The 124,321-nt window shown below is 52.3% G+C and overlaps 7 long non-coding RNA genes across 11 annotated transcripts; all 7 read right to left on the minus strand.

Moving 5' to 3' along the window:
• Positions 1-49,716: 49,716 nt before the first annotated feature.
• Positions 49,717-56,831, minus strand: LOC139826773 (uncharacterized). 4 transcript variants are annotated; one of them, XR_011736913.1, is made up of 6 exons: positions 56,347-56,831; positions 55,766-55,877; positions 54,325-54,750; positions 53,673-53,777; positions 53,562-53,587; positions 49,717-49,789 (listed from the first exon to the last, which is right to left on the minus strand). It is a non-coding gene; the product is annotated as an uncharacterized lncRNA (long non-coding RNA). The 4 variants fall into 4 exon arrangements; XR_011736912.1 differs by lacking the exon at positions 49,717-49,789 and adding an exon at positions 52,189-53,196; XR_011736911.1 differs by lacking the exon at positions 49,717-49,789 and adding an exon at positions 52,189-53,196 and having other exon boundaries at positions 53,463-53,587.
• A 4,180-nt stretch (positions 56,832-61,011) lies between these two features.
• On the minus strand, positions 61,012-64,359 carry LOC139826775 (uncharacterized). Its single transcript, XR_011736915.1, has 2 exons — positions 64,224-64,359; positions 61,012-62,276 (listed from the first exon to the last, which is right to left on the minus strand). It is a non-coding gene; the product is annotated as an uncharacterized lncRNA (long non-coding RNA).
• A 6,822-nt stretch (positions 64,360-71,181) lies between these two features.
• Positions 71,182-74,529, minus strand: LOC139826772 (uncharacterized). 2 transcript variants are annotated; one of them, XR_011736909.1, is made up of 2 exons: positions 74,394-74,529; positions 71,182-72,446 (listed from the first exon to the last, which is right to left on the minus strand). It is a non-coding gene; the product is annotated as an uncharacterized lncRNA (long non-coding RNA). The 2 variants fall into 2 exon arrangements; XR_011736908.1 differs by lacking the exon at positions 74,394-74,529 and adding an exon at positions 73,499-73,905.
• Positions 74,530-81,352: 6,823 nt separating this feature from the next.
• Positions 81,353-84,695, minus strand: LOC139826770 (uncharacterized). Its single transcript, XR_011736906.1, has 2 exons — positions 84,565-84,695; positions 81,353-82,617 (listed from the first exon to the last, which is right to left on the minus strand). It is a non-coding gene; the product is annotated as an uncharacterized lncRNA (long non-coding RNA).
• A 6,827-nt stretch (positions 84,696-91,522) lies between these two features.
• On the minus strand, positions 91,523-94,865 carry LOC139826771 (uncharacterized). Its single transcript, XR_011736907.1, has 2 exons — positions 94,735-94,865; positions 91,523-92,787 (listed from the first exon to the last, which is right to left on the minus strand). It is a non-coding gene; the product is annotated as an uncharacterized lncRNA (long non-coding RNA).
• A 6,827-nt stretch (positions 94,866-101,692) lies between these two features.
• On the minus strand, positions 101,693-105,040 carry LOC139826769 (uncharacterized). Its single transcript, XR_011736905.1, has 2 exons — positions 104,905-105,040; positions 101,693-102,957 (listed from the first exon to the last, which is right to left on the minus strand). It is a non-coding gene; the product is annotated as an uncharacterized lncRNA (long non-coding RNA).
• Positions 105,041-111,862: 6,822 nt separating this feature from the next.
• LOC139826774 (uncharacterized) lies at positions 111,863-115,205 on the minus strand. The gene is made up of 2 exons (XR_011736914.1): positions 115,075-115,205; positions 111,863-113,127 (listed from the first exon to the last, which is right to left on the minus strand). It is a non-coding gene; the product is annotated as an uncharacterized lncRNA (long non-coding RNA).
• Positions 115,206-124,321: the final 9,116 nt, after the last annotated feature.

Raw genomic sequence — 124,321 nt, forward strand, 5'->3', positions numbered from 1 at the left:
ATCGTAACAGAGCGCATCAGCTCCTTGCGCTGCGAGGTACCACTGCTCTCCCGTCACCAGTGACAGCTTCTTTGGACCCTAATTCTAATTCGGCTATAAATCTCCTATTAATTTCTTATCCTCTTTGTTGCGGTTTCCTGATGTTGGCTGGAGGAGACAGCCACCTGGGATCAGAGGTGTGGCTTTTGTATCGGTCTCTGTCCTTTCGGTGGCTGGTTTCACACTGGCATCTGCTAACTTATTTCCAGTTTCCTGATCAGTGTTTCCCTTCTGAGGCCCTTTGCAACGCACGATGGTAACTTTTCCAGCAACAGCACAGCTTCCAACAACTGGAGTATCATGTTTAATCTGTTGAAAAAGCATGCAATTGAAGAAGTGAACGTATGCTTGCCTGTTTGAGTGAGCGTTCCTTAAACAGCTTCTCTACGTATGTCGCCGGATATCTTTGCTGCAGGTTTCGCTGCATCGTTCATCCGTTCGAGCAGAAGCTGACCGTTTCAACTGCAGTCATCATCATAGCCGTCACTTGGATTCTGGCCATCGCAATCACGCGTCCTTCTGCCGTCATGCTGCACGTACAAGAAGAGAAACATTTCAGGGTGATCCTCGGCTACGGCAACGAAACCCGCCCCGTATACTGGTGCCGAGAGGACTGGCCTGACCCAGGAATGAGAAAGATCTACACAACAGTTCTCTTTGCGAACATCTATCTGGCTCCCCTGTCGCTCACTGTTATCATGTACGCCAGGATAAGCATTGCTCTCTTCAACACTGCGATGCCCACGGTGGGAAAGCACAGCCAGGAGCGATGGCACAGCACGTCAAAGAAGAAACAAAGAGTAATCAAAATGCTCATTATTGTGGGTTTGCTTTTCACCCTCTCCTGGCTTCCCTTGTGGACTCTGATGATGCTTTCTGACTATGTCAACCTTTCAGATGTCCAGTTGCAGTTCTTTCACATTTATATCTATCCCTTTGCTCACCGGCTGGCCTTTTTCAATAGCAGCGTCAACCCCATCATCTCCGGTTTCTTTAACGAAAACTCTCACCGGGGCTTTCAGGCCGCCTTTCAACTTCAGCTCTGCTCCCGGGAGGTGGCTCACAGGGACACCTGTTCTCAGCAAGGCCACAGCAATGTCATTTTGTCAGCTGGCAACCCCCAGACACCCCAGGATCAAGCTTCTCAAAACGCTAAGGAAAAAGGGAAGACAGTTAGGAAAGGAAATTGGGTGAGTAACCAGCAAGATTTGACAATGGAGGCTCTAGAAGAGACCTGCAATGACGGGATTAAGTGAAACATGCTATGCACCACCAAAACAATGTAAGCCTAGCAGAGTTGGTTTGTTGTGTTGTGAAACTCACGCTCTGTCAGCCCCTTGACAGTGTTTCTTTTTTGAAGGAGATACGCAGCTTGCCCAGTATCTGAATGTGTGATGTGAGCAGAAAGCCAAATTCATCCTCCTGTGTTAGCAGCTTGAAGAAGGTGCAACCGCCCTGCAGTCAGTGATGACCCACTCTGCTCCCGAACTGGGCTGGAGCAGAGACGTGGCTAAAACGGGCGAGCGTAGGGAGGAGACTCAGCCCAGCAGGTACCACACGGAACGTGAAACTCCGGGCAGCGCACCTTCGTTTCAAGGGAGGAACACGCACACAGAGCACAAAGGACGTTACTCTACCTGAGACACACACTGTCCTTAGCAGCTGCACAGCAACGTTGTCTCTGTGATTTGGAGTTCTGGTGGCAAATGATGGAGCTCCGTACGTCGCACCTTTCAAACCTGCACACAGAAAGACGCTTCACCCCACAGGTGACACCAGAAACTAGGAAGCCTCCAAAAAGAATTTACAACCCCACATCCAAACCAGTTACACTCACCCCCACAACCAATCCTGCTCTACACACATCTCCCTCTCCTTCAGACACCCTTCAACAGCCAGATCCACAGTCATCTCCCAATGGGTCATTCACTGCACTAAACGCAGCAGGGCGGGGCAGAGGGGGGGGAACTAAAGGAAATTTAAAAAAAACCCTCCCTGACTGTGTTTTTTTCAGTGGCATTTCTTGGCGTTATTTTTGTCGGGCGTTGGAGGTAAAGGTTTAGCTTCCATTACCTGCTGGGCAGTCGTCACTGCATGCCCAGGTTCACGTACCCCTTGCTTTATGCAAAGCTGCTTCCATCAGCGACCCAGGAGTCTTCAGCATCCTCCAGCGGCTGGTCCTTTCAATCCGCTCCGCCGGAGCGAACAGCTTCTGCTGTTTCCAAGCAATCGTGGGTCACCGACTGCAAAACGGATCCACTGAGGAAAGAAGTCGGATCGACAATGTTAGTGGTAGAAATATTTACATCTTTAAACGTTCTAAGGAGCCATCGAGGCAGGGATGTCGTTTTTACACAAACGGGGACGGACACTGACACACAGATACCTGGCTGTGAGCCCTGCGGGGCGAACAGCGCTTCTGCCCCCGGCCGTGCGCTGCAGTACCCGAGTTTCGCCACAGGGCGGCAGCACTGAGGCGCGCTGCGGCACGGCATTGGGGCGCCCGGGTGCAGCACCGCGCTTTGCCCACAGGACGGCAGCACTGAGACCGCCGCGGCAGCCCGGGCCGAGCGGTTGTGCCGCGTTTCGCGGGAATCCCGCAGAAAAAAACACAAAAAACAAACACAACAAAACAAAAACGCACACAGAGAGCCGCGGCACGAAAGCCACGCGTACAGGACACAGAACCCGCTGGGCCTCACCCCGAGCTCCCACCGAAGCGGCGCCCCACTCGCCACACCACCAAGCCTGCAACCGCACCTTAGCTCTGGTTTTATGCATCCCCCCCCCACAGCGGAAAAAACCCTCCTATCTTGCATTGCTCTTTGGCATTGCAATTGCACAGGTGTGAACTCATCAAAGTAAAGCAGCCATCTCACAGACACACACTCAGAACTCGACTAGGCTGGGGTTTTTCTTTGTGTTACACAAACGGACTCTCACTCCTCTAAGGAAACAAATTCATTCTTAAGCATAGCCTCTCCCTGGGGGAAAAAAATGCCCACTCCGAGCTCCCAAACACTAGGGAGCTGTGGGGAAACCAGTGAAAGCCAAAACCAACAGCAGCAACGTCAAGTGGAATTTGGCTTAAATTCTGATCATGCACTTAAAAGCCTCTCTCTGTCCTACCAATGGCTGGTCATTCTTTGGAAGGACAAACTTTCTTACCTGAACATCCTAAATTGAAGACTCCACGGAACAGAACGGAGATTGAGCCACAGGACAACGGTGCCATTGATTTACACTAATGGGGAAAAAAACACCCTAGAAGTCAAACCCAAATTTACTTATTACTTCCCATCACATTTCATCCCTTACATTTCAACTGGCAGCAAGGTGTTCAAAAATTAACTATGCCCATGCCACTTACCACTTAGATTAAACTCTACATATAAATCTTAAAGGCTATTTCCAGCGTGCCCATAAATTCATGTGAACAAAGACAAGGGCAACGCTCGACCCTAAGGAGGGAAAGAGGCGGCTGTTCCTCTATGGCAGATCAAACTTCCTTCTTTTACCTGCAACACGTGGAACTGCCGCGGGACCCGTTCGCCAACGGGGTGTGCGTTCTTAACTAAAACTGGTCGCCAGCTTCTCCGCAGAGGCACTGAATTTGCCTCTTCTGGTTTTTTTTTTTTTTTTTTTTTTCCTCCACGTGGGGGAAAAAAAAAAGAAAAACACACAAATAACACACACAAAAAAAAGACAAAGGAATGATCTCTTCCAGGCCGTTTCTCTAAACCGTCAAGTCATTAGAAAATTGCACATGTCTTCTCCAAGCAGAATGAGCCTGTGATTCCATACAAAAGGAGGGCAAGGAGCAGGTCAGCTTGTCAGAGACAGATAGGGACAGGGAGCAAGACAAGGTGACACAGAGAGAGGGAGAGAGAGGCAAAAGGGACGGAGAGGCAGGGCAAGGGGAAGGAGAGGCCAAAATGAGCGCTCCTCAGCCTCCCCTCCCTCGCCTCGACCCCCGTTTCCCCCTTAACTCCCGGTGCCCGCCCCGAGACACCACGGACGCGCTTGCCAGGGAGGCAGCTGTTCAAACGGGATTGAGTCGGTGCGCTCTGATTGGCTGCTTTTCACCCCAGCGCGCCGTCCTCCTATTGGATGCTACTTCCCGCGCTCCGCGCCCAGGTGCCCGCCTCAGGGTCGGACCTGACTGCGGACTGCGCAATTTGGGCATGCGCAATACTGAGGCCTCAACGCCCGCCCCTCTGGCAATCTGATTGGCTGCCTGCGCACATCAATTGCCATTCTCCCCGCCTATCAGCGCTCCGCCCCTCCAGCCCTCCCGAGCGATCTGATTGGCCCGCTCTGCATCCTCACTCGCCTTCTCGCCACCCTGCCGGGACCCCCACGCCCTTTGCCCGCGCGGCTTCCAACAGCCGCCTTTAAAAGGAAACAACAAACCGCGCTCCTTTGCTTTACACTGAGGAAAGAAGCCGGATCGACAATGTTAGTGGTAGCAATATTTACATCTTTAAACGTTCTAAGGAGCCACCGAGGGAGGGATGTCGTTTTTACACAAATGGGGACGGGCACTGACACACAGATACCTGGCTGCGAGCCCTGCGGGGCGAACAGCGCCTCTGCCCCCGGCCGTGCGCTGCAGTACCCGAGTTTCGCCACAGGGCGGCAGCACTGAGGCGCGCTGCGGCACGGCATTGGGGCGCCCGGGTGCAGCACCGCGCTTTGCGCACAGCCTTTCCTTCCTTGTCCAATTTATACTATGGCCTCTGCTCACAAGATTTCATCAAGGTTGCTCTATTCACATTATCACCAGGTGGTTCCTCAATCTCTTTCCTGTGAGCTAAAATACACCCTAACGGGCTCTTTTTCAGAATACCGCTACTACGCCGTCCTCCCATTACGCGTCACACGGAACGACACGGCTCATCTTGTAACAAATACGAGCAAATAACTATTAACACCTACAGCAGTACTCCACAGATAATACTCAAACCTACCCACGACACACCGCCCTCACAAGTTGTACTCCAAGTTTATCCCACCGTCTCCAAAACAAAACAATTCCGGTACCCAGCTCAAATCTCTCTAACACTCAGCACCGCAATTAGGACACTCTGCAACACAGATGGCTCCACAACGCTCACACTCCTCGCAAGTTTAGCTCCTGCTGTAGTTTTCGGTGTTCAAGTGCATAGTCAGAACCAAGGCACATCCAAGAATTAAACCGAACTACGGTACTCTTCACAGCTACATACAGAGCCAGCTTTGCACCACAACGGAGCACGGGAACAACCAACACCAAAAGCTGGCCGCACAAACAACTCCACAGCAACTACTGTATACCTCTAAGGTGCTCGCAACCCCGTCCACGCTATCCTGACGAAATTCCGTACCACGACTTACGGACAGTTCGCGAGCACGTGACCGGTCCCAAACTTCAGAGAAGAAAGACTTCTCACCAGAGGTCCTCGTCCGTCCCCGCGGCGATCCGACCGAGACGAGGAGTCTCTCCAGAGACATCCCCGGGGTGCGCCAAGAGAGTCCTCGGCTCCACGGGCCCTGCGGCCGGACAGAGCGGGTCCTCCGGCTGGCTCACCGCCTGAAACGGGGAAAGAAACGGGACGGCAGAGTCAGCAGCACTGCTGAGCCACGTTCTTTATTTCATTTGACGATGTTAGTTATAATTGTTTAGTTTCTCGCTGACAATACATCTGTTAATTATTAGTCAAATATAAACTAAGCTCTCAGCTTCTAAACAACGTGTTACTTAATCTTCCATCTCCCTCTTGTCGTGCAGAAGGATCTAAAAGGTGAAAAATATCCCCTCATCGTGCAGGCGGTCAGAAAGCATTTACCTCATGTCAACTGGTTAATGACGGGTACACCTTCTATAACTTCATCGCAGTATACGTTAACTTGGCAGCTTCTCTTCAAAAGCGAGAAGAGAGAAAAGGGACAGGGCTCTGAAAAAACAAGGCAGAGATCAAAGCAGCGGGGGGGACAGAGGAAAAGAGGCCGGAAGAGCACCAGGAACAGGGCACAGAAAGAAACAAATCGGCGCGGCGGCAGCGGCGCGGAGACGGAGGAAAAAAACCCGGCACGGTCAACGGGACAGAGAGGAACGCGACCACGGGCAGGGAGCGGGACACGGCGAGGAACCACGGGACGCGGAGAGATACCAAAAAGTCGGCAAAAAAGACTCTCTAACGCTGTTCTGAAAGTGTTAAACGGCGGGCAATTTCAATACAGCGCACCGCACGCTCAGAGGATGGCCCCTGTATTTGAGCGTACGTGTGATTCACGCTTCTTGGTATTCTTTACATACACCTATTGCATATTCATTTGCTTCTACCGCTTAGTTAGTGCATTAAACAGAAGTTCTTTCCATAACCCCACCCTTCGCTGGCAGTCCATCTCTGGTATGCCAGTGTCCATCAAGGGTCTCCAGCGGTCCCCGGTGCCCCTGCAGCCCGGTGCCCCCTGCCCCGGTGTCGGCTCCTCGACCTCATGTCTTGAGCACGCCCGCTGTCATTTTGTGCTGCTACTCAAGTAGCTCCTTCTCCATTTAGTGGAACGTCCCATTTTCCCAGCCTGCGAGCCAAGGACATCCCGCTTTGCCCCACCTCCAGTCCCTACAGAGCTAGTGTTTCTCTGTTAGGTTTCTGTTCCGTTAGGCCTGGTCTTGCTGCCTTATGCCAAGGGCTTTCGACAAGATTTTTGTTCCTCCTATCAACGGGAAGCAAGAGAGAGGGCAACAGGCAAAAACGACGGCAGAGCGAGAGACCGCGGGGAACACAGGGGCTTGGAGGAAGAAAGAGAGGAATGAGGAGCCCTGCGGAGAGACGGAGGACAGGAAAAAAGAAAATAAAAAGAGAGAAAAAAAACGGGGCGGGGGGCAGCACAAAGGCTCAGAACGTGAACGAGGACGGGAACAGCGCCGTACGGAATGAAGAAAGCCGGCAACGCCAAGCACGACAAAGGCACAGAGAGAGAGACGGCGAAGGGAGGGAGGAAGGAAAGAGACAGAGCAGCACATACAGACACAGAGAGGAAACTAATGGCAGGGAAAAGAACGGGCCAGAGAAAGCGTGGGGAAAAAGGAGACGGAGGGGCAGGGGGGCACCAGGACACACAAGCCGGGGACGAGGCCCCGAGGGCCAGGGACTCACAGCGGCTCTCGCTTTCGGTGGCTGCCAGGAGGCTTCTAACAGCTCAGACGCTCCCGTCTCCTTCTCTCCTCCCTTCCTCTCCGGTAACTCGGGGCGCTCGGCCGTCCTCAGCCTAGGAGAACACGGTGGGGTGTCAGGGCTCCTACGAGACGAGGCTTCGGGGACATGGAGCCTCGCTGGCTCGCTCGCCAGGCAGCCGTCCCACTCCAGGATACGCGCACGGACCCTGCCGCGCACGTTGGCCCCCGGCCCGCCGCACGCCGCGCAGAGGGAGCCTTCGCCACCCGGAGAGAGGGGCTCGCTCTCTTGCCTGCCGCAGGAAGCGGACGTCGGGCCCACAGCCCCGCATTGCTTCAGGATCTTTCCAGATCTACAGATTTTGACATATTTACAATTACATAGGTTTAGACGGAGATATCTATTTGCACTTATTAAAAAAATACGTACACGGGTATGAGTGAATACATAGAGATGATATTTAATATCCCTTTAGATTATGTAACGCACAGTCATTACAGGTAGCTCTACCTACTCACACTTTTCTCTATTTTAAATTGCTTTCTATATAATTTTTTCTCATTTTAAAAAGTCCTTCATTTTTTAATTTACATATAGACAAGATATTGGTATTTTTAAAACCATCAACAGGAATTTTTTACATTCTAAAAATCCTTTATATAATAGAGTAGAAAAGGGCGTTGATATAAAAGCATTTGATAGACACGTGAATGCCATCCTGCAATATATAAATACCAAGGACAGATTTCTCTGTTTGCAATTCCCACACTCGTGTTTACAGGTCAAACACGTGTTCTCCTCCCCCGGGAATTTTCAGGCACGTTGGGACTGTGACCCCCTCTTTTCAGGGGGACTCCCTTTTGACCCCCGCATCCCCCACCCGCATCGCCGGCCCCTGCTCACGCTGGGGCGCCACAAGTGACACCGTCACGCGACACGAGGGAAACGGCCCCGACAGGCAGCTCATTGTGTCATTTACTCTCATTGTGTCATTTACACGTGCACGTACCACAACCCCCAAAAAGCAGGGGGGGGGCTCCCCTAGGAAAACAAAGCGGGGGCAGCGCCCCAAACAGCCGCAGCCCCCGGCCCACAGGCCGGCAGCCGCCCCCCGGCACGGGAATGCTCCTGGCCAACCTGAGAAGGGAGCTGCTGTGAGTGCCACCCAATAGCCATACCCCTCTTTTCTAGGCAGCTTGGAGAACCCTATTTGCCAGTGTTGTCCTGGGACATTTCCCTCGTCCAATTGTTCTTATTTATACCCTGTATACAGTATTAAGATGATGGTTTTCTAGACACATTTCACATTGCTGGGTCACTCCTTCGCAAACAGTTTATAAATTCACTCTTACCTTTTCACCTAATCGTAACAGAGCGCATCAGCTCCTTGCGCTGCGAGGTACCACTGCTCTCCCGTCACCAGTGACAGCTTCTTTGGACCCTAATTCTAATTCGGCTATAAATCTCCTATTAATTTCTTATCCTCTTTGTTGCGGTTTCCTGATGTTGGCTGGAGGAGACAGCCACCTGGGATCAGAGGTGTGGCTTTTGTATCGGTCTCTGTCCTTTCGGTGGCTGGTTTCACACTGGCATCTGCTAACTTATTTCCAGTTTCCTGATCAGTGTTTCCCTTCTGAGGCCCTTTGCAACGCACGATGGTAACTTTTCCAGCAACAGCACAGCTTCCAACAACTGGAGTATCATGTTTAATCTGTTTAAAAAGCATGCAATTGAAGAAGCGAACGTATGCTTGCCTGTTTGAGTGAGCGTTCCTTAAACAGCTTCTCTACGTATGTCGCCGGATATCTTTGCTGCAGGTTTCGCTGCATCGTTCATCCGTTCGAGCAGAAGCTGACCGTTTCAACTGCAGTCATCATCATAGCCGTCACTTGGATTCTGGCCATCGCAATCACGTGTCCTTCTGCCGTCATGCTGCACGTACAAGAAGAGAAACATTTCAGGGTGATCCTCGGCTACGGCAACGAAACCCGCCCCGTATACTGGTGCCGAGAGGACTGGCCTGACCCAGGAATGAGAAAGATCTACACAACAGTTCTCTTTGCGAACATCTATCTGGCTCCCCTGTCGCTCACTGTTATCATGTACGCCAGGATAAGCATTGCTCTCTTCAACACTGCGATGCCCACGGTGGGAAAGCACAGCCAGGAGCGATGGCACAGCACGTCAAAGAAGAAACAAAGAGTAATCAAAATGCTCATTATTGTGGTTTTGCTTTTCACCCTCTCCTGGCTTCCCTTGTGGACTCTGATGATGCTTTCTGACTATGTCAACCTTTCAGATGTCCAGTCGCACTTCTTTCACATTTATATCTATCCCTTTGCTCACCGGCTGGCCTTTTTCAATAGCAGCGTCAACCCCATCATCTCCGGTTTCTTTAACGAAAACTCTCACCGGGGCTTTCAAGCCGCCTTTCAACTTCAGCTCTGCTCCCGGGAGGTGGCTCACAGGGACACCTGTTCTCAGCAAGGCCACAGCAATGTCATTTTGTCAGCTGGCAACCCCCAGACACCCCAGGACCAAGCTTCTCAAAACCCTAAGGGAAAAGGGAAGACAGTTAGGAAAGGAAATTGGGTGAATAACCAGCAAGATTTGACAATGGAGGCTCTAGAAGACACCTGCAATGACGGGATTAAGTGAAACATGCTATGCACTACCAAAACGATGTAAGCCTAGCAGAGTTGGTTTGTTGTGTTGTGAAACTCACGCTCTGTCAGCCCCTTGACAGTGTTTCTTTTTTGAAGGAGATACGCAACTTGCCCAGTATCTGAATGTGTGATGTGAGCAGAAAGCCAAATTCATCCTCCTGTGTTAGCAGCTTGAAGAAGGTGCAACCGCCCTGCAGTCAGTGATGACCCACTCTGCTCCCGAACTGGGCTGGAGCAGAGACGTGGCTAAAACGGGCGAGCGTAGGGAGGAGACTCAGCCCAGCAGGTACCACACGGAACGTGAAACTCCGGGCAGCGCGCCTTCGTTTCAAGGGAGGAACACACACACAGAGCACAAAGGACGTTACTCTACCTGAGACACACACTGTCCTTAGCAGCTGCACAGCAACGTTGTCTCTGTGATTTGGAGTTCTGGTGGCAAATGATGGAGCTCCGTACGTCGCACCTTTCAAACCTGCACACAGAAAGACGCTTCACCCCACAGGTGACACCAGAAACTAGGAAGCCTCCAAAAAGAATTTACAACCCCACAGCCAAACCAGTTACACTCACCCCCACAACCAATCCTGCTCTACACACATCTCCTTCTCCTTCAGACACCCTTCAACAGCCAGATCCACAGTCATCTCCCAATGGGTCATTCACTGCACTAAACGCAGCAGGGCGGGGGAGAGGGGGGGGGAACTAAAGGAAATTTTAAAAAAACCCTCCCTGACTGTGTTTTTTTCAGTGGCATTTCTTGGCGTTATTTTTGTCGGGCGTTGGAGGTAAAGGTTTAGCTTCCATTACCTGCTGGGCAGTCGTCACTGCATGCCCAGGTTCACGTACCCCTTGCTTTATGCAAAGCTGCTTCCATCAGCGACCCAGGAGTCTTCAGCATCCTCCAGCGGCTGGTCCTTTCAATCCGCTCCGCCGGAGCGAACAGCTTCTGCTGTTTCCAAGCAATCGTGGGCCACCGACTGCAAAACGGATCCACTGAGGAAAGAAGCCGGATCGACAATGTTAGTGGTAGAAATATTTACATCTTTAAACGTTCTAAGGAGCCATCGAGGCAGGGATGTCGTTTTTACACAAATGGGGACGGACACTGACACACAGATACCTGGCCGCGAGCCCTGCGGGGCGAACAGCGCCTCTGCCCCCGGCCGTGCGCTGCAGTACCCGAGTTTCGCCACAGGGCGGCAGCACTGAGGCGCGCTGCGGCACGGCATTGGGGCGCCCGGGTGCAGCACCGCGCTTTGCCCACAGGACGGCAGCACTGAGACCGCCGCGGCAGCCCGGGCCGAGCGGCTGTGCCGCGTTTCGCGGGAATCCCGCAGAAAAATAAACAAAAAACAAACACAACAAAACAAAAACGCACACAGAGAGCCGCGGCACGAAAGCCACGCGTACAGGACACAGAACCCGCTGGGCCTCACCCCGAGCTCCCACCGAAGCGGCGCCCCACTCGCCACACCACCAAGCCTGCAACCGCACCTTAGCTCTGGTTTTCTGCATCCCCCCCCACAGCGGAAAAAACCCTCCTATCTTGCATTGCTCTTTGGCATTACAACTGCACAGGTGTGAACTCATCAAAGTAAAGCAGCCATCTCACAGACACACACTCAGAACTCGACTAGGCTGGGGTTTTTCTTTGTGTTACACAAACGGACTCTCACTCCTCTAAGGAAACAAATTCATTCTTAAGCATAGCCTCTCCCTGGGGGAAAAAAATGCCCACTCCGAGCTCCCAAACACTAGGGAGCTGTGGGGAAACCAGTGAAAGCCAAAACCAACAGCAGCAACGTCAAGTGGAATTTGGCTTAAATTCTGATCATGCACTTAAAAGCCTCTCTCTGTCCTACCAATGGCTGGTCATTCTTTGGAAGGACAAACTTTCTTACCTGAACATCCTAAATTGAAGACTCCACGGAACAGAACGGAGATTGAGCCACAGGACAACGGTGCCATTGATTTACACTAATGGGGAAAAAAACACCCTAGAAGTCAAACCCAAATTTACTTATTACTTCCCATCACATTTCATCCCTTACATTTCAACTGGCAGCAAGGTGTTCAAAAATTAACTATGCCCATGCCACTTACCACTTAGATTAAACTCTACATATAAATCTTAAAGGCTATTTCCAGCGTGCCCATAAATTCATGTGAACAAAGACAAGGGCAACGCTCGACCCTAAGGAGGGAAAGAGGCGGCTGTTCCTCTATGGCAGATCAAACTGCCTTCTTTTACCTGCAACACGTGGAACTGCCGCGGGACCCGTTCGCCAACGGGGTGTGCGTTCTTAACTAAAACTGGTCACCAGCTTCTCCGCAGAGGCACTGAATTTGCCTCCTCTTTTTTTTTTTTTTTTTTCCCCCACGTGGGGAAAAAAAAAAAAAAAACAACAACACAAAAAACACACACACCAAAAAAAGACAAAGGAATGATCTCTTCCAGGCCGTTTCTCTAAACCGTCAAGTCATTAGAAAATTGCACATGTCTTCTCCAAGCAGAATGAGCCTGTGATTCCATACAAAAGGAGGGCAAGGAGCAGGTCAGCTTGTCAGAGAAAGATAGGGACAGGGAGCAAGACAAGGTGACACAGAGAGAGGGAGAGAGAGGCAAAAGGGACGGAGAGGCAGGGCAAGGGGAAGGAGAGGCCAAAATGAGCGCTCCGCAGCCTCCCCTCCCTCGCCTCGACCCCCGTTTCCCCCTTAACTCCCGGTGCCCGCCCCGAGACACCACGGACGCGCTTGCCAGGGAGGCAGCTGTTCAAACAGGATTGAGTCGGTGCGCTCTGATTGGCTGCTTTTCACCCCAGCGCGCCGTCCTCCTATTGGATGCTCCTTCCCGCGCTCCGCGCCCAGGTGCCCGCCACACGGTCAGACCTGACTGAGGACTGCGCAATTTAGGCATGCGCAGTACTGAGGCCTCAACGCCCGCCCCTCTGGCAATCTGATTGGCTGCCTGCGCACATCAATTGCCATTCTCCCCGCCTATCAGCGCTCCGCCCCTCCAGCCCTCCCGAGCGATCTGATTGGCCCGCTCTGCATCCTCACTCGCCTTCTCGCCACCCTGCCGGGACCCCCACGCCCTTTGCCCGCGCGGCTTCCAACAGCCGCCTTTAAAAGGAAACAACAAACCGCGCTCCTTTGCTTGACACTGAGGAAAGAAGCCGGATCGACAATGTTAGTGGTAGCAATATTTACATCTTTAAACGTTCTAAGGAGCCACCGAGGCAGGGATGTCGTTTTTACACAAATGGGGACGGACACTGACACACAGATACCTGGCCGCGAGCCCTGCGGGGCGAACAGCGCCTCTGCCCCCGGCCGTGCGCTGCAGTACCCGAGTTTCGCCACAGGGCGGCAGCACTGAGGCGCGCTGCGGCACGGCATTGGGGCGCCCGGGTGCAGCACCGCGCTTTGCGCACAGCCTTTCCTTCCTTGTCCAATTTATACAATGGCCTCTGCTCACAAGATTTCATCAAGGTTGCTCTATTCACATTATCACCAGGTGGTTCCTCAATCTCTTTCCTGTGAGCTAAAATACACCCGAACGGGCTCTTTTTCAGAATACCGCTACTACGCCGTCCTCCCATTACGCGTCACACGGAACGACACGGCTCATCTTGTAACAAATACGAGCAAATAACTATTAACACCTACAGCAGTACTCCACAGATAATACTCAAACCTACCCACGACACACCGCCCTCACAAGTTGTACTCCAAGTTTATCCCACCGTCTCCAAAACAAAACAATTCCGGTACCCAGCTCAAATCTCTCTAACACTCAGCACCGCAATTAGGACACTCTGCAACACAGATGGCTCCACAACGCTCACACTCCTTGCAAGTTAAAGCCACAGCAGCTCCTGCTGTAGTTTTCGGTGTTCAAGTGCATAGTCAGAACCAAGGCACATCCAAGAATTAAACCGAACTACAGTACACTTCACGGCTACATACAGAGCCAGCTTTGCACCACAACGGAGCACGGGAACAACCAACACCAAAAGCTGGCCGCACAAACAACTCCACAGCAACTACTGTATACCTCTAAGGTGCTCGCAACCCCGTCCACGCTATCCTGCCGAAATTCCGTACCACGACTTACGGACAGTTCGCGAGCACGTGACCGGTCCCAAATTTCAGAGAAGAAACACTTCTCACCAGAGGTCCTCGTCCGTCCCCGCGGCGATCCGACCGAGACGAGGAGTCTCTCCAGAGACATCCCCGGGGTGCGCCAAGAGAGTCCTCGGCTCCACGGGCCCTGCGGCCGGACAGAGCGGGTCCTCCGGCTGGCTCACCGGCTGCAACGGGGAAAGAAACGGGACGGCAGAGTCAGCAGCACTGCTAAGCCACGTTCTTTATTTCATTTGACGATGTTAGTTATAATCGTTTAGTTTCTCGCTGACAATACATCTGTTAATTATTAGTCAAATATAAACTAAGCTCTCAGCTTCTAAACAACGTGTTACTTAATCTTCCATCTCCCTCTTGTCGTGCAGACAGATCTAAAAGGTGAAAAATATCCCCTCATCGTGCAGGCGGTCAGAAAGCATTTACCTCATGTCAACTGGTTAATGACGGGTACACCTTCTATAAATTCATCGCAGTATACGTTAACTTGGCAGCTTCTCTTCAAAAGCGAGAAGAGAGAAAAGGGACAGGGCTCTGAAAAAACAAGGCAGAGATCAAAGCAGCGGCGGGGACAGAGGAAAAGAGGCCGGAAGAGCACCAGGAACAGGGCACAGAAAGAAACAAATCGGCGCGGCGGCAGCGGCGCGGAGACGGAGGAAAAAAACCCGGCACGGTCAACGGGACAGAGAGGAACGCGACCACGGGCAGGGAGCGGGACACGGGGACACGGCGAGGAACCACGGGACGCGGAGAGATACCAAAAAGTCGGCAAAAAAGACTCTCTAACGCTGTTCTGAAAGTGTTAAACGGCGGGCAATTTCAATACAGCGCACCGCACGCTCAGAGGATGGCCCCTGTATTTGAGCGTACGTGTGATTCACGCTTCTTGGTATTCTTTACATACACCTATTGCATATTCATTTGCTTCTACCACTTAGTTAGTGCATTAAACAGAAGTTCTTTCCATAACCCCACCCTTCGCTGGCAGTCCATCTCTGGTATGCCAGTGTCCATCAAGGGTCTCCAGCGGTCCCCGGTGCCCCTGCAGCCCGGTGCCCCCTGCCCCGGTGTCGGCTCCTCGACCTCATTTCTTGAGCACGCCCGCTGTCATTTTGTGCTGCTACTCAAGTAGCTCCTTCTCCATTTAGTGGAACGTCCCATTTTCCCAGCCTGCGAGCCAAGGACATCCCGCTTTGCCCCACCTCCAGTCCCTACAGAGCTAGTGTTTCTCTGTTAGGTTTCTGTTCCGTTAGGCCTGGTCTTGCTGCCTTATGCCAAGGGCTTTCTACAAGATTTTTGTTCCTCCTATCAACGGGAAGCAAGAGAGAGGGCAACAGGCAAAAACGATGGCAGAGCGAGAGACCGCGGGGAACACAGGGGCTTGGAGGAAGAAAGAGAGGAATGAGGAGCCCTGCGGAGAGACAGAGGACAGGAAAAAAGAAAATAAAAAGAGAGAAAAAAAAACGGGGCGGCACAAAGGCTCAGAACGTGAACGAGGACGGGAACAGTGCCGTACGGAAGAAAGCCGGCAACGCCGAGCACGACAAAGGCACAGAGAGAGAGACGGCGAAGGGAGGGAGGAAGGAAAGAGACAGAGCAGCACATACAGACACAGAGAGGAAACTAATGGCAGGGAAAAGAACGGGCCAGAGAAAGCGTGGGGAAAAAGGAGACGGAGGGGCAGGGAGGCACCAGGACACACAAGCCGGGGACGAGGCCCCGAGGGCCAGGGACTCACAGCGGCTCTCGCTTTCGGTGGCTGCCAGGAGGCTTCTAACAGCTCAGACGCTCCCGTCTCCTTCTCTCCTCCCTTCCTCTCCGGTAACTCGGGGCGCTCGGCCGTCCTCAGCCTAGGAGAACACGGTGGGGTGTCAGGGCTCCTACGAGACGAGGCTTCGGGGACATAGAGCCTCGCTGGCTCGCTCGCCAGGCAGCTGTTCCGCTCCAGGATACGCGCACGGACCCTGCCGCGCACGTTGGCCCCCGGCCCGCCGCACGCCGCGCAGAGGGAGCCTTCGCCACCCGGAGAGAGGGGCTCGCTCTCTCGCCCGCCGCAGGAAGCGGACGTCGGGCCCACAGCCCCGCATTGCTTCAGGATCTTTCCAGATCTACAGATTTTGACATATTTACAATTACATAGGTTTAGACGGAGATATCTATTTGCACTTATTAAAAAAATACGTACACGGGTATGAGTGAATACATAGAGATGATATTTAATATCCCTTTAGATTATGTAACGCACAGTCATTACAGGTAGCTCTACCTACTCACACTTTTCTCTATTTTAAATTGCTTTCTATATAATTTTTTCTCATTTTAAAAAGTCCTTCATTTTTTAATTTACATATAGACAAGATATTGGTATTTTTAAAACCATCAACAGGAATTTTTTACATTCTAAAAATCCTTTATATAATAGAGTAGAAAAGGGCGTTGATATAAAAGCATTTGATAGACACGTTGTCGAGGGTTAGGATTGCGGGGTGACAATCAAACCCTGGCAGATGTATTGTTAACCCCCTCTCCCCCCCACTTCCCCCTTTTGCCCCTCCCTCTCCCCCCTTCCCACTCAGGACAGGCGATCGGGAGGGAAAGAAGGACAGAGAGAAGAGAGTTGGAAAAGTTAAAGATGTTTTACTAATGCTACTAATAAGAATAGAGAAAATAATACAAAATATACAAAACCAATCTTGTAAGTCTCAGCAACTTCAGAGCCAGCACCCAAAGTCCTGGATTAGACTCTGTAGCCAACCGGAGCTGGATTCAGTCTCTCACTAGGCCTCAGTTCGCAGGGACGACCAGCAAGGTCCTCTCCTAATGTCAGCCATGAGGAAAAAAAAAAGGGAAAGAGAGCAAAAGGGAAAAGGGCCGAGATCCTCGTGATCTCCCACTTTTATATGAAGTATTCACGTGAATGGAATGTTATACACCGTTGGTCAGTCTCTCGATCACCAGTTTCTCGTTGCCCCTCTCGCGAGATGTCCATCCGTGCTTATCAATAAGTTTGCATTCCATTGCTAGGTTTAACCAAAACATGTGTCGGGTTCTCCAGGAAAATGCAGCTAATATGAAGGCTTTAGCTGACAGGCAAAAATTCGCTAAAAGAGAAACTTGTTTTTAACAAAACCAGGACATTCCACCCCTTATAATATGACATTCACTGAATACTTAAACCTTATCAATACAATCTATCAATACAATCTAATTAATCACTACTACTATATATATATATATATGTACATATATACACAGGAGTAATTAATCAGTGGACCATCCTTTGAAAAGTTCATTAAGTTCATTTTGTCACAACAGTCTCCCAGGGCAGGGAAAATGGTACTAGTGCATCTCATGACCCCTGTTTGTGGGTTAAGGACACCAACTTCGAAGAAGGTGTCGGGCGCCACTCGAAGAAGCCAGCGCTGGTTTCATCACCATTGTCTTGATCTGAAAGACACTTATTAAACATTGTTAGTACGGCAATTCACATCATACAGTTCAGCATTGCATATTTTCACCTAAAATCAAATCCCCTTGAGGTACACACCGAACTTCTCCATCCTTAAGCATCACCCACCAGGTGCTGCCAGGTCCCTGGGCAAAAACAATCCCACGAATAGGTTTGCCTTTGCCTGAGGCAGGAGTAACCCAGACTGCCTTTCCTAAGATATTTTTCATGTGTACTACAGGGACTTTATCTCCTTCTACAGTCCGTAGAATTTCTGATTGGGCAGGCCCGGCTCGATTGGTTGATCCCCTAGTGTTGACCAACCAAGTGGCTTTTGCTAAATGTGAATCCCAGTTTTTAAAGGTTCCACCACCAAGTGCCTTTAGTGTAGTTTTTAACAAACCATTGTACCTTTCAATTTTCCCAGAGGCTGGTGCATGATATGGAATATGATATACCCACTCAATACCATGTTCTTTGGCCCAATTGTCTATAATACTGTTTTTGAAATGAGTACCATTGTCTGATTCAATTCTTTCTGGCGTACCGTGCCGCCAGAGGACTTGCTTCTCAAGGCCCAAGATAGTATTTCGGGCTGTAGCATGAGGTACGGCATATGTTTCCAACCATCCAGTGGTTGCTTCCACCATTGTAAGTACATAGCGCTTACCTTGACGTGTTTGTGGAAGTGTAATATAATCAATCTGCCAAGCTTCTCCATACTTATACTTTAACCATCGCCCCCCATACCATACAGGTTTTAACCGTTTTGCTTGTTTGATTTCGGCGCAAGTTTCACATTCATGAATAACCTGTGAAATAGTGTCCATAGTTAAATCCACCCCTCGATCACGAGCCCATTTGTATGTTGCATCTCTACCTTGATGCCCTGAAGCATCATGGGCCCACCGAGCTAGGAAAAGTTCACCTTTATGTTGCCAATCCAAGTCCACCTCAGCTACTTTGATCTTAGCAGCTTGATCTGCTTGTTGGTTGTTTAGATGTTCCTCGGTGGCTCGACTTTTAGGCACATGAGCATCTACATGACGAACTTTCACAGGCAGGCTCTCTAGCCGAGCAGCAATGTCTTGCCACAGTGTGGCAGCCCAAATGGGTTTACCTCTGCGTTGCCAGTTGCTTTTCTTCCATTGCTGTAGCCACCCCCACAAGGCATTTGCTACCATCCATGAGTCAGTATAGAGATAAAGTATTGGCCACTTCTCTCGTTCAGCAATGTCCAAAGCCAGCTGGATGGCTTTCACTGCTGCAAACTGACTGGATTCACCTTGTCCTTCAGTGGCTTCTGTAACTTGTCGTGTGGGACTCCACACAGCAGCTTTCCACCTTCGATGTTTTCCTACAAGACGACAGGATCCATCTGTGAACAGTGCATACTGCTTATCAGTCTCTGAAAGCGTATTATATGGTGGTGCTTCTTCAGCACGTTTTACTTCCTCCTCATCTGGAGACATCCCAAAATCTTTGCTTTCTGGCCAGTCTGTAATCACTTCTAATATCCCTGGACGGTTGGGACTTCCAATTCGAGCTCGTTGCGTGATCAGTGCAATCCATTTACTCCATGTAACTTCGGTTGCATGATGTGGAGAGGGAACCGTCCCTTTGAACATCCAGCTCAGCACCGGCAGTCGAGGTGCCAGGAGGAGCTGTGCTTCAGTGCCGATCACTTCTGAAGCAGCTCGAACTCCTTCATATGCTGCTAGTATCTCCTTTTCAGTTGGAGTATAGTTGGCCTCAGATCCTTTGTATCCTCGACTCCAAAAACCTAAGGGTCGACCTCGGGTTTCTCCTGGTGCTTTCTGCCAGAGGCTCCAGGTAAGTCCATTATCTCCGGCTGCGGTGTAAAGCACATTTTTAACATCTAGTCCAGTTCGGACTGGTCCAAGGGCCACCGCATGAGTTATCTCACGCTTAATTTGTTCAAAGGCTTGTCGTTGTTCAGGGCCCCACTCAAATTGGTTCTTTTTACGAGCCACTCGATAGAGAGGGCTCACAATGTGGCTGTAGTCAGGAATATGCATTCTCCAAAAACCTACAACGCCCAAGAAAGTCTGTGTCTCCTTCTTATTAGTAGGTGGAGACATTGCTGCAATTTTGTTGATCACATCCATTGGGATCTGACGACGGCCATCTTGCCATTTTATTCCTAAAAACTGGATCTCTCGTGCAGGTCCCTTGACCTTACTTCGTTTTATGGCAAAACCAGCATCCAAAAGAATATGAATTATTCTCTCACCTTTCTCGAAGACTTCTTTCGCTGTGTTGCCCCATACGATGATGTCATCAATATATTGCAAGTGTTCTGGAGCTTCACCTTGCTCCAGCGTGGTCTGGATCAGTCCATGGCAGATGGTAGGACTGTGTTTCCACCCCTGGGGCAAGCGATTCCATGTGTACTGGATGCCCCTCCAGGTGAAAGCAAACTGCGGCCTGCACTCTGCTGCTACAGGAATAGAGAAAAATGCATTAGCAATGTCAATTGTAGCATACCACTTGGCTGCCTTTGACTCCAGTTCAAATTGCAGTTCTAGCATGTCAGGCACAGCAGCACTCAGTGGTGGTGTAACTTCATTCAGGCCACGATAGTCTACAGTTAGTCTCCACTCATCACTAGACTTACGCACTGGCCAGATTGGGCTGTTAAAAGGTGAGCGAGTCTTACTGATCACACCCTGGCTTTCCAATTGACGGATCAGCTTCTGGATAGGAATCAAAGAGTCTCGATTGGTGCGATATTGCCGGCGATGCACCGTCGTGGTAGCAACTGGCACCTGCTGATCGTCAACCATCAGCAGTCCTACAACAGAAGGGTCATCTGAAAGACCAGGCAAATCAGACAGCTGTTCAATTTTCTCAGTGTCCACAGCTGCTATACCAAATGCCCACCTATACCCTTTTGGGTCCTTAAAATACCCTCTCCTGAGGTAGTCTATACCAAGGATGCACGGAGCATCTGGACCAGTCACAATGGGATGCTTTTGCCAGTTTTTTCCAGTTAGGCTCATTTCAGCCTCTACAACAGTCAGTTCCTGGGATCCCCCAGTCACTCCAACAATATTGATGGATTGTGTTCCTTTATAATTAGAAGGAATTATTGTGCACTGAGCACCAGTGTCCACTAAAGCTTTGTACTCCTGGGGTTGTGTTGTACCAGGCCATAGTATTTGTACAGTCCAATAAACTCTGTTATCCCTTTCCTCCACCTGGTTGGAGGCAGGGCACCTCTAATTCCTGTTTTGCACAGTCTCTGAGTGTGAATTAGAGGTTCCTTCAAGAGCATCAGAATCTCTTCTGCTCCTTTTGTAAACTGGAGCAGCCACCTTCCTAGGAGTTTTTCCTTTTATCTCACGTACTCGTTCCTGAAGTTCTGAGGTAGGCCTTCCATGCCACTTATTCATGTTTTCTCCCTGCTCATGTAGGAAGAACCACAGTGAACCTCTTTTTGTGGGCTGTCTCTGCCCTCTCTCTCGAGATTGGAAACGCCTTCTCCTAACAGCTGAAACATAGGTTTGTGCAGGTCGTGAACGGTACGAGTCTTCTCTGAGCTCTTTGATTTCTTGCAACAGCTTTTCAAACCGGTCATCAGATTTTTCACACAGTTTCTCCACAGCGGAGACACAAGCCCGTAGAGAACCAGCAAGGCTGTCCTCAAAGTACCGGAGCTGCTCAATCACTTCATTAATTTCTTGTACACCTCTAGCCGACCAGACCATTCCTGCCAATGACTTAGCATATGCAGGTGGTGCACTTTGTACAAATCTGCGCCACATAGATTTTGTACAATTGATTCTATCTGGGTCTGTCCCCTCTTGGCTGTTTGGTCCTAGATAGATGATCTCTCGCACAGCTAATTCTCTCAGGAACTGGATACCTCTCTCCATAGTATTCCATTTCCCTAACTTGGATATACAATCTTCCTTGTAGGGAAATCTGACTTTCATAGCTGCCAGGAGTCGGGTCCAGAGAGTAGCGGCATTAGACTCTCTTGAAATTGCCCTATCAATGGTGGAATCTTTTGACAGAGATCCCAGCTGCCTGGCTTCACCACCTTCTAATTCAATTGTTTCTGCCCCATTGTCCCAGCATCGCAGCAGCCAGGTTAAAATATTCTCGCCTTCACGACGACTAAAGTCTTTTCGCAGATCTCTCAGCTCACCTGGAGAAAAGGACCGAGTGGTGGTCACTTCATCTCCACCCTGTCCTGATGATGATGCCTCTTGGGTTGATGTTGGCCCTGTGCCATCACCTGCTGCACGGGTAGTCTTTCTAGTGACTTTCTTACAACCAGCAACTGATGCTGATATGGGTTCACCATCATCTGATTCATTTCCAGAGTCTGAATGACTGTCACAATGATTGCTGTGGTTACAGCAGCAACAGTGCCCAGTGTGTGAAGGCGGGGGGGCTGCCTTGTTAGCCTTTGAGGCTGGAGAAGTAACGTTATCTGCAGCGACCTTGGCAGAGGAGCTCTGCGGAGGAGCTGTAGCTTCAGCCTGTGAAGCCGCGGTTGGGGGGGCCGTGGCTGCAGCAGCAGCTTTGGCTGTTTTGCCTTTTCTCGAGCGGCTAGGAGTGCTTTTTGCTAAAGCTTCTGAAGACGCACTGCAAATCTCAGGACTAAGAAGAGACGCAAACCTCCTATTGAACCTCATTTCTCTTAACAGTAACACAAACTGACACACATTCAGCAAACCAGATAACACCATCACAGTTCTATCAAAGCTCCAAGGGTATTCAAAGTTCTCTAACACATTTGCAAACTGTCCCAGCGAAATCACAAAAGTATTGTTAGTCAGCCTTTCTAAAGATTCGCTTGACCAATTAGCAAATATAGAGCCATTCTGCTCTTTAATCTCTCCTGGAGGTTTTTCAAGGTAAAGCAGAAGCGAGTAGAAATTCATTAGCGGCTGCAGTATAATGAAATAAACCAGTGCCATACCACACAGAATCATCATGACCGCTGTCCAGTTTCTTGTTGTTATATAATGAATACTTCGATTCAGAAAGAAACACCAACACAGATATGGGATCAGCGAGCACAATGTAGAAAATAACTGATACAACTTTTGCCATAACATCTTTAAATCAATGTAATTCACTTTGCCTTAATACCACTAAATAATATCCCAAGTAAACAGACACACAAGTATCACAACTCTATGAGTTGGCACCGTGCCAAGAAAATTGAAAGGTACGTCAGAGCAGTAGAAAAGCCAAAAATCTCCAAATTTACCCCTTTCTTTTGCCCCACGTTGGGCGCCAATTATCTGTCGAGGGTTAGGATTGCGGGGTGACAATCAAACCCTGGCAGATGTATTGTTAACCCCCTCTCCCCCCCACTTCCCCCTTTTGCCCCTCCCTCTCCCCCCTTCCCACTCAGGACAGGCGATCGGGAGGGAAAGAAGGACAGAGAGAAGAGAGTTGGAAAAGTTAAAGATGTTTTACTAATGCTACTAATAAGAATAGAGAAAATAATACAAAATATACAAAACCAATCTTGTAAGTCTCAGCAACTTCAGAGCCAGCACCCAAAGTCCTGGATTAGACTCTGTAGCCAACCGGAGCTGGATTCAGTCTCTCACTAGGCCTCAGTTCGCAGGGACGACCAGCAAGGTCCTCTCCTAATGTCAGCCATGAGGAAAAAAAAAAGGGAAAGAGAGCAAAAGGGAAAAGGGCCGAGATCCTCGTGATCTCCCACTTTTATATGAAGTATTCACGTGAATGGAATGTTATACACCGTTGGTCAGTCTCTCGATCACCAGTTTCTCGTTGCCCCTCTCGCGAGATGTCCATCCGTGCTTATCAATAAGTTTGCATTCCATTGCTAGGTTTAACCAAAACATGTGTCGGGTTCTCCAGGAAAATGCAGCTAATATGAAGGCTTTAGCTGACAGGCAAAAATTCGCTAAAAGAGAAACTTGTTTTTAACAAAACCAGGACACACGTGAATGCCATCCTGCAATATATAAATACCAAGGACAGATTTCTCTGTTTGCAATTCCCACACTCGTGTTTACAGGTCAAACACGTGTTCTCCTCCCCCGGGAATTTTCAGGCACGTTGGGACTGTGACCCCCTCTTTTCAGGGGGACTCCCTTTTGACCCCCGCATCCCCCACCCGCATCGCCGGCCCCTGCTCACGCTGGGGCGCCACAAGTGACACCGTCACGCGACACGAGGGAAACGGCCCCGACAGGCAGCTCATTGTGTCATTTACTCTCATTGTGTCATTTACACGTGCACGTACCACAACCCCCAAAAAGCAGGGGGGGGCTCCCCTAGGAAAACAAAGCGGGGGCAGCGCCCCAAACAGCCGCAGCCCCCGGCCCACAGGCCGGCAGCCGCCCCCCGGCACGGGAATGCTCCTGGCCAACCTGAGAAGGGAGCTGCTGTGAGTGCCACCCAATAGCCATACCCCTCTTTTCTAGGCAGCTTGGAGAACCCTATTTGCCAGTGTTGTCCTGGGACATTTCCCTCGTCCAATTGTTCTTATTTATACCCTGTATACAGTATTAAGATGATGGTTTTCTAGACACATTTCACATTGCTGGGTCACTCCTTCGCAAACAGTTTATAAATTCACTCTTACCTTTTCACCTAATCGTAACAGAGCGCATCAGCTCCTTGCGCTGCGAGGTACCACTGCTCTCCCGTCACCAGTGACAGCTTCTTTGGACCCTAATTCTAATTCGGCTATAAATCTCCTATTAATTTCTTATCCTCTTTGTTGCGGTTTCCTGATGTTGGCTGGAGGAGACAGCCACCTGGGATCAGAGGTGTGGCTTTTGTATCGGTCTCTGTCCTTTCGGTGGCTGGTTTCACACTGGCATCTGCTAACTTATTTCCAGTTTCCTGATCAGTGTTTCCCTTCTGAGGCCCTTTGCAACGCACGATGGTAACTTTTCCAGCAACAGCACAGCTTCCAACAACTGGAGTATCATGTTTAATCTGTTTAAAAAGCATGCAATTGAAGAAGCGAACGTATGCTTGCCTGTTTGAGTGAGCGTTCCTTAAACAGCTTCTCTACGTATGTCGCCGGATATCTTTGCTGCAGGTTTCGCTGCATCGTTCATCCGTTCGAGCAGAAGCTGACCGTTTCAACTGCAGTCATCATCATAGCCGTCACTTGGATTCTGGCCATCGCAATCACGTGTCCTTCTGCCGTCATGCTGCACGTACAAGAAGAGAAACATTTCAGGGTGATCCTCGGCTACGGCAACGAAACCCGCCCCGTATACTGGTGCCGAGAGGACTGGCCTGACCCAGGAATGAGAAAGATCTACACAACAGTTCTCTTTGCGAACATCTATCTGGCTCCCCTGTCGCTCACTGTTATCATGTACGCCAGGATAAGCATTGCTCTCTTCAACACTGCGATGCCCACGGTGGGAAAGCACAGCCAGGAGCGATGGCACAGCACGTCAAAGAAGAAACAAAGAGTAATCAAAATGCTCATTATTGTGGTTTTGCTTTTCACCCTCTCCTGGCTTCCCTTGTGGACTCTGATGATGCTTTCTGACTATGTCAACCTTTCAGATGTCCAGTTGCACTTCTTTCACATTTATATCTATCCCTTTGCTCACCGGCTGGCCTTTTTCAATAGCAGCGTCAACCCCATCATCTCCGGTTTCTTTAACGAAAACTCTCACCGGGGCTTTCAAGCCGCCTTTCAACTTCAGCTCTGCTCCCGGGAGGTGGCTCACAGGGACACCTGTTCTCAGCAAGGCCACAGCAATGTCATTTTGTCAGCTGGCAACCCCCAGACACCCCAGGACCAAGCTTCTCAAAACCCTAAGGGAAAAGGGAAGACAGTTAGGAAAGGAAATTGGGTGAATAACCAGCAAGATTTGACAATGGAGGCTCTAGAAGACACCTGCAATGACGGGATTAAGTGAAACATGCTATGCACTACCAAAACGATGTAAGCCTAGCAGAGTTGGTTTGTTGTGTTGTGAAACTCACGCTCTGTCAGCCCCTTGACAGTGTTTCTTTTTTGAAGGAGATACGCAACTTGCCCAGTATCTGAATGTGTGATGTGAGCAGAAAGCCAAATTCATCCTCCTGTGTTAGCAGCTTGAAGAAGGTGCAACCGCCCTGCAGTCAGTGATGACCCACTCTGCTCCCGAACTGGGCTGGAGCAGAGACGTGGCTAAAACGGGCGAGCGTAGGGAGGAGACTCAGCCCAGCAGGTACCACACGGAACGTGAAACTCCGGGCAGCGCGCCTTCGTTTCAAGGGAGGAACACGCACACAGAGCACAAAGGACGTTACTCTACCTGAGACACACACTGTCCTTAGCAGCTGCACAGCAACGTTGTCTCTGTGATTTGGAGTTCTGGTGGCAAATGATGGAGCTCCGTACGTCGCACCTTTCAAACCTGCACACAGAAAGACGCTTCACCCCACAGGTGACACCAGAAACTAGGAAGCCTCCAAAAAGAATTTACAACCCCACAGCCAAACCAGTTACACTCACCCCCACAACCAATCCTGCTCTACACACATCTCCTTCTCCTTCAGACACCCTTCAACAGCCAGATCCACAGTCATCTCCCAATGGGTCATTCACTGCACTAAACGCAGCAGGGCGGGGGAGAGGGGGGGGGAACTAAAGGAAATTTTAAAAAAACCCTCCCTGACTGTGTTTTTTTCAGTGGCATTTCTTGGCGTTATTTTTGTCGGGCGTTGGAGGTAAAGGTTTAGCTTCCATTACCTGCTGGGCAGTCGTCACTGCATGCCCAGGTTCACGTACCCCTTGCTTTATGCAAAGCTGCTTCCATCAGCGACCCAGGAGTCTTCAGCATCCTCCAGCGGCTGGTCCTTTCAATCCGCTCCGCCGGAGCGAACAGCTTCTGCTGTTTCCAAGCAATCGTGGGCCACCGACTGCAAAACGGATCCACTGAGGAAAGAAGCCGGATCGACAATGTTAGTGGTAGAAATATTTACATCTTTAAACGTTCTAAGGAGCCACCGAGGCAGGGATGTCGTTTTTACACAAATGGGGACGGACACTGACACACAGATACCTGGCCGCGAGCCCTGCGGGGCGAACAGCGCCTCTGCCCCCGGCCGTGCGCTGCAGTACCCGAGTTTCGCCACAGGGCGGCAGCACTGAGGCGCGCTGCGGCACGGCATTGGGGCGCCCGGGTGCAGCACCGCGCTTTGCCCACAGGACGGCAGCACTGAGACCGCCGCGGCAGCCCGGGCCGAGCGGTTGTGCCGCGTTTCGCGGGAATCCCGCAGAAAAATAAACAAAAAACAAACACAACAAAACAAAAACGCACACAGAGAGCCGCGGCACGAAAGCCACGCGTACAGGACACAGAACCCGCTGGGCCTCACCCCGAGCTCCCACCGAAGCGGCGCCCCAGTCGCCACACCACCAAGCCTGCAACCGCACCTTAGCTCTGGTTTTCTGCATCCCCCCCCACAGCGGAAAAAACCCTCCTATCTTGCATTGCTCTTTGGCATTACAACTGCACAGGTGTGAACTCATCAAAGTAAAGCAGCCATCTCACAGACACACACTCAGAACTCGACTAGGCTGGGGTTTCTCTTTGTGTTACACAAACGGACTCTCACTCCTCTAAGGAAACAAATTCATTCTTAAGCATAGCCTCTCCCTGGGGGAAAAAAATGCCCACTCCGAGCTCCCAAACACTAGGGAGCTGTGGGGAAACCAGTGAAAGCCAAAACCAACAGCAGCAACGTCAAGTGGAATTTGGCTTAAATTCTGATCATGCACTTAAAAGCCTCTCTCTGTCCTACCAATGGCTGGTCATTCTTTGGAAGGACAAACTTTCTTACCTGAACATCCTAAATTGAAGACTCCACGGAACAGAACGAAGATTGAGCCACAGGACAACGGTGCCATTGATTTACACTAATGGGGAAAAAAACACCCTAGAAGTCAAACCCAAATTTACTTATTACTTCCCATCACATTTCATCCCTTACATTTCAACTGGCAGCAAGGTGTTCAAAAATTAACTATGCCCATGCCACTTACCACTTAGATTAAACTCTACATATAAATCTTAAAGGCTATTTCCAGCGTGCCCATAAATTCATGTGAACAAAGAAAAGGGCAACGCTCGACCCTAAGGAGGGAAAGAGGCGGCTGTTCCTCTATGGCAGATCAAACTGCCTTCTTTTACCTGCAACACGTGGAACTGCCGCGGGACCCGTTCGCCAACGGGCTGTGCATTCTTAACTAAAACTGGTCGCCAGCTTCTCCGCAGAGGCACTGAATTTGCCTCTTCTTTTTTTTTTTTTTTTTCCCCCACGTGGGGAAAAAAAAAAAAAAAAAAACACAAAAAACACACACCAAAAAAAGACAAAGGAATGATCTCTTCCAGGCCTTTTCTCTAAACCGTCAAGTCATTAGAAAATTGCACATGTCTTCTCCAAGCAGAATGAGCCTGTGATTCCATACAAAAGGAGGGCAAGGAGCAGGTCAGCTTGTCAGAGACAGATAGGGACAGGGAGCAAGACAAGGTGACACAGAGAGAGGGAGAGAAAGGCAAAAGGGACGGAGAGGCAGGGCAAGGGGAAGGAGAGGCCAAAATGAGCGCTCCGCAGCCTCCCCTCCCTCGCCTCGACCCCCGTTTCCCCGTTAACTCCCGGTGCCCGCCCCGAGACACCACGGACGCGCTTGCCAGGGAGGCAGCTGTTCAAACAGGATTGAGTCGGTGCGCTCTGATTGGCTGCTTTTCACCCCAGCGCGCCGTCCTCCTATTGGATGCTCCTTCCCGCGCTCCGCGCCCAGGTGCCCGCCACAGGGTCTGACCTGACTGAGGACTGCGCAATTTGGGCATGCGCAGTACTGACGCCTCAACGCCCGCCCCTCTGGCAATCTGATTGGCTGCCTGCGCACATCAATTGCCATTCTCCCCGCCTATCAGCGCTCCGCCCCTCCAGCCCTCCCGAGCGATCTGATTGGCCCGCTCTGCATCCTCACTCGCCTTCTCGCCACCCTGCCGGGACCCCCACGCCCTTTGCCCGCGCGGCTTCCAACAGCCGCCTTTAAAAGGAAACAACAAACCGCGCTCCTTTGCTTTACACTGAGGAAAGAAGCCGGATCGACAATGTTAGTGGTAGCAATATTTACATCTTTAAACGTTCTAAGGAGCCACCGAGGGAGGGATGTCGTTTTTACACAAATGGGGACGGGCACTGACACACAGATACCTGGCCGCGAGCCCTGCGGGGCGAACAGCGCCTCTGCCCCCGGCCGTGCGCTGCAGTACCCGAGTTTCGCCACAGGGCGGCAGCACTGAGGCGCGCTGCGGCACGGCATTGGGGCGCCCGGGTGCAGCACCGTGCTTTGCGCACAGCCTTTCCTTCCTTGTCCAATTTATACAATGGCCTCTGCTCACAAGATTTCATCAAGGTTGCTCTATTCACATTATCACCAGGTGGTTCCTCAATCTCTTTCCTGTGAGCTAAAATATACCCTAACGGGCTCTTTTTCAGAATACCGCTACTACGCCGTCCTCCCATTACGCGTCACATGGAACGACACAGCTCATCTTGTAACAAATACGAGCAAATAACTATTAACACCTACAGCAGTACTCCACAGATAATACTCAAACCTACCCACGACACACCGCCCTCACAAGTTGTACTCCAAGTTTATCCCACCGTCTCCAAAACAAAACAATTCCGGTACCCAGCTCAAATCTCTCTAACACTCAGCACCGCAATTAGGACACTCTGCAACACAGATGGCTCCACAACGCTCACACTCCTCGCAAGTTAAAGCCACAGCAGCTCCTGCTGTAGTTTTCGGTGTTCAAGTGCATAGTCAGAACCAAGGCACATCCAAGAATTAAACCGAACTACGGTACTCTTCACAGCTACATACAGAGCCAGCTTTGCACCACAACGGAGCACGGGAACAACCAACACCAAAAGCTGGCCGCACAAACAACTCCACAGCAACTACTGTATACCTCTAAGGTGCTCGCAACCCCGTCCACGCTATCCTGCCGAAATTCCGTACCACGACTTACGGACAGTTCGCGAGCACGTGACCGGTCCCAAATTTCAGAGAAGAAAGACTTCTCACCAGAGGTCCTCGTCCGTCCCCGCGGCGATCCGACCGAGACGAGGAGTCTCTCCAGAGACATCCCCGGGGTGCGCCAAGAGAGTCCTCGGCTCCACGGGCCCTGCGGCCGGACAGAGCGGGTCCTCCGGCTGGCTCACCGCCTGAAACGGGGAAAGAAACGGGACGGCAGAGTCAGCAGCACTGCTAAGCCACGTTCTTTATTTCATTTGACGATGTTAGTTATAATTGTTTAGTTTCTCGCTGACAATACATCTGTTAATTATTAGTCAAATATAAACTAAGCTCTCAGCTTCTAAACAACGTGTTACTTAATCTTCCATCTCCCTCTTGTCGTGCAGAAGGATCTAAAAGGTGAAAAATATCCCCTCATCGTGCAGGCGGTCAGAAAGCATTTACCTCATGTCAACTGGTTAATGACGGGTACACCTTCTATAACTTCATCGCAGTATACGTTAACTTGGCAGCTTCTCTTCAAAAGCGAGAAGAGAAAAAAGGGACAGGGCTCTGAAAAAACAAGGCAGAGATCAAAGCAGCGGGGGGGACAGAGGAAAAGAGGCCGGAAGAGCACCAGGAACAGGGCACAGAAAGAAACAAATCGGCGCGGCGGCAGCGGCGCGGAGACGGAGGAAAAAAACCCGGCACGGTCAACGGGACAGAGAGGAACGCGACCACGGGCAGGGAGCGGGACACGGGGACACGGCGAGGAACCACGGGACGCGGAGAGATACCAAAAAGTCGGCAAAAAAGACTCTCTAACGCTGTTCTGAAAGTGTTGAACGGCGGGCAATTTCAATACAGCGCACCGCACGCTCAGAGGATGGCCCCTGTATTTGAGCGTACGTGTGATTCACGCTTCTTGGTATTCTTTACATACACCTATTGCACATTCATTTGCTTCTACCGCTTAGTTAGTGCATTAAACAGAAGTTCTTTCCATAACCCCACCCTTCGCTGGCAGTCCATCTCTGGTATGCCAGTGTCCATCAAGGGTCTCCAGGGGTCCCCGGTGCCCCTGCAGCCCGGTGCCCCCTGCCCCGGTGTCGGCTCCTCGACCTCATTTCTTGAGCACGCCTGCTGTCATTTTGTGCTGCTACTCAAGTAGCTCCTTCTCCATTTAGTGGAACGTCCCGTTTTCCCAGCCTGCGAGCCAAGGACATCCCGCTTTGCCCCACCTCCAGTCCCTACAGAGCTAGTGTTTCTCTGTTAGGTTTCTGTTCCGTTAGGCCTGGTCTTGCTGCCTTATGCCAAGGGCTTTCGACAAGATTTTTGTTCCTCCTATCAACGGGAAGCAAGAGAGAGGGCAACAGGCAAAAACGATGGCAGAGCGAGAGACCGCGGGGAACACAGGGGCTTGGAGGAAGAAAGAGAGGAATGAGGAGCCCCGCGGAGAGACGGAGGACAGGAAAAAAGAAAATAAAAAGAGAGAAAAAAAACGGGGCGGGGGGCAGCACAAAGGCTCAGAACGTGAACGAGGACGGGAACAGCGCCGTACGGAATGAAGAAAGCCGGCAACGCCGAGCACGACAAAGGCACAGAGAGAGAGACGGCGAAGGGAGGGAGGAAGGAAAGAGACAGAGCAGCACATACAGACACAGAGAGGAAACTAATGGCAGGGAAAAGAACGGGCCAGAGAAAGCGTGGGGAAAAAGGAGACGGAGGGGCAGGGAGGCACCAGGACACACAAGCCGGGGACGAGGCCCCGAGGGCCAGGGACTCACAGCGGCTCTCGCTTTCGGTGGCTGCCAGGAGGCTTCTAACAGCTCAGACGCTCCCGTCTCCTTCTCTCCTCCCTTCCTCTCCGGTAACTCGGGGCGCTCGGCCGTCCTCAGCCTAGGAGAACACGGTGGGGTGTCAGGGCTCCACGAGACGAGGCTTCGGGGACATGGAGCCTCGCTGGCTCGCTCGCCAGGCAGCCGTCCCGCTCCAGGATACGCGCACGGACCCTGCCGCGCACGTTGGCCCCCGGCCCGCCGCACGCCGTGCAGAGGGAGCCTTCGCCACCCGGAGAGAGGGGCTCGCTCTCTCGCCCGCCGCAGGAAGCGGACGTTGGGCCGACGGCCCCGCATTTCTTCCTCTTTACCTCTCCCCAACCGCTCTGGCTCCAGCAGCAGCAGCCCCCGCCCACGCACGGGACGTGCTCCCCCGTCCCTTCTCCCGCCACGCTGCCAGACGAGCCTCGCCAGCCCGAGGCGGGCGCAGCCAACGGCATCCCCCGGGATGGGAGCGAACGGCCACATCCTCAGCGCGGCCTCTGGGAGAGGGAGAGAAAAAGCAGCGGCCGTTAGCACCGTAGCTCACCCCTGCCCCAGCCTGCTCCTTCCGCAGGGGCCACCGGAGAGGTGCCGAGGGCCGGCTTGCCGCCTTCACGACGGGGCTTGGGAGCGGCCCAGGAACATGGGACGGGCTCGCAGGAGCTGCCGGAGCTGGGGGCGGCTGCACGGGGCGAGCGGGGCCGCGGGAGGAGGCTCGGCGGGAGCTCTGGCGAGCTGGGGACGCACCCGGCATCTGCCCCCGGCCGGCTGTCGCCTCCTGCTCCTCTGCCGCACGCTGGGGACGGAGGACGGCGCCGCGTCTCCCACCTGGGCGCTGCTCCCCAGGTTCCATTCCCCGCCTGGGCTGGCGGGTCTGCTGAGCATCGGGCGTTCACAGCTCCCCCTCAGAAACACAGAAATTCCAAATTAGAGTTCAGCCTCTGAAAACAATAGAGCAGGAGAAAGCAGAGGAATTAGTCAGAAGAAGGGACAGGAGAGCAGCTGAGCTAACGGAGGATTCGAGGGAAATGGGCCACCTCAAAACACAAGGCATCCTCAAAAAACCAGAGCAACTGCAGCAACGCCAGACAGCATTAAGACAAACTGACACCGTTTAGGACACGCTCAGCATAAAAGCAAACACATCCACCGGTGCAGGAAAGCATCTCGCCCCTTCCCCACAGCACCGCCACAGGACACAGCCCTGTGAGGCCACGGGATGGGCTCGTACTGAAACGGAGAAATAAGCTTGACAGCAGAGTCAATTACACCGTTAAGCAGGCAATGTTTCTTTCATCTGCACTGGGGAGCTCTGGGGGTCGTCCTCTGTAAGTGCTCCCACAACTGGATGCTCTTGCATTGCTTATAATCACACAGCTGCTACATATTAATTACAATTGTTTTAAATTTTGAACATACAATATATCTAGCCTAAGAAATAATTGATGAAGTTAGTTATAAATGTTTAGTTTCTCACTGACAACACATCTATTAGTTAAATATAAACTAAGCTCTCAGCTTCTAAACAATGTGTTATTAAATCTTCTGTCTCCTTCTTGTCATGTAGAAGGATCTAAAAGGTGAAAAACATCCCCTCATCGTGCAGGCGGTCAGAAAGCATTTACCTCACGTGAACCGGTTAATGAAGGGTACATCTTCTATAACTTCATCGCAGTATACATTAACTTGGTAGCTTCTCTTGAATTCCCCCCTTTTCAATATACTTGCAAACTCTTTGGCAGTATAAATCTATGAAATATTATCATCTCGCGTTGTGGTACAGCACAATTATTTGTTACCCACTAGCAGTACCAAACAGAACACTGTAGCGTAATGTAAGTAAAAACGACTAGCATCAAAATCAGAGTCCTAAGATCAATGCTGACAGAACTGCGAAGCCGCAGCTCCTGCCGGTTCTGGCGTTGGTTTCTGGCACTTCTGACCGCTTCGGGTCAAACGGCGCCTCTTCCCCCGGCCGTGCGCTGCAGTACCCGAGTTTCGCCACAGGGCGGCAGCACTGAGACCGCCGCGGCAGCCCCGGGCGAGCGGTCGTGCCGCGTTTCGCGGGAACCCCGCAAAATAAACCCCAGAAAACAAACGCAACGAAACAAAAACGCACACAGAGAGCCGCGGAACGAAAGCCGCGTGTACAGGACACAGAACCCGCCGGGCCTCGCCCCGAGCTCCCGCCGAAGCGGCGCCCGACCCGCCACGCCACCGAGCCTGCCACCGCGCCTTAGCTCTGGTTTGAAACGTCTCCCCCCGACTAACGGGGGCTGCGCCGCTCCCGGAGCGACTGCTGTCCCGGAGGGACACACGGCTCCAGACCGTAAGCCTTCGGCGCACCTGCCCTCGGGGTCACACACCTCCCACCGGCTTCGCCAACTCGGCCGTAAGGGCAGGGGGGAAACTGAACCGAACGCCTCCTCACCGCGCCGGCCCATCCCACTCCCCCCGTTCCAACGGCACGGTCACCCTCGCCGCGGCCGCACTCACCTGCCGCCTCTTTCGCCGCTCCGTTCCCCTCGCACTCTCCCACCGTCCCGCCGGGCTCCGCGGGCACCGACACCCGCCGCGCCCCGGAGACCTCCGCGGCCGGAGGCCCCCTCTGCCTTTCCGTCGTCTCCTTCCTTTCTGCCGCCTCCGGGGACCTCACGAAGGGCTGCCCTGAGCCGACTGCCTCCAGGTCCCCGGGTGCCGGTTGCAGCAACCGCTCCGCAGCCGCCCCGACCCCCGTTCCCGTTAATTCCCGGTACCCACCCCGAGACACCACGGACCCGCTCGCCAGGACCCGCGCTGATTGGCTGCTTTCCACCCCACCACGCTGTCCTCCTATTGGATGCTCCGTCCGGTGCCCAGGAGCCAGCAACGCCCGCCCCTCCGGCAAAATGATAGCCTGCCTAGGCACGTCAATCACCATTTTCTCCGCCTATCAGAGCTCGCAGTGAGGGCAGGCGCAGTAGGGAGAGAGCAGCACCCGCCCCTTTCCGCAACACGATTGGCTGCCGAAGACAAGTCAATCATCATTCTCTTGGCCCATCAGTACTCGCAGTTTGCGCATGCGCAGTACGGAGCGTCCGACAGCCACCCCTCCGGCAATCTGATTGGCGGACAGAATGGCAATTGACGTCCCATGGTAGCCTATCAGCGATCCGCCCCCCCCCCCAGCCTTCCCGCGCCATCTGATTGGCCCGCTCTGCACCCTCACCCGTCTGCTCTCCGCCCTGCCGGGACCCCCACGCCCTTTGCCCGCGCGGCTTCCAGCAGCCGCGTTTGAAAGGAAACAACAAACCGCGCTCCTTTGCTTTATGCTGACAAGGGGGGCGGGTGGTCACCTACCCTTAAATTCATTGTGAACAGAGAGAGCCCTAAGGAGCTCCGGCCGGCAGGTTTCTCTCCCCTGTGCCCGGGACCGAGGAGACGCCGCCGCCTCCTGCTGCCGCCTCGCCCGTTCCTCTCGCAGCGGGGCCGCCCCGGGAGAGCCGGGCGCCTCTTTTTTTCCCGGCGGCTCGTCCGACCGCTGCCCCCCCCTTTCTGACGGGCACGACCTCGGTCGCAGCGGCAGCGCCCCCCTCTTACCCGCGGCACGGGCACCGGGCGCCGCTCCCCAGCTGCAGTTCCGGGCTGTGGCCACCAGACGGCAGCACCGAGCGCGGTCACGCAGCGCCCCCGGGCCCCGCAGCGCGGGCGCTTTTTCTTGACCCGTGGGCAGCCTGAGCTCCCCGAACGCGCTTTCCCAGAGCCGCGCACATGGCAGACACACTGATAAAAGATAATAGCCCGACATTGCTAAAATGTGTTTTTTTCCTAAAGATGCCTTCTGTCCTAATAAAATACATTGCCTCTCCCTGTGCCCCGTGTCTTGTCTGCAGCAGTAACTCGGCTCGCCCGCAGCTGTGGCAGCTCTGCTGCTGCTACAGGGTCAGTTCCAGCCCTTACCCTCGGCTGAGCAGCAGCCGGGCAGGCGCTGCTGCTCTGGGCGCTGCGCATCCTTCAGGAACGGTTCTCAAACGATCCTGTGCAACGATGTCCAGAGCCAGGACCCCGCGGCGGGGGGACAGGAGCACACGGCCGGGCCCGTCCCGGCTCGGGGCTCTTTCCGCAGTCGCTGTGAGCTGATCCGTGAGCTGGAACCAACCTCCCCATGCCCCGGCCCGGCCCTTTGTCCCCGGCTTTCCCAGGGCAGCGCAGCGGGCTGGGTCACACCAACTGTTCTCTGCTGGCACCACCCAGCCGGGTCACCTGTGTCTGCGGTTGTGGGGACACCCCACGGGCTCCCTGGAAACGGACATCACAGCACTGAGAGGGGGCGTTCAGGAGCCTCTGCGCTTTTGGGTTGGTTTGTTTGGGGATTTTTTCCTTTTGTTGTTTTGATCGTTAGCTTCTTGTTGTCGGTTGGTTTGTTTTTAAGCTGTTACTCTATATAGCTCATCCATGGTGCTTATAGAGCATGGGTAAATCTACCCTGCTTCCTCACAGGAGACAACCATCTCGCTTTACAACAGGTGATTGAATCTGCTATAGAAAAGTTCAACCACCTCCTGTACAGCAAAGGATAAAAGAAAGTATGGATTTTTGTTGCATCTAATCCATAATACAAGTACCAATTAACAATACATTAGCAGTGGGTTCCTTCAAATATTCACAGTGAAGGTAGTTCCTGGCACGATTGTATTAGCATTCTTACTATTTTACGGGAGAAACACAGGGCACAGCTGATTTTGCCCACGTGCAGCGCAGTGATCACACGGGTGCGGTGAACCGGGTGGAAGGCCCTAGAAAAGGAAAATCAGCCTCCGTGTGCAGGGCCAAAACAGAAATCCTTTTCAAACTGTGCCATTTTAAAAAGCTACCAGGGGTATAAAGCAGAAAAAAGAGCAGTGAATGTGTGTAATGACACAATTAGATGGTTTTCCAGTTTCATGATGTGCTCTTTTACTAACAGTGTCTGCTGGAGTGGATACCCTGGACACCAACAAGCGGGTCCTGGTGCTGTGCCCATGGCGATTCATCCACTGTGGCCGTGGGTGTCAGGCCCTGATACAATAGACACAAAACCTTGGGAGGGAGGTGATCACAGTAGAACGCTTAAAGATAATGAGCTAGCAGACTTGATTTAATCTTTATTTAAAAATACACATGGCTGCTGTCTTTTCTACAGTTTAGGTAGGACGGGCTCCAATACATGACAAAAATTAAAGGGGGAAAGCTTTATTTTTACAATGGTAAATACAGTCTAAATCGTAATTTGGGAAACAGATAAAGGGGTGTAGCAAATGAGGCACAGACGATCCTGTTTTATCTCAGAAGGCTTTGGCGTATTTACAGCTTTAGGCACAGCGTGTCCAATCCCGTATAAAATGCACTGTCCATACTAATTCAGCCTGTCCCCCGATATAAGGACATTAGGATGCCACCCTGCATTCACCAAAGGACAATCCTGATCTAATGTTCTCTGTGTATTCTACACCAATATCTGTTCGTCAACAAACCTTTTACTGGTTTCAATTTCTTTCCCTGATTGTCCTTTTTCAAATACAATGCCTATGTAACATTTTGTATTGTGTAATATGCATTATATAATAGACAATATATGATTTAAAACATATCTCATTATATATTACATGTAGTGCATTACTATACTGCACATCTCGGGTATACCCACCCAGACCTGTGCAGCATATTAATATTATTTACAGTGGCCACCATTAATTACAATATTCCCTGGTTGCTGTTCCCTAGGGAGTCAAACGATCCTTTTCCACTGTCACAAAACACAGCCCGGGCGGGATTTCTTCCAAATCGCTCCTGTCCATTGTCCACTACCTATTTCACAATCACAATAACAGACAATTGGTGAACCGTAAGTATTGGACTACAAAATCACCCAAGACACAAGTAACAACAACAACAAATCACTAAAGACACAAACAATCATACAATTGCTAAGGCACAAACAGCAAAATCACTAAAGGTACCTTTACCAAATTACTATTCCCTCGTTTTTCTCTTTTATTTATTGTTTTCTCGTTTTCCTCTTTAGTTTTTTATTTCTTTTTAATTTACCCAATTTACCAAAACGCGCAGACCCAACGCGCTGGTGTCGCCCACGTCTCGCGCAGGCAGCCTGCAAACAAACCAGACAATGAAAGTGCCTTATCTCATTGATGGGGTTTTACCCACGTCCCGAGCTGGCCCGAGGATCCGTGATCCCTTCCGGGAATTCCCCGGTGCCGGCACAAGGTCCCAGAGATCCTGGGGTCCACGGGAGGTCAGGCAGATTATCCCATCCTCGTCGCCAGAAAACGATACCGAAAAGTCGGCAAACAGACTCTTTAACATGGTTTTGAAAGTGTTAAAAAGCAGGCACTTTTATTACGGCGCGCTGGGCACTCGGGGGATCGCTCCTCTAATCCAGCCTGCGTTCAGCTTTCCTCTGGTTTTACATATCCTGGAACTCCTGAAACAGCAAAACACGCCAACCACTGTTTACAGACGTCCCGTGCTCTTTCACCAGTGCGTGCAGCCGCAACGAGAAATCTGGAATGAGCGTCTACAGAAACACGTACGTATTTACCCACTTCAGAACAACGCGTTACATCAGCTGGCCGTACTTGTCAGTAATCCCTCCTGGATTAACACCCTCTTTGGATGGCACGGGTGCCGACTGTTGGCAATCAGGGCAGGACATAAGAACGCTCCTGGCCTGATCCGTTGTAATTTGAAATTGTCGTTTTAACGACTTTGCATTCTGGTGAAAGAGTTTACGTGATAATTTAGCTTGCTCCAAGGCTTTAGGCACAGTAAGCGGCACAGCTCGTGCATCGGCCCTCCTATTGCCTTCCGCAAGAGGTCCTGGAAGGGCAGCGCGAGAGCGGATGTGCGCTGCATAAAAACCATGACGTCTATGATTTATTAGGAACCATAGCATTCTCAATTCAGCCATCAAAAGAGGATTATCCTCTTCCTTAAGAAAAGAAGCTTCCAGGCAGATAAGTATGCCAGCTGCACAATATGAGTCAATTACAACATTCAAAGCCTCATTACAGAACACTCAAAAGCGATCCTAACAGCTGTCAGCTCAAGAACTTGTTTGACCCCTGGTCTCCTTTTTCTACCTTGTGTTTGCAACACTGGGTATCTGAGTTTAGCCATGTAATTACAACTTTACGTGAGCAACCAGAGGCATCGGTAAATTCAGTCTTGTCGTTGCTGACAGCAGCACTTGCCATACAACGGTAAATTACCAATTTCAGCCCACAGTTTATGTTGAGGGTAATAAACTGATATGTTCCCTGCGTATGTTGCCAATGCAATCTGGAAATTCACATCTTCAGTTAATTACCATTGTAACTTCACCTTTGTTCTAGGAACAAATACACCTTCAGGTCTATCCAATACATAGCATATAAACATTCCCTGCCTTTAATTATTGGTTTTGAATATATTTCTTTTATTATCCAAACTGTTTCCATTAGCGCGTGAGCTAGAAAAACCCATACTGCCCCAATCACCTTTCTCCTTCCTTGAGCTCTCCTGACCTGTGGTTCCACCACCCGTGTCTTCTTTCTGGGTCCCTCTTGACTCACAGGTGCGCTCCAACCCTCCTTCTCGATCACTCTTCCTCACAGGTTCGCCTCCTTCCTTTTCCTTTGCACGCTGCTCCACCTGAAGAGAAACACAGGGAGGACTGAGCTACACCAGCCCAAGGGCACTACAGTCAGACGGGGGCTGACACCTCCCCACACCCCACAGCGAGCCCACCTTGCCTTGGCCCCGGCCCCTCGCACAGGCCTTAGAGATATCATAGCTCAGTACAAATCCCCACGGTCCTCGCCTGCTGTTTGGTGCTTGCGGAGGGTCACACTCCCTGTGCCCCAGGGCACTGGCCCTGCCCGGCCCTGCGGGAGTGTCTGGAGCTGCCGGCTGCTTTCGTGATCGCTCTTCTGTGTCAGTACACGGAAGACCGGGCACATGAGAAACTGCAAGAGTCAACAGCATGAGAACAAGCATTAGTGGAAAAATACAAGAACAAAGGACTGTATGCTACGTGATACATCAAGGACAGAGGAGTTGATACAGGATTGATGCATCAAGGACAGAGGGACAGCTTGTGATAGACAAAAAAGGTGTTTATGGCAGTGACTTTGGTGGGAACACAAAACACATCACTTATGTAATGACTAACTTAGCTAATCAACAAATGCTTGAGCAAGTATCATAGCGAGTATAAACACAAGCCTGAATTTGTAATAAACATCTCTCATTGCACCTTAAAAGAGAGTCCGTACCGCATTCGCTACAAATGGCGCCCTGGAACAGGGACTTTCAGCGTGCCTATAAAGGCAGTAGCCGCTCTGGTAGCGAAGCCCAATCGAACCAGGAAACAGGACCGGGAACCAGGACAGTGCGCGCCCACCACCAACGAAAGGTGAGCGATTGGGAACCATGGGAGGGAAGTTATCCCTTAAGCAAAGACAAACCCTGTGGATGTCCTTCAACATGCGCTACAAATGCAAAATCAGGATGTATCAGGGGTCTGATTGGTGAGTTTATTAGAATGGATTGCTAATCATGTGCTAGACTTTCCTACAACTGGTACATTTCAGTTGGAGACACGGCACAAAGATGAATGAGAATTATATGAACAGGTAACGACTGGAGATAAAGCTGCTTGCAAAATATTCATCTACTTGGGGAAAAATTATGACTACTAAGATACAGGATACAGGACTGATACATCAGGGACAGAGGGACAGCTTACTATAGAAAAAAATGCGTATATGGCAGTTACATCGCTCATGTAATGTCTAACTTAGCTAAAGAGCAAATGCTTGAGCAAGCATCATAGCGAGTATAAATGCAAACCTGAATTTGTAATAAATGTCTCTCATGGCACCTTACCGTGAGTCCACGCCAGATTCGCTACACTCTTCCTCATAGGTTCACCACCTTCCTCTCCTTCCTTGCTTTTCCTTTGCACGCTGCTCCACCTGAAGAGAAACACACAGAGGACTGAGCTACACCAGCCCAAGGGCACTACAATCAGACAGGGGCTGAGTCCGGGGGCTGACACCTCCCCACACCCCACAACGAGCCCACCTTGCCTTGGCCCCGGCCCCTCGCACATGCCTTAGAGATATCATAGCTCAGTACAAATCCCCACAGTCCTCACCTGCTGTTTGGTGCTTGCGGAGGGTCACACTCCCTGTGCCCCAGGGCACTGGCCCTACACAGCCAAGCTCGGCAGCGGGACTGTCTGGAGCTGCCGCTGGCTGGTTCTCCAGCTTTAGGGTCACCCGCAGAAGCCCGCTCTCCTCAGCTCTGCACACCCATCCAGTTGCGCCGCCCAGGCAAAGTCAGCTTCACCCTCTGCTCTACACCTCACCTGCAAACAACCAACTCTTCAACTGACAACTGTCCAAAACCCACCGACAAACTCTCCACACCTCAGCCTTTCGTTTGCAACTGCTGCCTCTAGTGCATCTCACAGACAAGCCTTCAAAATCCCCTCATCCTGCAATAACACTCCAGCACTGATCACCTGCGGGAACAACTACCACAATACCAGGCAAACACCAACCAGTTCTGGCACGGAAATATCACTTTCTCCTCAAGATTCCACCCTACACCAACTGCTGACAAACACACGCTGTCCTCACCAAAGCCAAACGCTGCAACAACCAGCGACAACTCAAATTTGCGTGGGCGGTGCAAAATTGCAGGGGTGAGCTAACGCAGAGCTGGGCTTGAAAGCTGCAGAGTGTACACCCTGTTGTTTAACGTGGCGAGTCACTCCCATTCTGCCTTCTCCCTGGGAGAAGCGCATGAGCAGAGGTTGCTTCAAGGCACGATGAGAACGGTTCGGTTCTCCGGGTCTCGGAGGGCGAGAGTAATAAATGTGGTCTGTGTCGTGGCGCAGGAACTTCCCATCCACTTGCTTCTCCATTCAGTCTGGTGCTGCAAGAGAGGGAGAGAAAGAAAAAGTTAGGACCGAGTTAACAACCTCATCATCCCTGACCCCTAATCTGCAGGAATCCTAGGAGGCCTGATATAAGTTTTGCTCATCTCCCTGTCTTTGCTGGAATACTTTACTGTAGAAATTTCTGTCATCAACATTCTCTTAACCGATCTGATGTGTTCATAGTTCCTAGCCCAGCATCCTTTCCTCAAAGTACCTCAGCATTTCCCTTTGAAACCACACCTTAGTGCCATCCCGTCCCAGAGCTACCTCAGCATTTCCCACTGCAGCCTCTGCGATGCCATCTCCTCCCTGAGGTACCTCAGCCTTTACCACCAAAACCTCTCTCCCTTCCGTCCTCTCCTTTAAGTCCCTCACCCTTTCCCGCCAAAGCCTCCCCCGATGTCATCACCTCCCTGAGGTACCTCAGCCTTTCCCGTCAAAGCCTCCCCCAATATCATCCCCTCCCTGAGGTACCTCAGCCTTTCCCATCAAAGCCTCCCCCGATATCATCCCCTCCCTGAGGTACCTCAGCCTTTCCTGTCAAAGCCTCCCCCGATATCATCCCCTCCCTGAGGTACCTCAGCCTTTCCTGTCAAAGCCTCCCCCGATATCATCCCCTCCCCGAGGTACCTCAGCCTTTCCTGTCAAAGCCTCCCCCGATATCATCCCCTCCCCGAGGTACCTCAGCCTTTCCTGTCAAAGCCTCCCCCGATATCATCCCCTCCCCGAGGTACCTCAGCCTTTCCTGTCAAAGCCTCCCCCGATATCATCCCCTCCCCGAGGTACCTCAGCTTTTCCCGCCTAAGCTCCTCCCGCGCCGTCCCGCCCTCAGGTTCCTCCGCCGCTCCCTCCGTTCCCGGCCCCCCCCGCCCCTCGCGCCCCCCCTTGGCGCTCCCGACCCGCCGCTGCCCCCTCCCGCTCGCTTTCCTCCCTCTGTCCTGTGTCACTACGGGGGCTCCCCCTCCGCCCCACGGCCCCGCCCGAGCCCCGCGCAGCGCTCAGCGCGGGGCTCCCTTCCCTCACAGCCGCCCGCGTGTTTCCCCCTCGCCCCGGCCTGGGGCCGCGCTGTTGCGGCTGGCTGCCCCTCGCCTTCCTCCTTCCGAAACCAGCCCGTCTGTCACCCTCCAGCCTCGCCCCTCAGCCGGTCCCGGGCCGCCCCGTCCAGTCTCCCCGCTGTGCGCCCGCCCCTCGCTCACCGCCGGCCCCGCCGTTCCTCGCGCGCTGCTCCAGCCGCCGCACCGCCGGCACGCGCTCCGCGGCCCGCGCACTTACGCAGCGTGTCCCCGCCCATCCCGCGCAGGAGCCAATCCCGTCCGCGTCCGCCACCGGGCTGCGTCCCCCCCCCCCCGCCTCCGGCACTGGCCCCCCCGCCCCTCGCCTCCCGTCCCGGAGCCACCGGCGGCCGCAGAGCGGCGCTGTCCGCCCGCAGGGCGGGGCCGGGAGCTTTCAGGCTGCGTCTGCCCGGGACCGAGGGCTCCGCCGCCTGCCCGGGACAGCCCGGGACCGAGGGCTCCGCCGCTGCAGCCCGTTTCGTGCCGTTTGCGCCCCCCAGGTTACACGGCTGCAGCCTTCCTGCTGGTTTAGCTCACACACCTTTCTTCTTTCTAACTGCACAGCAGTTCACACTCACAAAAGTTCGTGCTGGTTGGCATAAGAGTATCTGCATAAGAATTTACAAACATTACAAAGATATACCACAGACCACAGCTTTCTAAGCTTTCAAGTTAAAGTTCCATGTTTAAATAAAACAGACAATACCAGTAGAGCTGTGTACCTCTGTCGTCTTTGTTCAGAAAGAAGTGACAACACCAGAAAACACATTGACAGCCAGTGCTTTGAACAGTGAAGGTGGGATCTACAAAAGTCTGATTAAACTAAACAGCCTCAGGTCTTTATCAAGCTGCAGATCTGCCAGGAATGCTGAAATGCAAGAGTTTACTCCTGCAATATTCCACGATGGAACAGCCACTTCATATCAAATATAATCTCAAAGTTCCAAACCAGTACATTAAAAAGCTACCAGTAAGTATTAGAAGACCACTGCAAGATCTTATTGCTTTTTGAGTTAAATAATAATTTTTCAATAAACCAAAACCCAAACAGGTTCTCAAATCTGTTGCTTATCATCCTGTTCATTCATTAGCACTGCAGCAATCAGTTTTTATACAATGTGTCAACAGAGGCGTCTAAAAAACCCCAAACAAAACTTATTCAAGTCCACGGACACCCCCGCCCTCCCTGCCCCCCCTCACCCTGAGCCCCACGATCACCACTTGGTGCGGGAGAGGAGCACAACTCGACAGACAGAACCAGAAATCCGACTGCGGTAAGAAGGAAACATCGAGGTAGTTACAGCTTCCTTAAACATTCAAAATCTGATGTCTTCCAAAACAAAGCACATCATCCTCATCATTTAAAAAGCAAAGTTGCTTTGTTCGTGTCTGATCCTCACACCAGCTGAGTGGTTCTCAAGTCGGCTGAGCTCCACTGTGCAGCCACCCCCACGTCTGTGTCGCCTTGTCTGGAGTCCCCAGTCGCGGGACAGTGAGTGGGGTTGGACTCCAGTGATAAAGAAAAACACAAAGACTCAAATTGGAAAAGTAATTAAAACAGAAGATCTGAAAGCCAGTTTAATTTTAATAACTTATTTGTACACTGCTATAAGCATATGAAGTATGGGGGTCACGAACTCTTGCTACCACATATGTGCCTTATTACAATAAGCACAGGAAACAAGGAAGTAGCATTCCTTCTATTTTTGATGTAATTATGAGCTAATACATCTCCTGAGATGGCTTCCAGACCTGATTTAGTATCTACACTGTGTTGTACTGCAGATAAATACCTCAGGTCAGCATTAATTGAAGACAATGTGCAGAATGAGCAATATGCAGGTAAGCACAAGATCCTGGATTCCTTACAAGAGTCTACTTCTAAAATTGTCTGAAAATGCTGCAGAAATTGTAGCAGATAAACAACAGTAGCCACATTTTGTCCTATGGCATTTACATAATGTTGATCCACCTGTATTAACTTGTGCCCTTTCGGAACAGAGCTGTAAACTCAGAGCGTCCAAAGACTTCTTTCTTTTGAATAGAATACGCTTAAACTGGCTGTCTTGAACAGACTGGCTGTGCAGACTTGCAGCAGTTGAATGGAGGATGTGATTCCAGTGAATGGAGACAGAAAGAAGATCAGCACAAAAGCAGCAATGACAGACCAGAGACACCCACCTAAAGCCTACGGAGACCAAAAAAAGTCGTCGCGTGGGCTTAGCAGTTGGGGAACCAGACCAAACAGCTATTCTCCACCAGGAGGGTCTTTATCTGGCCATGATCATGTCATCAATGGAGAAACTCACCATCATCAGACAGAGTGCAGGCGTGGGCAATGAGAGCAGCAAATCCAGCACCGACACGGTGTCAGAGTTTGTACAGACAATGAACACGCTCACGGGTCTTGTTCAATACTTTACACACTATTCTGAAAAGAGACACTGATTTAACTGTTGCACAGCACATACTGTCACTTTACACAACTTGGAGAAACAAAGCAAGCTCATAAAGTTCATACTCCATACATCAGGATAGGAGGTTACTCATAAAATGCAATCATCTCTGCCAGATACAGGCAAATGCACATATTTATTTGAAGCAAATTCCAAGTTTATACCGTCATCTCAGGTCAAATTCTGCTATCAGACACAGGACACACAGCTCAAATGCCAACAGCTCATAAGAAAGCTTCACAAGAGAATGAACTAAACATACAGCTATGGAATCAAGTGTGTTTTATCAATACATCAAATGCAACTCTAATTCCCCTAGGCCCTCACGTTAATAGAAACCCCACAGAGTTTCTAGAAAGAATGTCCATAAAATTGACATGCGACATTACCCTCAGTGAGTCTCCTGAACCAGACGGCAGAGCAACCGACCCGCAGCAAGGACAACACAGAACAGACAGTTCTGCTGGAAACGCAGGGAACGGACTAAAAGTAACCATTCTGCATTACAGAATTAATGCATTGTGTCACTTTGTGTAGATAATTCACCCATAAAAATCAGTAAATATGAAGGCCACCCTTACTGATAAATGCCTATATGTTTGTAGTCATGTTTAATAAAACACACTTTGTGAGGGTTTTTTGGCTCAAGAAGGACACTGGATCAGTGTGCTTTGGGTTATTTCTGTAAGGAGCCATAACTCAACAGAAAGATAGCTTTAAGAAAGCGTGCAATTAGCTATTAATTGGACAAAATAAGTGTAGTTAGCACATAATAAATAGTTTTAAATGGTCTCACAAGTAGTTCATGTGATACATTTCCCTCAGGGTCTCCTGATATCTCCCATTCATTTGTATTAAACCTGCTGAAATGAAGCTATGTGTGTTTCATTTCAGTGATCTACAGGGAATTCAAACCAACAATAACAACTTGCCGTATTATCAGAAACAGTTTCTAAAGAGCAAACACAACAATATAGGAGGGGGGAGTGGAAGAAACACCACCTGGATTCATTTTCCCATATCAATTCTTATGAAAATACCCACAATAGGATGCACTTATCAGCAAGGTATACAACTGCACATCTACACACAACATAACTGCATGTAATCGCACATTTTTGACCATATTAACTACAAATTGGGCAGCTATAAAATACGTCAGTTATACCTTCATTTACTTCCAGAAATCTCCACTGAAATTATTTTGTTGCTTAAATTACTGTATAATGTGCACTTTATTAATGTATTATACATTAAGTATACAAACATGTTATGAAAAAACAAATCTAGTCCCAATACCTTTGTGAGTTTTAAAGGACGCCGGTGGGTAACGGTGAACAATCAACAGTCATCCGGGTAAAACACCCATGGGCAGAGCTGAAACTTGTTTTCATTGGTAGGTTGTGTTTTTCTGCAAGTTGTGTTATCATACCTACATACAGCAAATAAAGATTTGACCCAAATTACATACCTTTATGTGCATACACACACGCACATGTTTGTGTTGTACAAAGATGCACACTGTTACTGAGATGTATAGGCATCGAATGTGTCAGGTAAGTAACATGACAAGAGGCTTGAGAGGTGGGTCTGCAGGGAATTATGTAAGTAACATATTAATGCAACAAATCTGGTGGCATAAAGCTACGGGGGAAAAAAATCCAGCGGAGAATCAGATAAATTCACGTGTTCTTTAAAGACAGCTCATGCATTCAACCAACTCCCAGGTGGGCCTGACTGTGGAAAGGAAAGTTTGCTTGAGCACTTAGCGCCAGTGTCTGATGAGCAGACAAAACACCAACTGCAGACCGGGGACCCCCAGTTCTCAACCAGTTCATGGCTCTGAGCATCTTCTTTCCACACACTGCGGGTAACGCTTTACATCTGCAATCCCCTCCCTAAACCCATCTTGTTCCTGGCTGAGAAGATACCAGATGTGGGAACTATTGCATGATAGAAGAATTTGTGCTGTTAAATCACAGGATTCTGAGCACTGCAGATGATCACAGTGCGGTGCTGTCCTGAGAAGAAAGGATGAGTGACTCTTGGTGTTCCCTGCTGCTCACTGCCCTGATCCTGCCCACCCTCATGTTCCAGCCACTCAGACCCCGGCCAGAATGACTGAGACAGGAGGGTCTCTTAAGGATGTTTTGTTTTGTCCAGATACCTTTAATTTGCTTATATACACAGATTTCATAAGACGAAGCACTTGATTTCACTGATGACACGATTTCTCCAGTAACGCATCTCACCAAGATTGCCAGTTGACAGTCCCCCTTAGGATGAGAGAACGTTCATGTTGAACAAACCATGAACACTTGTAGTGATTGAAACTGGGGGTTTTTCAGACAAGCACCATCTGCCTCCTGCGCCAGAGACTCAACAGAATTATGTCTCAGACATTATGGCAACAACAGCTCATCCCGCAGCGATGGGTCACTCAGAGCGAAAACAATCCCGTATGGACACCGTGTCCAGCAGCAGATGGGGCACTCAGGAGAAGGTGAATCGCGATTTACATCCCAACACCAGCCGAGGCCCGCAGACAGAGGCCGCGGGCTGACATGGGAGGGGACGGGCCTTTCGTTCTCCTTCTTTGCTTCTCTTTTCCTTTCCTACACCCTTATTTCATCTCCTCTCCCTCTATGAGCAGTATAACCTAAGGCTTAGAGCCACAAAACTCCTTTGTGTAAACCCTTTGGCTGTTAAACTGTTCACCAATTTGGCTTAAGTAGCGTAAATCTTCCTGCTAATTGGGCCAAGCTGCAAAATAAAAGGTGTTGGGGTTTTTTTGTTTATGGTCCTTGAGTACCCCATATACTCTTTTCTAACTAAGGGGACCTGAATCGGAGTCACCTCCCCACACACGGACAGCTGGGGACGTTCTGCAATGAAAACTTGTATGGAGAGGGGAACACACTGAATAGGTCAATCCAGCATTTAATAAAAGCAACGGAGTTAGCTCTTGAATTAACATTGATAACATGCTCTGCTATATTGTGGCCAGTTGCGATTGGAAACAGCGCAGTTACAAGTTCGGTGTGCATGGTCCTCTGTATACACGAAGACATCCAGCCAGCTTTAGTCACACACCTGATCTTTCCTTCGTGTTACAGATCTCTGCAATGAAAGCTGGGAGCAACAAACTTTCAGCTTTCTGATGTGTCATTAAAGAGATTTTTCTGCATTTACTACAACCTTGACCGAGCCTGTACCTGATTGCTTTAACTGGCATTAGATAAGTCATTGAGTAAGCAGTCAAGTCAGCCCGCGAGAAGACACGGAGAGGTGACAAAGTTGTAAGTCCCTAGGATGCTGGCACACCAGCACGAACACAGGCAAGCAGAAGCCTCCAACGCATTGGCAGAAATATCCTACTCAGGTACAGCAGGCAAATGCAACTTATAATGGAACGGTTACAATATGCTTGGTAGAAAAAAGCTGAGGTTCTGCTGCCTCAGGCGCACAGCGGTTACTGCTGTGTCTGGTCTAACCCAGATCCAGTAGTGAGCTACACGTGTTTATCTTGGTTTGATATTTGTAGTGCACGTGTTAACGTACAGATCAATATACAAGACAAGGTCTGATGAACAAAATCTCTCTCTGAAAGATCCTGAAGTGATCACTGGAGTGATTTTCAAGGCAAAGATTCTGTCTGTCTCCAGCTCCCAGAAGACTTCAGAGGTGAAATTCTCTATAAATCCTGAGGGGGAAAGAGGGGGCTGTAAGGAACATGAACCTGAAGAACATTCAGTAGCTCTCCCGGGCGCTCTGTGACGGAGCCTCCCCTGTTCACCAGCTCCTGAGGCTCCAGGGGCTGCAACACGGGGCACAACGCGCTCACAGACTGAACCTGCGCTGAGCAAGAAAATGCCTTCCTGATGAAGCTTTAACATCAACACACCAACTATTGCTTGTCCTTCAAGGAAACTATCTTGTTATAAGCATTTATAGCTCTATTGTCTATTTATGCTTTTAGCAATAAGCGCTTTTATCCACATTTCATTTTGGTGCACCTGGTAAGACATGTGATTGAAGGTGACAGATAAGAGCAGGGCACTCTTTTAATCCCTAAGACAGGACCCTGGGAAAACTTCACAGGAATCAGTTCTTCACTACATTGCTGCTCCTTGCATTCACAGGCCAGCAGAAAGGCACGGGCCGAGGTGAGAACCGCCCGCAGAAGGGGCTGCCAGACACTGTTCTGGCTGATGCTCTGCCAGGACGTGCTTCGTTTTCTGTCCGGTGCTGTGCAGGGGGAACACGGAACATCTGCACAAAAAACCTGCGCTTGGCTCGTGCAGCGTCTGTGTCACGGGAACCGACAGCCACGTCCCATCGCTGACCTCGCGTGTTCACACAGCTGACTCAGTGATCGATACAGGTTTATCTGCATTACAAGCACAGCCGAGCCAGGTCAAGAGTGCTTCTTAAGAACCATTTTCAAAATGATCTTTCTAGACAATAGAGACTGATTTATCTTAATTTGTCTTACCTAAAAGCTAAGAAAGTATTTAATTTCTAGTAAGAAAGATGCCTAATTTTCTTTTGGCTATTAAAAATTGTATTAACCTCCAAAAATAAGAGAGTAAATGTCTGTTAACACTTTTTCCTTTTATGCTGATGTGAAGAAAATTCCTCTCTCATCCTGGTACTGTCAAACAGGATGAACATTTACAGAGAATGAGAGTGGGGAGTGATGAAAAAGTCAACAGCTTTTGCAGTCAGTTTGTATAAATTAAGATAAACGTGATATTGAAGCAAACCCAAATGTTTCTAACGTTCTCCTATAGAATCTCCTGCTGCTGTACAATAAGATACACTCTCAGACTATGACAACATTAGTCCGTGTCTTTGTAAGGCGCAGTCTTTTTCCTACCATATCATGCATAGGTGCCACACTTCTATATAGCCAGGTAACTGCTCATCTAAGGTGCATTTTGAAACATACCTTATCCTGCTTTGGAACCTGTGCCGAAATGGAAAGCAGTTGCTCTGTATCCAGGAATTTTGAGATAACTGTAAAACAAAAGTAAACAGATCAGAAATTGAATGGAAATCATAACAAAATCTATTTTTTTTTTTTATGAACACAATTATTTAGTGAAACTTTTGTTAATCTTTTTCTTCCATTCTATCTTCACAAATTATTTACCAGGGAAAAAACAGGTTAAAAATTGCTGCTATCTAAATTATGTTGTCATAACTACACAGACTGTACCGAAGCATGTAGCGATTATTTTACAGGTGGACATATATCAATTTGGTAATATTCTTTTAGTGTGATTGAATCACACGTCTCTTGTGATAAAGATCAAGATGACACGATCCAGCTCCAGGTGCACTGACTCATACTCTGCTGTTGTGTTCTGTTTAGTTTGTCTGGACCACTATGAAGCAACAGGAAAAAACACCCATACACAACAACAGAACATCAGTGATGCCTTTATTTGTTTTTAATGTATACATTATGTACACCTGAATACTTCCAACTAGTCACAGAGGTAGAGACAAACTCACATTCTTTGAAAAAGGTATTGGCTGACTTCTACCCATTTAATCTGAGAAATTCGCTTTTCTTAGCAAAATACTTGAGAAAAACATCACTATCATAATAAAGATTATTTCCACTACGTGTCACCTGGCAAATAATTACAATTCAAACATATTGAGTCACGTTGCATACTTTCACAGATTAGAAAGAAAGTGTTTTAACATAAATTGAATATGATGCATTAAAAATAAACTACTACTTAGTTGAATACACTCAGAAAACCAAAGATGGTAAATGTCAAATGAGGGTTCCAGGTAAGAGTACCCTACAGATTTGAAGCGCGCTTTGGGGACACCCAGCGCCTCCTGTTCACTGTACATTATGTGAACTGCAGCAGCTGAGACCCTGGGATGTGTGACCTGCAAAAACCATGAACATTAAAGTAACATTTATAAATCACAAACATGTTATTTGGCTTCCTTATGGACTGAAAGTGACAGGAGTGAAGCATCTAAACGTGATCTGTCCCACATTCATTCTTCACCACCCTGCAGCGGTTCTAGCAGGAGCTTCACACGTTTTCCCCCATTTAAGAGTTTAGATGCCAAAATATCCCAATAAGAACCATAATGCTTGTTTACATCTAGAATTGTCTTAAATATACGTCCTCCTATGCATGTTACAGAACACTGTAACCCTGCTTTGTATATTAACATGTAAAACATGCCACTAAAACCGTATCAATTAACTGAGTAGACAAAGTTTTCCTCTGGAATTTAACACGTGCATTAAAACTCCTCCAAACCGAAGCCCAGCTCTACTAGGCCGTCCCACAAGCGCAGGGCTTGAGCTCTGGTTTGAGCCCGATGCCGCACTCCCCGCGCCGGGCTGCAGTACCGCGCTGTGGCCACCGGGCGGCAGCACCAGCGACACCCGGCGGCCGGTGCACCGCGGGAGCACCGGGGCGCCACCGCGCATGCGCGGAACCGGGGCTGAACGTGCGGGGCGTGCGGGGGTGACCTGCACCGGGGTGACCACCCGGGATCACCCACAGCAAACGAGTCACCCGGGACAACGAGGAACAGAGAATCCGCTCTAGAGAACCACCCCACCCAGAGAACCCTCCTCGGCGGAACCTCCCGGCGGCCCGTTCGAGCTCTCTAGTGCCCTATTTGCGTAGCCACGCCTCTGATTTGCATTTCTCCGCCCCATCCTCGCCCCGCCTGTCGTTCCCACGCGCCCCGCCCCTCCTCTTATCTCTCGCAATCTGATTTGCAGGCTTCGAATCTCAATTTGCATTCTCCCCGCCTACTCACCTCCCTGCCCAAGCCCCGAGGAGATTTGCATATCCGGCACGACGCTCTGCTCTGTTCTGTTTCTATTCGACCCCATCTATTTCTATTATTTCTACTTCTATTAATTCTCGTTCTATTTCTTTTCCTGTTTTCTGTTTCTTTCCCTGCGAAGTACAAACCACACCTGATCTCACAGATGTCCAGTGTAACCTGTAGCTGCTTTTGGTAAATATGAGCAGAACTTTACAGCACACGGTTTTCCCAGCAACATGAAGCAGAGAGCGTACTCAAACAAAAAAAAAAAAAACAAGCCACAAACACAAAGACGACACACAGCCTTGTAAGTCGGGTGATTAATTCTATTCAGTACGCTTTTACTTAAGTTAGATTACAAGAAAACTAAATTGGGCTCGCCCAGTGCCCTGTGAGTAGTAAAAACCATCACCACACAGTCAGTCACTCAGCAGAGAGCTCGCAGCAGCTCCCCGGCTGCCGCAGTTATGGAACGAAGCGTCTGGCTCGCACACAGAGCCCCCCAGCCCCTGCTCCCACCGCTGACCAGGTGCGGGTGCCGTTCTGCTCCCTGGGGGCAGCTCAGGCCTTTCCCTCAAGTGCACCCGCCAGAGACATTTCCGGGTAAGGATGAGTTTTTTAATCCTTTCTATAAACAGAATTTCTTTGCATTTTAAAAACCTTGTACATCACTGACATTGACACCTATGTCTCTTTTTACACATACGTATGTATTTAGGGAATATATTTGATTCATATATATCATCTATTTCCACTGTAATATATATCTACTTAGACATCTACACACTTGCGTATGCATTTACATGTATATATCTGCTTAAACTTATACAGAATATCTGTTTATGCTTATATATATCACCACTTATTATCTAGAATATCCATTTATACTTACGCACCTGTTTAGCCTTCTCTTTGGACACAAATATCTTTCTAGACTTGCAGATGTTGGCATATTGTTACAATCATATTATTACATTTATGTATATTTAGACAGAGCTATCGATTCACACTTGGCGTGTGGCACGATGAGCAGTGACACGTGGCCAGCTGCACGGCTCAAGCACGAGGGACACCCCGACCTGCCAGGGAAAAGCGCCACTGAGAGCCAGACAGAAACAAAGTACGTCAGAGCACGCTGTCAGATATTGGGGAAACACTCATCGCATCCAGTTGCCTCTCTTTTTCAGTTTTTAGAACAAATACCCATCTGCTTAAGTACACCTAATAAATTATATGCTGCTGTACGGGAATTGCGGAAGATTGGCGAGGAGGAGAAAGCTAAACACGCTCAAGTGACCCGCAGCTGGGGTATAAAGAAAACACATACATCACACTAATTGTTTTACTGACCTTGTGTGCTTGACAAGTAGAACCCCTGTGTTAGATAACACAGGCCTGGGAGAAACTCTGGACACCTTATCACTGTGTCTGAGATTCCTGCTTTGTTGTGAGAAAGAGCGGGAGGCTGCGCCTGCCTGAAGCCGTGAAATACAGGCGAGCTCAGCAGGCCCAGCGATCTTCCAGCAGGGCTGAACTGACCAGCGCCTGCGTCCCCGCTTACGCCGCCTCTGCCTGGGAGCTCAGGTGTGGCTATGGAGATCCCCCTGTAGAGAGGTAACCAAAATAAACTTGCTCTTTGCAATTACTTTGGTGGCCTCTGGCTCTTCTCGCGACGTGCCTGTGCTTGTGCACACAGCTGCACCTACTTAACAATTACTCTTAACTATGGAAGTCAACATGTAAATTTAAGTTTCATTGATAGGAAAATCAGTGAGATAGAAGACATGGGTTTACTTTAAAAAATAAATAAATATCCCCATTCCTGCAGTGCAGCATAAGGCTACGAAAAAGGAGCGTCAGACTCACGAACACTTTTGGCTGCACTGCAGCACACAGGGGAACACGTTTCTGTGACCGTGACAGCTCGACTGTCGCAACCGGGAACCCAAAGCCCAGCGGTGCCACCAACCTTTGCCAGGCCTGCTGTGCTGGGCTCTGCGGAAGGAAATGGACTTTGGTTGGTTGTTTCAAAGAAAATGAACAGTCCTGTTGTTGATGCGGCCACTGCCCACTACATCACCTGGGAAGATCCACTCGGAGGGCAGGTTCATAAAATGCAGCTTCTTGGAATGAGGAATGCTGCCGTTTTGGAAGATTTCTTACCAACTGAAGTCAGAACTACACACTGTAGGTTAAGAGAAAAAAGTCACTATTGAAACAATAACTCATCCAAACCACACATGGACTCACCGCCACCAGTTACGAGGCTGAAAGTGCTTCTTGGGAACACCTGGCAAACACGCAGAACAAAACCGATTTGCCCAGGTGCCTGTATCTCTGTCAGCTTTTTGAGTACTATTCTAAGATATTTTAAAAACCTATTGAGTGAAAAAGAACAAAGCATTTGTCATTGAATCAGGTTGTTTCTTCTGGACATCTGAACTCTTACAAACACCTCCTTTCCTCTTTTAGTACAAAATCATTTCCATAGTATCATTCAATAGTAAGCCCATAGAAACAGAAGATTACGCTTTCAGGAAGAGAAAATAACCAGAGGGAGGTGAGCTCTGCACAGGTGTACCGTGCTCCAGAACAGACCTTATTTTTAGTACTCCTGGTAAAATATTTCGTATTAAAAATATAGAAGGAGAGTCGGTGCATTCTTAATGTTAACTTTAAAGTCCACTCTACAAGTACCTCAGGAAAAACGCAGACACGCGTCCCAGCCGTACCTTGTACGGGCAGACCGCTCGGGATTCCTTCTGTCTGTCTGGTACTTCTGTAGCAGAAGACGGGGCAACCGCGGTGAAACGGTGGCAGCAGACATCCAGCTGAAAGAGGAAAAGCCCTTCAGAACAAAGCTGGAGAGGAACCTGACACTTCCTTTTTTCTTGTGAAGGCTACAGTTGAGTGGAGAAAAAAGTATTTTGCACCATCTTCAGTACAGCTGTTGATACGGCCACTGGAGCGTTTGCGTTTTTTGGATAACCAGGCCATTTTTGACTCATTGGCAGTCTGAGTTCCCCAGAACACATTTTCCCAGATACACACAGAACACAGACACAGATATCACCCAAGTATAGCCAAGATTTCCTTCCTCGCCCTGGATGCTGTCATTGAAGAGCCCAGCAGCCCATCCGTCCTCGTGAACCGCCCCACTGAAAAAAAAAAAAATTATCTTTTCCAGGCTGTTTCTTCAAAGGGTAAAGATATTTTAAATTGCAGTTATCTTTTCCAACAAAGTGATTTTGTGATTCCTTTGAAAAGGAGGGTAAGCTTGCCAGAGAAAGATAGGGACAGGGAGCAAGACAAGGTGACAGAGAGAGGGGCAAAAGGGCCAGGGAGCAGGGCAAAGGGAAGAAGAGGCCAAAATGAGAGACAAGGAGCAGGAGACAGAGACGGTGGGAAAAATCCTTGAATGGGCAGTGGGAGAGACAGACAAAGGAGAAGTGGGCGCCGGGCTGCGGGACAGAGACAGGAAGGAGGAAACGCAGTGACAGGGAGCAGGGCAGAGCGACAGAGAAACAAAAACAAAGAGGGAAGAGGACAGAGAAACCAGGAGTAAGACAAGGAGAAGGGCAGAGAAACAGGAACCGGGGTGGGTAGGGAGCAGGACCAAGAGATGGGGCGAGGATGGAGATGGAGGAAGAAACCTGGGATGGCCAACAGGACAGGGAAGAATATGACTGTGGGTAGGGAGCAGGACACAGGGATACAGCGAGAAACAATGGGACAGGGAGCAGCATTAAAGGTCAGAAAGAATAAGAGATGAACAGGAAGGAGGAATGGAACGCCGAGATGCTGAACAAAAAACGCCAGCAACAGTGAGCGAGACAAACGAATAGAGAGAGAAGGGCAAGGCAGGAAGAAGAGAGATAGGAAGGTGGGAGATAAGAGCTGCACGTACAGGTACTGAGAAGAAAAGAACAGCAGGGAACAGGCCAGAGAAACTGTGGGGAAAAAAAGAGACTGATGCAGATCAAGACAAAGATATGGAAAAGGGAAAAACAGCCATAGAAGATGGAGCAGGACACAAAAATAGAGAGAAAAGGAGAGGTATAGGGAAGCAAAATTTTAAAATAATAATAATAAACCAAAACCACCACCAAGGAGGGGCAGGGAGGCACCAGGACACACAAGCCGGGGACGAGGCCCCGAGGGCCAGGGACTCACAGCGGCTCTCGCTTTCGGTGGCTGCCAGGAGGCTTCTAACAGCTCAGACGCTCCCGTCTCCTTCTCTCCTCCCTTCCTCTCCGGTAACTCGGGGCGCTCGGCCGTCCTCAGCCTAGGAGAACACGGTGGGGTGTCAGGGCTCCTACGAGACGAGGCTTCGGGGACATGGAGCCTCGCTGGCTCGCTCGCCAGGCAGCCGTCCCGCTCCAGGATACGCGCACGGACCCTGCCGCGCACGTTGGCCCCCGGCCCGCCGCACGCCGCGCAGAGGGAGCCTTCGCCACCCGGAGAGAGGGGCTCGCTCTCTCGCCCGCCGCAGGAAGCGGACGTTGGGCCGACGGCCCCGCATTTCTTCCTCTTTACCTCTCCCCAACCTCTCTGGCTCCAGCAGCAGCAGCCCCCGCCCACGCACGGGACGTGCTCCCCTGTCCCTTCTCCCGCCACGCTGCCAGACGAGCCTCGCCAGCCCGAGGCGGGCGCAGCCAACGGCATCCCCCGGGCTGGGAGCGAACGGCCACATCCTCAGCGCGGCCTCTGGGAGAGGGAGAGAAGAAGCAGCGGCCGTTAGCACCGTAGCTCACCCCTGCCCCAGTCCGCTCCTTCCGCAGGGGCCACCGGAGAGGTGCCGAGGGCCGGCTTGCCGCCTTCACGACGGGGCTTGGGAGCGGCCCAGGAACACGGGACGGGTTCGCAGGAGCTGCCGGAGCTGGGGGCGGCTGCACGGGGCGAGCGGGGCCGCGGGAGGAGGCTCGGCGGGAGCTCTGGTAAGCTGGGGACGCACCCGGCATCTGCCCCCGGCCGGCTGTCGCCTCCTGCTCCTCTGCCGCACGCTGGGGACGGAGGACGGCGCCGCGTCTCCCACCCGGGCGCTGCTCCCCAGGTTCCATTCCCCGCCTGGGCTGGGGGGTCTGCTGAGCATCGGGCGTTCACAGCTCCCCCTCAGAAACACAGAAATTCCAAATTAGAGTTCAGCCTCTGAAAACAATAGAGCAGGAGAAAGCAGAGGAATTAGTCAGAAGAAGGGACAGGAGAGCAGCTGAGCTAACGGAGGATTCGAGGGAAACGGGCCACCCCAAAACACAAGGCATCCTCAAAAAACCAGAGCAACTGCAGCAACGCCAGACAGCATTAAGACAAACTGACACCGTTTAGGACACGCTCAGCATAAAAGCAAACACATCCACCGGTGCAGGAAAGCATCTCGCCCCTTCCCCACAGCACCGCCACAGGACACAGCCCTGTGAGGCCACGGGATGGGCTCGTACTGAAACGGAGAAATAAGCTTGACAGCAGAGTCAATTACACCGTTAAGCAGGCAATGTTTCTTTCATCTGCACTGGGGAGCTCTGGGGGTCGTCCTCTGCAAGTGCTCCCACGACTGGATGCTCTTGCATTGCTTATAATCACACAGTTGCTACATATTAATTACAATTGTTTTAAATTTTGAACATACAATATATCTAACCTAAGAAATAATTGATGAAGTTAGTTATAAATGTTTAGTTTCTCACTGACAACACATCTATTAGTTAAATATAAACTAAGCTCTCAGCTTCTAAACAATGTGTTATTAAATCTTCTGTCTCCCTCTTGTCATGCAGAAGGATCTAAAAGGTGAAAAATATCCCCTCATCGTGCAGGCGGTCAGAAAGCATTTACCCCACGTGAACCGGTTAATGAAGGGTACATCTTCTATAACTTCATCACAGTATACATTAACTTGGTAGCTTCTCTTGAATTCCCCCCTTTTCAATATACTTGCAAACTCTTTGGCAGTATAAGTCTATGAAATATTATCCTCTCGCGTTGTGGTACAGCACAATTATTTGTTACCCACTAGCAGTACCAAACAGAACACTGTAGCGTAATGTAAGTAAAAACGACTAGCATCAAAATCAGAGTCCTAAGATCAATGCTGACAGAACTGCGAAGCCGCAGCTCCTGCCGGTTCTGGCGTTGGTTTCTGGCACTTCTGACCGCTTCGGGTCAAACGGCGCCTCTTCCCCCGGCCGTGCGCTGCAGTACCCGAGTTTCGCCACAGGGCGGCAGCACTGAGACCGCCGCGGCAGCCCCGGACGAGCGGTCGTGCCGCGTTTCGCGGGAACCCCGCAAAATAAACTCCAGAAAACAAACGCAACGAAACAAAAACGCACACAGAGAGCCGCGGAACGAAAGCCGCGCGTACAGGACACAGAACCCGCCGGGCCTCGCCCCGAGCTCCCGCCGAAGCGGCGCCCGACCCGCCACGCCACCGAGCCTGCCACCGCGCCTTAGCTCTGGTTTGAAACGTCTCCCCCCGACTAACGGGGGCTGCGCCGCTCCCGGAGCGACTGCTGTCCCGGAGGGACACACGGCTCCAGACCGTAAGCCTTCGGCGCACCTGCCCTCGGGGTCACACACCTCCCACCGGCTTCGCCAACTCGGCCGTAAGGGCAGGGGGGAAACTGAACCGAACGCCTCCTCACCGCGCCGGCCCATCCCACTCCCCCCGTTCCAACGGCACGGTCACCCTCGCCGCGGCCGCACTCACCTGCCGCCTCTTTCGCCGCTCCGTTCCCCTCGCACTCTCCCACCGTCCCGCCGGGCTCCGCGGGCACCGACACCCGCCGCGCCCCGGAGACCTCCGCGGCGGGAGGCCCCCTCTGCCTTTCTGTCGCCTCCTTCCTTTCTGCCGCCTCCGGGGACCTCACGAAGGGCTACCCTGAGCCGACTGCCTCCAGGTCCCCGGGTACCGGTTGCAGCAACCGCTCCACAGCCGCCCCGACCCCCGTTCCCGTTAATTCCCGGTACCCACCCCGAGACACCACGGACCCGCTCGCCAGGACCCGCGCTGATTGGCTGCTTTCCACCCCACCACGCTGTCCTCCTATTGGATGCTCCGTCCGGCGCCCAGAGGCCCGCAACGCCCACCCCTCCGGCAAAATGATAGCCTGCCTAGGCACGTCAATCACCATTTTCTCCGCCTATCAGAGCTCGCAGTGAGGGCAGGCGCAGTAGGGAGAGAGCAGCACCCGCCCCTTTCCGCAACACGATTGGCTGCCGAAGACAAGTCAATCATCATTCTCTTGGCCCATCAGTACTCGCAGTTTGCTCATGCGCAGTACGGAGCCTCCGACACCCGCCCCTCCGGCAATCTGATTGGCGGACAGAATGGCAATTGACGTGCCTTGGCAGCCTATCAGCAATCCGCCCCCCCCCCAGCCTTCCCGCGCCATCTGATTGGCCCGCTCTGCACCCTCACCCGTCTGCTCTCCGCCCTGCCGGGCCCCCCCCGCCCTTTGCCCGCGCGGCTTCCAGCAGCCGCGTTTGAAAGGAAACAACAAACCGCGCTCCTTTGCTTTACGCTGACAAGGGGGGCGGGTGGTCACCTACCCTTAAATTCATTGTGAACAGAGAGAGCCGTAAGGAGCTCCAGCCGGCAGGTTTCTCTCCCCTGTGCCCGGGACTGAGGAGACGCCGCCTCCTCCTGCTGCCGCCTCGCCCGTTCCCCTCGCAGCGGGGCCGCCCCGGGAGAGCCGGGCGCCTCTTTTTTTCCCGGCGGCTCGTCCGACCGCTGCCCCCCCTTTCTGACGGGCACGACCTCGGTCGCAGCGGCAGCGCCCCCCTCTTACCCGCGGCACGGGCACCGGGCGCCGCTCCCCAGCTGCAGTTCCGGGCTGTGGCCACCAGAGGGCAGCACCGAGCGCGGTCACGCAGCGCCCCCGGGCCCCGCAGCGCGGGCGCTTTTTCTTGACCCGTGGGCAGCCCGAGCTCCCCGAACGCGCTTTCCCAGAGCCGCGCACATGGCAGACACACTGATAAAAGATAATAGCCCGACATTGCTAAAATGTTTTTTTTTCCTAAAGATGCCTTCTATCCTAATAAAATACATTGCCTCTCCCTGTGCCCCGTGTCTTGTCTGCAGCAGTAACTCGGCTCGCCCGCAGCTGTGGCAGCTCTGCTGCTGCTACAGGGTCAGTTCCAGCCCTTACCCTCGGCTGAGCAGCAGCCGGGCAGGCGCTGCTGCTCTGGGCGCTGCGCATCCTTCAGGAACGGTTCTCAAACGATCCTGTGCAACGATGTCCAGAGCCAGGACCCCCGCGGCGGGGGGACAGGAGCACACGGCCGGGCCCGTCCCGGCTCGGGGCTGTTTCCGCAGTCGCTGTGAGCTGATCCGTGAGCTGGAACCAACCTCCCCATGCCCCGGCCCGGCCCTTTGTCCCCGGCTTTCCCAGGGCAGCGCAGCGGGCTGGGTCACACCAACTGTTCTCTGCTGGCACCACCCAGCCGGGTCACCTGTGTCTGCGGTTGTGGGGACACCCCACGGGCTCCCTGGAAACGGACATCACAGCACTGAGAGGGGGCGTTCAGGAGCCTCTGCGCTTTTGGGTTGGTTTGTTTGGGGTTTTTTTCCTTTTGTTGTTTTGATCGTTAGCTTCTTGTTGCTGGTTGGTTTGTTTTTAAGCTGTTATTCTATATAGCTCATCCATGGTGCTTATAGAGCATGGGTAAATCTACCCTGCTTCCTCACAGGAGACAACCATCTCGCTTTACAACAGGTGATTGAATCTGCTATAGAAAAGTTCAACCACCTCCTGTACAGCAAAGGATAAAAGAAAGTATGGATTTTTGTTGCATCTAATCCACAATGCAAGTACCCATTAACAATACATTAGCAGTGGGTTCCTTCAAATATTCACAGTGAAGGTAGTTCCTGGCACGATTGTATTAGCGTTCTTACTATTTTACGGGAGAAACACAGGGCACAGCTGATTTTGCCCACGTGCAGCGCAGTGATCACACGGGTGCGGTGAACCGGGTGGAAGGCCCTAGAAAAGGAAAATCAGCCTCCGTGTGCAGGGCCAAAACAGAAATCCTTTTCAAACTGTGCCATTTTAAAAAGCTACCAGGGGTATAAAGCAGAAAAAAGAGCAGTGAATGTGTATAATGACACAATTAGATGGTTCTCCAGTTTCATGATGTGCTCTTTTACTAACAGTGTCTGCTGGAGTGGATACCCTGGACACCAACAAGCGGGTCCTGGTGCTGTGCCCATGGCGATTCATCCACTGTGGCCGTGGGTGTCAGGCCCTGATACAATAGACACAAAACCTTGGGAGGGAGGTGATCACAGTAGAACGCTTAGAGATAATGGGCTAGCAGACTTGGTTTAATCTTTATTTAAAAATACACATGGCTGCTGTCTTTTCTACAGTTTAGGTAGGACGGGCTCCAATATCTCTATGAATTACAATACATGACAAAAATTAAAGGGGGAAAGCTTTATTTTTACAATGGTAAATACAGTCTAAATCGTAATTTGGGAAACAGATAAAGGGGTGTAGCAAATGAGGCACAGACGATCCTGTTTTATCTCAGAAGGCTTTGGCGTATTTACAGCTTTAGGCACAGCGTGTCCAATCCCGTATAAAATGCACTGTCCATACCAATTCAGCCTGTCCCCCGATATAAGGACATCAGGATGCCACCCTGCATTCACCAAGGGACAATCCTGATCTAATGTTCTCTGTGTATTCTACACCAATATCTGTTCGTCAACAAACCTTTTACTGGTTTCAATTTCTTTCTCTGATTATCCTTTTTCAAATACAATGCGTATGTAACATTTTGTATTGTGTAATATGCATTATATAATAGACAATATATGATTTAAAACATATCTCATTATATATTACATGTAGTGCATTACTATACTACACATCTCGGGTATACCCACCCAGACCTGTGCAGCATATTAATATTATTTACAGTGGCCACCATTAATTACAATATTCCCTGGTTGCTGTTCCCCAGGGAGTCAAACGATCCTTTTCCAATGTCACAAAACACAGCCCGGGGGGGATTTCTTCCGAATCGCTCCTGTCCATTGTCCACTACCTATTTCACAATCACAATAACAGACAATTGGTGAACCATAAGTATTGGACTACAAAATCACCCAAGACACAAGTAACAACAACAACAAATCACTAAAGACACAAACAATCATACAATTGCTAAGGCACAAACAGCAAAATCACTAAAGGTACCTTTACCAAATTACTATTCCCTCGTTTTTCTCTTTTATTTATTGTTTTCTCATTTTCCTCTTTGGTTTTTTATTTCTTTTTAATTTACCCAATTTACCAAAACGCGCAGACCCAACGCGCTGGTGTCGCCCACGTCTCGCGCAGGCAGCCTGCAAACAAACCAGACTATGAAAGTGCCTTATCTCATTGATGGGGTTTTACCCACGTCCCGAGCTGGCCCGAGGATCCGTGATCCCTTCCGGGAATTCCCCGGTGCCGGCACAAGGTCCCAGAGATCCTGGGGTCCACGGGAGGTCAGGCAGATTATCCCATCCTCGTCGCCAGAAAACGATACCGAAAAGTCGGCAAACAGACTCTTTAACACTGTTTTGAAAGTGTTAAAAAGCAGGCACTTTTATTACGGCGCGCTGGGCACTCGGGGGATCGCTCCTCTAATCCAGCGTGCGTTCCGCTTTCCTCTGGTTTTACATATCCTGGAACTCCTGAAACAGCAAAACACGCCAACCACTGTTTACAGACGTCCCGTGCTCTTTCACCAGTGCGTGCAGCCGCAACGAGAAATCTGGAATGAGCGTCTACAGAAACACATACGTATTTACCCAATTCAGAACAACGCGTTACATCAGCTGGCCGTACTTGTCAGTAATCCCTCCTGGATTAACACCCTCTTTGGATGGCACGGGTGCCGACTGTTGGCAATCAGGGCAGGACATAAGAACGCTCCTGGCCTGATCCGTTGTAATTTGAAATTGTCGTTTTAACGACTTTGCATTCTGGTGAAAGAGTTGATGTGATAATTTAGCTTGCTCCAAGGCTTTAGACACAGTAAGCGGCACAGCTCGTGCATCGGCCCTCCTATTGCCTTCCGCAAGAGGTCCTGGAAGGGCAGCGCGAGAGCGGATGTGCGCTGCATAAAAACCATGACGCCTATGATTTATTAGGAACCATAGCATTCTCAATCCAGCCATCAAAAGAGGATCATCCTCTTCCTTAAGAAAAGAAGCTTCCAGGCGGTTAAGTATGCCAGCTGCATAATGAGTCAGTTACAACATTCAAAGGCTCATTACAGAACACTCAAAAGCGATCCTAACAGCTGTCAGCTCAAGAACTTGTTTGACCCTTGGTCTCCTTTTTCTACCTTGTGTTTGCAACACTGGGTATCTGAGTTTAGCCATGTAATTACAACTTTACGTGAGCAACCAGAGGCATCGGTAAATTCAGTCTTGTCGTTGCTGACAGCAGCACTTGCCATACAACGGTAAATTACCAATTTCAGCCCACAGTTTATGTTGAGGGTAATAAACTGATATGTTCCCTGCGTATGTTGCCAATGCAATCTGGAAATTCACATCTTCAGTTAATTACCATTGTAACTTCACCTTTGTTCTAGGAACAAATACACCTTCAGGTCTATCCAATACATAGCATATAAACATTCCCTGCCTTTAATTATTGGTTTTGAATACATTTCTTTTATTATCCAAACTGTTTCCATTAGCGCGTGAGCTAGAAAAACCCATACTGCCCCAATCACCTTTCTCCTTCCTTGAGCTCTCCTGACCTGTGGTTCCACCACCCGTGTCTTCTTTCTGGGGCCCTCTTGACTCACAGGTGCGCTCCAACCCTCCTTCTCGATCACTCTTCCTCACAGGTTCGCCTCCTTCCGGGTGCAGCACCGCGCTTTGCGCACAGGCTTTCCTTCCTTGTCCAATTTATACAATGGCCTCTGCTCACAAGATTTCATCAAGGTTTCTCTATTCACATTATCACCAGGTGGTTCCTCAATCTCTTTCCTGTGAGCTAAAATACACCCGAACGGGCTCTTTTTCAGAATACCGCTACTACGCCGTCCTCCCATTACGCGTCACACGGAACGACACGGCTCATCTTGTAACAAATACGAGCAAATAACTATTAACACCTACAGCAGTACTCCACAGATAATACTCAAACCTACCCACGACACACCGCCCTCACAAGTTGTACTCCAAGTTTATCCCACCGTCTCCAAAACAAAACAATTCCGGTACCCAGCTCAAATCTCTCTAACACTCAGCACCGCAATTAGGACACTCTGCAACACAGATGGCTCCACAACGCTCACACTCCTTGCAAGTTAAAGCCACAGCAGCTCCTGCTGTAGTTTTCGGTGTTCAAGTGCATAGTCAGAACCAAGGCACATCCAAGAATTAAACCCAACTACGGTACGCTTCACGGCTACATACAGAGCCAGCTTTGCACCACAACGGAGCACGGGAACAACCAACACCAAAAGCTGGCCGCACAAACAACTCCACAGCAACTACTGTATACCTCTAAGGTGCTCGCAACCCCGTCCACGCTATCCTGCCGAAATTCCGTACCACGACTTACGGACAGTTCGCGAGCACGTGACCGGTCCCAAATTTCAGAGAAGAAACACTTCTCACCAGAGGTCCTCGTCCGTCCCCGCGGCGATCCGACCGAGACGAGGAGTCTCTCCAGAGACATCCCCGGGGTGCGCCAAGAGAGTCCTCGGCTCCACGGGCCCTGCGGCCGGACAGAGCGGGTCCTCCGGCTGGCTCACCGGCTGAAACGGGGAAAGAAACGGGACGGCAGAGTCAGCAGCACTGCTAAGCCACGTTCTTTATTTCATTTGACGATGTTAGTTATAATTGTTTAGTTTCTCGCTGACAATACATCTGTTAATTATTAGTCAAATATAAACTAAGCTCTCAGCTTCTAAACAACGTGTTACTTAACCTTCCATCTCCCTCTTGTCGTGCAGAAGGATCTAAAAGGTGAAAAATATCCCCTCATCGTGCAGGCGGTCAGAAAGCATTTACCTCATGTCAACTGGTTAATGACGGGTACACCTTCTATAACTTCATCGCAGTATACGTTAACTTGGCAGCTTCTCTTCAAAAGCGAGAAGAGAAAAAAGGGACAGGGCTCTGAAAAAACAAGGCAGAGATCAAAGCAGCGGGGGGGACAGAGGAAAAGAGGCCGGAAGAGCACCAGGAACAGGGCACAGAAAGAAACAAATCGGCGCGGCGGCAGCGGCGCGGAGACGGAGGAAAAAAACCCGGCACGGTCAACGGGACAGAGAGGAACGCGACCACGGGCAGGGAGCGGGACACGGGGACACGGCGAGGAACCACGGGACGCGGAGAGATACCAAAAAGTCGGCAAAAAAGACTCTCTAACGCTGTTCTGAAAGTGTTGAACGGCGGGCAATTTCAATACAGCGCACCGCACGCTCAGAGGATGGCCCCTGTATTTGAGCGTACGTGTGGTTCACGCTTCTTGGTATTCTTTACATACACCTATTGCATATTCATTTGCTTCTACCGCTTAGTTAGTGCATTAAACAGAAGTTCTTTCCATAACCCCACCCTTCGCTGGCAGTCCATCTCTGGTATGCCAGTGTCCATCAAGGGTCTCCAGCGGTCCCCGGTGCCCCTGCAGCCCGGTGCCCCCTGCCCCGGTGTTGGCTCCTCGACCTCATGTCTTGAGCACGCCCGCTGTCATTTTGTGCTGCTACTCAAGTAGCTCCTTCTCCATTTAGTGGAACGTCCCATTTTCCCAGCCTGCGAGCCAACGACATCCCGCTTTGCCCCACCTCCAGTCCCTACAGAGCTAGTGTTTCTCTGTTAGGTTTCTGTTCCGTTAGGCCTGGTCTTGCTGCCTTATGCCAAGGGCTTTCTACAAGATTTTTGTTCCTCCTATCAACGGGAAGCAAGAGAGAGGGCAACAGGCAAAAACGATGGCAGAGCGAGAGACCGCGGGGAACACAGGGGCTTGGAGGAAGAAAGAGAGGAATGAGGAGCCCCGCGGAGAGACGGAGGACAGGAAAAAAGAAAATAAAAAGAGAGAAAAAAAAACGGGGCGGCACAAAGGCTCAGAACGTGAACGAGGACGGGAACAGTGCCGTACGGAATGAAGAAAGCCGGCAACGCCGAGCACGACAAAGGCACAGAGAGAGAGACGGCGAAGGGAGGGAGGAAGGAAAGAGACAGAGCAGCACATACAGACACAGAGAGGAAACTAATGGCAGGGAAAAGAACGGGCCAGAGAAAGCGTGGGGAAAAAGGAGACGGAGGGGCAGGGAGGCACCAGGACACACAAGCCGGGGACGAGGCCCCGAGGGCCAGGGACTCACAGCGGCTCTCGCTTTCGGTGGCTGCCAGGAGGCTTCTAACAGCTCAGACGCTCCCGTCTCCTTCTCTCCTCCCTTCCTCTCCGGTAACTCGGGGCGCTCGGCCGTCCTCAGCCTAGGAGAACACGGTGGGGTGTCAGGGCTCCTACGAGACGAGGCTTCGGGGACATGGAGCCTCGCTGGCTCGCTCGCCAGGCAGCCGTCCCGCTCCAGGATACGCGCACGGACCCTGCCGCGCACGTTGGCCCCCGGCCCGCCGCACGCCGCGCAGAGGGAGCCTTCGCCACCCGGAGAGAGGGGCTCGCTCTCTCGCCCGCCGCAGGAAGCGGACGTTGGGCCGACGGCCCCGCATTTCTTCCTCTTTACCTCTCCCCAACCTCTCTGGCTCCAGCAGCAGCAGCCCCCGCCCACGCACGGGACGTGCTCCCCTGTCCCTTCTCCCGCCACGCTGCCAGACGAGCCTCGCCAGCCCGAGGCGGGCGCAGCCAACGGCATCCCCCGGGCTGGGAGCGAACGGCCACATCCTCAGCGCGGCCTCTGGGAGAGGGAGAGAAGAAGCAGCGGCCGTTAGCACCGTAGCTCACCCCTGCCCCAGCCTGCTCCTTCCGCAGGGGCCACCGGAGAGGTGCCGAGGGCCGGCTTGCCGCCTTCACGACGGGGCTTGGGAGCGGCCCAGGAACACGGGACGGGCTCGCAGGAGCTGCCGGAGCTGGGAGCGGCTGCACGGGGCGAGCGGGGCCGCGGGAGGAGGCTCGGGGGGAGCTCTGGCGAGCTGGGGACGCACCCGGCATCTGCCCCCGGCCGGCTGTCGCCTCCTGCTCCTCTGCCGCACGCTGGGGACGGAGGACGGCGCCGCGTCTCCCACCTGGGCGCTGCTCCCCAGGTTCCATTCCCCGCCTGGGCTGGGGGGTCTGCTGAGCATCGGGCGTTCACAGCTCCCCCTCAGAAACACAGAAATTCCAAATTAGAGTTCAGCCTCTGAAAAAAATAGAGCAGGAGAAAGCAGAGGAATTAGTCAGAAGAAGGGACAGGAGAGCAGCTGAGCTAACGGAGGATTCGAGGGAAACGGGCCACCCCAAAACACAAGGCATCCTCAAAAAACCAGAGCAACTGCAGCAACGCCAGACAGCATTAAGACAAACTGACACCGTTTAGGACACGCTCAGCATAAAAGCAAACACATCCACCGGTGCAGGAAAGCATCTCGCCCCTTCCCCACAGCACCGCCACAGGACACAGCCCTGTGAGGCCACGGGATGGGCTCGTACTGAAACGGAGAAATAAGCTTGACAGCAGAGTCAATTACACCGTTAAGCAGGCAATGTTTCTTTCATCTGCACTGGGGAGCTCTGGGGGTCGTCCTCTGCAAGTGCTCCCACGACTGGATGCTCTTGCATTGCTTATAATCACACAGTTGCTACATATTAATTACAATTGTTTTAAATTTTGAACATACAATATATCTAACCTAAGAAATAATTGATGAAGTTAGTTATAAATGTTTAGTTTCTCACTGACAACACATCTATTAGTTAAATATAAACTAAGCTCTCAGCTTCTAAACAATGTGTTATTAAATCTTCTGTCTCCCTCTTGTCATGCAGAAGGATCTAAAAGGTGAAAAATATCCCCTCATCGTGCAGGCGGTCAGAAAGCATTTACCCCACGTGAACCGGTTAATGAAGGGTACATCTTCTATAACTTCATCGCAGTATACATTAACTTGGTAGCTTCTCTTGAATTCCCCCCTTTTCAATACACTTGCAAACTCTTTGGCAGTATAAGTCTATGAAATATTATCCTCTCGCGTTGTGGTACAGCACAATTATTTGTTACCCACTAGCAGTACCAAACAGAACACTGTAGCGTAATGTAAGTAAAAACGACTAGCATCAAAATCAGAGTCCTAAGATCAATGCTGACAGAACTGCGAAGCCGCAGCTCCTGCCGGTTCTGGCGTTGGTTTCTGGCACTTCTGACCGCTTCGGGTCAAACGGCGCCTCTTCCCCCGGCCGTGCGCTGCAGTACCCGAGTTTCGCCACAGGGCGGCAGCACTGAGACCGCCGCGGCAGCCCCGGGCGAGCGGTCGTGCCGCGTTTCGCGGGAACCCCGCAAAATAAACTCCAGAAAACAAACGCAACGAAACAAAAACGCACACAGAGAGCCGCGGAACGAAAGCCGCGCGTACAGGACACAGAACCCGCCGGGCCTCGCCCCGAGCTCCCGCCGAAGCGGCGCCCGACCCGCCACGCCACCGAGCCTGCCACCGCGCCTTAGCTCTGGTTTGAAACGTCTCCCCCCGACTAACGGGGGCTGCGCCGCTCCCGGAGCGACTGCTGTCCCGGAGGGACACACGGCTCCAGACCGTAAGCCTTCGGCGCACCTGCCCTCGGGGTCACACACCTCCCACCGGCTTCGCCAACTCGGCCGTAAGGGCAGGGGGGAAACTGAACCGAACGCCTCCTCACCGCGCCGGCCCATCCCACTCCCCCCGTTCCAACGGCACGGTCACCCTCGCCGCGGCCGCACTCACCTGCCGCCTCTTTCGCCGCTCCGTTCCCCTCGCACTCTCCCACCGTCCCGCCGGGCTCCGCGGGCACCGACACCCGCCGCGCCCCGGAGACCTCCGCGGCGGGAGGCCCCCTCTGCCTTTCTGTCGCCTCCTTCCTTTCTGCCGCCTCCGGGGACCTCACGAAGGGCTACCCTGAGCCGACTGCCTCCAGGTCCCCGGGTACCGGTTGCAGCAACCGCTCCACAGCCGCCCCGACCCCCGTTCCCGTTAATTCCCGGTACCCACCCCGAGACACCACGGACCCGCTCGCCAGGACCCGCGCTGATTGGCTGCTTTCTACCCCACCACGCTGTCCTCCTATTGGATGCTCCGTCCGGCGCCCAGAGGCCCGCAACGCCCGCCCCTCCGGCAAAATGATAGCCTGCCTAGGCACGTCAATCACCATTTTCTCCGCCTATCAGAGCTCGCAGTGAGGGCAGGCGCAGTAGGGAGAGAGCAGCACCCGCCCCTTTCCGCAACACGATTGGCTGCCGAAGACAAGTCAATCATCATTCTCTTGGCCCATCAGTACTCGCAGTTTGCTCATGCGCAGTACGGAGCCTCCGACACCCGCCCCTCCGGCAATCTGATTGGCGGACAGAATGGCAATTGACGTGCCTTGGCAGCCTATCAGCGATCCGCCCCCCCCCCAGCCTTCCCGCGCCATCTGATTGGCCCGCTCTGCACCCTCACCCGTCTGCTCTCCGCCCTGCCGGGCCCCCCCCGCCCTTTGCCCGCGCGGCTTCCAGCAGCCGCGTTTGAAAGGAAACAACAAACCGCGCTCCTTTGCTTTATGCTGACAAGGGGGGCGGGTGGTCACCTACCCTTAAATTCATTGTGAACAGAGAGAGCCGTAAGGAGCTCCAGCCGGCAGGTTTCTCTCCCCTGTGCCCGGGACTGAGGAGACGCCGCCTCCTCCTGCTGCCGCCTCGCCCGTTCCCCTCGCAGCGGGGCCGCCCCGGGAGAGCCGGGCGCCTCTTTTTTTCCCGGCGGCTCGTCCGACCGCTGCCCCCCCTTTCTGACGGGCACGACCTCGGTCGCAGCGGCAGCGCCCCCCTCTTACCCGCGGCACGGGCACCGGGCGCCGCTCCCCAGCTGCAGTTCCGGGCTGTGGCCACCAGACGGCAGCACCGAGCGCGGTCACGCAGCGCCCCCGGGCCCCGCAGCGCGGGCGCTTTTTCTTGACCCGTGGGCAGCCCGAGCTCCCCGAACGCGCTTTCCCAGAGCCGCGCACATGGCAGACACACTGATAAAAGATAATAGCCCGACATTGCTAAAATGTTTTTTTTTCCTAAAGATGCCTTCTATCCTAATAAAATACATTGCCTCTCCCTGTGCCCCGTGTCTTGTCTGCAGCAGTAACTCGGCTCGCCCGCAGCTGTGGCAGCTCTGCTGCTGCTACAGGGTCAGTTCCAGCCCTTACCCTCGGCTGAGCAGCAGCCGGGCAGGCGCTGTTGCTCTGGGCGCTGCGCCTCCTTCAGGAACGGTTCTCAAACGATCCTGTGCAACGATGTCCAGAGCCAGGACCCCCGCGGCGGGGAGACAGGAGTACACGGCCGGGCCCGTCCCGGCTCGGGGCTGTTTCCGCAGTCGCTGTGAGTTGATCCGTGAGCTGGAACCAACCTCCCCATGCCCCGGCCCGGCCCTTTGTCCCCGGCTTTCCCAGGGCAGCGCAGCGGGCTGGGTCACACCAACTGTTCTCTGCTGGCACCACCCAGCCGGGTCACCTGTGTCTGCGGTTGTGGGGACACCCCACGGGCTCCCTGGAAACGGACATCACAGCACTGAGAGGGGGCGTTCAGGAGCCTCTGCGCTTTTGGGTTGGTTTGTTTGGGGTTTTTTTCCTTTTGCTGTTTTGATCGTTAGCTTCTTGTTGCTGGTTGGTTTGTTTTTAAGCTGTTATTCTATATAGCTCATCCATGGTGCTTATAGAGCATGGGTAAATCTACCCTGCTTCCTCACAGGAGACAACCATCTCGCTTTACAACAGGTGATTGAATCTGCTATAGAAAAGTTCAACCACCTCCTGTACAGCAAAGGATAAAAGAAAGTATGGATTTTTGTTGCATCTAATCCACAATGCAAGTACCCATTAACAATACATTAGCAGTGGGTTCCTTCAAATATTCACAGTGAAGGTAGTTCCTGGCACGATTGTATTAGCGTTCTTACTATTTTACGGGAGAAACACAGGGCACAGCTGATTTTGCCCACGTGCAGCGCAGTGATCACACGGGTGCGGTGAACCGGGTGGAAGGCCCTAGAAAAGGAAAATCAGCCTCCGTGTGCAGGGCCAAAACAGAAATCCTTTTCAAACTGTGCCATTTTAAAAAGCTACCAGGGGTATAAAGCAGAAAAAAGAGCAGTGAATGTGTATAATGACACAATTAGATGGTTCTCCAGTTTCATGATGTGCTCTTTTACTAACAGTGTCTGCTGGAGTGGATACCCTGGACACCAACAAGCGGGTCCTGGTGCTGTGCCCATGGCGATTCATCCACTGTGGCCGTGGGTGTCAGGCCCTGATACAATAGACACAAAACCTTGGGAGGGAGGTGATCACAGTAGAACGCTTAGAGATAATGGGCTAGCAGACTTGATTTAATCTTTATTTAAAAATACACATGGCTGCTGTCTTTTCTACAGTTTAGGTAGGACGGGCTCCAATATCTCTATGAATTACAATACATGACAAAAATTAAAGGGGGAAAGCTTTATTTTTACAATGGTAAATACAGTCTAAATCGTAATTTGGGAAACAGATAAAGGGGTGTAGCAAATGAGGCACAGACGATCCTGTTTTATCTCAGAAGGCTTTGGCGTATTTACAGCTTTAGGCACAGCGTGTCCAATCCCGTATAAAATGCACTGTCCATACCAATTCAGCCTGTCCCCCGATATAAGGACATCAGGATGCCACCCTGCATTCACCAAGGGACAATCCTGATCTAATGTTCTCTGTGTATTCTACACCAATATCTGTTCGTCAACAAACCTTTTACTGGTTTCAATTTCTTTCCCTGATTGTCCTTTTTCAAATACAATGCGTATGTAACATTTTGTATTGTGTAATATGCATTATATAATAGACAATATATGATTTAAAACATATCTCATTATATATTACATGTAGTGCATTACTATACTACACATCTCGGGTATACCCACCCAGACCTGTGCAGCATATTAATATTATTTACAGTGGCCACCATTAATTACAATATTCCCTGGTTGCTGTTCCCTAGGGAGTCAAACGATCCTTTTCCAATGTCACAAAACACAGCCCGGGGGGGATTTCTTCCGAATCGCTCCTGTCCATTGTCCACTACCTATTTCACAATCACAATAACAGACAATTGGTGAACCATAAGTATTGGACTACAAAATCACCCAAGACACAAGTAACAACAACAACAAATCACTAAAGACACAAACAATCATACAATTGCTAAGGCACAAACAGCAAAATCACTAAAGGTACCTTTACCAAATTACTATTCCCTCGTTTTTCTCTTTTATTTATTGTTTTCTCATTTTCCTCTTTGGTTTTTTATTTCTTTTTAATTTACCCAATTTACCAAAACGCGCAGACCCAACGCGCTGGTGTCGCCCACGTCTCGCGCAGGCAGCCTGCAAACAAACCAGACTATGAAAGTGCCTTATCTCATTGATGGGGTTTTACCCACGTCCCGAGCTGGCCCGAGGATCCGTGATCCCTTCCGGGAATTCCCCGGTGCCGGCACAAGGTCCCAGAGATCCTGGGGTCCACGGGAGGTCAGGCAGATTATCCCATCCTCGTCGCCAGAAAACGATACCGAAAAGTCGGCAAACAGACTCTTTAACACTGTTTTGAAAGTGTTAAAAAGCAGGCACTTTTATTACGGCGCGCTGGGCACTCGGGGGATCGCTCCTCTAATCCAGCGTGCGTTCCGCTTTCCTCTGGTTTTACATATCCTGGAACTCCTGAAACAGCAAAACACGCCAACCACTGTTTACAGACGTCCCGTGCTCTTTCACCAGTGCGTGCAGCTGCAACGAGAAATCTGGAATGAGCGTCTACAGAAACACATACGTATTTACCCAATTCAGAACAACGCGTTACATCAGCTGGCCGTACTTGTCAGTAATCCCTCCTGGATTAACACCCTCTTTGGATGGCACGGGTGCCGACTGTTGGCAATCAGGGCAGGACATAAGAACGCTCCTGGCCTGATCCGTTGTAATTTGAAATTGTCGTTTTAACGACTTTGCATTCTGGTGAAAGAGTTGATGTGATAATTTAGCTTGCTCCAAGGCTTTAGGCACAGTAAGCGGCACAGCTCGTGCATCGGCCCTCCTATTGCCTTCCGCAAGAGGTCCTGGAAGGGCAGCGCGAGAGCGGATGTGCGCTGCATAAAAACCATGACGCCTATGATTTATTAGGAACCATAGCATTCTCAATCCAGCCATCAAAAGAGGATCATCCTCTTCCTTAAGAAAAGAAGCTTCCAGGCGGTTAAGTATGCCAGCTGCATAATGAGTCAGTTACAACATTCAAAGGCTCATTACAGAACACTCAAAAGCGATCCTAACAGCTGTCAGCTCAAGAACTTGTTTGACCCTTGGTCTCCTTTTTCTACCTTGTGTTTGCAACACTGGGTATCTGAGTTTAGCCATGTAATTACAACTTTACGTGAGCAACCAGAGGCATCGGTAAATTCAGTCTTGTCGTTGCTGACAGCAGCACTTGCCATACAACGGTAAATTACCAATTTCAGCCCACAGTTTATGTTGAGGGTAATAAACTGATATGTTCCCTGCGTATGTTGCCAATGCAATCTGGAAATTCACATCTTCAGTTAATTACCATTGTAACTTCACCTTTGTTCTAGGAACAAATACACCTTCAGGTCTATCCAATACATAGCATATAAACATTCCCTGCCTTTAATTATTGGTTTTGAATACATTTCTTTTATTATCCAAACTGTTTCCATTAGCGCGTGAGCTAGAAAAACCCATACTGCCCCAATCACCTTTCTCCTTCCTTGAGCTCTCCTGACCTGTGGTTCCACCACCCGTGTCTTCTTTCTGGGGCCCTCTTGACTCACAGGTGCGCTCCAACCCTCCTTCTCGATCACTCTTCCTCACAGGTTCGCCTCCTTCCGGGTGCAGCACCGCGCTTTGCGCACAGGCTTTCCTTCCTTGTCCAATTTATACAATGGCCTCTGCTCACAAGATTTCATCAAGGTTTCTCTATTCACATTATCACCAGGTGGTTCCTCAATCTCTTTCCTGTGAGCTAAAATACACCCGAACGGGCTCTTTTTCAGAATACCGCTACTACGCCGTCCTCCCATTACGCGTCACACGGAACGACACGGCTCATCTTGTAACAAATACGAGCAAATAACTATTAACACCTACAGCAGTACTCCACAGATAATACTCAAACCTACCCACGACACACCGCCCTCACAAGTTGTACTCCAAGTTTATCCCACCGTCTCCAAAACAAAACAATTCCGGTACCCAGCTCAAATCTCTCTAACACTCAGCACCGCAATTAGGACACTCTGCAACACAGATGGCTCCACAACGCTCACACTCCTTGCAAGTTAAAGCCACAGCAGCTCCTGCTGTAGTTTTCGGTGTTCAAGTGCATAGTCAGAACCAAGGCACATCCAAGAATTAAACCCAACTACGGTACGCTTCACGGCTACATACAGAGCCAGCTTTGCACCACAACGGAGCACGGGAACAACCAACACCAAAAGCTGGCTGCACAAACAACTCCACAGCAACTACTGTATACCTCTAAGGTGCTCGCAACCCCGTCCACGCTATCCTGCCGAAATTCCGTACCACGACTTACGGACAGTTCGCGAGCACGTGACCGGTCCCAAATTTCAGAGAAGAAAGACTTCTCACCAGAGGTCCTCGTCCGTCCCCGCGGCGATCCGACCGAGACGAGGAGTCTCTCCAGAGACATCCCCGGGGTGCGCCAAGAGAGTCCTCGGCTCCACGGGCCCTGCGGCCGGACAGAGCGGGTCCTCCGGCTGGCTCACCGGCTGAAACGGGGAAAGAAACGGGACGGCAGAGTCAGCAGCACTGCTAAGCCACGTTCTTTATTTCATTTGACGATGTTAGTTATAATTGTTTAGTTTCTCGCTGACAATACATCTGTTAATTATTAGTCAAATATAAACTAAGCTCTCAGCTTCTAAACAACGTGTTACTTAACCTTCCATCTCCCTCTTGTCGTGCAGAAGGATCTAAAAGGTGAAAAATATCCCCTCATCGTGCAGGCGGTCAGAAAGCATTTACCTCATGTCAACTGGTTAATGACGGGTACACCTTCTATAACTTCATCGCAGTATACGTTAACTTGGCAGCTTCTCTTCAAAAGCGAGAAGAGAAAAAAGGGACAGGGCTCTGAAAAAACAAGGCAGAGATCAAAGCAGCGGCGGGGACAGAGGAAAAGAGGCCGGAAGAGCACCAGGAACAGGGCACAGAAAGAAACAAATCGGCGCGGCGGCAGCGGCGCGGAGACGGAGGAAAAAAACCCGGCACGGTCAACGGGACAGAGAGGAACGCGACCACGGGCAGGGAGCGGGACACGGGGACACGGCGAGGAACCACGGGACGCGGAGAGATACCAAAAAGTCGGCAAAAAAGACTCTCTAACGCTGTTCTGAAAGTGTTGAACGGCGGGCAATTTCAATACAGCGCACCGCACGCTCAGAGGATGGCCCCTGTATTTGAGCGTACGTGTGGTTCACGCTTCTTGGTATTCTTTACATACACCTATTGCATATTCATTTGCTTCTACCGCTTAGTTAGTGCATTAAACAGAAGTTCTTTCCATAACCCCACCCTTCGCTGGCAGTCCATCTCTGGTATGCCAGTGTCCATCAAGGGTCTCCAGCGGTCCCCGGTGCCCCTGCAGCCCGGTGCCCCCTGCCCCGGTGTTGGCTCCTCGACCTCATGTCTTGAGCACGCCCGCTGTCATTTTGTGCTGCTACTCAAGTAGCTCCTTCTCCATTTAGTGGAACGTCCCATTTTCCCAGCCTGCGAGCCAACGACATCCCGCTTTGCCCCACCTCCAGTCCCTACAGAGCTAGTGTTTCTCTGTTAGGTTTCTGTTCCGTTAGGCCTGGTCTTGCTGCCTTATGCCAAGGGCTTTCTACAAGATTTTTGTTCCTCCTATCAACGGGAAGCAAGAGAGAGGGCAACAGGCAAAAACGATGGCAGAGCGAGAGACCGCGGGGAACACAGGGGCTTGGAGGAAGAAAGAGAGGAATGAGGAGCCCCGCGGAGAGACGGAGGACAGGAAAAAAGAAAATAAAAAGAGAGAAAAAAAAACGGGGCGGCACAAAGGCTCAGAACGTGAACGAGGACGGGAACAGTGCCGTACGGAATGAAGAAAGCCGGCAACGCCGAGCACGACAAAGGCACAGAGAGAGAGACGGCGAAGGGAGGGAGGAAGGAAAGAGACAGAGCAGCACATACAGACACAGAGAGGAAACTAATGGCAGGGAAAAGAACGGGCCAGAGAAAGCGTGGGGAAAAAGGAGACGGAGGGGCAGGGAGGCACCAGGACACACAAGCCGGGGACGAGGCCCCGAGGGCCAGGGACTCACAGCGGCTCTCGCTTTCGGTGGCTGCCAGGAGGCTTCTAACAGCTCAGACGCTCCCGTCTCCTTCTCTCCTCCCTTCCTCTCCGGTAACTCGGGGCGCTCGGCCGTCCTCAGCCTAGGAGAACACGGTGGGGTGTCAGGGCTCCTACGAGACGAGGCTTCGGGGACATGGAGCCTCGCTGGCTCGCTCGCCAGGCAGCCGTCCCGCTCCAGGATACGCGCACGGACCCTGCCGCGCACGTTGGCCCCCGGCCCGCCGCACGCCGCGCAGAGGGAGCCTTCGCCACCCGGAGAGAGGGGCTCGCTCTCTCGCCCGCCGCAGGAAGCGGACGTTGGGCCGACGGCCCCGCATTTCTTCCTCTTTACCTCTCCCCAACCTCTCTGGCTCCAGCAGCAGCAGCCCCCGCCCACGCACGGGACGTGCTCCCCTGTCCCTGCTCCCGCCACGCTGCCAGACGAGCCTCGCCAGCCCGAGGCGGGCGCAGCCAACGGCATCCCCCGGGCTGGGAGCGAACGGCCACATCCTCAGCGCGGCCTCTGGGAGAGGGAGAGAAGAAGCAGCGGCCGTTAGCACCGTAGCTCACCCCTGCCCCAGCCTGCTCCTTCCGCAGGGGCCACCGGAGAGGTGCCGAGGGCCGGCTTGCCGCCTTCACGACGGGGCTTGGGAGCGGCCCAGGAACACGGGACGGGCTCGCAGGAGCTGCCGGAGCTGGGAGCGGCTGCACGGGGCGAGCGGGGCCGCGGGAGGAGGCTCGGGGGGAGCTCTGGCGAGCTGGGGACGCACCCGGCATCTGCCCCCGGCCGGCTGTCGCCTCCTGCTCCTCTGCCGCACGCTGGGGACGGAGGACGGCGCCGCGTCTCCCACCTGGGCGCTGCTCCCCAGGTTCCATTCCCCGCCTGGGCTGGGGGGTCTGCTGAGCATCGGGCGTTCACAGCTCCCCCTCAGAAACACAGAAATTCCAAATTAGAGTTCAGCCTCTGAAAAAAATAGAGCAGGAGAAAGCAGAGGAATTAGTCAGAAGAAGGGACAGGAGAGCAGCTGAGCTAACGGAGGATTCGAGGGAAACGGGCCACCCCAAAACACAAGGCATCCTCAAAAAACCAGAGCAACTGCAGCAACGCCAGACAGCATTAAGACAAACTGACACCGTTTAGGACACGCTCAGCATAAAAGCAAACACATCCACCGGTGCAGGAAAGCATCTCGCCCCTTCCCCACAGCACCGCCACAGGACACAGCCCTGTGAGGCCACGGGATGGGCTCGTACTGAAACGGAGAAATAAGCTTGACAGCAGAGTCAATTACACCGTTAAGCAGGCAATGTTTCTTTCATCTGCACTGGGGAGCTCTGGGGGTCGTCCTCTGCAAGTGCTCCCACGACTGGATGCTCTTGCATTGCTTATAATCACACAGTTGCTACATATTAATTACAATTGTTTTAAATTTTGAACATACAATATATCTAACCTAAGAAATAATTGATGAAGTTAGTTATAAATGTTTAGTTTCTCACTGACAACACATCTATTAGTTAAATATAAACTAAGCTCTCAGCTTCTAAACAATGTGTTATTAAATCTTCTGTCTCCCTCTTGTCATGCAGAAGGATCTAAAAGGTGAAAAATATCCCCTCATCGTGCAGGCGGTCAGAAAGCATTTACCCCACGTGAACCGGTTAATGAAGGGTACATCTTCTATAACTTCATCGCAGTATACATTAACTTGGTAGCTTCTCTTGAATTCCCCCCTTTTCAATACACTTGCAAACTCTTTGGCAGTATAAGTCTATGAAATATTATCCTCTCGCGTTGTGGTACAGCACAATTATTTGTTACCCACTAGCAGTACCAAACAGAACACTGTAGCGTAATGTAAGTAAAAACGACTAGCATCAAAATCAGAGTCCTAAGATCAATGCTGACAGAACTGCGAAGCCGCAGCTCCTGCCGGTTCTGGCGTTGGTTTCTGGCACTTCTGACCGCTTCGGGTCAAACGGCGCCTCTTCCCCCGGCCGTGCGCTGCAGTACCCGAGTTTCGCCACAGGGCGGCAGCACTGAGACCGCCGCGGCAGCCCCGGGCGAGCGGTCGTGCCGCGTTTCGCGGGAACCCCGCAAAATAAACTCCAGAAAACAAACGCAACGAAACAAAAACGCACACAGAGAGCCGCGGAACGAAAGCCGCGCGTACAGGACACAGAACCCGCCGGGCCTCGCCCCGAGCTCCCGCCGAAGCGGCGCCCGACCCGCCACGCCACCGAGCCTGCCACCGCGCCTTAGCTCTGGTTTGAAACGTCTCCCCCCGACTAACGGGGGCTGCGCCGCTCCCGGAGCGACTGCTGTCCCGGAGGGACACACGGCTCCAGACCGTAAGCCTTCGGCGCACCTGCCCTCGGGGTCACACACCTCCCACCGGCTTCGCCAACTCGGCCGTAAGGGCAGGGGGGAAACTGAACCGAACGCCTCCTCACCGCGCCGGCCCATCCCACTCCCCCCGTTCCAACGGCACGGTCACCCTCGCCGCGGCCGCACTCACCTGCCGCCTCTTTCGCCGCTCCGTTCCCCTCGCACTCTCCCACCGTCCCGCCGGGCTCCGCGGGCACCGACACCCGCCGCGCCCCGGAGACCTCCGCGGCGGGAGGCCCCCTCTGCCTTTCTGTCGCCTCCTTCCTTTCTGCCGCCTCCGGGGACCTCACGAAGGGCTACCCTGAGCCGACTGCCTCCAGGTCCCCGGGTACCGGTTGCAGCAACCGCTCCACAGCCGCCCCGACCCCCGTTCCCGTTAATTCCCGGTACCCACCCCGAGACACCACGGACCCGCTCGCCAGGACCCGCGCTGATTGGCTGCTTTCCACCCCACCACGCTGTCCTCCTATTGGATGCTCCGTCCGGCGCCCAGAGGCCCGCAACGCCCGCCCCTCCGGCAAAATGATAGCCTGCCTAGGCACGTCAATCACCATTTTCTCCGCCTATCAGAGCTCGCAGTGAGGGCAGGCGCAGTAGGGAGAGAGCAGCACCCGCCCCTTTCCGCAACACGATTGGCTGCCGAAGACAAGTCAATCATCATTCTCTTGGCCCATCAGTACTCGCAGTTTGCTCATGCGCAGTACGGAGCCTCCGACACCCGCCCCTCCGGCAATCTGATTGGCGGACAGAATGGCAATTGACGTGCCTTGGCAGCCTATCAGCGATCCGCCCCCCCCCCCAGCCTTCCCGCGCCATCTGATTGGCCCGCTCTGCACCCTCACCCGTCTGCTCTCCGCCCTGCCGGGCCCCCCCCGCCCTTTGCCCGCGCGGCTTCCAGCAGCCGCGTTTGAAAGGAAACAACAAACCGCGCTCCTTTGCTTTACGCTGACAAGGGGGGCGGGTGGTCACCTACCCTTAAATTCATTGTGAACAGAGAGAGCCGTAAGGAGCTCCAGCCGGCAGGTTTCTCTCCCCTGTGCCCGGGACTGAGGAGACGCCGCCTCCTCCTGCTGCCGCCTCGCCCGTTCCCCTCGCAGCGGGGCCGCCCCGGGAGAGCCGGGCGCCTCTTTTTTTCCCGGCGGCTCGTCCGACCGCTGCCCCCCCTTTCTGACGGGCACGACCTCGGTCGCAGCGGCAGCGCCCCCCTCTTACCCGCGGCACGGGCACCGGGCGCCGCTCCCCAGCTGCAGTTCCGGGCTGTGGCCACCAGACGGCAGCACCGAGCGCGGTCACGCAGCGCCCCCGGGCCCCGCAGCGCGGGCGCTTTTTCTTGACCCGTGGGCAGCCCGAGCTCCCCGAACGCGCTTTCCCAGAGCCGCGCACATGGCAGACACACTGATAAAAGATAATAGCCCGACATTGCTAAAATGTTTTTTTTTCCTAAAGATGCCTTCTATCCTAATAAAATACATTGCCTCTCCCTGTGCCCCGTGTCTTGTCTGCAGCAGTAACTCGGCTCGCCCGCAGCTGTGGCAGCTCTGCTGCTGCTACAGGGTCAGTTCCAGCCCTTACCCTCGGCTGAGCAGCAGCCGGGCAGGCGCTGTTGCTCTGGGCGCTGCGCCTCCTTCAGGAACGGTTCTCAAACGATCCTGTGCAACGATGTCCAGAGCCAGGACCCCCGCGGCGGGGAGACAGGAGCACACGGCCGGGCCCGTCCCGGCTCGGGGCTGTTTCCGCAGTCGCTGTGAGTTGATCCGTGAGCTGGAACCAACCTCCCCATGCCCCGGCCCGGCCCTTTGTCCCCGGCTTTCCCAGGGCAGCGCAGCGGGCTGGGTCACACCAACTGTTCTCTGCTGGCACCACCCAGCCGGGTCACCTGTGTCTGCGGTTGTGGGGACACCCCACGGGCTCCCTGGAAACGGACATCACAGCACTGAGAGGGGGCGTTCAGGAGCCTCTGCGCTTTTGGGTTGGTTTGTTTGGGGTTTTTTTCCTTTTGCTGTTTTGATCGTTAGCTTCTTGTTGCTGGTTGGTTTGTTTTTAAGCTGTTACTCTATATAGCTCATCCATGGTGCTTATAGAGCATGGGTAAATCTACCCTGCTTCCTCACAGGAGACAACCATCTCGCTTTACAACAGGTGATTGAATCTGCTATAGAAAAGTTCAACCACCTCCTGTACAGCAAAGGATAAAAGAAAGTATGGATTTTTGTTGCATCTAATCCACAATGCAAGTACCCATTAACAATACATTAGCAGTGGGTTCCTTCAAATATTCACAGTGAAGGTAGTTCCTGGCACGATTGTATTAGCGTTCTTACTATTTTACGGGAGAAACACAGGGCACAGCTGATTTTGCCCACGTGCAGCGCAGTGATCACACGGGTGCGGTGAACCGGGTGGAAGGCCCTAGAAAAGGAAAATCAGCCTCCGTGTGCAGGGCCAAAACAGAAATCCTTTTCAAACTGTGCCATTTTAAAAAGCTACCAGGGGTATAAAGCAGAAAAAAGAGCAGTGAATGTGTATAATGACACAATTAGATGGTTCTCCAGTTCCATGATGTGCTCTTTTACTAACAGTGTCTGCTGGAGTGGATACCCTGGACACCAACAAGCGGGTCCTGCTGCTGTGCCCATGGCGATTCATCCACTGTGGCCGTGGGTGTCAGGCCCTGATACAATAGACACAAAACCTTGGGAGGGAGGTGATCACAGTAGAACGCTTAGAGATAATGGGCTAGCAGACTTGATTTAATCTTTATTTAAAAATACACATGGCTGCTGTCTTTTCTACAGTTTAGGTAGGACGGGCTCCAATATCTCTATGAATTACAATACATGACAAAAATTAAAGGGGGAAAGCTTTATTTTTACAATGGTAAATACAGTCTAAATCGTAATTTGGGAAACAGATAAAGGGGTGTAGCAAATGAGGCACAGACGATCCTGTTTTATCTCAGAAGGCTTTGGCGTATTTACAGCTTTAGGCACAGCGTGTCCAATCCCGTATAAAATGCACTGTCCATACCAATTCAGCCTGTCCCCCGATATAAGGACATCAGGATGCCACCCTGCATTCACCAAGGGACAATCCTGATCTAATGTTCTCTGTGTATTCTACACCAATATCTGTTCGTCAACAAACCTTTTACTGGTTTCAATTTCTTTCCCTGATTGTCCTTTTTCAAATACAATGCGTATGTAACATTTTGTATTGTGTAATATGCATTATATAATAGACAATATATGATTTAAAACATATCTCATTATATATTACATGTAGTGCATTACTATACTACACATCTCGGGTATACCCACCCAGACCTGTGCAGCATATTAATATTATTTACAGTGGCCACCATTAATTACAATATTCCCTGGTTGCTGTTCCCTAGGGAGTCAAACGATCCTTTTCCAATGTCACAAAACACAGCCCGGGGGGGATTTCTTCCGAATCGCTCCTGTCCATTGTCCACTACCTATTTCACAATCACAATAACAGACAATTGGTGAACCATAAGTATTGGACTACAAAATCACCCAAGACACAAGTAACAACAACAACAAATCACTAAAGACACAAACAATCATACAATTGCTAAGGCACAAACAGCAAAATCACTAAAGGTACCTTTACCAAATTACTATTCCCTCGTTTTTCTCTTTTATTTATTGTTTTCTCATTTTCCTCTTTGGTTTTTTATTTCTTTTTAATTTACCCAATTTACCAAAACGCGCAGACCCAACGCGCTGGTGTCGCCCACGTCTCGCGCAGGCAGCCTGCAAACAAACCAGACTATGAAAGTGCCTTATCTCATTGATGGGGTTTTACCCACGTCCCGAGCTGGCCCGAGGATCCGTGATCCCTTCCGGGAATTCCCCGGTGCCGGCACAAGGTCCCAGAGATCCTGGGGTCCACGGGAGGTCAGGCAGATTATCCCATCCTCGTCGCCAGAAAACGATACCGAAAAGTCGGCAAACAGACTCTTTAACACTGTTTTGAAAGTGTTAAAAAGCAGGCACTTTTATTACGGCGCGCTGGGCACTCGGGGGATCGCTCCTCTAATCCAGCGTGCGTTCCGCTTTCCTCTGGTTTTACATATCCTGGAACTCCTGAAACAGCAAAACACGCCAACCACTGTTTACAGACGTCCCGTGCTCTTTCACCAGTGCGTGCAGCCGCAACGAGAAATCTGGAATGAGCGTCTACAGAAACACATACGTATTTACCCAATTCAGAACAACGCGTTACATCAGCTGGCCGTACTTGTCAGTAATCCCTCCTGGATTAACACCCTCTTTGGATGGCACGGGTGCCGACTGTTGGCAATCAGGGCAGGACATAAGAACGCTCCTGGCCTGATCCGTTGTAATTTGAAATTGTCGTTTTAACGACTTTGCATTCTGGTGAAAGAGTTGATGTGATAATTTAGCTTGCTCCAAGGCTTTAGGCACAGTAAGCGGCACAGCTCGTGCATCGGCCCTCCTATTGCCTTCCGCAAGAGGTCCTGGAAGGGCAGCGCGAGAGCGGATGTGCGCTGCATAAAAACCATGACGCCTATGATTTATTAGGAACCATAGCATTCTCAATCCAGCCATCAAAAGAGGATCATCCTCTTCCTTAAGAAAAGAAGCTTCCAGGCGGTTAAGTATGCCAGCTGCATAATGAGTCAGTTACAACATTCAAAGGCTCATTACAGAACACTCAAAAGCGATCCTAACAGCTGTCAGCTCAAGAACTTGTTTGACCCTTGGTCTCCTTTTTCTACCTTGTGTTTGCAACACTGGGTATCTGAGTTTAGCCATGTAATTACAACTTTACGTGAGCAACCAGAGGCATCGGTAAATTCAGTCTTGTCGTTGCTGACAGCAGCACTTGCCATACAACGGTAAATTACCAATTTCAGCCCACAGTTTATGTTGAGGGTAATAAACTGATATGTTCCCTGCGTATGTTGCCAATGCAATCTGGAAATTCACATCTTCAGTTAATTACCATTGTAACTTCACCTTTGTTCTAGGAACAAATACACCTTCAGGTCTATCCAATACATAGCATATAAACATTCCCTGCCTTTAATTATTGGTTTTGAATACATTTCTTTTATTATCCAAACTGTTTCCATTAGCGCGTGAGCTAGAAAAACCCATACTGCCCCAATCACCTTTCTCCTTCCTTGAGCTCTCCTGACCTGTGGTTCCACCACCCGTGTCTTCTTTCTGGGGCCCTCTTGACTCACAGGTGCGCTCCAACCCTCCTTCTCGATCACTCTTCCTCACAGGTTCGCCTCCTTCCGGGTGCAGCACCGCGCTTTGCGCACAGGCTTTCCTTCCTTGTCCAATTTATACAATGGCCTCTGCTCACAAGATTTCATCAAGGTTTCTCTATTCACATTATCACCAGGTGGTTCCTCAATCTCTTTCCTGTGAGCTAAAATACACCCGAACGGGCTCTTTTTCAGAATACCGCTACTACGCCGTCCTCCCATTACGCGTCACACGGAACGACACGGCTCATCTTGTAACAAATACGAGCAAATAACTATTAACACCTACAGCAGTACTCCACAGATAATACTCAAACCTACCCACGACACACCGCCCTCACAAGTTGTACTCCAAGTTTATCCCACCGTCTCCAAAACAAAACAATTCCGGTACCCAGCTCAAATCTCTCTAACACTCAGCACCGCAATTAGGACACTCTGCAACACAGATGGCTCCACAACGCTCACACTCCTTGCAAGTTAAAGCCACAGCAGCTCCTGCTGTAGTTTTCGGTGTTCAAGTGCATAGTCAGAACCAAGGCACATCCAAGAATTAAACCCAACTACGGTACGCTTCACGGCTACATACAGAGCCAGCTTTGCACCACAACGGAGCACGGGAACAACCAACACCAAAAGCTGGCCGCACAAACAACTCCACAGCAACTACTGTATACCTCTAAGGTGCTCGCAACCCCGTCCACGCTATCCTGCCGAAATTCCGTACCACGACTTACGGACAGTTCGCGAGCACGTGACCGGTCCCAAATTTCAGAGAAGAAAGACTTCTCACCAGAGGTCCTCGTCCGTCCCCGCGGCGATCCGACCGAGACGAGGAGTCTCTCCAGAGACATCCCCGGGGTGCGCCAAGAGAGTCCTCGGCTCCACGGGCCCTGCGGCCGGACAGAGCGGGTCCTCCGGCTGGCTCACCGCCTGAAACGGGGAAAGAAACGGGACGGCAGAGTCAGCAGCACTGCTAAGCCACGTTCTTTATTTCATTTGACGATGTTAGTTATAATTGTTTAGTTTCTCGCTGACAATACATCTGTTAATTATTAGTCAAATATAAACTAAGCTCTCAGCTTCTAAACAACGTGTTACTTAACCTTCCATCTCCCTCTTGTCGTGCAGAAGGATCTAAAAGGTGAAAAATATCCCCTCATCGTGCAGGCGGTCAGAAAGCATTTACCTCATGTCAACTGGTTAATGACGGGTACACCTTCTATAACTTCATCGCAGTATACGTTAACTTGGCAGCTTCTCTTCAAAAGCGAGAAGAGAAAAAAGGGACAGGGCTCTGAAAAAACAAGGCAGAGATCAAAGCAGCGGCGGGGACAGAGGAAAAGAGGCCGGAAGAGCACCAGGAACAGGGCACAGAAAGAAACAAATCGGCGCGGCGGCAGCGGCGCGGAGACGGAGGAAAAAAACCCGGCACGGTCAACGGGACAGAGAGGAACGCGACCACGGGCAGGGAGCGGGACACGGGGACACGGCGAGGAACCACGGGACGCGGAGAGATACCAAAAAGTCGGCAAAAAAGACTCTCTAACGCTGTTCTGAAAGTGTTGAACGGCGGGCAATTTCAATACAGCGCACCGCACGCTCAGAGGATGGCCCCTGTATTTGAGCGTACGTGTGGTTCACGCTTCTTGGTATTCTTTACATACACCTATTGCATATTCATTTGCTTCTACCGCTTAGTTAGTGCATTAAACAGAAGTTCTTTCCATAACCCCACCCTTCGCTGGCAGTCCATCTCTGGTATGCCAGTGTCCATCAAGGGTCTCCAGCGGTCCCCGGTGCCCCTGCAGCCCGGTGCCCCCTGCCCCGGTGTTGGCTCCTCGACCTCATGTCTTGAGCACGCCCACTGTCATTTTGTGCTGCTACTCAAGTAGCTCCTTCTCCATTTAGTGGAACGTCCCATTTTCCCAGCCTGCGAGCCAACGACATCCCGCTTTGCCCCACCTCCAGTCCCTACAGAGCTAGTGTTTCTCTGTTAGGTTTCTGTTCCGTTAGGCCTGGTCTTGCTGCCTTATGCCAAGGGCTTTCTACAAGATTTTTGTTCCTCCTATCAACGGGAAGCAAGAGAGAGGGCAACAGGCAAAAACGATGGCAGAGCGAGAGACCGCGGGGAACACAGGGGCTTGGAGGAAGAAAGAGAGGAATGAGGAGCCCCGCGGAGAGACGGAGGACAGGAAAAAAGAAAATAAAAAGAGAGAAAAAAAAACGGGGCGGCACAAAGGCTCAGAACGTGAACGAGGACGGGAACAGTGCCGTACGGAATGAAGAAAGCCGGCAACGCCGAGCACGACAAAGGCACAGAGAGAGAGACGGCGAAGGGAGGGAGGAAGGAAAGAGACAGAGCAGCACATACAGACACAGAGAGGAAACTAATGGCAGGGAAAAGAACGGGCCAGAGAAAGCGTGGGGAAAAAGGAGACGGAGGGGCAGGGAGGCACCAGGACACACAAGCCGGGGACGAGGCCCCGAGGGCCAGGGACTCACAGCGGCTCTCGCTTTCGGTGGCTGCCAGGAGGCTTCTAACAGCTCAGACGCTCCCGTCTCCTTCTCTCCTCCCTTCCTCTCCGGTAACTCGGGGCGCTCGGCCGTCCTCAGCCTAGGAGAACACGGTGGGGTGTCAGGGCTCCTACGAGACGAGGCTTCGGGGACATGGAGCCTCGCTGGCTCGCTCGCCAGGCAGCCGTCCCGCTCCAGGATACGCGCACGGACCCTGCCGCGCACGTTGGCCCCCGGCCCGCCGCACGCCGCGCAGAGGGAGCCTTCGCCACCCGGAGAGAGGGGCTCGCTCTCTCGCCCGCCGCAGGAAGCGGACGTTGGGCCGACGGCCCCGCATTTCTTCCTCTTTACCTCTCCCCAACCTCTCTGGCTCCAGCAGCAGCAGCCCCCGCCCACGCACGGGACGTGCTCCCCTGTCCCTGCTCCCGCCACGCTGCCAGACGAGCCTCGCCAGCCCGAGGCGGGCGCAGCCAACGGCATCCCCCGGGCTGGGAGCGAACGGCCACATCCTCAGCGCGGCCTCTGGGAGAGGGAGAGAAGAAGCAGCGGCCGTTAGCACCGTAGCTCACCCCTGCCCCAGCCTGCTCCTTCCGCAGGGGCCACCGGAGAGGTGCCGAGGGCCGGCTTGCCGCCTTCACGACGGGGCTTGGGAGCGGCCCAGGAACACGGGACGGGCTCGCAGGAGCTGCCGGAGCTGGGAGCGGCTGCACGGGGCGAGCGGGGCCGCGGGAGGAGGCTCGGGGGGAGCTCTGGCGAGCTGGGGACGCACCCGGCATCTGCCCCCGGCCGGCTGTCGCCTCCTGCTCCTCTGCCGCACGCTGGGGACGGAGGACGGCGCCGCGTCTCCCACCTGGGCGCTGCTCCCCAGGTTCCATTCCCCGCCTGGGCTGGGGGGTCTGCTGAGCATCGGGCGTTCACAGCTCCCCCTCAGAAACACAGAAATTCCAAATTAGAGTTCAGCCTCTGAAAAAAATAGAGCAGGAGAAAGCAGAGGAATTAGTCAGAAGAAGGGACAGGAGAGCAGCTGAGCTAACGGAGGATTCGAGGGAAACGGGCCACCCCAAAACACAAGGCATCCTCAAAAAACCAGAGCAACTGCAGCAACGCCAGACAGCATTAAGACAAACTGACACCGTTTAGGACACGCTCAGCATAAAAGCAAACACATCCACCGGTGCAGGAAAGCATCTCGCCCCTTCCCCACAGCACCGCCACAGGACACAGCCCTGTGAGGCCACGGGATGGGCTCGTACTGAAACGGAGAAATAAGCTTGACAGCAGAGTCAATTACACCGTTAAGCAGGCAATGTTTCTTTCATCTGCACTGGGGAGCTCTGGGGGTCGTCCTCTGCAAGTGCTCCCACGACTGGATGCTCTTGCATTGCTTATAATCACACAGTTGCTACATATTAATTACAATTGTTTTAAATTTTGAACATACAATATATCTAACCTAAGAAATAATTGATGAAGTTAGTTATAAATGTTTAGTTTCTCACTGACAACACATCTATTAGTTAAATATAAACTAAGCTCTCAGCTTCTAAACAATGTGTTATTAAATCTTCTGTCTCCCTCTTGTCATGCAGAAGGATCTAAAAGGTGAAAAATATCCCCTCATCGTGCAGGCGGTCAGAAAGCATTTACCCCACGTGAACCGGTTAATGAAGGGTACATCTTCTATAACTTCATCGCAGTATACATTAACTTGGTAGCTTCTCTTGAATTCCCCCCTTTTCAATACACTTGCAAACTCTTTGGCAGTATAAGTCTATGAAATATTATCCTCTCGCGTTGTGGTACAGCACAATTATTTGTTACCCACTAGCAGTACCAAACAGAACACTGTAGCGTAATGTAAGTAAAAACGACTAGCATCAAAATCAGAGTCCTAAGATCAATGCTGACAGAACTGCGAAGCCGCAGCTCCTGCCGGTTCTGGCGTTGGTTTCTGGCACTTCTGACCGCTTCGGGTCAAACGGCGCCTCTTCCCCCGGCCGTGCGCTGCAGTACCCGAGTTTCGCCACAGGGCGGCAGCACTGAGACCGCCGCGGCAGCCCCGGGCGAGCGGTCGTGCCGCGTTTCGCGGGAACCCCGCAAAATAAACTCCAGAAAACAAACGCAACGAAACAAAAACGCACACAGAGAGCCGCGGAACGAAAGCCGCGCGTACAGGACACAGAACCCGCCGGGCCTCGCCCCGAGCTCCCGCCGAAGCGGCGCCCGACCCGCCACGCCACCGAGCCTGCCACCGCGCCTTAGCTCTGGTTTGAAACGTCTCCCCCCGACTAACGGGGGCTGCGCCGCTCCCGGAGCGACTGCTGTCCCGGAGGGACACACGGCTCCAGACCGTAAGCCTTCGGCGCACCTGCCCTCGGGGTCACACACCTCCCACCGGCTTCGCCAACTCGGCCGTAAGGGCAGGGGGGAAACTGAACCGAACGCCTCCTCACCGCGCCGGCCCATCCCACTCCCCCCGTTCCAACGGCACGGTCACCCTCGCCGCGGCCGCACTCACCTGCCGCCTCTTTCGCCGCTCCGTTCCCCTCGCACTCTCCCACCGTCCCGCCGGGCTCCGCGGGCACCGACACCCGCCGCGCCCCGGAGACCTCCGCGGCGGGAGGCCCCCTCTGCCTTTCTGTCGCCTCCTTCCTTTCTGCCGCCTCCGGGGACCTCACGAAGGGCTACCCTGAGCCGACTGCCTCCAGGTCCCCGGGTACCGGTTGCAGCAACCGCTCCACAGCCGCCCCGACCCCCGTTCCCGTTAATTCCCGGTACCCACCCCGAGACACCACGGACCCGCTCGCCAGGACCCGCGCTGATTGGCTGCTTTCCACCCCACCACGCTGTCCTCCTATTGGATGCTCCGTCCGGCGCCCAGAGGCCCGCAACGCCCGCCCCTCCGGCAAAATGATAGCCTGCCTAGGCACGTCAATCACCATTTTCTCCGCCTATCAGAGCTCGCAGTGAGGGCAGGCGCAGTAGGGAGAGAGCAGCACCCGCCCCTTTCCGCAACACGATTGGCTGCCGAAGACAAGTCAATCATCATTCTCTTGGCCCATCAGTACTCGCAGTTTGCTCATGCGCAGTACGGAGCCTCCGACACCCGCCCCTCCGGCAATCTGATTGGCGGACAGAATGGCAATTGACGTGCCTTGGCAGCCTATCAGCGATCCGCCCCCCCCCCAGCCTTCCCGCGCCATCTGATTGGCCCGCTCTGCACCCTCACCCGTCTGCTCTCCGCCCTGCCGGGCCCCCCCCGCCCTTTGCCCGCGCGGCTTCCAGCAGCCGCGTTTGAAAGGAAACAACAAACCGCGCTCCTTTGCTTTATGCTGACAAGGGGGGCGGGTGGTCACCTACCCTTAAATTCATTGTGAACAGAGAGAGCCGTAAGGAGCTCCAGCCGGCAGGTTTCTCTCCCCTGTGCCCGGGACTGAGGAGACGCCGCCTCCTCCTGCTGCCGCCTCGCCCGTTCCCCTCGCAGCGGGGCCGCCCCGGGAGAGCCGGGCGCCTCTTTTTTTCCCGGCGGCTCGTCCGACCGCTGCCCCCCCTTTCTGACGGGCACGACCTCGGTCGCAGCGGCAGCGCCCCCCTCTTACCCGCGGCACGGGCACCGGGCGCCGCTCCCCAGCTGCAGTTCCGGGCTGTGGCCACCAGACGGCAGCACCGAGCGCGGTCACGCAGCGCCCCCGGGCCCCGCAGCGCGGGCGCTTTTTCTTGACCCGTGGGCAGCCCGAGCTCCCCGAACGCGCTTTCCCAGAGCCGCGCACATGGCAGACACACTGATAAAAGATAATAGCCCGACATTGCTAAAATGTTTTTTTTTCCTAAAGATGCCTTCTATCCTAATAAAATACATTGCCTCTCCCTGTGCCCCGTGTCTTGTCTGCAGCAGTAACTCGGCTCGCCCGCAGCTGTGGCAGCTCTGCTGCTGCTACAGGGTCAGTTCCAGCCCTTACCCTCGGCTGAGCAGCAGCCGGGCAGGCGCTGCTGCTCTGGGCGCTGCGCATCCTTCAGGAACGGTTCTCAAACGATCCTGTGCAACGATGTCCAGAGCCAGGACCCCCGCGGCGGGGAGACAGGAGCACACGGCCGGGCCCGTCCCGGCTCGGGGCTGTTTCCGCAGTCGCTGTGAGTTGATCCGTGAGCTGGAACCAACCTCCCCATGCCCCGGCCCGGCCCTTTGTCCCCGGCTTTCCCAGGGCAGCGCAGCGGGCTGGGTCACACCAACTGTTCTCTGCTGGCACCACCCAGCCGGGTCACCTGTGTCTGCGGTTGTGGGGACACCCCACGGGCTCCCTGGAAACGGACATCACAGCACTGAGAGGGGGCGTTCAGGAGCCTCTGCGCTTTTGGGTTGGTTTGTTTGGGGTTTTTTTCCTTTTGCTGTTTTGATCGTTAGCTTCTTGTTGCTGGTTGGTTTGTTTTTAAGCTGTTACTCTATATAGCTCATCCATGGTGCTTATAGAGCATGGGTAAATCTACCCTGCTTCCTCACAGGAGACAACCATCTCGCTTTACAACAGGTGATTGAATCTGCTATAGAAAAGTTCAACCACCTCCTGTACAGCAAAGGATAAAAGAAAGTATGGATTTTTGTTGCATCTAATCCACAATGCAAGTACCCATTAACAATACATTAGCAGTGGGTTCCTTCAAATATTCACAGTGAAGGTAGTTCCTGGCACGATTGTATTAGCGTTCTTACTATTTTACGGGAGAAACACAGGGCACAGCTGATTTTGCCCACGTGCAGCGCAGTGATCACACGGGTGCGGTGAACCGGGTGGAAGGCCCTAGAAAAGGAAAATCAGCCTCCGTGTGCAGGGCCAAAACAGAAATCCTTTTCAAACTGTGCCATTTTAAAAAGCTACCAGGGGTATAAAGCAGAAAAAAGAGCAGTGAATGTGTATAATGACACAATTAGATGGTTCTCCAGTTTCATGATGTGCTCTTTTACTAACAGTGTCTGCTGGAGTGGATACCCTGGACACCAACAAGCGGGTCCTGGTGCTGTGCCCATGGCGATTCATCCACTGTGGCCGTGGGTGTCAGGCCCTGATACAATAGACACAAAACCTTGGGAGGGAGGTGATCACAGTAGAACGCTTAGAGATAATGGGCTAGCAGACTTGATTTAATCTTTATTTAAAAATACACATGGCTGCTGTCTTTTCTACAGTTTAGGTAGGACGGGCTCCAATATCTCTATGAATTACAATACATGACAAAAATTAAAGGGGGAAAGCTTTATTTTTACAATGGTAAATACAGTCTAAATCGTAATTTGGGAAACAGATAAAGGGGTGTAGCAAATGAGGCACAGACGATCCTGTTTTATCTCAGAAGGCTTTGGCGTATTTACAGCTTTAGGCACAGCGTGTCCAATCCCGTATAAAATGCACTGTCCATACCAATTCAGCCTGTCCCCCGATATAAGGACATCAGGATGCCACCCTGCATTCACCAAGGGACAATCCTGATCTAATGTTCTCTGTGTATTCTACACCAATATCTGTTCGTCAACAAACCTTTTACTGGTTTCAATTTCTTTCCCTGATTGTCCTTTTTCAAATACAATGCGTATGTAACATTTTGTATTGTGTAATATGCATTATATAATAGACAATATATGATTTAAAACATATCTCATTATATATTACATGTAGTGCATTACTATACTACACATCTCGGGTATACCCACCCAGACCTGTGCAGCATATTAATATTATTTACAGTGGCCACCATTAATTACAATATTCCCTGGTTGCTGTTCCCTAGGGAGTCAAACGATCCTTTTCCAATGTCACAAAACACAGCCCGGGGGGGATTTCTTCCGAATCGCTCCTGTCCATTGTCCACTACCTATTTCACAATCACAATAACAGACAATTGGTGAACCATAAGTATTGGACTACAAAATCACCCAAGACACAAGTAACAACAACAACAAATCACTAAAGACACAAACAATCATACAATTGCTAAGGCACAAACAGCAAAATCACTAAAGGTACCTTTACCAAATTACTATTCCCTCGTTTTTCTCTTTTATTTATTGTTTTCTCATTTTCCTCTTTGGTTTTTTATTTCTTTTTAATTTACCCAATTTACCAAAACGCGCAGACCCAACGCGCTGGTGTCGCCCACGTCTCGCGCAGGCAGCCTGCAAACAAACCAGACTATGAAAGTGCCTTATCTCATTGATGGGGTTTTACCCACGTCCCGAGCTGGCCCGAGGATCCGTGATCCCTTCCGGGAATTCCCCGGTGCCGGCACAAGGTCCCAGAGATCCTGGGGTCCACGGGAGGTCAGGCAGATTATCCCATCCTCGTCGCCAGAAAACGATACCGAAAAGTCGGCAAACAGACTCTTTAACACTGTTTTGAAAGTGTTAAAAAGCAGGCACTTTTATTACGGCGCGCTGGGCACTCGGGGGATCGCTCCTCTAATCCAGCGTGCGTTCCGCTTTCCTCTGGTTTTACATATCCTGGAACTCCTGAAACAGCAAAACACGCCAACCACTGTTTACAGACGTCCCGTGCTCTTTCACCAGTGCGTGCAGCCGCAACGAGAAATCTGGAATGAGCGTCTACAGAAACACATACGTATTTACCCAATTCAGAACAACGCGTTACATCAGCTGGCCGTACTTGTCAGTAATCCCTCCTGGATTAACACCCTCTTTGGATGGCACGGGTGCCGACTGTTGGCAATCAGGGCAGGACATAAGAACGCTCCTGGCCTGATCCGTTGTAATTTGAAATTGTCGTTTTAACGACTTTGCATTCTGGTGAAAGAGTTGATGTGATAATTTAGCTTGCTCCAAGGCTTTAGGCACAGTAAGCGGCACAGCTCGTGCATCGGCCCTCCTATTGCCTTCCGCAAGAGGTCCTGGAAGGGCAGCGCGAGAGCGGATGTGCGCTGCATAAAAACCATGACGCCTATGATTTATTAGGAACCATAGCATTCTCAATCCAGCCATCAAAAGAGGATCATCCTCTTCCTTAAGAAAAGAAGCTTCCAGGCGGTTAAGTATGCCAGCTGCATAATGAGTCAGTTACAACATTCAAAGGCTCATTACAGAACACTCAAAAGCGATCCTAACAGCTGTCAGCTCAAGAACTTGTTTGACCCTTGGTCTCCTTTTTCTACCTTGTGTTTGCAACACTGGGTATCTGAGTTTAGCCATGTAATTACAACTTTACGTGAGCAACCAGAGGCATCGGTAAATTCAGTCTTGTCGTTGCTGACAGCAGCACTTGCCATACAACGGTAAATTACCAATTTCAGCCCACAGTTTATGTTGAGGGTAATAAACTGATATGTTCCCTGCGTATGTTGCCAATGCAATCTGGAAATTCACATCTTCAGTTAATTACCATTGTAACTTCACCTTTGTTCTAGGAACAAATACACCTTCAGGTCTATCCAATACATAGCATATAAACATTCCCTGCCTTTAATTATTGGTTTTGAATACATTTCTTTTATTATCCAAACTGTTTCCATTAGCGCGTGAGCTAGAAAAACCCATACTGCCCCAATCACCTTTCTCCTTCCTTGAGCTCTCCTGACCTGTGGTTCCACCACCCGTGTCTTCTTTCTGGGGCCCTCTTGACTCACAGGTGCGCTCCAACCCTCCTTCTCGATCACTCTTCCTCACAGGTTCGCCTCCTTCCGGGTGCAGCACCGCGCTTTGCGCACAGGCTTTCCTTCCTTGTCCAATTTATACAATGGCCTCTGCTCACAAGATTTCATCAAGGTTTCTCTATTCACATTATCACCAGGTGGTTCCTCAATCTCTTTCCTGTGAGCTAAAATACACCCGAACGGGCTCTTTTTCAGAATACCGCTACTACGCCGTCCTCCCATTACGCGTCACACGGAACGACACGGCTCATCTTGTAACAAATACGAGCAAATAACTATTAACACCTACAGCAGTACTCCACAGATAATACTCAAACCTACCCACGACACACCGCCCTCACAAGTTGTACTCCAAGTTTATCCCACCGTCTCCAAAACAAAACAATTCCGGTACCCAGCTCAAATCTCTCTAACACTCAGCACCGCAATTAGGACACTCTGCAACACAGATGGCTCCACAACGCTCACACTCCTTGCAAGTTAAAGCCACAGCAGCTCCTGCTGTAGTTTTCGGTGTTCAAGTGCATAGTCAGAACCAAGGCACATCCAAGAATTAAACCCAACTACGGTACGCTTCACGGCTACATACAGAGCCAGCTTTGCACCACAACGGAGCACGGGAACAACCAACACCAAAAGCTGGCCGCACAAACAACTCCACAGCAACTACTGTATACCTCTAAGGTGCTCGCAACCCCGTCCACGCTATCCTGCCGAAATTCCGTACCACGACTTACGGACAGTTCGCGAGCACGTGACCGGTCCCAAATTTCAGAGAAGAAAGACTTCTCACCAGAGGTCCTCGTCCGTCCCCGCGGCGATCCGACCGAGACGAGGAGTCTCTCCAGAGACATCCCCGGGGTGCGCCAAGAGAGTCCTCGGCTCCACGGGCCCTGCGGCCGGACAGAGCGGGTCCTCCGGCTGGCTCACCGCCTGAAACGGGGAAAGAAACGGGACGGCAGAGTCAGCAGCACTGCTAAGCCACGTTCTTTATTTCATTTGACGATGTTAGTTATAATTGTTTAGTTTCTCGCTGACAATACATCTGTTAATTATTAGTCAAATATAAACTAAGCTCTCAGCTTCTAAACAACGTGTTACTTAACCTTCCATCTCCCTCTTGTCGTGCAGAAGGATCTAAAAGGTGAAAAATATCCCCTCATTGTGCAGGCGGTCAGAAAGCATTTACCTCATGTCAACTGGTTAATGACGGGTACACCTTCTATAACTTCATCGCAGTATACGTTAACTTGGCAGCTTCTCTTCAAAAGCGAGAAGAGAAAAAAGGGACAGGGCTCTGAAAAAACAAGGCAGAGATCAAAGCAGCGGCGGGGACAGAGGAAAAGAGGCCGGAAGAGCACCAGGAACAGGGCACAGAAAGAAACAAATCGGCGCGGCGGCAGCGGCGCGGAGACGGAGGAAAAAAACCCGGCACGGTCAACGGGACAGAGAGGAACGCGACCACGGGCAGGGAGCGGGACACGGGGACACGGCGAGGAACCACGGGACGCGGAGAGATACCAAAAAGTCGGCAAAAAAGACTCTCTAACGCTGTTCTGAAAGTGTTGAACGGCGGGCAATTTCAATACAGCGCACCGCACGCTCAGAGGATGGCCCCTGTATTTGAGCGTACGTGTGGTTCACGCTTCTTGGTATTCTTTACATACACCTATTGCATATTCATTTGCTTCTACCGCTTAGTTAGTGCATTAAACAGAAGTTCTTTCCATAACCCCACCCTTCGCTGGCAGTCCATCTCTGGTATGCCAGTGTCCATCAAGGGTCTCCAGCGGTCCCCGGTGCCCCTGCAGCCCGGTGCCCCCTGCCCCGGTGTTGGCTCCTCGACCTCATGTCTTGAGCACGCCCACTGTCATTTTGTGCTGCTACTCAAGTAGCTCCTTCTCCATTTAGTGGAACGTCCCATTTTCCCAGCCTGCGAGCCAACGACATCCCGCTTTGCCCCACCTCCAGTCCCTACAGAGCTAGTGTTTCTCTGTTAGGTTTCTGTTCCGTTAGGCCTGGTCTTGCTGCCTTATGCCAAGGGCTTTCTACAAGATTTTTGTTCCTCCTATCAACGGGAAGCAAGAGAGAGGGCAACAGGCAAAAACGATGGCAGAGCGAGAGACCGCGGGGAACACAGGGGCTTGGAGGAAGAAAGAGAGGAATGAGGAGCCCCGCGGAGAGACGGAGGACAGGAAAAAAGAAAATAAAAAGAGAGAAAAAAAAACGGGGCGGCACAAAGGCTCAGAACGTGAACGAGGACGGGAACAGTGCCGTACGGAATGAAGAAAGCCGGCAACGCCGAGCACGACAAAGGCACAGAGAGAGAGACGGCGAAGGGAGGGAGGAAGGAAAGAGACAGAGCAGCACATACAGACACAGAGAGGAAACTAATGGCAGGGAAAAGAACGGGCCAGAGAAAGCGTGGGGAAAAAGGAGACGGAGGGGCAGGGAGGCACCAGGACACACAAGCCGGGGACGAGGCCCCGAGGGCCAGGGACTCACAGCGGCTCTCGCTTTCGGTGGCTGCCAGGAGGCTTCTAACAGCTCAGACGCTCCCGTCTCCTTCTCTCCTCCCTTCCTCTCCGGTAACTCGGGGCGCTCGGCCGTCCTCAGCCTAGGAGAACACGGTGGGGTGTCAGGGCTCCTACGAGACGAGGCTTCGGGGACATGGAGCCTCGCTGGCTCGCTCGCCAGGCAGCCGTCCCGCTCCAGGATACGCGCACGGACCCTGCCGCGCACGTTGGCCCCCGGCCCGCCGCACGCCGCGCAGAGGGAGCCTTCGCCACCCGGAGAGAGGGGCTCGCTCTCTCGCCCGCCGCAGGAAGCGGACGTTGGGCCGACGGCCCCGCATTTCTTCCTCTTTACCTCTCCCCAACCTCTCTGGCTCCAGCAGCAGCAGCCCCCGCCCACGCACGGGACGTGCTCCCCTGTCCCTTCTCCCGCCACGCTGCCAGACGAGCCTCGCCAGCCCGAGGCGGGCGCAGCCAACGGCATCCCCCGGGCTGGGAGCGAACGGCCACATCCTCAGCGCGGCCTCTGGGAGAGGGAGAGAAGAAGCAGCGGCCGTTAGCACCGTAGCTCACCCCTGCCCCAGCCTGCTCCTTCCGCAGGGGCCACCGGAGAGGTGCCGAGGGCCGGCTTGCCGCCTTCACGACGGGGCTTGGGAGCGGCCCAGGAACACGGGACGGGCTCGCAGGAGCTGCCGGAGCTGGGAGCGGCTGCACGGGGCGAGCGGGGCCGCGGGAGGAGGCTCGGGGGGAGCTCTGGCGAGCTGGGGACGCACCCGGCATCTGCCCCCGGCCGGCTGTCGCCTCCTGCTCCTCTGCCGCACGCTGGGGACGGAGGACGGCGCCGCGTCTCCCACCTGGGCGCTGCTCCCCAGGTTCCATTCCCCGCCTGGGCTGGGGGGTCTGCTGAGCATCGGGCGTTCACAGCTCCCCCTCAGAAACACAGAAATTCCAAATTAGAGTTCAGCCTCTGAAAAAAATAGAGCAGGAGAAAGCAGAGGAATTAGTCAGAAGAAGGGACAGGAGAGCAGCTGAGCTAACGGAGGATTCGAGGGAAACGGGCCACCCCAAAACACAAGGCATCCTCAAAAAACCAGAGCAACTGCAGCAACGCCAGACAGCATTAAGACAAACTGACACCGTTTAGGACACGCTCAGCATAAAAGCAAACACATCCACCGGTGCAGGAAAGCATCTCGCCCCTTCCCCACAGCACCGCCACAGGACACAGCCCTGTGAGGCCACGGGATGGGCTCGTACTGAAACGGAGAAATAAGCTTGACAGCAGAGTCAATTACACCGTTAAGCAGGCAATGTTTCTTTCATCTGCACTGGGGAGCTCTGGGGGTCGTCCTCTGCAAGTGCTCCCACGACTGGATGCTCTTGCATTGCTTATAATCACACAGTTGCTACATATTAATTACAATTGTTTTAAATTTTGAACATACAATATATCTAACCTAAGAAATAATTGATGAAGTTAGTTATAAATGTTTAGTTTCTCACTGACAACACATCTATTAGTTAAATATAAACTAAGCTCTCAGCTTCTAAACAATGTGTTATTAAATCTTCTGTCTCCCTCTTGTCATGCAGAAGGATCTAAAAGGTGAAAAATATCCCCTCATCGTGCAGGCGGTCAGAAAGCATTTACCCCACGTGAACCGGTTAATGAAGGGTACATCTTCTATAACTTCATCGCAGTATACATTAACTTGGTAGCTTCTCTTGAATTCCCCCCTTTTCAATACACTTGCAAACTCTTTGGCAGTATAAGTCTATGAAATATTATCCTCTCGCGTTGTGGTACAGCACAATTATTTGTTACCCACTAGCAGTACCAAACAGAACACTGTAGCGTAATGTAAGTAAAAACGACTAGCATCAAAATCAGAGTCCTAAGATCAATGCTGACAGAACTGCGAAGCCGCAGCTCCTGCCGGTTCTGGCGTTGGTTTCTGGCACTTCTGACCGCTTCGGGTCAAACGGCGCCTCTTCCCCCGGCCGTGCGCTGCAGTACCCGAGTTTCGCCACAGGGCGGCAGCACTGAGACCGCCGCGGCAGCCCCGGGCGAGCGGTCGTGCCGCGTTTCGCGGGAACCCCGCAAAATAAACTCCAGAAAACAAACGCAACGAAACAAAAACGCACACAGAGAGCCGCGGAACGAAAGCCGCGCGTACAGGACACAGAACCCGCCGGGCCTCGCCCCGAGCTCCCGCCGAAGCGGCGCCCGACCCGCCACGCCACCGAGCCTGCCACCGCGCCTTAGCTCTGGTTTGAAACGTCTCCCCCCGACTAACGGGGGCTGCGCCGCTCCCGGAGCGACTGCTGTCCCGGAGGGACACACGGCTCCAGACCGTAAGCCTTCGGCGCACCTGCCCTCGGGGTCACACACCTCCCACCGGCTTCGCCAACTCGGCCGTAAGGGCAGGGGGGAAACTGAACCGAACGCCTCCTCACCGCGCCGGCCCATCCCACTCCCCCCGTTCCAACGGCACGGTCACCCTCGCCGCGGCCGCACTCACCTGCCGCCTCTTTCGCCGCTCCGTTCCCCTCGCACTCTCCCACCGTCCCGCCGGGCTCCGCGGGCACCGACACCCGCCGCGCCCCGGAGACCTCCGCGGCGGGAGGCCCCCTCTGCCTTTCTGTCGCCTCCTTCCTTTCTGCCGCCTCCGGGGACCTCACGAAGGGCTACCCTGAGCCGACTGCCTCCAGGTCCCCGGGTACCGGTTGCAGCAACCGCTCCACAGCCGCCCCGACCCCCGTTCCCGTTAATTCCCGGTACCCACCCCGAGACACCACGGACCCGCTCGCCAGGACCCGCGCTGATTGGCTGCTTTCCACCCCACCACGCTGTCCTCCTATTGGATGCTCCGTCCGGCGCCCAGAGGCCCGCAACGCCCGCCCCTCCGGCAAAATGATAGCCTGCCTAGGCACGTCAATCACCATTTTCTCCGCCTATCAGAGCTCGCAGTGAGGGCAGGCGCAGTAGGGAGAGAGCAGCACCCGCCCCTTTCCGCAACACGATTGGCTGCCGAAGACAAGTCAATCATCATTCTCTTGGCCCATCAGTACTCGCAGTTTGCTCATGCGCAGTACGGAGCCTCCGACACCCGCCCCTCCGGCAATCTGATTGGCGGACAGAATGGCAATTGACGTGCCTTGGCAGCCTATCAGCGATCCGCCCCCCCCCCAGCCTTCCCGCGCCATCTGATTGGCCCGCTCTGCACCCTCACCCGTCTGCTCTCCGCCCTGCCGGGCCCCCCCGGCCCTTTGCCCGCGCGGCTTCCAGCAGCCGCGTTTGAAAGGAAACAACAAACCGCGCTCCTTTGCTTTATGCTGACAAGGGGGGCGGGTGGTCACCTACCCTTAAATTCATTGTGAACAGAGAGAGCCGTAAGGAGCTCCAGCCGGCAGGTTTCTCTCCCCTGTGCCCGGGACTGAGGAGACGCCGCCTCCTCCTGCTGCCGCCTCGCCCGTTCCCCTCGCAGCGGGGCCGCCCCGGGAGAGCCGGGCGCCTCTTTTTTTCCCGGCGGCTCGTCCGACCGCTGCCCCCCCTTTCTGACGGGCACGACCTCGGTCGCAGCGGCAGCGCCCCCCTCTTACCCGCGGCACGGGCACCGGGCGCCGCTCCCCAGCTGCAGTTCCGGGCTGTGGCCACCAGACGGCAGCACCGAGCGCGGTCACGCAGCGCCCCCGGGCCCCGCAGCGCGGGCGCTTTTTCTTGACCCGTGGGCAGCCCGAGCTCCCCGAACGCGCTTTCCCAGAGCCGCGCACATGGCAGACACACTGATAAAAGATAATAGCCCGACATTGCTAAAATGTTTTTTTTTCCTAAAGATGCCTTCTATCCTAATAAAATACATTGCCTCTCCCTGTGCCCCGTGTCTTGTCTGCAGCAGTAACTCGGCTCGCCCGCAGCTGTGGCAGCTCTGCTGCTGCTACAGGGTCAGTTCCAGCCCTTACCCTCGGCTGAGCAGCAGCCGGGCAGGCGCTGCTGCTCTGGGCGCTGCGCATCCTTCAGGAACGGTTCTCAAACGATCCTGTGCAACGATGTCCAGAGCCAGGACCCCCGCGGCGGGGAGACAGGAGCACACGGCCGGGCCCGTCCCGGCTCGGGGCTGTTTCCGCAGTCGCTGTGAGTTGATCCGTGAGCTGGAACCAACCTCCCCATGCCCCGGCCCGGCCCTTTGTCCCCGGCTTTCCCAGGGCAGCGCAGCGGGCTGGGTCACACCAACTGTTCTCTGCTGGCACCACCCAGCCGGGTCACCTGTGTCTGCGGTTGTGGGGACACCCCACGGGCTCCCTGGAAACGGACATCACAGCACTGAGAGGGGGCGTTCAGGAGCCTCTGCGCTTTTGGGTTGGTTTGTTTGGGGTTTTTTTCCTTTTGCTGTTTTGATCGTTAGCTTCTTGTTGCTGGTTGGTTTGTTTTTAAGCTGTTACTCTATATAGCTCATCCATGGTGCTTATAGAGCATGGGTAAATCTACCCTGCTTCCTCACAGGAGACAACCATCTCGCTTTACAACAGGTGATTGAATCTGCTATAGAAAAGTTCAACCACCTCCTGTACAGCAAAGGATAAAAGAAAGTATGGATTTTTGTTGCATCTAATCCACAATGCAAGTACCCATTAACAATACATTAGCAGTGGGTTCCTTCAAATATTCACAGTGAAGGTAGTTCCTGGCACGATTGTATTAGCGTTCTTACTATTTTACGGGAGAAACACAGGGCACAGCTGATTTTGCCCACGTGCAGCGCAGTGATCACACGGGTGCGGTGAACCGGGTGGAAGGCCCTAGAAAAGGAAAATCAGCCTCCGTGTGCAGGGCCAAAACAGAAATCCTTTTCAAACTGTGCCATTTTAAAAAGCTACCAGGGGTATAAAGCAGAAAAAAGAGCAGTGAATGTGTATAATGACACAATTAGATGGTTCTCCAGTTTCATGATGTGCTCTTTTACTAACAGTGTCTGCTGGAGTGGATACCCTGGACACCAACAAGCGGGTCCTGGTGCTGTGCCCATGGCGATTCATCCACTGTGGCCGTGGGTGTCAGGCCCTGATACAATAGACACAAAACCTTGGGAGGGAGGTGATCACAGTAGAACGCTTAGAGATAATGGGCTAGCAGACTTGATTTAATCTTTATTTAAAAATACACATGGCTGCTGTCTTTTCTACAGTTTAGGTAGGACGGGCTCCAATATCTCTATGAATTACAATACATGACAAAAATTAAAGGGGGAAAGCTTTATTTTTACAATGGTAAATACAGTCTAAATCGTAATTTGGGAAACAGATAAAGGGGTGTAGCAAATGAGGCACAGACGATCCTGTTTTATCTCAGAAGGCTTTGGCGTATTTACAGCTTTAGGCACAGCGTGTCCAATCCCGTATAAAATGCACTGTCCATACCAATTCAGCCTGTCCCCCGATATAAGGACATCAGGATGCCACCCTGCATTCACCAAGGGACAATCCTGATCTAATGTTCTCTGTGTATTCTACACCAATATCTGTTCGTCAACAAACCTTTTACTGGTTTCAATTTCTTTCCCTGATTGTCCTTTTTCAAATACAATGCGTATGTAACATTTTGTATTGTGTAATATGCATTATATAATAGACAATATATGATTTAAAACATATCTCATTATATATTACATGTAGTGCATTACTATACTACACATCTCGGGTATACCCACCCAGACCTGTGCAGCATATTAATATTATTTACAGTGGCCACCATTAATTACAATATTCCCTGGTTGCTGTTCCCTAGGGAGTCAAACGATCCTTTTCCAATGTCACAAAACACAGCCCGGGGGGGATTTCTTCCGAATCGCTCCTGTCCATTGTCCACTACCTATTTCACAATCACAATAACAGACAATTGGTGAACCATAAGTATTGGACTACAAAATCACCCAAGACACAAGTAACAACAACAACAAATCACTAAAGACACAAACAATCATACAATTGCTAAGGCACAAACAGCAAAATCACTAAAGGTACCTTTACCAAATTACTATTCCCTCGTTTTTCTCTTTTATTTATTGTTTTCTCATTTTCCTCTTTGGTTTTTTATTTCTTTTTAATTTACCCAATTTACCAAAACGCGCAGACCCAACGCGCTGGTGTCGCCCACGTCTCGCGCAGGCAGCCTGCAAACAAACCAGACTATGAAAGTGCCTTATCTCATTGATGGGGTTTTACCCACGTCCCGAGCTGGCCCGAGGATCCGTGATCCCTTCCGGGAATTCCCCGGTGCCGGCACAAGGTCCCAGAGATCCTGGGGTCCACGGGAGGTCAGGCAGATTATCCCATCCTCGTCGCCAGAAAACGATACCGAAAAGTCGGCAAACAGACTCTTTAACACTGTTTTGAAAGTGTTAAAAAGCAGGCACTTTTATTACGGCGCGCTGGGCACTCGGGGGATCGCTCCTCTAATCCAGCGTGCGTTCCGCTTTCCTCTGGTTTTACATATCCTGGAACTCCTGAAACAGCAAAACACGCCAACCACTGTTTACAGACGTCCCGTGCTCTTTCACCAGTGCGTGCAGCCGCAACGAGAAATCTGGAATGAGCGTCTACAGAAACACATACGTATTTACCCAATTCAGAACAACGCGTTACATCAGCTGGCCGTACTTGTCAGTAATCCCTCCTGGATTAACACCCTCTTTGGATGGCACGGGTGCCGACTGTTGGCAATCAGGGCAGGACATAAGAACGCTCCTGGCCTGATCCGTTGTAATTTGAAATTGTCGTTTTAACGACTTTGCATTCTGGTGAAAGAGTTGATGTGATAATTTAGCTTGCTCCAAGGCTTTAGGCACAGTAAGCGGCACAGCTCGTGCATCGGCCCTCCTATTGCCTTCCGCAAGAGGTCCTGGAAGGGCAGCGCGAGAGCGGATGTGCGCTGCATAAAAACCATGACGCCTATGATTTATTAGGAACCATAGCATTCTCAATCCAGCCATCAAAAGAGGATCATCCTCTTCCTTAAGAAAAGAAGCTTCCAGGCGGTTAAGTATGCCAGCTGCATAATGAGTCAGTTACAACATTCAAAGGCTCATTACAGAACACTCAAAAGCGATCCTAACAGCTGTCAGCTCAAGAACTTGTTTGACCCTTGGTCTCCTTTTTCTACCTTGTGTTTGCAACACTGGGTATCTGAGTTTAGCCATGTAATTACAACTTTACGTGAGCAACCAGAGGCATCGGTAAATTCAGTCTTGTCGTTGCTGACAGCAGCACTTGCCATACAACGGTAAATTACCAATTTCAGCCCACAGTTTATGTTGAGGGTAATAAACTGATATGTTCCCTGCGTATGTTGCCAATGCAATCTGGAAATTCACATCTTCAGTTAATTACCATTGTAACTTCACCTTTGTTCTAGGAACAAATACACCTTCAGGTCTATCCAATACATAGCATATAAACATTCCCTGCCTTTAATTATTGGTTTTGAATACATTTCTTTTATTATCCAAACTGTTTCCATTAGCGCGTGAGCTAGAAAAACCCATACTGCCCCAATCACCTTTCTCCTTCCTTGAGCTCTCCTGACCTGTGGTTCCACCACCCGTGTCTTCTTTCTGGGGCCCTCTTGACTCACAGGTGCGCTCCAACCCTCCTTCTCGATCACTCTTCCTCACAGGTTCGCCTCCTTCCGGGTGCAGCACCGCGCTTTGCGCACAGGCTTTCCTTCCTTGTCCAATTTATACAATGGCCTCTGCTCACAAGATTTCATCAAGGTTTCTCTATTCACATTATCACCAGGTGGTTCCTCAATCTCTTTCCTGTGAGCTAAAATACACCCGAACGGGCTCTTTTTCAGAATACCGCTACTACGCCGTCCTCCCATTACGCGTCACACGGAACGACACGGCTCATCTTGTAACAAATACGAGCAAATAACTATTAACACCTACAGCAGTACTCCACAGATAATACTCAAACCTACCCACGACACACCGCCCTCACAAGTTGTACTCCAAGTTTATCCCACCGTCTCCAAAACAAAACAATTCCGGTACCCAGCTCAAATCTCTCTAACACTCAGCACCGCAATTAGGACACTCTGCAACACAGATGGCTCCACAACGCTCACACTCCTTGCAAGTTAAAGCCACAGCAGCTCCTGCTGTAGTTTTCGGTGTTCAAGTGCATAGTCAGAACCAAGGCACATCCAAGAATTAAACCCAACTACGGTACGCTTCACGGCTACATACAGAGCCAGCTTTGCACCACAACGGAGCACGGGAACAACCAACACCAAAAGCTGGCCGCACAAACAACTCCACAGCAACTACTGTATACCTCTAAGGTGCTCGCAACCCCGTCCACGCTATCCTGCCGAAATTCCGTACCACGACTTACGGACAGTTCGCGAGCACGTGACCGGTCCCAAATTTCAGAGAAGAAAGACTTCTCACCAGAGGTCCTCGTCCGTCCCCGCGGCGATCCGACCGAGACGAGGAGTCTCTCCAGAGACATCCCCGGGGTGCGCCAAGAGAGTCCTCGGCTCCACGGGCCCTGCGGCCGGACAGAGCGGGTCCTCCGGCTGGCTCACCGGCTGAAACGGGGAAAGAAACGGGACGGCAGAGTCAGCAGCACTGCTAAGCCACGTTCTTTATTTCATTTGACGATGTTAGTTATAATTGTTTAGTTTCTCGCTGACAATACATCTGTTAATTATTAGTCAAATATAAACTAAGCTCTCAGCTTCTAAACAACGTGTTACTTAACCTTCCATCTCCCTCTTGTCGTGCAGAAGGATCTAAAAGGTGAAAAATATCCCCTCATTGTGCAGGCGGTCAGAAAGCATTTACCTCATGTCAACTGGTTAATGACGGGTACACCTTCTATAACTTCATCGCAGTATACGTTAACTTGGCAGCTTCTCTTCAAAAGCGAGAAGAGAAAAAAGGGACAGGGCTCTGAAAAAACAAGGCAGAGATCAAAGCAGCGGCGGGGACAGAGGAAAAGAGGCCGGAAGAGCACCAGGAACAGGGCACAGAAAGAAACAAATCGGCGCGGCGGCAGCGGCGCGGAGACGGAGGAAAAAAACCCGGCACGGTCAACGGGACAGAGAGGAACGCGACCACGGGCAGGGAGCGGGACACGGGGACACGGCGAGGAACCACGGGACGCGGAGAGATACCAAAAAGTCGGCAAAAAAGACTCTCTAACGCTGTTCTGAAAGTGTTGAACGGCGGGCAATTTCAATACAGCGCACCGCACGCTCAGAGGATGGCCCCTGTATTTGAGCGTACGTGTGGTTCACGCTTCTTGGTATTCTTTACATACACCTATTGCATATTCATTTGCTTCTACCGCTTAGTTAGTGCATTAAACAGAAGTTCTTTCCATAACCCCACCCTTCGCTGGCAGTCCATCTCTGGTATGCCAGTGTCCATCAAGGGTCTCCAGCGGTCCCCGGTGCCCCTGCAGCCCGGTGCCCCCTGCCCCGGTGTTGGCTCCTCGACCTCATGTCTTGAGCACGCCCACTGTCATTTTGTGCTGCTACTCAAGTAGCTCCTTCTCCATTTAGTGGAACGTCCCATTTTCCCAGCCTGCGAGCCAACGACATCCCGCTTTGCCCCACCTCCAGTCCCTACAGAGCTAGTGTTTCTCTGTTAGGTTTCTGTTCCGTTAGGCCTGGTCTTGCTGCCTTATGCCAAGGGCTTTCTACAAGATTTTTGTTCCTCCTATCAACGGGAAGCAAGAGAGAGGGCAACAGGCAAAAACGATGGCAGAGCGAGAGACCGCGGGGAACACAGGGGCTTGGAGGAAGAAAGAGAGGAATGAGGAGCCCCGCGGAGAGACGGAGGACAGGAAAAAAGAAAATAAAAAGAGAGAAAAAAAAACGGGGCGGCACAAAGGCTCAGAACGTGAACGAGGACGGGAACAGTGCCGTACGGAATGAAGAAAGCCGGCAACGCCGAGCACGACAAAGGCACAGAGAGAGAGACGGCGAAGGGAGGGAGGAAGGAAAGAGACAGAGCAGCACATACAGACACAGAGAGGAAACTAATGGCAGGGAAAAGAACGGGCCAGAGAAAGCGTGGGGAAAAAGGAGACGGAGGGGCAGGGAGGCACCAGGACACACAAGCCGGGGACGAGGCCCCGAGGGCCAGGGACTCACAGCGGCTCTCGCTTTCGGTGGCTGCCAGGAGGCTTCTAACAGCTCAGACGCTCCCGTCTCCTTCTCTCCTCCCTTCCTCTCCGGTAACTCGGGGCGCTCGGCCGTCCTCAGCCTAGGAGAACACGGTGGGGTGTCAGGGCTCCTACGAGACGAGGCTTCGGGGACATGGAGCCTCGCTGGCTCGCTCGCCAGGCAGCCGTCCCGCTCCAGGATACGCGCACGGACCCTGCCGCGCACGTTGGCCCCCGGCCCGCCGCACGCCGCGCAGAGGGAGCCTTCGCCACCCGGAGAGAGGGGCTCGCTCTCTCGCCCGCCGCAGGAAGCGGACGTTGGGCCGACGGCCCCGCATTTCTTCCTCTTTACCTCTCCCCAACCTCTCTGGCTCCAGCAGCAGCAGCCCCCGCCCACGCACGGGACGTGCTCCCCTGTCCCTGCTCCCGCCACGCTGCCAGACGAGCCTCGCCAGCCCGAGGCGGGCGCAGCCAACGGCATCCCCCGGGCTGGGAGCGAACGGCCACATCCTCAGCGCGGCCTCTGGGAGAGGGAGAGAAGAAGCAGCGGCCGTTAGCACCGTAGCTCACCCCTGCCCCAGCCTGCTCCTTCCGCAGGGGCCACCGGAGAGGTGCCGAGGGCCGGCTTGCCGCCTTCACGACGGGGCTTGGGAGCGGCCCAGGAACACGGGACGGGCTCGCAGGAGCTGCCGGAGCTGGGAGCGGCTGCACGGGGCGAGCGGGGCCGCGGGAGGAGGCTCGGGGGGAGCTCTGGCGAGCTGGGGACGCACCCGGCATCTGCCCCCGGCCGGCTGTCGCCTCCTGCTCCTCTGCCGCACGCTGGGGACGGAGGACGGCGCCGCGTCTCCCACCTGGGCGCTGCTCCCCAGGTTCCATTCCCCGCCTGGGCTGGGGGGTCTGCTGAGCATCGGGCGTTCACAGCTCCCCCTCAGAAACACAGAAATTCCAAATTAGAGTTCAGCCTCTGAAAAAAATAGAGCAGGAGAAAGCAGAGGAATTAGTCAGAAGAAGGGACAGGAGAGCAGCTGAGCTAACGGAGGATTCGAGGGAAACGGGCCACCCCAAAACACAAGGCATCCTCAAAAAACCAGAGCAACTGCAGCAACGCCAGACAGCATTAAGACAAACTGACACCGTTTAGGACACGCTCAGCATAAAAGCAAACACATCCACCGGTGCAGGAAAGCATCTCGCCCCTTCCCCACAGCACCGCCACAGGACACAGCCCTGTGAGGCCACGGGATGGGCTCGTACTGAAACGGAGAAATAAGCTTGACAGCAGAGTCAATTACACCGTTAAGCAGGCAATGTTTCTTTCATCTGCACTGGGGAGCTCTGGGGGTCGTCCTCTGCAAGTGCTCCCACGACTGGATGCTCTTGCATTGCTTATAATCACACAGTTGCTACATATTAATTACAATTGTTTTAAATTTTGAACATACAATATATCTAACCTAAGAAATAATTGATGAAGTTAGTTATAAATGTTTAGTTTCTCACTGACAACACATCTATTAGTTAAATATAAACTAAGCTCTCAGCTTCTAAACAATGTGTTATTAAATCTTCTGTCTCCCTCTTGTCATGCAGAAGGATCTAAAAGGTGAAAAATATCCCCTCATCGTGCAGGCGGTCAGAAAGCATTTACCCCACGTGAACCGGTTAATGAAGGGTACATCTTCTATAACTTCATCGCAGTATACATTAACTTGGTAGCTTCTCTTGAATTCCCCCCTTTTCAATACACTTGCAAACTCTTTGGCAGTATAAGTCTATGAAATATTATCCTCTCGCGTTGTGGTACAGCACAATTATTTGTTACCCACTAGCAGTACCAAACAGAACACTGTAGCGTAATGTAAGTAAAAACGACTAGCATCAAAATCAGAGTCCTAAGATCAATGCTGACAGAACTGCGAAGCCGCAGCTCCTGCCGGTTCTGGCGTTGGTTTCTGGCACTTCTGACCGCTTCGGGTCAAACGGCGCCTCTTCCCCCGGCCGTGCGCTGCAGTACCCGAGTTTCGCCACAGGGCGGCAGCACTGAGACCGCCGCGGCAGCCCCGGGCGAGCGGTCGTGCCGCGTTTCGCGGGAACCCCGCAAAATAAACTCCAGAAAACAAACGCAACGAAACAAAAACGCACACAGAGAGCCGCGGAACGAAAGCCGCGCGTACAGGACACAGAACCCGCCGGGCCTCGCCCCGAGCTCCCGCCGAAGCGGCGCCCGACCCGCCACGCCACCGAGCCTGCCACCGCGCCTTAGCTCTGGTTTGAAACGTCTCCCCCCGACTAACGGGGGCTGCGCCGCTCCCGGAGCGACTGCTGTCCCGGAGGGACACACGGCTCCAGACCGTAAGCCTTCGGCGCACCTGCCCTCGGGGTCACACACCTCCCACCGGCTTCGCCAACTCGGCCGTAAGGGCAGGGGGGAAACTGAACCGAACGCCTCCTCACCGCGCCGGCCCATCCCACTCCCCCCGTTCCAACGGCACGGTCACCCTCGCCGCGGCCGCACTCACCTGCCGCCTCTTTCGCCGCTCCGTTCCCCTCGCACTCTCCCACCGTCCCGCCGGGCTCCGCGGGCACCGACACCCGCCGCGCCCCGGAGACCTCCGCGGCGGGAGGCCCCCTCTGCCTTTCTGTCGCCTCCTTCCTTTCTGCCGCCTCCGGGGACCTCACGAAGGGCTACCCTGAGCCGACTGCCTCCAGGTCCCCGGGTACCGGTTGCAGCAACCGCTCCACAGCCGCCCCGACCCCCGTTCCCGTTAATTCCCGGTACCCACCCCGAGACACCACGGACCCGCTCGCCAGGACCCGCGCTGATTGGCTGCTTTCCACCCCACCACGCTGTCCTCCTATTGGATGCTCCGTCCGGCGCCCAGAGGCCCGCAACGCCCGCCCCTCCGGCAAAATGATAGCCTGCCTAGGCACGTCAATCACCATTTTCTCCGCCTATCAGAGCTCGCAGTGAGGGCAGGCGCAGTAGGGAGAGAGCAGCACCCGCCCCTTTCCGCAACACGATTGGCTGCCGAAGACAAGTCAATCATCATTCTCTTGGCCCATCAGTACTCGCAGTTTGCTCATGCGCAGTACGGAGCCTCCGACACCCGCCCCTCCGGCAATCTGATTGGCGGACAGAATGGCAATTGACGTGCCTTGGCAGCCTATCAGCGATCCGCCCCCCCCCCAGCCTTCCCGCGCCATCTGATTGGCCCGCTCTGCACCCTCACCCGTCTGCTCTCCGCCCTGCCGGGCCCCCCCCGCCCTTTGCCCGCGCGGCTTCCAGCAGCCGCGTTTGAAAGGAAACAACAAACCGCGCTCCTTTGCTTTATGCTGACAAGGGGGGCGGGTGGTCACCTACCCTTAAATTCATTGTGAACAGAGAGAGCCGTAAGGAGCTCCAGCCGGCAGGTTTCTCTCCCCTGTGCCCGGGACTGAGGAGACGCCGCCTCCTCCTGCTGCCGCCTCGCCCGTTCCCCTCGCAGCGGGGCCGCCCCGGGAGAGCCGGGCGCCTCTTTTTTTCCCGGCGGCTCGTCCGACCGCTGCCCCCCCTTTCTGACGGGCACGACCTCGGTCGCAGCGGCAGCGCCCCCCTCTTACCCGCGGCACGGGCACCGGGCGCCGCTCCCCAGCTGCAGTTCCGGGCTGTGGCCACCAGACGGCAGCACCGAGCGCGGTCACGCAGCGCCCCCGGGCCCCGCAGCGCGGGCGCTTTTTCTTGACCCGTGGGCAGCCCGAGCTCCCCGAACGCGCTTTCCCAGAGCCGCGCACATGGCAGACACACTGATAAAAGATAATAGCCCGACATTGCTAAAATGTTTTTTTTTCCTAAAGATGCCTTCTATCCTAATAAAATACATTGCCTCTCCCTGTGCCCCGTGTCTTGTCTGCAGCAGTAACTCGGCTCGCCCGCAGCTGTGGCAGCTCTGCTGCTGCTACAGGGTCAGTTCCAGCCCTTACCCTCGGCTGAGCAGCAGCCGGGCAGGCGCTGCTGCTCTGGGCGCTGCGCATCCTTCAGGAACGGTTCTCAAACGATCCTGTGCAACGATGTCCAGAGCCAGGACCCCCGCGGCGGGGAGACAGGAGCACACGGCCGGGCCCGTCCCGGCTCGGGGCTGTTTCCGCAGTCGCTGTGAGTTGATCCGTGAGCTGGAACCAACCTCCCCATGCCCCGGCCCGGCCCTTTGTCCCCGGCTTTCCCAGGGCAGCGCAGCGGGCTGGGTCACACCAACTGTTCTCTGCTGGCACCACCCAGCCGGGTCACCTGTGTCTGCGGTTGTGGGGACACCCCACGGGCTCCCTGGAAACGGACATCACAGCACTGAGAGGGGGCGTTCAGGAGCCTCTGCGCTTTTGGGTTGGTTTGTTTGGGGTTTTTTTCCTTTTGCTGTTTTGATCGTTAGCTTCTTGTTGCTGGTTGGTTTGTTTTTAAGCTGTTACTCTATATAGCTCATCCATGGTGCTTATAGAGCATGGGTAAATCTACCCTGCTTCCTCACAGGAGACAACCATCTCGCTTTACAACAGGTGATTGAATCTGCTATAGAAAAGTTCAACCACCTCCTGTACAGCAAAGGATAAAAGAAAGTATGGATTTTTGTTGCATCTAATCCACAATGCAAGTACCCATTAACAATACATTAGCAGTGGGTTCCTTCAAATATTCACAGTGAAGGTAGTTCCTGGCACGATTGTATTAGCGTTCTTACTATTTTACGGGAGAAACACAGGGCACAGCTGATTTTGCCCACGTGCAGCGCAGTGATCACACGGGTGCGGTGAACCGGGTGGAAGGCCCTAGAAAAGGAAAATCAGCCTCCGTGTGCAGGGCCAAAACAGAAATCCTTTTCAAACTGTGCCATTTTAAAAAGCTACCAGGGGTATAAAGCAGAAAAAAGAGCAGTGAATGTGTATAATGACACAATTAGATGGTTCTCCAGTTTCATGATGTGCTCTTTTACTAACAGTGTCTGCTGGAGTGGATACCCTGGACACCAACAAGCGGGTCCTGGTGCTGTGCCCATGGCGATTCATCCACTGTGGCCGTGGGTGTCAGGCCCTGATACAATAGACACAAAACCTTGGGAGGGAGGTGATCACAGTAGAACGCTTAGAGATAATGGGCTAGCAGACTTGATTTAATCTTTATTTAAAAATACACATGGCTGCTGTCTTTTCTACAGTTTAGGTAGGACGGGCTCCAATATCTCTATGAATTACAATACATGACAAAAATTAAAGGGGGAAAGCTTTATTTTTACAATGGTAAATACAGTCTAAATCGTAATTTGGGAAACAGATAAAGGGGTGTAGCAAATGAGGCACAGACGATCCTGTTTTATCTCAGAAGGCTTTGGCGTATTTACAGCTTTAGGCACAGCGTGTCCAATCCCGTATAAAATGCACTGTCCATACCAATTCAGCCTGTCCCCCGATATAAGGACATCAGGATGCCACCCTGCATTCACCAAGGGACAATCCTGATCTAATGTTCTCTGTGTATTCTACACCAATATCTGTTCGTCAACAAACCTTTTACTGGTTTCAATTTCTTTCCCTGATTGTCCTTTTTCAAATACAATGCGTATGTAACATTTTGTATTGTGTAATATGCATTATATAATAGACAATATATGATTTAAAACATATCTCATTATATATTACATGTAGTGCATTACTATACTACACATCTCGGGTATACCCACCCAGACCTGTGCAGCATATTAATATTATTTACAGTGGCCACCATTAATTACAATATTCCCTGGTTGCTGTTCCCTAGGGAGTCAAACGATCCTTTTCCAATGTCACAAAACACAGCCCGGGGGGGATTTCTTCCGAATCGCTCCTGTCCATTGTCCACTACCTATTTCACAATCACAATAACAGACAATTGGTGAACCATAAGTATTGGACTACAAAATCACCCAAGACACAAGTAACAACAACAACAAATCACTAAAGACACAAACAATCATACAATTGCTAAGGCACAAACAGCAAAATCACTAAAGGTACCTTTACCAAATTACTATTCCCTCGTTTTTCTCTTTTATTTATTGTTTTCTCATTTTCCTCTTTGGTTTTTTATTTCTTTTTAATTTACCCAATTTACCAAAACGCGCAGACCCAACGCGCTGGTGTCGCCCACGTCTCGCGCAGGCAGCCTGCAAACAAACCAGACTATGAAAGTGCCTTATCTCATTGATGGGGTTTTACCCACGTCCCGAGCTGGCCCGAGGATCCGTGATCCCTTCCGGGAATTCCCCGGTGCCGGCACAAGGTCCCAGAGATCCTGGGGTCCACGGGAGGTCAGGCAGATTATCCCATCCTCGTCGCCAGAAAACGATACCGAAAAGTCGGCAAACAGACTCTTTAACACTGTTTTGAAAGTGTTAAAAAGCAGGCACTTTTATTACGGCGCGCTGGGCACTCGGGGGATCGCTCCTCTAATCCAGCGTGCGTTCCGCTTTCCTCTGGTTTTACATATCCTGGAACTCCTGAAACAGCAAAACACGCCAACCACTGTTTACAGACGTCCCGTGCTCTTTCACCAGTGCGTGCAGCCGCAACGAGAAATCTGGAATGAGCGTCTACAGAAACACATACGTATTTACCCAATTCAGAACAACGCGTTACATCAGCTGGCCGTACTTGTCAGTAATCCCTCCTGGATTAACACCCTCTTTGGATGGCACGGGTGCCGACTGTTGGCAATCAGGGCAGGACATAAGAACGCTCCTGGCCTGATCCGTTGTAATTTGAAATTGTCGTTTTAACGACTTTGCATTCTGGTGAAAGAGTTGATGTGATAATTTAGCTTGCTCCAAGGCTTTAGGCACAGTAAGCGGCACAGCTCGTGCATCGGCCCTCCTATTGCCTTCCGCAAGAGGTCCTGGAAGGGCAGCGCGAGAGCGGATGTGCGCTGCATAAAAACCATGACGCCTATGATTTATTAGGAACCATAGCATTCTCAATCCAGCCATCAAAAGAGGATCATCCTCTTCCTTAAGAAAAGAAGCTTCCAGGCGGTTAAGTATGCCAGCTGCATAATGAGTCAGTTACAACATTCAAAGGCTCATTACAGAACACTCAAAAGCGATCCTAACAGCTGTCAGCTCAAGAACTTGTTTGACCCTTGGTCTCCTTTTTCTACCTTGTGTTTGCAACACTGGGTATCTGAGTTTAGCCATGTAATTACAACTTTACGTGAGCAACCAGAGGCATCGGTAAATTCAGTCTTGTCGTTGCTGACAGCAGCACTTGCCATACAACGGTAAATTACCAATTTCAGCCCACAGTTTATGTTGAGGGTAATAAACTGATATGTTCCCTGCGTATGTTGCCAATGCAATCTGGAAATTCACATCTTCAGTTAATTACCATTGTAACTTCACCTTTGTTCTAGGAACAAATACACCTTCAGGTCTATCCAATACATAGCATATAAACATTCCCTGCCTTTAATTATTGGTTTTGAATACATTTCTTTTATTATCCAAACTGTTTCCATTAGCGCGTGAGCTAGAAAAACCCATACTGCCCCAATCACCTTTCTCCTTCCTTGAGCTCTCCTGACCTGTGGTTCCACCACCCGTGTCTTCTTTCTGGGGCCCTCTTGACTCACAGGTGCGCTCCAACCCTCCTTCTCGATCACTCTTCCTCACAGGTTCGCCTCCTTCCGGGTGCAGCACCGCGCTTTGCGCACAGGCTTTCCTTCCTTGTCCAATTTATACAATGGCCTCTGCTCACAAGATTTCATCAAGGTTTCTCTATTCACATTATCACCAGGTGGTTCCTCAATCTCTTTCCTGTGAGCTAAAATACACCCGAACGGGCTCTTTTTCAGAATACCGCTACTACGCCGTCCTCCCATTACGCGTCACACGGAACGACACGGCTCATCTTGTAACAAATACGAGCAAATAACTATTAACACCTACAGCAGTACTCCACAGATAATACTCAAACCTACCCACGACACACCGCCCTCACAAGTTGTACTCCAAGTTTATCCCACCGTCTCCAAAACAAAACAATTCCGGTACCCAGCTCAAATCTCTCTAACACTCAGCACCGCAATTAGGACACTCTGCAACACAGATGGCTCCACAACGCTCACACTCCTTGCAAGTTAAAGCCACAGCAGCTCCTGCTGTAGTTTTCGGTGTTCAAGTGCATAGTCAGAACCAAGGCACATCCAAGAATTAAACCCAACTACGGTACGCTTCACGGCTACATACAGAGCCAGCTTTGCACCACAACGGAGCACGGGAACAACCAACACCAAAAGCTGGCCGCACAAACAACTCCACAGCAACTACTGTATACCTCTAAGGTGCTCGCAACCCCGTCCACGCTATCCTGCCGAAATTCCGTACCACGACTTACGGACAGTTCGCGAGCACGTGACCGGTCCCAAATTTCAGAGAAGAAAGACTTCTCACCAGAGGTCCTCGTCCGTCCCCGCGGCGATCCGACCGAGACGAGGAGTCTCTCCAGAGACATCCCCGGGGTGCGCCAAGAGAGTCCTCGGCTCCACGGGCCCTGCGGCCGGACAGAGCGGGTCCTCCGGCTGGCTCACCGCCTGAAACGGGGAAAGAAACGGGACGGCAGAGTCAGCAGCACTGCTAAGCCACGTTCTTTATTTCATTTGACGATGTTAGTTATAATTGTTTAGTTTCTCGCTGACAATACATCTGTTAATTATTAGTCAAATATAAACTAAGCTCTCAGCTTCTAAACAACGTGTTACTTAACCTTCCATCTCCCTCTTGTCGTGCAGAAGGATCTAAAAGGTGAAAAATATCCCCTCATTGTGCAGGCGGTCAGAAAGCATTTACCTCATGTCAACTGGTTAATGACGGGTACACCTTCTATAACTTCATCGCAGTATACGTTAACTTGGCAGCTTCTCTTCAAAAGCGAGAAGAGAAAAAAGGGACAGGGCTCTGAAAAAACAAGGCAGAGATCAAAGCAGCGGCGGGGACAGAGGAAAAGAGGCCGGAAGAGCACCAGGAACAGGGCACAGAAAGAAACAAATCGGCGCGGCGGCAGCGGCGCGGAGACGGAGGAAAAAAACCCGGCACGGTCAACGGGACAGAGAGGAACGCGACCACGGGCAGGGAGCGGGACACGGGGACACGGCGAGGAACCACGGGACGCGGAGAGATACCAAAAAGTCGGCAAAAAAGACTCTCTAACGCTGTTCTGAAAGTGTTGAACGGCGGGCAATTTCAATACAGCGCACCGCACGCTCAGAGGATGGCCCCTGTATTTGAGCGTACGTGTGGTTCACGCTTCTTGGTATTCTTTACATACACCTATTGCATATTCATTTGCTTCTACCGCTTAGTTAGTGCATTAAACAGAAGTTCTTTCCATAACCCCACCCTTCGCTGGCAGTCCATCTCTGGTATGCCAGTGTCCATCAAGGGTCTCCAGCGGTCCCCGGTGCCCCTGCAGCCCGGTGCCCCCTGCCCCGGTGTTGGCTCCTCGACCTCATGTCTTGAGCACGCCCACTGTCATTTTGTGCTGCTACTCAAGTAGCTCCTTCTCCATTTAGTGGAACGTCCCATTTTCCCAGCCTGCGAGCCAACGACATCCCGCTTTGCCCCACCTCCAGTCCCTACAGAGCTAGTGTTTCTCTGTTAGGTTTCTGTTCCGTTAGGCCTGGTCTTGCTGCCTTATGCCAAGGGCTTTCTACAAGATTTTTGTTCCTCCTATCAACGGGAAGCAAGAGAGAGGGCAACAGGCAAAAACGATGGCAGAGCGAGAGACCGCGGGGAACACAGGGGCTTGGAGGAAGAAAGAGAGGAATGAGGAGCCCCGCGGAGAGACGGAGGACAGGAAAAAAGAAAATAAAAAGAGAGAAAAAAAAACGGGGCGGCACAAAGGCTCAGAACGTGAACGAGGACGGGAACAGTGCCGTACGGAATGAAGAAAGCCGGCAACGCCGAGCACGACAAAGGCACAGAGAGAGAGACGGCGAAGGGAGGGAGGAAGGAAAGAGACAGAGCAGCACATACAGACACAGAGAGGAAACTAATGGCAGGGAAAAGAACGGGCCAGAGAAAGCGTGGGGAAAAAGGAGACGGAGGGGCAGGGAGGCACCAGGACACACAAGCCGGGGACGAGGCCCCGAGGGCCAGGGACTCACAGCGGCTCTCGCTTTCGGTGGCTGCCAGGAGGCTTCTAACAGCTCAGACGCTCCCGTCTCCTTCTCTCCTCCCTTCCTCTCCGGTAACTCGGGGCGCTCGGCCGTCCTCAGCCTAGGAGAACACGGTGGGGTGTCAGGGCTCCTACGAGACGAGGCTTCGGGGACATGGAGCCTCGCTGGCTCGCTCGCCAGGCAGCCGTCCCGCTCCAGGATACGCGCACGGACCCTGCCGCGCACGTTGGCCCCCGGCCCGCCGCACGCCGCGCAGAGGGAGCCTTCGCCACCCGGAGAGAGGGGCTCGCTCTCTCGCCCGCCGCAGGAAGCGGACGTTGGGCCGACGGCCCCGCATTTCTTCCTCTTTACCTCTCCCCAACCTCTCTGGCTCCAGCAGCAGCAGCCCCCGCCCACGCACGGGACGTGCTCCCCTGTCCCTGCTCCCGCCACGCTGCCAGACGAGCCTCGCCAGCCCGAGGCGGGCGCAGCCAACGGCATCCCCCGGGCTGGGAGCGAACGGCCACATCCTCAGCGCGGCCTCTGGGAGAGGGAGAGAAGAAGCAGCGGCCGTTAGCACCGTAGCTCACCCCTGCCCCAGCCTGCTCCTTCCGCAGGGGCCACCGGAGAGGTGCCGAGGGCCGGCTTGCCGCCTTCACGACGGGGCTTGGGAGCGGCCCAGGAACACGGGACGGGCTCGCAGGAGCTGCCGGAGCTGGGAGCGGCTGCACGGGGCGAGCGGGGCCGCGGGAGGAGGCTCGGGGGGAGCTCTGGCGAGCTGGGGACGCACCCGGCATCTGCCCCCGGCCGGCTGTCGCCTCCTGCTCCTCTGCCGCACGCTGGGGACGGAGGACGGCGCCGCGTCTCCCACCTGGGCGCTGCTCCCCAGGTTCCATTCCCCGCCTGGGCTGGGGGGTCTGCTGAGCATCGGGCGTTCACAGCTCCCCCTCAGAAACACAGAAATTCCAAATTAGAGTTCAGCCTCTGAAAAAAATAGAGCAGGAGAAAGCAGAGGAATTAGTCAGAAGAAGGGACAGGAGAGCAGCTGAGCTAACGGAGGATTCGAGGGAAACGGGCCACCCCAAAACACAAGGCATCCTCAAAAAACCAGAGCAACTGCAGCAACGCCAGACAGCATTAAGACAAACTGACACCGTTTAGGACACGCTCAGCATAAAAGCAAACACATCCACCGGTGCAGGAAAGCATCTCGCCCCTTCCCCACAGCACCGCCACAGGACACAGCCCTGTGAGGCCACGGGATGGGCTCGTACTGAAACGGAGAAATAAGCTTGACAGCAGAGTCAATTACACCGTTAAGCAGGCAATGTTTCTTTCATCTGCACTGGGGAGCTCTGGGGGTCGTCCTCTGCAAGTGCTCCCACGACTGGATGCTCTTGCATTGCTTATAATCACACAGTTGCTACATATTAATTACAATTGTTTTAAATTTTGAACATACAATATATCTAACCTAAGAAATAATTGATGAAGTTAGTTATAAATGTTTAGTTTCTCACTGACAACACATCTATTAGTTAAATATAAACTAAGCTCTCAGCTTCTAAACAATGTGTTATTAAATCTTCTGTCTCCCTCTTGTCATGCAGAAGGATCTAAAAGGTGAAAAATATCCCCTCATCGTGCAGGCGGTCAGAAAGCATTTACCCCACGTGAACCGGTTAATGAAGGGTACATCTTCTATAACTTCATCGCAGTATACATTAACTTGGTAGCTTCTCTTGAATTCCCCCCTTTTCAATACACTTGCAAACTCTTTGGCAGTATAAGTCTATGAAATATTATCCTCTCGCGTTGTGGTACAGCACAATTATTTGTTACCCACTAGCAGTACCAAACAGAACACTGTAGCGTAATGTAAGTAAAAACGACTAGCATCAAAATCAGAGTCCTAAGATCAATGCTGACAGAACTGCGAAGCCGCAGCTCCTGCCGGTTCTGGCGTTGGTTTCTGGCACTTCTGACCGCTTCGGGTCAAACGGCGCCTCTTCCCCGGCCCGTGCGCTGCAGTACCCGAGTTTCGCACAAGGGCGGCAGCACTGAGACCGCCGCGGCAGCCCCGGGCGAGCGTCGTGGCCGCGTTTCGCGGGAAACCCCGCAAAATAAACTCCAGAAAACAAACGCAACGAAACAAAAACGCACACAGAGAGCCGCGGAACGAAAGCCGCGCGTACAGGACACAGAACCCGCCGGGCCTCGCCCCCGAGCTCCCGCCGAAGCGGCGCCCGACCCGCCACGCCACCGAGCCTGCCACCGCGCCTTAGCTCTGGTTTGAAACGTCTCCCCCCGACTAACGGGGGCTGCGCCGCTCCCGGAGCGACTGCTGTCCCGGAGGGGACACACGGCTCCAGACCGAAAGCCTTCGGCGCACCTGCCCTCGGGTCACACACCTCCCACCGGCTTCGCCAACTCGGCCGTAAGGGCAGGGGGGAAACTGAAACCGAACGCCTCCTCACCGCGCCGGCCCAATCCCACTCCCCCCGTTCCAACGGCACGGTCACCCTCGCCGCGGCCGCACTCACCTGCCGCCTCTTTCAGCCGCTCCGTTCCCCTCGCACTCTCCCACCGTCCCGCCGGGCTCCGCGGGCACCGACACCCGCCGCGCCCGGAGACCTCCGCGGCGGGAGGCCCCCTCTGCCTTTCTGTCGCCTCCTTCCTTTCTGCCGCCTCCGGGGACCTCACGAAGGGCTACCCTGAGCCGACTGCCTCCAGGTCCCCGGGTACCGTTGCAGCAACCGCTCCACAGCCGCCCCGACCCCCGTTCCCGTAATTCCCGGTACCCCACCCCGAGACACCACGGACCCGCTCGCCAGGACCCGCGCTGATTGCTGCTTTCCACCCCCACCACGCTGTCCTCCTATTGGATGCTCCGTCCGGCGCCCAGAGGCCCGCAACGCCCGCCCCTTCCGGCAAAATGATAGCCTGCCTAGGCACGTCAATCACCATTTTCTCCGCCTATCAGAGCTCGCAGTGGAGGGCAGGCGCAGTAGGGAGAGAGCAGCACCCGCCCCTTTCCGCAACACGATTGGCTGCCGAAGACAAGTCAATCATCATTCTCTTGGCCCATCAGTACTCGCAGTTTGCTCATGCGCAGTACGGAGCCTCCGACACCCGCCCCTCCGGCAATCTGATTGGCGGACAGAATGGCAATTGACGTGCCTTGGCATCCTATCAGCGATCCGCCCCCCCCCCAGCCTTCTCGCGCCATCTGATTGGCCCGCTCTGCACCCCTCACACCCGTCTGCTCTCCGCCCTGCGGGCCCCCCCGGCCCTTTGCCCGCGCGGCTTCCATGCAGCCGCGTTTGAAAGGAAACAACAACCGCGCTCCTTTGCTTATGCTGACAAGGGGGGCGGGTGGTCACCTACCCTTAAATTCATTGTGAACAGAGAGAGCCGTAAGGAGCTCCAGCCGGCAGGTTTCTCTCCCTGTGCCCGGGGACTGAGGAGACGCCGCCTCCTCCTGCTGCCGCCTCGCCCGTTCCCCTCGCAGCGGGGCCGCCCCGGGAGAGCCGGGCGCCTCTTTTTTTCCCGCGGCGCTCGTCCGACCGCTGCCCCCCCTTTCTGACGGGCGACGACCTCGGTCGCAGCGGCAGCGCCCCCCTCTTACCCGCGGGCCAACGGGCACCGGGCGCCGCTCCCCAGCTGCAGTTCCGGGCTGTGCCACCAGACGCAGCACCGAGCGCGGTCACGCAGCGCCCCGGGCCCCGCAGCGCGGGCGCTTTTCTTGACCCGTGGGCAGCCCGAGCTCCCGAACGCGCTTTCCCAGAGCCGCGCACATGGCAGACACACTGATAAAAGATAATAGCCCGACATTGCTAAAATGTTTTTTTTTCCTAAAGATGCCTTCTATCCTAATAAAATACATTGCCTCTCCCTGTGCCCCGTGTCTTGTCTGCAGCAGTAACTCGGCTCGCCCGCAGCTGTGGCAGCTCTGCTGCTGCTACAGGGTCAGTTCAGCCCTTACCCTCGGCTGAGCAGCAAGCCGGCAGGCGCTGCTGCTCGTGGCGCTGCGCATCCTTCAAGGAACGGTTCTCAAGACGTATCCTGTGCAACGATGTCCAGAGCCAGGACCCCCGCGGCGGGGAGACAGGAGCACACGGCCGGGCCCGTCCCGGCTCGGGGCTGTTTCCGCAGTCGCTGTGAGTTGATCCCGTGAGCTGGGAAAACCAACTCCCATGCCCCGGCCCGGGCCCTTTGTCCCCGGCTTTCCCAGGGCAAGCGCAGCGGGCTGGGTCACACCAACTGTTCTCTGCTGGCACCACCCAGCCGGGTCACCTGTGTCTGCGGTTGTGGGGACACCACGGGCTCCCTGGAAAACGGACATCACAGCACTGAGAGGGGGGCGTTCAGGGAGCCTCTGCGCTTTTGGGTTGGTGTTGTTTGGGTTTTTTTCCTTTTGCTGTTTTGATCGTTAGCTTCTTGTTGCTGGTTGGTTTGTTTTTAAGCTGTTACTCTATATAGCTCATCATGGTGCTTATAGAGCATGGGTAAATCTACCCTGCTTCCTCACAGAGACAACCATCTCGCTTTACAACAGGTGATTGAATCTGCTATAGAAAAGTTCAACCACCTCCTGTACAGCAAAGGATAAAAGAAAGTATGGATTTTTTTGTTGCATCTAATCCACAATGCAAGTACCCATTAACAATACATTAGCAGTGGGTTCCTTCAATAATTCACAGTGAAGGTAGTTCCTGGCACGATTGTATTAGCGTTCTTACTATTTTTACGGAGAAACACAGGCCACAGCTGATTTTGCCCACGTGCAGCGCAGTGATCACACGGGTGCGGTGAACCGGGTGGAAGGCCCTAGAAAAGGAAAATCAGCCTCCGGTGTGCAGGGCCAAAACAGAAATCCTTTTCAAACTGTGCCATTTTAAAAAGCTACCAGGGTATAAAGCAGAAAAAAGAGCAGTGGATGTGTATAATGACACAATTAGATGGTTCTCCAGTTTCATGATGTGCTCTTTACTAACAGGTGTCTGCTGGAGTGGATACCCTGGACACCAACAAGCGGGGTCCTGGGTGCTGTGCCATGGCGATTCATCCACTGTGGCCGTGGGTGTCAGGCCTGATACAATAGACACAAAACTTGGGAGGGAGGTGATCACAGTAGAACGCTTAGAGATAATGGGCTAGCAGACTTGATTAATCTTTATTTAAAAATACACATGGCTGCTGTCTTTTCTACAGTTTAGGTAGGACGGGCTCCAATATCTCTATGAATTACAATTACATGACAAAAATTAAAGGGGGAAAGCTTTATTTTTACAATGGTAAATACAGTCTAAATCGTAAATTTGGAAACAGATAAAGGGGTGTAGCAAATGAGGCACAGACGATCCTGTTTTATCTCAGAAGGCTTTGGCGTATTTACAGCTTAGGCACAGCGTGTCCAATCCCGTATAAAATGCACTGTCCATACAAATTCAGCCTGTCCCCCGATATAAGGACATCAGGATGCCACCCTGCATTCACCAAGGGACAATCCTATCTAATGTTCTCTGTGTATTCTACACCAAATCTGTTCGTTACAACAAACCTTTACTGGTTCAATTTCTTTCCTGATTGTTCCTTTTTCAAATACAATGCGTATGTAACATTTTGTATTGTGTAATATGCATTATATAATAGACAATATATGATTTTAAAACATATCTCATTATATATTACATGTAGTGCATTACTATACTACACATCTCGGGTTACCCACCCAGAACCTGTGCAGCATATTAATATTATTTTACAGTGCCACCATTAATTACAATATTCCCTGGTTGCTGTTCCCCTAGGGAGTCAAACGATCCTTTTCCAATGTCACAAAACACAGCCCGGGGGGGATTTCTTCCGAATCGCTCTGTCCATTGTACACTACCTATTTCACTATCACAATAACAGACAATTTGGTGAACCATAAGTATTGACTACAAAATCACCCAAGACACAAGTAACAACAACAACAAATCACTAAAGACACAAACAATCATACAATTGCTAAGGCACAAACAGCGAAAATCACTAAAGGTACCTTTACCAAATTACTATTCCCTCGTTTTGCTCTTTATTTATTGTTTTCTCATTTTCCTCTTTGGTTTTTTATTCTTTTTAATTTACCCAATTTACCAAAACGCGCAGACCCAACGCGCTGGTGTCGCCCACGTCTCGCGCAGGCAGCCTGCAAACAAACCAGACTATGAAAGTGCACTTTCTCATTGATGGGGTTTTACCACGTCCCGAGCTGGCCCGAGGATCCGTGATCCCTTCCGGGAATTCCCCGGTGCCGGCACATGGTCCAGAGATCCTGGGTCCACGGGAGGTCAGGCCAGATTATCCATCCTCGTCGCCAGAAAACGATACCGAAAAAGTCGGCAAACAGACTCTTTAACACTGTTTTGAAAGTGTTAAAAAGCAGGCACTTTTTATTACGGCGCGCTGGGCACTCGGGGGATCGCTCTCTAATCCAGCGTGCGTTCCGCTTTCCTCTGTTTTACATATCCTGGAACTCCTGAAACAGCAAACACGCCAACCACTGTTTACAGACGTCCCGTGCTCTTCACCAGTGCGTGCAGCCGCAACGAGAAATCTGAATGAGCGTCTACAGAAACACATACGGTATTTACCCAATTCAGAACAACGCGTTACATCAGCTGGCCGTACTTGTCAGTATCCCTCCTGGATTAACACCCTCTTTGGGAGTGGCACGGGTGCCGACTGTTGGCAATCAGGCAGGACATAAAACGCTCCTGGCCTGATCCGTTGTAATTTGAAATTGTCGTTTTAACGACTTTGCATTCTGGTGAAAGAGTTGATGTGATAATTTAGCTTGCTCCAAGGCTTTAGGCACAGTAAGCGGCACAGCTCGTGCATCGGCCCTCCTATTGCCTTCCGCAAGAGGTCCTGGAAGGGCAGCGCGATAGCGGATGTGCGCTGGCATAAAAACCATGACGCCTATGATTTATTAGGAACCATAGCATTCTCAATCCAGCCATCAAAAGAGGATCATCCTCTTCCTAAGAAAAGAGCTTCCAGGCGGTTAAGTATGCCAGCTGCATAATGAGTCAGTTACAACATTCAAAGCTCATTAAAGAACACTCAAAGCGATCCTAACAGCTGTCAGCTCAAGAACTTGTTTGACCTTGGTCTCCTTTTTCTACTTGTGTTTGCAACACTGGGTATCTGAGTTTAGCCATGTAATTTACAACTTTACGTGAGCAACAGAGCATCGGTAAATTCAGTCTTGTCCGTTGCTGACAGCAGCACATGCCATACAACGGTAAATTACCAATTTCAGCCCCAGTTTATGTTGAGGTAATAAACTGATATGTTCCCTCGTATGTTGCCAATGCAATCTGGAAATTCACATCTTCAGTTAATTACCATTGTAACTTCACCTTTGTCTAGGAACAAATACACTTCAGGTCTATCCAATACATAGCATATAAACATTCCCTGCCTTTTAATTATTGGTTTGATTACATTTCTTTTATTATCCAAACTGTTTCCATTAGCGCGTGAGCTAGAAA

Source organism: Patagioenas fasciata, unplaced genomic scaffold (assembly GCF_037038585.1).
Source record: "Patagioenas fasciata isolate bPatFas1 unplaced genomic scaffold, bPatFas1.hap1 Unplaced_158, whole genome shotgun sequence".
Classification (NCBI taxonomy): Eukaryota; Metazoa; Chordata; class Aves; order Columbiformes; family Columbidae; genus Patagioenas; species Patagioenas fasciata.